The sequence below is a fragment of the Pinus tabuliformis genome, chromosome Q (genome assembly GCF_031772625.1).
Source record: "Pinus tabuliformis cultivar Carrire ecotype Pingquan chromosome Q, CPIR1, whole genome shotgun sequence".
Taxonomy (NCBI): Eukaryota; Viridiplantae; Streptophyta; class Pinopsida; order Pinales; family Pinaceae; genus Pinus; species Pinus tabuliformis.
The window spans coordinates 39,024,377-39,168,555 of NC_142296.1; the positions used below are offsets into that span (position 1 = coordinate 39,024,377).

Here is a 144,179-nt window from a genome sequence, read left to right on the forward strand (position 1 = left end):
AGTTAACCACAGTCTTGCTCAGCGACAGAGCAGCTGGGAAGAGCTAATTGCCATGATAGAAGGGGGACTGACTATGCCAGCCCCAAAATGTAAGCATGCTACCAGTACACCAGATAGACCATTGAAACAGAGGAAATCAGTCAGATTGGCACGGATTAGAGGGAGGCTGGAAAATTCCCAAGGGGATACTAGCCAACCAGTGGAGATAGACGATTCAGGGGATGAGCAACCCCCACAATTGGAAGGAGAAGAGAATGAGAAAGGATTGGAAGGAAATGAGGAAGGAGAAACGGAGGAAGAGGCCGAGCAGCCTGGGCAGGAGGAGGTAGAAACAGAGCAACGCGAAGATAGCCCATTGCAAAATCCATTGCAAGAGGATGAATTGGCCAAAATTCTAGCCAATATGGGCGAATATGCCCAACCTCTCAGCCTGCTAGGCCTCCATATTGAAGAAGAACCAAAAGAGCATTCTGCTCAGGACAAGAATGCACCCGAAGAATTACACGACAAGGAAGTAGAAGAAGAGAATCATCTTGTTCATGATGAAGGTATGACAAGAGAGAAAAGTGATACAGAAGAGGAACAATCTGTTCCCAGCCAGACTACACTGGAAGAATTCCAGGAAGAAGAAGGGGTGGAAAAAGAAGTCACCTAGGAAATAACAGAGCCAGCTAGGGTTTTTACTCCTGAGCAAACCTGAACAAAACAGCGAAGGAGCACCCCAAGAAGAAAACCAGGGAATTGGCCAAGGTGACAACCCAAGCCCAACTAAACAGACAACTGTTCTTTCTAAGAAAATAGAAGAAATTAGAATACTACGAAGAGAACATCAAAGATTGTTGAATGTGATAGCACGACTTCGACAAAAAATCAGGGTTTTGAAAATGAGAAAGAAAGCAAAAAGGACTTCGAGGGTAAGACATGCAACCACTTTGGTGAGACCCCCCAAGAAAAAGGTTCGGAGGACCCACGTCCAGCCTGTTGTTCAAAACCCTGTTGAAGAGCAATCTGCTGTTCAAAACACTGTTGAAGAACAGTGTGCCGTTCAAAATCCTGTTGAAGTGTAGACTGCCGTTCAAAAGCAAAAGGAACAACATTCAAATGTTGCCCATGTTGAAGTGCAAATAGATGATATATCAGCCTATGACAAAGAAGTTCAGACAGAGGCAAAGTCCTCTGAAGGAATGCAGACTATAAACATGAGGCGACGCAATAAGAAGATTCAAGTAAATCTTCCACTTGCCATTACTACGTGGGATAGTGATCCGAGGACAGTAACCCTACGAGAGGGTTTGATGCAGGCTCAACAAGCAGTAGAAAAACTCACAGAACAAACGGTTTCTCGAGAAAAGTATGAAGAATTACAACAACAGCTAAGGAATGTCAATCTATCCGAAAGCCAGGCTTTTGAAGGATGGTGAAAGGAAGAAGAGAAAGTCGCAAAGGTAACTCATAGGTTAGATGTAGTTATCAAGCAGATGGATACCTTATGCTCTTTGTACACTGACGTCCTAGCATGTAGAGCCCCTGCTAAGAATTATGCCTTGTTTTTAATGGAATGATATTTGCAATTGAAAATTAAGGTTGTCAAAGCAGGAGCCCCTATACAAATTAATACTATTGATGATTTTATAAATTGTTGTAAGCACTATGGAGTAAAGGTTCAAAGACTACTGTGTGAATTCTATCTGCATAACCTCGTGTTAGATCAAGAGACAGAGCAGAACCCCGGCCCTTTTGTTGGGGATAATTTGTTTCATTTGGAGTTAATAAAATCAAATGGCTTAAAGCCTATAATGCCTTCCAAAGACAAGAAAACGAATTAGGCTTATGGGTAAGAGCTGAGCTTAGAGATCCATTACAGTTATGGAATAAACACAGGAGCCTCATGAGGACTCCGCGCGTGATTGAAGCATTAGGACCCATTCATACAGTAATCAATCGACAAGGGATAGAATACTTCTTTACCATCAAGGACCTTGCCATTGCAGCTGCTAAATTTTGATATCAGACCTCTAATCCAAACATCCAACTCAGGGAACCATTTAATTATGAAAACTTTAAGTTAGTCGCTGATCGCTTGAGCCTCTATGGTGAACTTATTTTGGGGGCAGGGCCATCTTGGTTAGGATATAGGTTCAGGAGTCCGATTATTTGGCACCCTGCACCTAGGTACCAAGCCCTGTATGAGATGCCTGAGGGCCAAACATGCCATCTTTTTGAACACCTAGTTAGGCATCATGGCTATAGACCACCACATGAGATCCTGTCTCCGGCTTACTCTCTCACTGCCTTACATGTCAACTACAATGTTTTCATGAGGGCATGAAAAAGAGTAAGCAGGGGGTGTGTGGAGTACTGAAGAAGGTATGTTCTATTGATTATTTTGCCATATTTTCTTTAAAAACTCATAATCCATTTGCATCATGAACTAGGTAAATAATAAGAAATTATGGCAGAATCTATGAGATTTGTATGTAACACAAAATAACTAATAATCGCCATTTTCTTATGCAGAAAAAGGGAAAAATGAAAGATTGTCATCCCAAGGGAAAAGACAAGGCAGAATTAACTGCTGCCCCTGCGGCAGGAAACCATATGCAGACAAGGCGATTCAAACTGAAGCGTATCAGCCAAGGAAAGGAAAAGGAGATATCGAATCGGCGCAAGAAAACAAAGGGATCACTGGAATTAACAGTTTGGCGAATCCCTCAGGATCCTTTGATCCTAAGGGATCGCAATCTTAACTATTTTTGCATCATTGATATCTCCGCTCGGCTGTCATAAAAAGGGGCAGCACTGCTAGCCCAAGGGGACGGTTGTTGTTACTCTTATGTAATTTCTCGTTGTATTTAAAACTTTGATCATCGACTCTCGTTGAGAAGTGATCCACTATAACTTTGTTTGGATGCTTTAATATAAATCTGGTTGTTGTTCCACCTTTGATCCTGGAATAATCTCAAGTGGTGTATCCCTGGAGGCTAAGGGCCCGACCCTGGTGGAACACTTGCTTTTGTACCATTATCTTTAATTCGTGCGTGGTTTTCATTATTAGCTTTGATCAATAATCTGGTGTGTTTTGTTATTTTATATCACAGCTCTGTTATACTTACAATATCGTTCTATGTAACAAGAATGTCGTATTGTTCATTCTTACTTTATAACACATTGTTGTTCCTTTAAATCATTGATGTAACATTATTGTTCTTTACAAAATGCTATTGTTGTTCAATTACAGAGTAACCGGGCTGTAACAGTCTTAAGTTAGTATTATTGTATTCATCTATGGTTTATACTTAATTACGATTGTTGTTCAATTGACATTGCTGTTCCATTACGAATCGCGATCGTTATCTGTTATAACTGAGATTAATATTTGTGGTATCAGAGTCATATTACTATTTCTCTCAATATCAAGGTGTGTTTTGTGTGTTATTTATTTCGGTTTACTGTACATTCACAATTGGCTCCAAGCCCTGTTCTATATTTCATTGCTAATTGGTTGTCGTTCTATTTCCATTTGCTGTCCGATTTGTTCATAGAGTAAGGGTCGCTCTTTGATTTCTATAGGATACGATTGCTACCTTTATTTCCTTAGGTTAAGGTCTCACTGTTTATCAAGACTAGTTGCTCTTCCATTTCCTAGTTGTTGTTTTAATTATACTCACTATTCCATTTCATGCTGTTTGCATTGCCATTGCGTTGAACGATCTGAAACTGTAGTGAGCATTGACATTTGTTGTCTAGTTCCCAGGTTGATGATTTGTTCCTTGATTGTCTTCAGTTACATCAGTTTACAGAGGGATGAGTTATTGTTATTATACCATTGACTGATAATTTACTTAGTCTTTTGAATGCAAGATTTAAGTCTTAAAGTGCTTTGATGTAAGTAGATCTTATTTTAAGCATCCGTTTACTCTTGTATTTTCTTGAGCACTATACTACTGGCATTACACTGATAAATGACCGCCTCAAACTGAGTACACTCTTTGAGATAACAAATCGTTCCTGGATTGATAAGTTAATGTGAGGTAAATAGAGGTGAAAAAGACCCTTTTTACGGTTCGACACCTGGCCTCTCCTTCCAAACGCCAAAAACACTCACATTAAATGTAATCAACCACCATTACATGTTAAGAACTAACCATGTGGCGTGGTGGTGGAGCATTGGATTGGATTGCGGTAGGTCAAGCAGTTAAACCCTACTGAGGTTTTCGGGCGCCAAATGGTGCCTTCTTAATGGGCCATGTGGTGGCCTTTGATTGAGCCACTTTACAACTCTACGAACCAATAAGAACCAGTCGACTCACCCCTATAGGACCACCACTTGGCGAGATGTGATTGCCCCCCGCCCCCGTATGCCTAGTCGGCATGCTGATGTCAGCAGTATAGACTGCTTAGTCAACCCGTCTACACATTTTTTTAATTGTTTGGCTAAAAATTCATAACGTCATAATTTGAGCATATGATGTCGGTTTGAGGTGATTCAAGCATTATTGGAATCAGGACGATGAACATTACGACTTTACGCTGGTTTCGGGAGATTCTGAGCACTTTCATTTTTGAGCCTATTTTTGATCTTCAGATCACATGTCGGGCCTTCATTCTATGAAAGATTCTTTAAGATTCTTGGTCGTGGTCGTCGAAAGATTCTTTAAGATGTCCATTCTAGAAGCCTGCAAGAAGAGTATCAAAACAGAAGCCAATGCTAAGCTCTTCTTTGAATGAGTGTGGGTACATTTTGGGATCCCATATTCCATTATCTTAGATCGGGATAGTAGGTTCCTGAATACATTTTGTTCAAGCCTCTAGTTGATGTTAGATACCAACCTAACTAAGTCCACGACCTTCCACCCCCAAATTGATGGCTAAACAGAGGTCGTCAACAAGATGATCGTGCACATTTTACGCATGTACAACTTGAAGCATCCATGCACATGGGATGAAAGCCTCCCTTATGTCCAACATAACTACAATAGATCTCTCCGTATCTCAACTAGCCATGACCCCTTTCACATGGGGTTGTGATTCCAACCACTATGTCCGATTGATGTGGCCATACCATTTGCAGCTACTCAAGCAAATTTGGCTCATGTCTAGTGCAAAGCTGACCGGGATAACAACTTCATTCAACACATTTAGCACATTCGCCAGCAGGTCCATGACATATTGGACAGAGCCAATGTCAAGTACCAACAACGTCATGATCAACATCGAGTGCCACATAAGTTCCAGGTGGGCGACAAAGTTTGGTTACATTTACAGAAGGAGCGCCTCACTAGGCCCTATCGCAAGCTTCGCCTGCTCCGATCTGGATTGTACGCCTTCACCAAGGTTGTAGGGGACAATTCCTTCGAGCTCAACATTCCAACGTTCCTTGGTTTGCACCCAATATTCAATGTGGATTGGCTGCTACCATACTTTCCTCCATTGTTGGACATATCCGATGTTGCTGAGCAGCTGACACTAACAAAGCTCAATCCAAGCTGCATCGAACAAGCCATAATTGACAGGATCATGGACAGACAGATCAAGGACACTTGACAACAAAGGATCCAACTATATCGAGTTGTCAACGCAGGCCAACTCCTTCACCATGGCAAGTGGTTCACTAGGGACCAGGTTCAACAGAAATTTCCTCACTTCATGGAGGCTCTGCACGCAATGGGGACCATTGCTTCCTAAGGGGGGAGGACTGATCTAGGTAGATATTGGTGGCCACCCGCCTATTCCACCTAGACCTCTAGTCGGTTTCGTCTGTTTCCATGATTATAGCAGCATGTATAGTTTTTAGCAGTTTTTTCAGGTCATGAACTTCTGAAGTTGTTTTGACCCCCTAAAGGACATTTTTTTAAGGTCCGTAGTAGGCTATGGCCATATGCCTGCAACAAATCTCGTAGTACTCGGAGAGATATTTCCAACAAGGTATCGTACACACCAAACGAAGATCATATGACCAAGGTACGACCCCGGGAAGTTGGCTACCCAACTAACCCCAATGGGGCCCACAAACTCTTGGTGTTTCATCTCCTGGGGTTAGGGTTTTGGTTGTTTAAGGTTTTCCTTTGTTGTTCAATAAATAAAAGGCCCTTAAGCCTCATTGTAACACAGTTCAGAGGCATGTAGCCACCGCATCTCTTCTCAGAGATATGCTACCATCGCCCAAGCTAGTATATTTCCATTCTGTATGTAGACATATTTTAGTTCTTTGATATTAATGAAATTAAGTTTTATTTCTGTGTTTATGTTTATATATGTATTTTGTTGTGTTCCTGGATAAGTCCAGATCACCAAGATACATAGTTCTCTTGATTTAGGCAACATCCATGGAGAAATATCCAATTCTTCCTTTTAATCCATCAAGAAAAATGAAGGGATGCAACTTGCAACACATTTGCTACAATCTCCTCTTCTCTCTCTCTCTCACACAATCTCCTCTCTTTCAATTAATTATGTTTTCTCAATAAAACACAACTACAATACAATTCCCTCCTAAAAAAGGGCTTCCTTCTAAGGCGAAATACCCTAACATAACATCTATCATCAGATCTATACCTAATGATGAATGGTCCATATTGACTATGAAATTACAATATTTTACAAGACAATTCTTCCAAAAAGTTATCTTCGGGGGTGTTGCTCCCGAACCCCTACCAAAGGGGGCTCCAAAGAATTGTCGCCACCCCTTCTGCACGATAATAGTATGGGGGGAAATCCCCTACACCCCTCGTGAGGAATTGGGGTCGAAACGCGGCTAAAAACAAGACCTCTAAATTAGGAAGATAATCAACCTACACAACCAACAAACCCTTTGCAAAGCCCTCGTCTTCACTTTTCTCTTATTGAGATCTCTCCCCTTCCCATGTTGGTTCTTGTTGCTTCCAATGATTGCATCATAAAAGGGCTATACTTTATCGTTATAAAGAAAACTAAACCAAATAGCCACATTCTCTTGTTTAAACTAGCCAATAAATGCTAATGTTTCCGACATTTAAAACATTATATTGTCTTATATACTCACTTTAATTACAATGATTATTTCATAGATGATGTTAAAGAGCATTGGGCAAATGAATACACCAAGTAAATTTGATGCATAAGGCATAATATTATTATGTAGGGTAGGCATGGAAACACCATGTTGACATTATTGATCACATAGGAACAAAGAGACAAGATTATCATTGAACAATGAAGCACTCATTAAAAACATGTTATGGAGCAACTACTTAACACTCATCAAAGACATGTTATGGAGCAACTACTTAACTATAAATCAATCCGGTCTATTAATGATTTTTATCCACCACCTTATCTCATAGTAAGTTTGATATGTTAAATCCCACCTCCCTCGCTCCTAGTGTTTAGGTTAGCCAAAGATCATGAGTATATACAAGTCAATAAGTTTTAGACATGCTATACTCAATGTTGAACGTGGGTTCACGCAATGACTAGACTTAGTACTAAATGTTAGTGCTTTGATTGTAAGGCAAGTCTCTTTGATGACATATTGGACCATGAGCTAACCAATCACATGACTAACTAACTACAATGACTTTACTTGGACTCAAACTTAATATTTCCTAACATTGACGTTGTGGGGGTGCACATGTTTCTCCAATTATAAAACATAATATATAATTGATAGTGAAGGAATGTGAAGTTCATGACCACTCATTCCTTTTTGGCACACACCATGACTATGCACTGACATTTAATTATTTTTGGCACACACCATGACTATGCACTGACATTTAATTATTGTTTTTTTAATGGAAATGCATAATTGAAAACAACTCTGGCCGTTGGTTTTTCATAACATGAGGACGACTTACACTTATTTTTATTCTCTTCTATATGTCATCAAAAAACTAAAATATGGGTTGACTATCACTTTTACATAAATATACTTCGTTGACATCTTTTCCTAAATATTTATTAAAACTAAATCAAATAGGCATATATGTTTTTTTAAATGTATTCTAGAATTTCTGTCAACAAAATTGCCACTCTGTATTAAAGTTAGTAATTGGAAGTTTCTTACGAAAATTATGATAAAGACATTCGTATACGTTAAATTTAATGAACTATTTAAGTTCAACTTTAGTAAATTATGTTATTTTTATCTTTTATATTGGATAAAAGTGACATGAAGAAAAAGTTTGTGACAAGGATTTCTATCATATATATTGAAACTTTCAAAATATGGTTTACTTTTTCATCCAACGCTATAGTCAAAAAATTGAGAAAGAAAAATATATCGAAATAGTAGAAAGAATAAATTTCGATTTAAAATAAAATAAAATAACTAAACGTGATCATATTTAAATGTTTACATATAATTTTCGATATATTTTAAAAATATTTTACAGAACACAATATAAAGAATTAGGAAAGATATCATTAAAGGAAGTTAGGAAAGATATCACCTCCAACACAATCCCACTTTCTAAGGATTTGGAGGTGGGATTGGACATAAATTTTATTTGAATATAATTTAAGTATGGTGTTTTTAGGTTTATTATTTTATTTATATATTTTATGATGATGATGGTGGTTAACGTCCATTGAGACCAAGCTTTGTTCAATCTGATTTAAAGAAATGAATTATTTAGTTTGATTTAAGATTTTATTCCTATACTCAAAAAGCTCGGAGAGAAGCCTCAGTGTTATAACAAAGATTTTGAAACTGAGATCTAATGTGGTTGTAGGCGAGGCAAAGATTTTGAAACTGAGATCTAATGTGATTGTAGACGGCACACTCTAAGAAGAAGTGATTTTCATCCTTGATGTTCGTATCCTCACAGAACCTTTCCAATAACCTCCATAAATTAATAGTTATAAAAGATAAAATTAATTATATTTAAAATTTGTAAAAAGATTAATGTTTTATTTTATTAATTTTAATTTTAATAGTATTTTTTATTTATTAATTATAAATTTAATTATTGAAGTGATTAAAGGTTGATGAATTTAATTTGAATATTTTTTTCATAGTAAAAGTTTATTTCCATTTACTTATTTTTTAAAATTTAGGTTATTTAATTATTTTAAAATTTAATTTTTGTTTTTTAAGATCTAAGCAATTTAAATTTCTCAAAATAACCAATTATTTTTTTCTTATTAAAATTTTTATTCGATTTTTAGATTATTCATCTATTTATTAATTTACTTAAACTTTTGACTTTTCTTAATTTAATTTCTCTTGTGTTATTTAGTGAAATCATTTATAGAGCTTCTCCTTTGTGTTATTTAGTGAAATCATTTATACAAGTCTATTAAGTACATCTAATCCATGTTTGTTTACCTCCATGTTTGTACCTTCTCTTTTTTATCTTATCTAAATTTTTGGAGACAAAATTATATGTTAACTTTACCCCTTTACAATCTAAAATACTTTAAAATGTTATAAAACACGAAGAAAAAGAGTAATTTATAAGACATTGACTATATCATACACTCCAAATTAATATGATAGCACATTTTAACTTTGTTATAAATAAAGCTAACAATACTAATATTATATGTTGTGGATCCACTAATTTTGGATAGTAATCCATATGATGTAACCCAAGTTATCATTACAATTACATATTTTTATGGTATATGCGATTTTATCTAAATGTATAAAATTTGTTATATTTATGTTTTTATATATATTAAAAGTATTAATAATTACGTGAGCCTTATCCTTATTTTACATGGATCAATTTCCACCTCTACTATTATAATTTGTTGTTGGAGGTCAAGCAAGTAAAACACCCATACACCCATAGTTGGAGTTCAAGCAAGTAAGACACCAATACACCCATAAGGTTTAGAATTGGTAGTTACTAAATAACTATACATCTATTTACTACTAAGTGTTTTACACTCCATAAGGTTGTTATATTTATATTATTTTCATATTTAATGACATTTATATTAAGATATTTTATAATGGTGTGTTTCATATTTTTTTGTTGGTTTGATTTATGAGGATTTGAACCTTAAATTTCATGGTTTACAAAATACTTCATATTATGGTAATGACCAATGTTATGTTTCATATTTTATTTTTAAAGACAATTTTTTTTTAATCAAAATGTATTATTTTATTTTGAACTAAATAATTATATATATTCATTGATAAAAAATATTTTTTATTTGGCAATTTCATTTTTAAAGAAAATTATTATTATTATTATTAGTCGGAAAGAGTATTTATATTATAAACTCGAGCATGATCACAATAAATACATCAAGTAATACATAACATTTGCTTCAAAATTTTTATCCCATTTCTCATATCCAAGAGATATGTAATATATAACATTTGCTTCAAAAAAATTATCCCATTTCTCATATCCAAGAGATATACAAATTATCACCAGGGGCATGTCAGTGATCAACAAAATTGGGGTTTATGTAGATATAAACCTTATATAATTGCCCGATGAAAACACAACATTTGAAAAACATAAACTATTGGTTGATAATATAATCCCTGATACCAATGAACCTGCCACCTTCTTGGGGAGGCTCATTTAAGTCCAAGCATTTAACTGTTTGGTTGTGAGCTTGTGCTTATTACTTCACTGACACTGATAGTCATTCACTTGAGCTATTCCTTTAGCTTTCCTATTTCTCGTTGCAGAGTATCCATTTAATTTTCTTGACAATTTGCTTGATTTTTCAAACTTTGGATTTCATCAATTTCACTATTTATGGTTGCCACTCGATCACTTTGCTTTAGTATGAGAGTTAAAAAGGTCTATTGGATTGCATTGACTCTTTGAGCCAGATTGGCAATGAGACCCTGCATTTAAACCTCATTACAACATGGATTGGTTGAACAAAGATCGACTTATCCATTTATGAGAGACATCTATTATAATTCTTCTCAATCCATGAACCAAATACTGACTCAAGTCCTTTTGCAGCGAGGTTTCGATCACAGTCAAGAGGCTTGACTAAATTTTGTCCACAGGATTAAAACACCAAAGTTTTAAGTCCTAAAACAATTACGCTATTTCATAAGTTGTCAAATTCAATATCCATAGGGTCTGTCTCCTTTGCAATAAGAGGACTACATAAATTAACACTTATAACCTCTTGAATTATGATGACAGTTTCCAAAACCAACCATGTTCTGTGAGCTCGAAGGCGGACAAAGGAAAAATTGATGTTTTCAATACCAACACCACCTGGTTCCCATTTGATATACATGCAACATTAACTCAGATTGGAATGAATGCACACAAATTCTATCTAAAGAGGCTTCACCAACATTGTGCATTGAATCCAAATTATTTTATTATCCAACTTGAGCAAGTCAGAACTAATTTGTGAGCCATGATCATGCCTGAACATTGAAGACAAGGGGACACAGTTCTTTGCAATTTGTCACCCAAGGTCGAAGGGGAAAGATTGATGCTTGCTCCAAAAAGCTCTGGCTTCTTCCGAAAGTTTCCTAGACCTCGCACTGTTTCCAAACTCACCCCTTAGCTTCCAAATATGAGAGAAGCATAAGGGTGGTGACTTCTGAATGATGGACACCCACCATAGAGAAATCTCACATCCTCACCAACGCATGATACCATCACACTTTATTATTACCTTCACCTATATCCTCAGTACCACATACCGTGGTCGTAGACTCAAGATTGATTACTTTGTACTTGTATTAATCTCCACCTTTATTGAGATGGTATGCTAAATTGATTTAAGTGTCTGTGACTACCTTGCATAACTAGGATCACTGCGAATTGCCTCGAGGCCACTAAACCCCCCTGTTTTCCAATGATCTTTGTTTCTATGGGCTAAATGTTTTTTATACTTTGAACCTTCATTTGGGAATATTTGATGGCCTAAGTTGGCCATTGATATATAAGTCTCTTGCTTTCAATTTACAACCATTGTTATCAAGTTTGTTAGCTTCTTTATTATGGTCTTAAAGACTGCTATCGATGGAATAACTTTTGCCATTTGTTGTACTCTTTTCATAATATTCTCTAGAGATTTCTCCTTCAACATTGTCTCTGACTAAATGTTGCAAAATGATGAGAGAATCTACCAAGATTATGAGGTCTTGCACTTACTTTTCTTTGGCTATCAAGAGACCTTGATAAATGTTGTGAATCTCTGCTTGATTGTTTGTTATGTGACGAAGTTCCCTCTGTACTTGAACACTTTGTCATCCCATAACTATAAAAAGTCTCTTCTTCTCTTTCTACTACACCTAAAAAAATATTTATTTATAATTTCTTTTTTTTTTTTAAATAAAAATCTCCCATTCCCTTTTGCTACACCTAAAAAATATATATTTATTCATAAAAAAAGTTTTATTTTTAAGTAAATCTTTTTAAAATATATATTATGATTTCCCTTTGAATCAAATTACTGATCATAAAATAATTTTTTGATTCCTCCCATTTTAAGCTCATAAGAAAATTTTTTGATTCCTCCCATTTTAAGCTCATAAGAAAATTACTTAACTAGGTCCAAATTACTTAACTAGGTCTCTTGATATTATTGTCTTTTGTTTTTAATTTCTTTATATTATTTGTAGAACATGTTTTTTAATATAGATTGAAAAGTATTTTGCTTTTTGATATTTATATAATTTAAAATATTATAAAAATCATTAAATATTTTATGATTCAGATTTTTTTTATAATTATCATAATTATTTAAATATTTAAATGATGGTCTTTATTATTATAAAATGTAGTTATCGTTCTTAAAAATCTTTATTATTATATTTAAATATGGAATGTAAACAATTAAATTCCAGTAAATCTCTTAAATTTTTAATAAAACCTAAAAAACAATTAGAAAAAGAAAAGAAAAAAAAAACAAATCTTCTTCACTAAATAACATCCCAAGGTGAGGAGGGAAGGATTGGTCTGAAGCTTTATAAGCAAACAATCATCATATTTATTTAATTATATTAAGGTAAATAAATATATGAATAAAAAATAATAAAATTAATTACGAAATAACGGATACATTGAGTAGGTAGGTAGTAAGGATAGAAGACAGCTCTGCTCCGCTGGAAGTTTGCAATGAAAAGATGACACGTGGAAAATGAAGGCTGAGAATATAACAGCGGAGGAGGCGCGCGTGCGGACAGTCTGTCGGGGAATCCCACACGTGTGCTGAAACGTGAAGCTGAAGAGAGAAAGAAAGGCAGGCAGGCGGCGCAGCAACGAACTAATAAGAGCTTTATTCTCTTTAATTTAATGAATAACTTGCTTTGCATATTTTGTGGGAGTTGGGCAGTGCACACGTAACAAGACCATAAGCTCATCTCTCATCAACTGTACTGTTTGTTTGTTTGCGGGCTAGGGTTCGAACTTGGAACCCTCCGCGAACACAAAATTGCGTAATTTCTGGGGGCTATGATTTGTATCTAAGGCATGCCAATGTGCGGGGGTCTAGTCACGCCCAGTGCAATAGCAATGCGAATGCACTTGCTGCGGGTGTTTTGGTAGACCTGCTGGGTGCGTGCGTGCGTTACCGGGGTTCAGAAAGCGTGCGTTACCGGGGTTCGATTCTGAGGGAGTTTGGAAATGCAGGTGTCAGATTTGTAAGGAAGAGGTGGACTGAGTGGTTTGCAGGGGGCAGGATGCTATCATGGTTGAAGTCGCCGTCGTCATCGTCGGCGAAGAAGAAGAATGGTAATAACAACATTAATAGCAGTGAGAAGAAAAAGAAGAACAAGGACAACGGGATTCTGCAGACGTTGAGTTTCAGGAAATTGAAGGGGAATTTCACCTCTCCCTCATCTAAGAAAGAGTCGCTGGCGGCGAATCATGTCGACGATTCGGATTTCGAAATCCCGTCTCCTTCGACTTCCACTTCGACGTCCGTGACGCGGTGCCAGAGTTTCTCTCACGCGCTCCCTCTGCCGTTGCCCTGCACGCCACCGGCCTCGATATTGGGTCGGACTGAATCTGGAATCAGTTTGAATAGATCTGGACGATTCCTGCCGCTGCCTTCGCCTGAAGAGGTAAGGAGTAGGTCGGAGAATGTTCCAGATGGCTCTGCTTTGTCGGGGTCGGATTCTGGTACAAGTTCGTTGGTGGGCAGCGATGATCAGGCAGACAGAGATCCATCTGCGACTAGTGGTTCCTGGTGAGCTTTTACTTCTTTTTCCTTTTTTCTTTCGAAAGCGAACAATGTAGTGTCAAATGCGGTCTGGATTGACTAAATAATTTTATGAAGGAGCTTGCGTAGGGTTTTTAGGGCTTATAAATGGACAATTCTGGGTTTGGAAAGGGTTTTTTTTGTTTATCATTTGGTAATTCTGGGCATGCCTTTCCGTGGCTTATCAATTGAGAATTCTGGGTATAGGTCGGGTTTCTTCTGGTATAAATTGACAATTTTGGATATGGCTTAGGTAATTTGGCTCATAAGTTGAAAAATTTGGGCATCTCTACGGTTTTTTTGGCTTATCAAATGACAATTCTGGGTATATGTGGATGAAGCATAACATTTGCAGGTTCAGTTCCCAAGCACAGCAATAAAAGCACAAAACGTGAGATTCCAAAGCCCAATATCAATTTGCTCAGTAAGCACAATAATTTACCAATTTCAACAAAGAGAGGGTTTTCGAGTAACCGAGAGCCCCCGAAACGCCTGCAGATTCCAGTAAATAGGCCGGCAGTCGCTGCAACCGACAGTTCTACGTCCACGCCATCTAGTCCAATGAAGGTTTTCAGCTCGGAGCATTCTCCACGTAGTGGCTTGTGTGTGGCGAAGCCGTATCTGGATGGCGCAGTGTTTGGATCTGGTAATTGCTCGAGCCCAGGTTCGGGTTACAATTCGGGACAGAATTCCATAGGCGGAGATATGGTGGGACAACCCTTTTGGCAGCAGAACAGGGGTGGTTCTCCCGTGCCAAGTCCAAAAATGAGGAGTCCAGGTCCAAGTTCACGAGCTCAAAGTGTTGTTGTCTCTCCTCTTCATCCTCGAGCCGCTGGATTAGGGACCGAGTCTCCAACAGGCAGACAGGAAGAGGGAAGGCATCAATGTCATCCATTGCCGCTGCTGCCACGGTCCTCTTCTACTTCTTCACCCTTCACCAACTCTGCCACATCTTCAGGAGGTCCACAAAGTCCTGGTGGTAAAGATAACCCCGCAAGCCTTGGGCAGCGATGGAAAAAGGGGAAACTGTTGGGAAGAGGGACCTTCGGCCATGTGTATGTTGGTTTCAACAAGTAAGTATCCAAGTTCTATGCAGTTACTTATGGACCTTTTAACACTCTTTTTGAATATATAGGATACAATAGAACAGTAAACAAGCATGCTCTTTGACCTTTAGGGCGCTTTTCTTGTTGTTTCAATTCTACTATCCAGGTTTTTGTTGCCTGCTTGTCATGAAATGATATGCTAGGCGGATCGCTTTAGCCATTTGCTTAAATATTTCTTTGTAGCTAAGAAAGCCTAATGCGGCATGCTCCTCTGTTATGCTCTACTTTGTGCATAAAACTATAGTTTTTCCTCTCTTTGATATTTATTTGGTAAATAAACTATTGGTTGGGAATGGCTACATAGCTAATAGTTTATATTTTTTTATGGTGGTGGCTGTGCAATTTTGCTTGATGAGAGTGACTTGGTCATGTGTATTGGAATCATAAGATTTTGTTCAATTTGTAGATTGTTGTCTTGTTTCTTTCATTGTTGCTCATATTGTACCTACATTGCATTCATCCTTTAAAGATGCAGGCAAACAATTGCTGACATTATTCTTTCATTACATTCATACTCTATCTTGTAGTGAGAGTGGAGAAATGTGTGCAATGAAAGAAGTTACGCTTTTCTCTGATGACCCGAAGTCCAAGGAAAGTGTAAAGCAGCTAGCACAGGTTAGTTAATCAAATGTCTTGCATCCCTGGAATTGATTGTATGGTTATAGAAATGCCCCCTTGTCGTCTTCTTTTGCATATTCAAGGTTTTGTTTGGTCGTTTATACAAAATTTATCCCTTTAATGAACAATATCTGAAGTATGTTAGTCTTGATACCGTCTTTTTCCTACATTCTATTGAAATTCTTTCTTCTCACATATTCAACAGGAGATAGCTATGCTTAGTCACTTACGACATCCAAATATAGTGCAATATTATGGAAGTGAAACGGTATGTGGACATCTTGGCTTTTTTTTGTCAAGAGCTTATTTTATAATTTGTGGGCAGCTGAAAAAGGTAACATGATTATTTTTAGGCTAGTCAACAATAAATTCTGATCAGAAATAACATCAGCAAGTCATTAGACGACTACAAGTAATTGCAGGGATATACATGAAGAAACCAGTAGGCTAGAGTTCATGCAAAAACATATTCATAGATCTGGTGGAGTATAAACACATCAAACTGAATTTAATCCTTGGAATCTGAATTTAATCATTTGTTTATTCTTTAAAACTTCTCGAACATTGAATTACGCCATTTTACAGTACGTTGCAAAGTGAAGAGCAATTTGGATGCTTTTCAAGAAGCTTGCTTGTGTATGATACTCATTATGATCTTGTTTTTTGGTCTCCAGCTAAGTTCTAATTCTTATTTTATCTCCAAATAAAACTCTACCTTAAGAGCATAATGGGGATTGCATATGCACATTTTGTTATTCAAAAGAATAGTTGTTATGGAATTGTGCTAATTATCATTGTTTGGGATTTGCTCGATGGCTTTAAAAAGAAACCAGGATAACAATCTAACAACTCATTTTCTGTTCCGTATCTCACTTTCTTAAAATAGAATTCATCTAAGATTTGAATTCTGTCATATTTGTAATCGTTTTAGAGATTAGTTTGTAATTTAGCTTTTGCATCGACAAAGGTTGGTCCTGCAGATTCATATTTGTTAACTGTCCCTTTATAAGTAAACTAGTAGAGCAATCTTTATCTCATTATGAATTTGACTGAAAAATTATGCGTAGGACTGAGTTTACTACTGAAAATATGGTTGATATTCTGGTAAATAAACTTGGTTTGAAAATTAAATCCAGTTTGTTGACTTTTATTTCATTTTTTTTTTCTTAATTTATAAGAGGAAAATGGTTTTTATAAATTTGATATTGCATATTTACATTGGACGATCAACCATAAAGTCATGGAGGGTTTGATTAAGTTGGTCAATAATTAACTAGTCAAAGGAAGAAGTCATTAAAAAATTGACTTCAGCTTGAGGCCTCGTAATGGGTGAGAGTCAAATTATCAGTGGGATCTAGATTCGACTGCTATTTGAAGGAAATTTAAGATTTGAAGCTAGCTGAAAAATCAAAGGGTCAAGAAGTTGCTTTGAAGACTTTAAGTTGAAGAGAGTTGAGATTCTTGGTGAAGTGGTTGACAAGGGAGCATGAAAACCAAAAGGTTGTCTCGACAGACAACCTGATAACGAGTCTAGCTACGAGGAATCCAACATAAATAGTCAGTACATGCAGTTTTGAGAAAATCTTGAAGTTGGATAACTAACCCTTGTCACTGTTGGATATCTCTGTGGTTGGACTGGTGTTGTTCTAATCTTAGGGGGTTGTCCCTAGGGGTTGTATGTTGTTATCAATCAAAACAAATCTTGCATAGAATCCAATTTAATTAACACACACAACCTACCCCTGAGCTGCCTGTAAGAAGTCGAAAGCAAGGATAGATTCTTAATGAAATTTAAAACAATGAATTAAATCAAAATAAATAAGGTGTGGATGTGCACCTTAAGTGAATGATAAATCAAAGTCAATGCACAATGGCTGGTCTCTATTCAGCGGGATCTAGATTCGATTGCTATTTGAAGGAAATTTAAGATTTGAAACTAGCTGAAAAATCAAAGGGTCAAGAAGTTGCTTTGAAGAATTTAAGTTGAAGAGAGTTGAGATTCTTGGTGAAGTGGTTGACAAGGGAGCATGAAAACCAAAAGTTTGTCTCGACAGACATGACAGATAACGAGTCTAGCTACGAGGAATCCAACATGAATAGTCAGTACATGCAGTTTTGAGAAAATCTTGAAGTTGGATAACTAACCCTTGTCACTGTTGGATATCTCTGTGGTTGGACTGGTGCTGATCTAATCTTAGGGGGTTGTCCGTAGGGGTTGTATGCTGTTATCAATCAAACCAAATCTTGCATAGAATCCAATTTAATTAACGCACACAATCTACCCCTGAGCTGCCTGTAAGCAGTGGAAAGCAAGGATAGATTATTAATGAAATTTAAAACAATGAATTAAATCGAAATAAATAAGGTGGATGTGCACCTTAAGTGAATGATAAATCAAAGTAAATGCACAATGGCTGGTCATATCACTGCAATATTATCAAAACCAATATGCAACTGATAGTTTTAAGAGCAAGAGACAAGGCACAATCAAACCAAATCAATGTATTAGCCAAGAGATTGGATTACGTCAGAGTGACAACATGTGACAGGCTGCCAAAGGAAACCTCCCATTGTTGAAGTATGCAGATGTACAAGTGATGACATATGGGCAAGAGTAAAATGAGACAAAACATGCTAACAAATGGTAGATACCACTTTCAAACCAAAACCCTTCCTTATTTGTTCATCTACACTCAACCTGTAGGTTAATAAGACTGATTTCCTCCCTTTTACCTATGACACATAAGGCTTCTCTCTGTGTGAGGTGTTCTTGGGTGATCAAATTTGTTAACATTCTTGCCTCTTCCACTGTGTGGCCAAAGAACTTCTCAATAGCATTTAAATCCCATTAGTTATTCAAACACCAATCCTTGAGAACAGGCTTTGCAACAATTGTAAATCATCACCTCAGAACCTTGATCAATAAACACCCCTGATTCTGTCCTAAGGGAAATTTACTGGGGATGATCCATGAAAGGCTCCCATGCTCAATGCTTAGCTTCAACTACCATACAGCGTGACCTTCCTGTTGTGAAATACAATCTGAGGACTTATTCGGCACAAAAGACTCGTTACCACTGTGCTGCCAAACCAATCTCAACTACTGCATATTTGTTGTTGACAGATCACCACTGCCAGCCACTAGTTTGGAGCTAATATATTGTTTGCAACAGTGTTACAACATGTTTTCTGAAGTACTTACCTCAAGTAGAGGCTGAACGTATACCTGCTATGAGATGAATTAACACCAACAGAAAGACTCCCAACCATATGATAAGACCTGCAGTTATAGCAAGAAGCTTCTCTTTGCTCTCAGAGCAGCAGATATGCATAGGCTTCATGGTAATAAAATGAATTGGACTTTAGAAATCAGGATAAAAGTTTGAAATGAAAGAAAAACATTAAAATGCATATGTATTGCAGCAAAGTGAATCAGGCCTTAGAAAAGGAAATACACCCACGAGGATAGGAGGTCGAATTAGCTTTTCCATCAGACAAAGTTAACAAAAGCAATTTGTTTTGAGGCTCTTTTTTTCTTGGTCAAGTCTGCATGCATACCAACCGCAGGTCTCAAAGAAAATTAGGATAAGTAGCAAGTTCATTTAAGGTTTTTTTTAGCTCTGGCAAGATTTGTAGAAGTACAAACTAAGAATGACCAATCAAATGAGGGTTTGGCTTAACAGAGATGATAAGGCAAATTAAAGCTTGAGGGTCACTTTTCATGCAATACTATCAACCAAAATATGAATTTTAATAAGATCTCAAATTTACTAATTATGGTAAACGCAAGTTAGATCTTTGGAAAATCAAATTGATAAAATTATCAATTAAAAAAGCAAGGTGAATTAGGGTTCAGGGAGATCAATGTAGGGTTTTAGCACTTGACTCAACATACTCCATTTGTTCATTAGAGGGGAGGAGTTCGAGTTTACCAACACATACATAGACTTGTGGGTACAATTCTTAGGACCTCGCTTCAATTTCTGATCGACCATCCAACCTCAGATTCACAAAGGCTATGGATCCTTAGTCCTTCTCGAGAGAATGCTTTCAATACCATTTTTAGGACATCCATCCAAGATGTTCTTCATGGTCTCCCTTATTTGACCCATTGTTCTCTATGGCTCAGGGATTTAGGGGCCTTCTTTGCTTAAGCTTGATTAGGCCTTAGTTGAGACGGTTTAAACTCTTCACCTCATGCATATCATTAAATGCAAGTAGACGATCCCTCAACACATCATCTTACCAAAGTTTTGGGCTAACCCCTTTTGACTTGAGATAGTGTTCTTGTTGGTCTCTTGTTTCAACCGGAGCTTCGTTGACATGATGAACAGACGAGACCGATACCCTTACTTGGCCTATTGTTCTTCAGATGCCATTTCCCTTAGTAGCCTTTTGGGTCGAGTAGAGGTTGGTTCGTGGGAGTTTCAAATCTTTTAGAGTCTCAGTGTGCATTTAGATGGACTGTCTCCCTTTGTTTAGTTATTCTTTAGACACACTTGGCCAATTCCTCCTTACTAGACAAGAGTTGAACATTGTCATTAGGGATGACATTTATAGGAAGTTTATCCAGATCACCTGGGTTAACTCTCACGAAGGGTTATGACCAAAGATGGCCTTCAACATTGAGCACTTCTTGGAGCATAGAGATGGGTGTATAGTTCAACCACAATATGCACTTTGCCATTGGATGCACGCTCTTCACATTACCTTGCGCCAGTTCAGAGTGGGTGCTCCAAGACTTCGAGTAGAGATGAACCACTAGATTGATTGATTAGACAAAATCTTCCAACAATGCCATCTACAAGAGGTCAAGGCTGAGGAGCACTTCATCTTCTTCATCTTCGTTGCCCCGTCCATTATGAGATTAGGGGGAGGCTTCATTACCTATTGATGGAGACTCAAAGTTCTTCATATTCCTAAGCCATTTATGCTTACCTTTATACATGTAAGTGGCCCTCAAGATTCAAGACCATATTCTTTAGCGTACTACTTGTTCAAACTCTACCTAGTGGATAACTTCTTTATGATGTTACCTTTTGGTAGGGGTTCTAAGATGTAGAACGATATTAGCTCAACGTCGAGCTCCAGGTCAATGTGGACTCGTGGAACCTTCCCTCGCCCCACGAGATTTTAGCGCCATGACCAGATCAAATCTCTTCTTGGGAGACGGATGAGATCCTCCAAGCCTCAATGATACACATCCTCTTTCAAACGATAGTGCAACGATTGATCTATGCTTTCTTAATTTGGACTCAAATGTTAGGTGAGTTGGGTCTACTCCTTGACAAACCTACCTCATTACCTTTGGTTCTCCTTGTTCATGGATCATCTCCTCTCGCAAATCAACATGTTGGAGTAGGTTTTTGAGCTTGGGTTAGATCTCACTATATATGGATAAAGTTTCAAACAGAGTCTACATGTGTTTTCCACAATCTTGGTCACATCACATTATCCACCTGTACCTTGATGTTGGTCGCATTGATTATTGAACCACTTTGTCATGACCCTAGTAAAATTGCTCCTTTGCTCCTATTACTCAAACAAAATCTTGATTTGACATGTTAAGCTTTTTCTTTCTTATTTTGATGCTTAGAGGGTGGTATTGATGATGAAGATCCTATTATAGGCAATGATTTTGATGATATGTAGCTATTTGTTGTAGCATGATTTTGTTTGGACTATAGGGGCCGTCTAAAGCCTCTTTCCTGATGTATTTTTGGTTCAAAGATGGATTGCGCTCGGTGCTATTTTGGTTATATGCACCCTTATTTGCTATATATATGAGAAGCTTTGTATATTTGTGTATAATGATGGTTTGGATTGTACATGAATATTACGTATTTTCAAAATTTGAATATTTATGAATATTTTGTCGATTTGTTTTTGGTCCCCAATTTTGGGTTTGACCGGCTCGATGATTGGTTTGGTTTTGTTAACGTTAGTTCATCGTCTATTGTTCATTTTCAATTTTAACTTTTGAGTCTTGAATCTAGATATTGATGACCTTGGACCAAGTCTTTCATTTTCCTTAAAATTTGGGGGTGCTCCCACATGTATCCATGGTGCATCTCCTTATTCTGACATACCCCTATCCCAAAAGATTAGTGGAACGTTGATGGAATCTTGTTGGATATTAACCTTCCTCTTCTAACTTCCTAAAGCAAAGTCAAGCAACCGTAGTAGAATATATATATGAGTTTCATTGATACACAATCAAGTTATATAAATCCCAAGTGATGAAGTATATATGTTATTGAGGTACTTTGATGGAGTCCAAATATTGATCTAGAAGTAACTCAAACAATTAAAATTAGAACATTAGTCAAAGTGTAGTTTAAAATTTAAATTGAAGCAAAGTTATGTTGGAAAGTGTTACACCTCATATTATATGAGGTTGTATGTTGTGATTTTCATCACATTTGTGGAGATTTATCGCTGGTGCCTTGGAGTTTCTAGATTGAATTAGGGGGATTCATCTTCGTGGAGCCCCTTCTTCATACACTTGGTTCATTTGATGGAGATCTTTAGTTTGGGAAAGTCTCTCTTTTCCTTATGCTTTCCTTGTTGATCACTCCTTGGTTGCACTGATGTGGATCCATTTTTTTTTACCTAGTTAAATATCCATATGTTCCATATGAGGAATATACATGTTCAGGTCCATTATGTCAAAGTTCATTATGTCACTTATAGGAATTGAACTTGGGTGGGGAGGATCCTTGTCATTCCTCCCAACCACCTGAGATAAACCCAATTGATAACATACTATCTCATTATGGTGATTTGGAATATATGCTTATCTTGGATATGGATGATTCTCACCTCCCAATGGGTTGAATGATGATGTTAGTAGGTAGATGTTTCATGGTATCTTCTCCTAGTGACTTGGTGTGTTGATGTATATAGGATGGGGTGGTCTACATGGTCCTCGTGTTGGATGTGTGATGTGAAACACTCTTGATGATTAGATGCTGTTAGCGTCGTTTATGCCCCCTTCTCTTATGATGTTGCTATGGTGGGATGATTCATGTTTGTTTTGTGGGATTTTTATAGGTGGTTTAACTTTATGATTTGATGCAACATTTGCTAGAGATGACCTAAGGGGAATGTGTTTCATGATGTTAGTACCTTCAAAGTTTGAGTTGGGTTGTGTGGGGCTGGGGTACTACATATGATTTGAATGGTAATTTAACCTTTTTCAGAGGTTGCATAATTTTATTTTTTATTTTTTTGTAAGGTTTTCCATTCTATTACAAAGTAAAAAAAAATACATAGATGAAGAGAGTCTACTAGGCTCGTGGAGTAATAGTTATAAGTTTAAACTAGAGCAAGCAACAAAGCTTGTGAGAGCATTCTTTATTGTATGTAGAGTGCATGATGGACAATCTTCATAGGACACAATAGCCATATAAACTTGCTTAGAGGGAAACAGGGTTGACGTAGTCCAAAACATAATAACATTTTAAGAATATGCCACAAACTATTATTTAAGAGCCGATCATGAAGGAAATCGAGCTTTGGAAAAATGTTAGCTTGACAATAAGTTCATAAAAGAAAAAATATGTAATTGAAACATATTTAAAACCACAACTAGGAAGGTGGGGTTACATTGGAGTAGCATCTTTAGAGGAGCAGTACATGGGCCATGAATGTCTTTGTGTGCTAGTAAAATTTTAAGTGCCATGGAATTAGTGTGGCAGTACGACTTGAATGGAACTGTCACATCCTACTCTTGATAAGCTTGTTCAACACCAATGTCCAACTTGATTATTTGTACCTATCTACCAATGTGAAAAGGAGTGGTTCGATTATAAGCCAAGGCAACCACATTAGCTTCGACACAAGTACGATGGAGAGGAGCCTTACCATTTTGGGAGGCTCGTGGAGCCATGACTAGAATGAAGATGACTCTAGAAGGAAAGGACCTTGAAACAAAGACCAAAATAGAAAGAGTCATTATTAGTAATGAGAAAAAAGAAGTTACTAGAGTGAAATCTTTCCATGAGGCAGGCAGTGAGCGAAGGAGGTGATTTACTTTGCATGGAGGGCTACAAATGAAGGATAGGATTCTGCATGTTGGGTGGAAGTTGACGTGCTTAAAATATTATTTCCCTTATTTTCGCAAAAATCATGGTGCATGGACTGCCTTGAATGGACAAATCTTGTTTTCGTTGACCAAAATCTTTCATATACCTTGATGACATGGGATCATTGCTTGAGGAGTCGTCACAACAACACATGGTGCTTGGTAGCAGAGGGATAGTACATTGTACAACTAGGATCGTCTGCATTACTTCGGTATCGACACATGCGGGGATAATTACTTATATCGTCTGCATTGCTTCGGTATCGACACATGTGGGGATAATTACTTATATCGTCTGCATTGCTTAAGGTCGGATAATTACTTTTGTTGTAATAATCCTTTGGTTGTGGTGCACCTTATGTTGGGATTTATGTTTTGTTGTTATCATGATAGGGTTTTGCTAGGGAGAACATCTTTTGTTTGTATGGTACAACACTTTATTAAAGTGCACCCTCTCTTTTTTTATTTTTTATAAAAGAAATGGTTACGTATTGCAATAAAAAAGATTGGTTTGAGGGTCACAACTTTGTACATCAATTCCAAAAATTCATCTTCTATTGTCCAAAAGCTCCATAGAGAACTGACACAATTAACCCTTGAACTAAATATTACCAGGCTAAATTAGTTTTCTCCATACATTCTCCAAAAAACACCTACAAACACTACATATTTGCAAACTATAACAAATAACTATTAATTGGGTGAAAAACTACATATCCTCCACAACAAAAGCAACTTGGGCTTCGTTTTCTTCTGGCTAGGGCTGAGAAGAGATGGCATCCTAATCGTTGATGGGGTCAAGGTTACTTTCCTCTTGTTCTTTAGAATTCCCATGTTGCTCCATGTTATCCTCGGCTACTCCAACACAAACCACATCGGCATCACCATCCTCGGCTTGTACCAAATTTCCCACACGAAATTCCAGTGTTTTGTTTGCCAGCTGAAGACGATTTATCTCGACCTCTAGTATTCCATTCTTTAATTTAGGAGTTCGGCTTGAGCCCGCAATTATGTCAAGATCATCTTTGCGTGCCTTGAAATCAGTGTGATGACAAAGTCTAGAGCACTGACCATTTCCGCTTGCGTGATGTTGAGCTCTTCCTCTGCGTTTTCATAATCATGCTCCATAGACTTGAAACTATGCCAACCCTATTGACAAACTTGACAAATTAAGGATCTAATTCTTGATTCTATGTTTGCATACTCACCCCGATGTTCTATATGTATACTGTTGAGCTTTATTTCCTTGAATTAAAGCCACTACATTGACCATTAATGCGTCTTGAGCCACAAATACCAATTGTTAGAGGCCATAATGGAAAGATTACAATTAGAGGAAAATTCCAATATGAGCATGAAGAACACACATGCAAAACTACGTCTCATTGTTGGCATTATGATATAGATGTTGTCCTTGATGGCAACTCACATAGATGACAATTCACAGTGCAACAGGTTAACAACAAAGGATTACAGATTAGACTCCAGAGATTGAAGAAAGGGAGGTATACACTGATTCACTTTGTCCAAGTAGAGTATACACGCGAGCGCACAGAACAAAAAGAGCGTATACGTATATACGCACTCTCACAAGAGGAAAAGTGCGTACAGGTTGGAAAAACAAGGAAATTCAAGAGCAAAGAATACCAAGGGTCAATACCATGGTATTAGCCCACAATATTGAGCGGAGTAACGACTATTTGATCCCGCCCAAGAATACCACGGGTACTAAGTGGTTTTGGTCCGAGGTATTGACAAAGGATCTAATTATATAAGGAGGAGAAGATCAAAGGGCTAGAGGTGTGCAAGTATTGAATATCTTATGAAGTGTTAGATCAAATATGCAGGTTATGGGTTTCTGATGCTTTTGCTTGATCTGAACTAAGGATGCACCTATGTGGTTGATGATGGATGATGGATCGGGATCATAAGGCCTGAAATGAACTATCATTATGTGGTTTGATCATGGATAGTCTAGATCTGAATACTAACGTATGTTTTATTCTGTAAATGTTATGATCTGGGTATGACTAAAGTCTGGAATAGCCGTGAAGTTTTAAGTTAGTATTTGTAGATGTATACGTTGGTTCACTTTGTTAAAAGCACGTATACATGCTGGTTTGACACATCAAAGTAGCTTATACATTATGAAATATGATATTTGAAGCTGTAGTTGGTTCTGGTTGTTGTTGCAAAGTTTTGGGTTCTTCTTTGTGTTCTGGTGACAGTGTTCTGAATGTTCAGATTGATTGATTGTGACTTGCTTCAGTGATGATGGGTTTTCAGTGATTGGTTGTATTGCAGTGGTGATTGATTTTGAGCTTCAATGTTACTGATGGGTCCAATATGAAAATTGGATGAAATGTGGCCTTCAGATTGTGGTGTTGTGTTCCAAGAGTATCCCATATGAAAATTTATGAAACGTGGTCCCTGGAGAAAGAGAGAAGGTCGTAGCCTTTTGTAGGTCGATGCCTATGTACTGGTAAACATATCGGCTAGTACAAGAGCCATGGGGTTGGAGCTCCCTTCCAGTGGCAGTTGGAAAACGAGTGAAGGTTGGAGCCTTTTGTAGGCCGACGCCTACGTACTAGTAAACGGATTCGCTAGTACAAGAGTCAGGGGGTTGGAGCTCCCTTCCAGTAGTAGCTTGAAAACTAGTGAAGGTTGGAGCCTTCTGTAGGCTGATTCCTACATATTAGTAAACGGATCGGCTAGTATAAGAGCTAGGGGATTGTAGCTCCCTTTCAGTAGAAGCTGGAGAACGAGAGAAGGTTGTAGCCTTGTGCAGGTGGGTGCCTGCGTACTAGTATGAGTCTGCACCAGTACAAGATTGTAAACATGTTTTTCTTATATTAAAAGAAGAGAAAGACGATAGCAGCAGGTGGTTTTTGTCCCGCATTGGGTTTCCACCTTAAATCTTGGTGTTCATATGTGTTGCTTATGTGTGATTGTTTATTTTGTTATCATTGCACATGGTTACTGTTTATATTGTTAATAAAGTACCGATGAAAGATTAACATATGATGAATTAACTGAATCATAAGTTCACTGGATATACGCTAGTTGCCTTAAAGGCAGTTGCGTGTACACGTGAGTTACCTTCATTGAAGTAGCGTATATAAATTTGAGTATGAAAAGAAAAAGTTATTGATTTGATAAATATTGATTCACTCCCCCCTGTCCGTATTATTTCCAACACTCGTATGCAGGGATTAGGACCTCGCACATTCGAAGGGCTTTATTATCCGCAACTGCCTTTCTCCATCTGTCCTTTTTTGCCCAACACAACGTGATGAATGGTTCACTACGTAAACACATATCTCTATGACAACCAAACGCTGTCGCAGTACTACAAACATTAATGAGGCTTCAGAATAATGCGGGGCCGATTTATATGATAATACCCAACTCCTTATTTGATGCTTAAATCTTATGAATGTAAGAAGCAAAATCAATTTAATTTGATTCATCATGGTATTGCTTTTGTAATCAAAATCCCTTCATCAGTCTTTAACAAGCCTTGGTTATCAAATGAATTTGCCGTCGTGTTAAGATTTCTTTTAACATTGAAGAATTCAATTAGATCAAATTTCTCCAATACTAGCTTAACTCGATGCTAAATAGATGCTGAGATTTGCTCATCAATTTCTTTAACTTTGTTCACCTGCTGGATTACGATATTTGAATTGTGGAAAACCATCAGTGGACGAAGTCCCTTGGAGTGAGCCAATTCCAATCCTTGTCAAATGGCTAAATAGTCAGATTAGTTATTTGTTGAGATCCTTGATCCCCAAGCAAATTGTATCTCCCCTTCTTCGTCAGGGCGGAAGATAACCCCTCCCACTCCTGCCTTGCCGTAAAGTGCACCCTTCTCTTGCACACATGTTCATGGTGATTTAATTTGTTGGTGACTAGTTGGAGGGGGACTATGGTGATATTCAAGCATTAAGTTTTCTGAACCAATGTGGAGGTTGGTTTTATAATTGACCAAGAGTTAAATCAATCTAATATATTCATATTAAGGTTAATCACTTTGGACACCCTTTGCTTCAGTGGCTTACTTTTCACACTTGAAAGGCGAAAGTTGCACATTACATGCATTTACTTGGTCATCTTACTATATTTGGGCATATCCTTGGAGGGAAAACATGTGGAGACATTTCTTTCTATTCATGTAGATGTATTTTTATTTATTTCATGCAGTTTTGGCATGGTCAAAACATTAATTTGCCCATATCTCCCTAGATTTGTTTTATTGGAGGTTGTCTACTTTTTATTTTGGGGTTTGGCTACTTCATCTTACACATTCATCCATGAAATTGTATGCCTTTAGATTTACTCATGTGGAATTCATTGAGATTAATCAATTTATTGTTGTTGACTCCTTTGTACAACTCTTGAGGAGTTGTATCTATCTTGGAGATTATTTATTTATTCATTGAGGTTGTTACACATTGGAGAAAGAGCTCACAAGGAATCTTTCTATTTTGGGAAAGTTGTTGGAGGTTTAACCAAGCTTTTCTTGTGAAACACTCCATCTAGTTGATATCTAGCACACTTGTTCAATGTTCATGCACCTTGTGGACCACTTGTTATTTGGGACGGTGGTTATGGACCACTCTCCCATGTCAAGAATTTTGTTGTATTTGCATGCATTCATCTTGGAGGGTGCATTGTTGAGGCATTATTTTATCATTTGAAAATTGATGGAGCACTTAACATAGTTAAACACTCATTTAGAGGATGCATCCCACCTTCTTGTGCTATTTTTAGAGGATGTTGATTAACTACGCCCTTATTTTATTATTGTTTGACTTGTCGTAGAGTGAGTTAGGAAATATTGTATTTTATTGTAAGAGAGATGATTTCGTCTCTATATAAAGAGGAGCGTAGCTCCATTTCAGGAAGGTATTGCCATTTGGAGATTTAGTGTGAAAATTTCCAAGCCTGGGTGACTAATGTCGTAATGATCTCAATTAGATAAATAATTGTTGAATTTAAATCATGCAAAAATAAATTTCATACCATAGCATTAATGACACAATAGTTGGAAATTGAATAAAATAAGCATGAAATTAATTTCATACATACAAAGGTAATTACTTCTTTAAATCAGCTTCTCATTCCTTTAAAAAACTTACAAGGAAACCTCCACAAGTTGCTAGAAGAAACAACACTTCACAGATACCAAAAAAGACCTTGAACTAAGCTTGTATAGCTTTCTTGAGAAAGAATAGCCTGCTAGAAGAAGCAAAAATAGTAGAAAACTATTGTATGTCTTGTGGGATAGCATGTGCGACCTGTTTTTATGACTATACAAATTTGTTTTGTACATCAGTATGGACTATTGTCCGCTGCCCAGATTTGCCTTTATTTGAATCCTTGCTTTCTCTCTCTCAAAGTTGCTTAACTTGCTTAATTGTTCTTGTGATATAAATGCCTATCCCTTGACTTGTCTTTATAATATTAGAGGAGACTAAACCTTAATCTATTTTTGAGTTTACTCCTACTCTAAGTCATGCATTGTTAAAATTGGTAACTAGGGCCAAATTCCACTTTGGGCATCTCTTTTGAAGAAGATAATTATAGCATTGAATTCCTCTTTTCAGGAGGACCAAAATCAACCTAAAGATCACTAAATTTGGACAAGAAAAAATATATTTTTGAAATTATGCCCTCACATGTATAATTTAGCAAGGTCGACTTGGGGTTATTTAGACTTTTGACACCCCTCTCCATGTTATATAAATAGAGGTGTCCTCCAACCTCATTAGACACATTCAAGTGCTCCAATACATCTCATATGCATCTTTGAGGAAGCCAGGTGGAGAAGGAGGCAAGACGTGGAGCTTGGGTCTGTTTTGGGTGAGTCTATTTATCTATTGCAGGGCTGAGAAGCTACAAGTAGGCTGCCGTTGGCTTCAAGACAATTTTGAAGGTGTGTTGGGGTTATTTTGCGTGGATCTCTCTTCTCCAAATAGGCCGAGTTCCTTAGATAGGAGGCCAAGGCTGCCAGAAGGAAGTCTGGGCTGATTTGATGCATATTCTGGGTAGTGTTTGCTCTATTCCACAGGGCGAAACCCAATAGGGAGATAGCCGCAAGCCTAAGGGCCGTTTGAAGATGTTTTAGGGCTGTTTTGTATGGGGTTCCTCTTGTTCAGGTGGGTCACAACTCCAGGAGTTTGTTTCAGGTAGGCCACATGCCTAAAGAAGCTTAGACTATGGCCAAAAAGTATGCTCAGGTAAGCTGCAGACATTAGTTGGGTTTTGTGTTTAGCTCAAGGGCTGAAACTAGCCCATATCTGCCTAAGAATATTAACATAGATACTAAAGGAAAAGCCGCAGTCTTGGAAGGATGTCTAGAGGTATGTAGAGGAGTTGTAATCATGAGCCCATAAGCCCTAACCAAGATTCAGTCTATTGAGATCAAGCCGCCATTGACCACTGGACAAGATAGAATCTGACTGCAGTTGACTAAGGGCAGGATTGCATACATGATTGGGTCGTTTCATTGACAGTGGTATTGATCATCTCATTGTACTCTCTCTCTTTCTCTGCTGAACATTTGATATTTTGATAATAAGATGAATTGATAAAGGGTTTTCCTCGTCTTGTGGTTTTTCCCTGGCTTGAGCCAATTCCTGTGTCCTCTGCATTTATTATATATGTTCTTTCTTCATCGACTGTCAATATGATAATAATTTGTGTGGTTGCTAATGGATTACTAAATGTGCTAATATGGAATTTTGAAGTAATTGTCCTAAGCAAAGAACATGTTAACCTCAAGTTAACATGGAATCAGAGCTCAGGAGAGGTCAAGCCCAAGCAATAGTAAAAGCAATCACCAAAAAGGTTTGTTGACAATTCTCTATGACCTTCCTCTTCAAAGATCAGACATCTTGAAGTGTTGATCTATATTGATGGTCCTAGCAAGGAAAGATTAAGCTCCACAGTTCAAGGCTTCATTTATTGAGCTCTTTGTCAAATTATGGGCAGAATCATTGTGTCTAGGCCAAAATCTTAACCAAGGAGAGCAAAGACTTTTGAAGGGCATACAAACCTTGATTTGGAAGACCGAGGGGCTGATTCAATAAGCCGAGTTAGTTGTCAAGGAATCGCAGCCTTTGGGCTCATCATATAAGGTCAAAAATTAATTCTCTGAGTTTCCTCAAAGGTCTGAAATTCTGAAGCACTGTGCATTTGAATTACTGTTTCAAGTATATTTAGAAGTCGCCCTCTCTAAGCTGAGCTGAAAGAAGATTTCAGAAGAATTGATTTGAAGAGATGAATCTAATGCTTCTCCATCAGATTATGGGCATAAGTATTATGAGAAAGATCTACAAGAAGTACCCTCTGAAGAAGGTCGAGAACCATAAAAGAGAGAGTACTAACAACTATAACCATAATTAGAGAGTGCTAACAACTATCAGGCATGTTCTAAAGAAAAATATTCAAACTTCAACTTGCAACCCCTGTATATCAATGAGGAGGCTGAGACCTAGTGACCCAGTTTTGAGGCACTCATTTGTACTTTAGTTCGAGTAGGCTCAGTCATCCTTAAAGCCGACCTTGGAATAGTCTTGTTTTGAAAAATATATTGACAATGTGACAAGAAGTCGACTCCTATTTTGAAGATCTCAACTCAAGTCTCTTATAACAACATTCATCGCCTGGCACTCATGTATTTCACTTAGAGAAATATTGTCTCAATTTTGAAAGATCTCCTAAAAAGCCTCGTTCATATATGTCAAAGCTGAAATTCAGTTGAAGTCATGTTTTACTTTTACCCGACATATTTAAGTTGATGAAGTGAAAGGGCATCAAAATTAAGATCTCACCATTTCCACAAAAATTTTACTGTCAAGCAGTGTTACTGTATACATTATCTTTTTTGTTTTCCAACAATAAACCCAGGGTATCATTAACATTGCCCTTCAGCAGTTGCTTAAGTTGACCATTGCGACACTTTGACACATCACCCTTGTAACAATAATCTTTTGTATGGCAATAATTCTAAAGTCTTCATGATAGTCCTCCGTGAGCCTATTTGATATATTCATGCGGTAAGGAAGTTCTGAAGATCATTCAACACAGAATTTGCTAGCATGATATTATTGTCATTATCACTGTCTTGAATGAGTGGTTTGTAGATCAAGGCCATCAACCTAAAGGGATCTTAAAAGCATCAACCAGCCTAAACCTTGTGATATACTGTTGATAGCAAGAAGCTTCGAAAGGCATCATCACTCTTGAGGTGTAATTCTCATTGACACATACATAGCAAGGTATAGTAGGCAAGTTGCTTCAGATGCATTTGTATGATACTAGGCCAGAGCCTTTAAGTTTGTTTGAACAGAGATGCTAGAGGCTCCACTGGGAGTGACAATGACAATACTTAATAAGGCAGTATCTCAGACTTTAATAAAAGAACTTGATGAGTTAAGCAATCGGCAAGAAGTTTTTTAGGCAGAGAAGTGCAGGAGTGGGCGAGTAGTGACTATGGTCATTTGAATCAATGATGGTAGAATCTGCAATAGTGAATTATAACAATAATTGCAGGAGCAATATTGGTGTATGGAAGCATACATTTATATCTTTATCTAGCAGTTGGAGCAATGGAAGTTTATGCAACACCCTTTATGTTGGTACCCTTGGAACTCTGGCATGAAAACAGAGGTAACTTGAAGAAAGTGCACAACAAATCCTATGTCTTGGCAAGCACGATGAGCAGAGGGAACTGTGAGGACCCTGATCTTGGCATCTTGATTATGTCATTGGGCACCTTGATGCGTTAAGCCAGGATCGTATGAAAGACGACATTATGAATATGGATGACTGGATATGAAGGACCCCTCCTCATCATGGATTGGGTAATTTAATACGTTGGTCACGGTGATCTAACAAAGGAGGATAATGCAGCTATTTCTTCACTTTGGTTGAAGAAGGAACATGATGATTCTTCAAAGTTTTCTCTCTAATTTGAGGCAAGATTCCTAGAAGTTAGTTGTTGCAGGTGCCTTGTGGAAAGTCTCACACATGAGAAGCTGATCACATGAAGCAAGGCTTCAGAGGAAGCCATAGAATACCCGACATTATGACCTGATGACTCTTCCTGCCCGATCTTTATTTATAAAGGCAAGTCATGGCAACAAATTATGATTGATGACTTTGACACATGGACCTAAGGATAAGGAGCAGGTTACAGGTGGTTCGGTTATTATGTTTTGGCATGGTCACTTTCCCTATAGTTAGAGGGAGTTATGGATAAGCCATGCTGATGGGCTTCCTATTGATGATCCTCTTGTTTATATATGTAAGAGGGAGCTGACTTTTAAAGTCAAGATGGAGACCTAGCCTTGATGCACTAATCCTTGCCCTTAAAGGTCTGATGAGATGGAGAAGCTACTGGTTTGCATATGTATATCTTGTGGGATCCCTGGTATTCTTGATAAACACCCTATCAGTCATATGCCTTGCTATGAAGAGTCTGAATCGATCTATGGATGAGCCTCATATATTGGATAACTGCTTTTTGAGATATCTATGTCATTCTATTATCTATAATTTGAGGTACATCGTTGGAATCTAAGATTCCATGAATATTCTGATGTTGGCTTGGTTGGTAGTGCGATGGATGGAAAGAGCACATCTAGTGTTATATCTCTTGATTCGGTTACTTGGAAGCACTATTGAGGTTGAATGTACATAGCAACAAGTATGGGTTATTATGAAGCCAATTGGTTGAGAAAGCTCTTCAGTAAGCCATTTTGATATGGTATATTAGAGAGCTACCAAGCTTCATCATTATTGATTGGATGCGCAGATTACTGTCATCCTTACATAGCCTCTTGGTAAGATCTTCCTTCATAGAAGCGCTAGAAGTCATGGATAGACCCTATTAAGAGGGTCCCAGTTGAACATTGAGCTTTGGGAACGCCTGGGGTACTTCTTGATGTTATGAGCGACCATAGGGTGAATGGTTCACCTTCCCTTGTGATACCCCATGGTGATATATGTCATATAGGGTGAGTGGTTCACCTTCTCCTACGATTGATGAGATATGCATAGGACAAGTGGCTCACCTTCTCGTATGGCATATGAGTAGGATGAGTGGTTTACCTTCTCTTGCGGACACCCCAGTGAGAGATGCAAATAGGCATCTATTGGTTGTCACGTGTGGACATGTCGGTGGGCTGTGGTTCATCCTTACCCCACATGTAGGATGCTCATTCCCTACGATCAATGGATGACATGTTGGTGGGATGTGGTTCATCCTTTCCCCATGTGTAGGATCCTACCTGTTGTAGCATCCATTGTCCTTTTAATTTCATTTTCAGTGTTATCGCAAAAAGGAAAAAAATCAAATATTATGTTATAATGGAAATAAGAGAAAATGCGGAAATTTAAAAGAAATGAGTTGTTTTATTTTATTGACGGCTTTTGAATGTGAGAAACTCGGCAGAAGGTCTGAGCTGTCTGATCGACAGGCAACAGATCCAACAGTGGTCGCGTGGTTAACAAGCACGAGGGTTAATTCTAAATTGGACGCGAGAAATTATAAAATGGAGTTAAAACCTCAGTTGATCAGGGCCGTCCGCTTGAAGAATGTAGATCTGACGGTAGTCGTGCGGTTAACATGGACGATGTTTAATTCAGAAAACGGACGCGATGGCTTATAGAATGTGATTTAATCCGTTGAAGTCCGGATTAATCACAGCCTCTCATCTAGAAGCGACGAGATCCGACGGATATGGCGTCGAAAAGTGCAAAAAAATTTATTATAAATTTCAGACTCGAGGAATCTTTAAATTACAATTTTGTTTCCTATCGAGTCCGTGGGGAAGGCAAAGGTCTTTGGAAAAGGCGGACGCGATAAGTTTATGAATCAGAGTCTAAATCCTTTTCAGTTTTGTGGTAAGCCATATTCCGCGTAAATCAACCAATTCCGCTGTTTTAGCAAAGTAACTAGAATTAGAGGTGGATGACCAAAATTCCAAAGGAATGGTGATTGGTCGGGTTTCTTTGTGTTTCCGCCAATTGGAGCACTCTCGATATATATGTGGGCCATAAGGGTTTCTTTATGTTTTAGCCAATCAAAACATTTCTGATACATACGTGGGCCCAAGTCCACGCACGAAGTTTTGTTAAAATGCAGTTTGTTGTGTTAAAACAATTTAACTATTATCAGAACATCTACAGAGAAACTTCATCAGTAGTCAAGCTACAGATCCGAACAACGAGCAACCATCATCAGTTTTCTAATTTCTGTTACTTCCTGTTATTTTATTTTCTTGAGAATGAGGTGTCTTTTACCCTCCAATGTAATATTCTGTAATGATTTTTACTTTAGACAGTTAGGAGATAGTTAAGCAGTTTGACAGTTTTGGTGATTATCAACTGTCACATGATGTATAAAAAGAGGAAAAATTATAGAGAGAGGGTTCGAATTTTGAAGAACCTGGAGACTAGGCCACTGTATTCTTGATAAAATTGTTGATTAATGAAAGAATCAAAAGTTTTCCACACATTGTTGGGTATGATTTTGTAACTTCTTTGTTATGTGTCATCATATGTCTTCTTTCCTTTAAGTATGGTAATGAAGCTGCAGGTCTTTGTTTGCTTATGTGAATGAAATTAAATTTCCTTAAAAGAGCACTCCTATATTTGAAGTTCCTACGGTCTACCTCTCCAATTCTTCTAAGTTACATATAGTAGGTTTTGTGTAAAACAACATATTGTCTTTAACTTCAGTAAAGTGTCACAGACAATAGTTTCTGTGTAAAACAACATATTGTCTTTGACTTCTCTAAGCATTCTTCATTCAGCATTTATATTCAGCAATCAAATGGCATTCTGAGACTTTCATGTCACCTAAGTATTGAGGGTTTAAAACCAGGTCTTTTAGGTCCTTCATTTGAGAATACAACATGCAACTAAGTGACATAAACAATAAACATTAATGTATTAAACACAATTTCTACACAGCCAAGAAATTGGTTTCTTAAGGGACAACATTACCTATGATTGTTGGTTGGCATGCACATAGGATGAGGTTTATCATTTCCCTACAATGGTTGTGACATGAGACTGTAGGATGTGGTTCATCCTTTCCCTACTCCAAGTGGCTTGCATGCGGGTAGGATGTGGTTTATCCCTTCCCTACTATGGTTGTGACATGAGACTGTAGGATTTGGTTTATCCTTTATCTACGTGTGTTTGTGAGCAATATGTGATATATTCGTTCCCTGTTGTTGCTCTAGCATCATCCTACCCATGTAGTCCAGGACACATGGGAAGTACCTCTCATCTGGCCATTGAGTTGGGAAAAGTGGTTAGGGACCATAGCACTACCAATGGATGCATCGTGTACTGCTCTACTCCCTATGTCTGGGATGCATGATGTTCATCAACGTGATCTAGGATCAAGTTTGGTTTGGGTTCTACCCTTGGTTATGTGAATTGACTTTTGTTAGTGGAGAGTGGCAAAGTCTTGTGACTCACTCTCGATTGAGTGTTCAACAGAGTTGAGATGAGATGCAGAGAAGGATCATGATGACATGAGGGCATGATGATGAACAGATTGGTAGGTGGAATTCTCCCTAGTTGAGAGGGAGTGTTAAAAAATTGGCAACTAGGGCCAAATTCCACTTTGGGTAGCTCTTTTGAAGAAGATAATTATAGTATTGAATTCCTCTTTTCGAGAGGATCAAAATCAACCTTAAGATCACTAAATTTGGACAAGGAAAATATATATTTTGAACTTATGCCCTCACATGTATAATTTAGCAAGGTTGGCTTGGGGTTATTTAGACATATGACACCCCTCTCCATCTTCTATAAATAGAGGTGTCCTCCAACCTCATTAGACACATTTAAGTGCTTCAATACATCTCATATGCATCTCTGATGCAACCGAGTGGAGGGAAGACGTGGAGCTTGGGTTTGTTTTGGGTGAGTCTATTTGTCTATTGCAGGGCCGAGAAGCTACAGGTAGGTTGGTGTTGGATTCAAGACAATTTTGAAGGTGTGTTGGGGTTATTTTGCATGGATCTCTCTTCTCCAAATAGGCCTAGTTCCTTAGACAGGAGGTCGAGTCCGCAAGAAGGAAGTCTAGGCTGATTTGATGCATATTATGGGTAGTGTTTACCCTCTTCCGCAGGCCGAAACCCAATAGGGAGATAGCCGTAGGCCTAAGGGCCGTGTGAAGATGTTTTAGGGCTATTTTGTATGGGGTTCCTCTTGTTCAGGTGGGACGCAACTCTAGGAGTTTGTTTCAAGTAGGCCGCAGGCCTAAAGAAGCTTAGACTATGGCCAAAAGTTTGCTTAGGGAACCCACAAACATCAGGTGGGTTTTGTGGTTAGCTCAAGGGCTGAAACTAGCCCAGATCAACGTAAGAATGTTAACAAAGATACTAAAAGAAAAGCCGCAACCTTGGAAGGATCTCTGGAGGCATGTAGAGGAGTTGTAATCATGAGCCCATAAGCCTTAACCAGGATTCGATGTATTGAGATCAAGCTCGAGGAATTGTTTTGACCGCTGTTGACTACTGGACAAGACAAAATGTGACTGCAGTTGACTAAGGGCAGGATTGCATACTTGATTGGGTTGTTTCATTGACAATGGTATTGATCATCTCATTGTACTCTCTCTCTGTCTGTTGAACATTTGATATTTGATAATAAGATGAATTGATAAAGGGTTTTACCCATCTTGCGGTTTTTCCCTGGCTTGAGCCAATTCTTGTGTTCTCTTGTCTTGGCTTGTCCTCTTGTTCAGGTGGGACGCAACTCTAGGAGTTTGTTTCAAGTAGGCCGCAGGCCTAAAGAAGCTTAGGCTATGGCCAAAAGTTTGCTTAGGGAACCCACAAACATCAGGTGGGTTTTGTGGTTAGCTCAAGTGCTGAAACTAGCCCAGATCAACGTAAGAATGTTAACAAAGATACTAAAAGAAAAGCCGCAACCTTGGAAGGATCTCTGGAGGCATGTAGAGGAGTTGTAATCATGAGCCCATAAAAGCCTTAACCAGGATTCGATGTATTGAGATCAAGCTCGAGGAATTGTTTTGACCGCTGTTGACCACTGGACAGGACAAAATGTGACTGCAGTTGACTAAGGGCAGGATTGCATACTTGATTGGGTTGTTTCATTGACAATGGTATTGATCATCTCATTGTACTCTCTCTCTTTGTCTGTTGAACATTTGATATTTGATAATAAGATGAATTGATAAAGGGTTTTACCCATCTTGCGGTTTTTCCCTGGCTTGAGCCAATTCTTGTGTTCTCTTGTCTTGGCTTGTCCTCTACATTTATTATATATGTTCTTTCTTCAGTTACTATCAATATGATAATAATTCATGTGATTGCTAATGGATTGATAAATGGGGCTAATATGGAATTTTGAAGTAACTGTCCTAAGCAAAGAACATGTTAACCTAAAATTAACATGCATGCATGAGATACACTTTTTTGGACTTAATGATTAAATATAAGAGACATTTTTTCCTAAAGTGAGTAGTTATATAATAGAATTATTTTCTGGAAATATCTTGCATGTTCACATTGAACTTATGTGGAAGTTCTTGTTTGAGCTATAATTCTCAACACTCCATCTTTAGTGAGGAAGAAATTCTACACCAATCCAAGTTTGTTTCTGGATGCCTCAAACTTCCTTTCTGCTAAGGGCTTTGGTTATAACATTAGCTCTTAGTTTTTGGTAGCATTGGATAGGGTGTTCTAGTCTCTATGGTGTCTATGAGGCTAGGGTACACATTTTCTCCAATCCCAAAAATGGTTTCGCAAGAAACACCTCAATTAGATTAATTAGCCAATTATTAATTATTTTCCTAACTTGGGAAAACTGGTTAATTAAATCAGATTAATTGAAGAAAATCAATTTTGCTCTAGAGACTTCCAGAAAGGTGGGATGCGAAGGAAATGTGGGATGCCATCATCAAAGTGTGCCAGGATCCTTCAGAAAACAGGAAGATGATTCTCACGGAAAGGTGGAGGACCATCAAGATGCATAAGGGTGAAGATGTGATTTCTTATCTCACCAGAGTTCGACTTGTTAGAGACAAATTGGCTACAGTAGGGGACAAGCCAAGTGACGATGAGCTAGTTGCGCATGACACTCAATGGGTTCTCAAAGGAATGGAGTATGTTTGTCCAAGTGATTTATGGGCGAGACAAACTAGTAGATTGGGATCGCCTATGGAGTGATTTCACTCAGGAGGAGGTTTAGGCTAAGCTTGGTCAATGGCATCAATAGTTCGTGGCAAGGCATCGAAGGTGCAAAATGAGCAGAAAAATGTTGCCCTAGCAAGGAAGGGAAAGGCGAAGAAGATTCCCAGTCAGGGACAAGGCTCAAAAGGAGAGAAGAGTCACTATGATAGCCAATGTCTTAACCGGAAGAAGGACAAGATGGGGAAGCAAACTTCAGCTTCAATAGACATTGAAGATTTGTCTTCCAGGTTGGAAGATGAATTCACTCTCATAGCTTGCCTCTCTAGCTCCACGTCCATAGGTGTTTGGTATATAAATAGTGGAGCGTCAGCACATATGACGGGGGTTAGAGACTACTACTTTAGTTACAAGGAGGAGGAGATGGACTTCCAGATCCAGATGGGAAACAAGACGAAGTGTACTCCATTCGGGAGAGGTACCATCACCATTCAGAGGGAGTTTGGCAAGAACACTAGTGTTACAAATGTGCTACATGTGCCAAGTTTGGGCATGAACCTGATTACGGTACTTGCACTACAAGATAAGCGGTATGATGTCTACTTCGTGGAGTAGAAGGTGTTTGTTAAACAAAAGAGTTGGAAGAAGGTCACACATATTGGAGTTTGAAGCAACAAGTTATGCAAGTTGCAATTCAATTCTCCAAAGGCACTAATCGACAACGGTAGCAGTGGCAGAGACATGGGAGAGTTGTGGCATAGGAGGATGGGACACTTACATAATGGAGCACTTAGATTGCTCAGGGAGGCTGTGACTCGTGTTTTAGAATTGAGCACGAAACACAATGACATGTGCAGGGGGTGCGTACTTGGGAAGCTGGCAAAGGCAACGTTCCCAAGGAGTGACAATAGAGCTAGTGGTGTGTTGTGTTTTGTACACTCAAATATTTGTGGCCCAATATCCACCAGATCTCTCAGGGGTTACGAGTACTTTGTGACCTTCATAGATGTCTTCTCCAGGAAAACTTGGATCTATTTTCTAGAGACGAAGGATTAAGTCTTTAGTGAGTTCCAAGAGTTTAAAGCTCTTGTGGAGAATATGACAAGCAGAAAGATCAAGGTGTTCGTACGAACAATGGAAGTGAGTATACAGATAAGGGCGTTATGGGGTTCTGTGCAAAGGAGGGCATCAAGAGAGAGTGGACAACTCCATACAATCCATGGCAGAATGGTGTTGTAGAGCAGAAGAACAGGGCAATTTTCTAAAGATTAAGGATGTAGTCTTCAGTCGCTTCCAAGAGTTTAAAGCTCTTGTGGAGAATATGAGAGGCAAAAAGATCAAGGTGTCTCATACGAACAATGGAGGTGAGTATATAGATAAGGACTTCATGGGGTTCTATGCGAAGGAGGGCATTAGGCGAGAGTGGACAACTCCATACAATTTGTAGCAAAATGGGGTTGCAGAGCAGAAGAACAAGATAATTGTCAGGGCAACAAAGACGATGTTATATGACCAGGATATGTCCAAGTTTCTATGGGCAGTAGCACGCCAATGTACATACAAAACAGGGTTCCTCAGAGAGTGTTGGGGGAGATAACACTAGAGGAAAACTCCACAGTGTGGAGGTTTGCCATTACACCAAAACCCGCAGGTGTTAGTAAACGTTACAAACCAGTAACTAGGATCCCCATGGTGGAAATTACGGATTCTATAGAGGTGCGGTGATTCTTCCAACACCCCCCCTCAAACGCAACTTGGGGGAATCGAACCTGGGTCCAAGCTCTGATACCATGTGGAGGTTTGCCGTTACACCAAAACCCGCAAGTGTTAGTAAACTGTTAAAATTTGGTACCCGCGGAGAGGTGGTTCCCTAAGGCTTTGATCTTTGGCCTAGGGAAAAGTGTCCAAAAGAATTTAATTTTTCTCCTAAAGTGACATTATAATTTTTATAAAGTCAAATCTAATTTAAAAGTGACTTTAAGTGATAAAGTTACTAAAGTCTAATTTTAAAGTGACTTTAATGAAGTCAATGTAAAATTAGAAAGGAAAAGTGACTTTGGAAATAAATGACTAAGAGGGTCTTTATTAAAGTGGGGTGAATTAAAAAATAGAAAGTGAGATTTAAATGAGCATTTAATCTCAGCCATAGATCTCAATCTATTTCAGCCATTGGATTTAGGGATCACCCAAAAGTCACTTAGGGTTAGATTAAAAGAGGAAAAGGAGGAAAAGGTCATTCATTCTTTCATGAGCAGATTGACAGCAGGAGAGCAAGAGAGCAAGGGAAATTTCTGGATAGGGAGGAGAAGGAGGCAGCAGCGTGGCACACATTCCAAGGTAGCATTCCAGCAAGTCCGTACCGCTGAGTTAGCATACAGTGAAAGGCAGATTTTTGGGCATGATTTTCAAGGAGGTCGTACAGTGGTTTTCACACAAATCGAGGAGCATAAATCTGAATTTGCTGGCACGATTTTCAAGGAGGTCGTACAACATATTTTTAAGGAGGTCGTACAACAGTTTTTGGCATAGAAATCGAGGAAATCAGATAGCAGCATTTCTGGCAGCTTGCACGATTTTCTAGGCAGGCCGTACAACAGAATTTAAGGCTGAAAATTGGCACAAAAATCGAGGAGGACGTACAACATTTATTGCTGTTCAGATTTTGCTGTTTGCAAGTTTTTCCAGTGGGCTGAGGCACGGAAAACAAGATAAGTTGTAAAAGTTTACTTGCTGATTTTTGCTGAATATTTCTCACTGTAAAAAAAAGTGTTTTTCAGAAATAAGGAGCTCTCGAACTGGTTTTCCCCAAGAGTTGTAGGGGGTTTTTCCAGGGTCACTTTGACCAAAAATTACTGTGCTTAAATGTGTTAAATCGCTGTTTGTACTTGCTAATTTTTTATTTTTGCATTTTCCAGCATAAAATTTCCAGAATTTGTGTTTTCAGCAAAATTTATTTTTCAGTTGTTGAATGTATGGATATGGGAAAGGGCATTTAACTATTTTGGAGAAATAAGGTGAAACTGAAAATCGGGGTGGGAAAGAGAAATTTTTACATGGTATCAGAGCTTGAGTGCTGAAGTGCAGTTTGGGACAGCAAGGAGGAAAATTACAGCCTGCTGATTTTTCACTCAGAAAATTCCAGCAAGCTGATTTTTCATAAACAACAGTTTTATCTTTACTACAACAGTGCTATTTTTCAGTTTTAGGACAACAGGATGTCATTGGGATTGAGGGTGGAGGATAGGCTGGATGGGCATACAAATTATAGCGTTTGGAAGGAGAGAATGCAGAGTATCTTTGAGGAGGCAGAAGTCTGGGACATAATGGTGCATACCACACAAAACCTTGTTGTTGTGCCTACTGATGCTACTCAGTTGGCTGTATAATAAAAAGAACAACAAAGGTAAGACTGATTCTAGACGGGGTCAAAGACCATTGCATTCTTCATGTGAGAGGGAAAAGAATGCCCATGAGATGTGGACAACATTGTCCAATCTCTACCAGAGTACCAATGAGAACCGGAAAATGGTCCTGAAGGAGAAGCTGAAGACCATTAAGATGGGCAATGATAGTGCAGCTGGATATCTCACAAAGATTACAACATGCTGATTTTTCACTCAGAAAATTCCAGCAAGCTGATTTTTCACAAACAACAGTTTTATCTTTACTACAACAGTGCTATTTTTCAGTTTTAGGACAACAGGATGTCATTGGGATTGAGGGTGGATGATAGGTTGGATGGGCATACAAATTACAGCGTTTGGAAGGAGAGAATGCAGAGTATCTTTGAGGAGGCAGAAGTCTGGGACATAATGGTGCATATCACACAGAACCCTGTTGTTGTGCCTACTGATGCTACTCAGTTGGCTGAGTATAATAAAAAGAACAACAAAGGTAAGAGACTGATTTTAGACGGAGTCAAAGACCATTGCATTCCTCATGTGGGAGGGAAGAGAAATGCCCATGAGATGTGGACAACATTGACCAATCTCTACCAGAGTACCAATGAGATCCGGAAAATGGTCTTGAAGGAGAAGCTGAAGACCATTAAGATGGGCAATGATAGTGCAACTAGATATCTCACAAAGATTACTAATGTGAGAGATGAGTTGGCAGCAGTTGGAGAGGACATTCCACCCACTGAGTTGGTGCGGATTGCAGTAAATGGCCTCTCCCGTTCATGGATGAACTTTGCTGATGGGGTTTGTGCACATGAGACCCTTCCCACATGGGAGAGGTTTTGGGATGATTGCATTCAGACAGAGATCAAGAAAGGTCAGCTTGGGGCAGCCAAGCCAGTTGAGCAGGATGAGGATGTAGCACTGTCGGCAGGAGGCAAGAAAGGCAAAGGGAAGAAGCAGGCTTCCACAAGCAATGGTGGGGGCAAAGGCAAAGGTAAAGGTAAACAGGGTAACACACAGAAGGACTATTCCAAGGTGAAGTTTTGGAATTGTCAAAAGATGGGACACTATGCAGTTGTGTGTCCGGAGAAGAAGAAGAAGAAGGGGAAGAACCAGAGCGTGGCAGCTTCAGCAGAGGTTGAGGACTTTGCAGTTCGTTTTGACCGGGAGTTTGGGTTCACTGCGTATGAGTCCTCTAGTGCATGATCACTTGCTACACAGGTTAAGAGAGAGCATGCTTTTCCCTCGATTAGCGGAGCATCTTCGGGTATCTGGTATGTAGATAGTGGGGCTTCACGTCACATGACAGGAGTCCGTGAGTACTTCTCAGAGCTTTTAGAGAGTGGCATTGATATAGAGGTAGTACTCGGTGATGACAGAGTTGTTAGAGCAGTCGGTGTGGGAACACTGACATTTCAGAGGGAGTCCAAACCTCCCTTGAAGGTGTCAGATGTTTTTTATGTGCCAGGGATGAGGAAGAACCTCATATCCGTCTCAGCGTTGGAGGACAGAGGATATGAGGTACTGTTCAGGGGAGGACAGGTGTTGATGTATCCCAGGGCACTCCAACTGATTCAGCTAGAGTGATAGGTGTACAAGTTTGCATTCCAGTCCCTTTTGGCATTGAGCAGTAGTATCGACAGTAGAGCTAGCAGTTCTGAGCTGTGTGTGATTTGGCACCGCAGGATGGGGCATATGTATCATGGAGCCTTGAGGACATTGCAGGAGATCACTACAGGTGTGCCAGATTTCAGTACTGATCACTTTGATACTTGCAGAGGATGTGCGATGGGCAAGTTTGCCAAATCCCCTTTTCCCAGTAGTGACAACAGAGGGACTGGGATACTTGATTTGATTCATTCCGATGTGAGCGGTCGGATGTGTCATGTTTCCTTGAGTGGATATGAGTACTATGTTTTATTCATTGATGATCACTCCAGGAGGACCTGGGTTTATTTCTTGAAGACCAGGAGTGAGGTCTTCAAGCGGTTTCAGGAGTTCAGAGCTCTTGTGGAGACACAGACAGGTCGGAAGATCAAGTCCCTGAGGTCGGAAAATGGGGGAGAGTACACCCTTGGAGAGTTTGTTGACTATTGTGCGGAGGGAGGCATTAGGAGGGAGTTCACTGTTCCTTACAACCCCCAGTAGAACGGGGTTGCGGAGAGGAAGAACAGATCCATCGTAGGGGCTGCCAAAGCCATGTTACATGATCAGGGGTTGCCATTGTTCTTGTGGGCAGAGGCCTGCGACACAGTTGTTTATTTGCAGAACAGGAGTCTGCATCGTGTCTTGGGGCACATGACTCCGAAGGAGGCTTTTTCTGGGAAGAAGCCTGATATTGGTCATCTTCATATCTTTGGATGCATTACAGACTCCTACATACCCAAGGAGAAGAGGACCAAACTAGAGCCCACCGCAGAGAAAGGTATTTTTGTGGGCTACAGTGAGACCTCAAAGGCCTTTCGGATTTACATTCCTGCACAGAGGAAAGTTGTTGTCAGGCGGGATGTGAAGTTCGAGGAGGACAGGGCCTTTAGGAGGTCACGGGAGTTAGAGTATCTGGATCAGCGAGACCCTCAGCAGCAGTTGAGTCAGTCGCAGGGATCCAGTGGGCAGGGATCAGGAGGATCCGGAGGTACATCTATGAGGATGTCAGGTCCGTTAGTGAGCAGTGGCTCACCAAGCCAGAGGGGTGGTGCTCCTGGCAGCATGCAGAGCAGTTCACTAGGGAGTCCACTGATGGACAGTTCACACGGTACCTCAGCTTCTACAGGTTCAGGTGCAGGTTGGAGGACAGCAGACAGACAGTCAGGAGTTCAGGTTCCTGATGATGATGATGAGGAGGAGTTTCATTCTCCTATGGGAGAAGTGCGCTCAGGGAAGAGGAAGCCCAAGTGGCTTCAGGACACCTTGAGAGATGCCACATCTGTCGCTGAGCCTAAGAGGCCGGTCAGAGAGAGTAGACCACCTGAGAGGTTTTGTAGCTATATGGCAATGGCTACCAGCATCCTTGACTCTCAGCCTTCTAGCTATATGAGGAGGCAGCTAGCCAGCAGGTCTGGAGAGAGGCCATGCAGGAGGAGTATTCTTCTATCATTAAGAATGATGTTTAGGAGGTGGTGCCAAGGCTTGAGGGCAAGTCCGTGGTTACTTCCAGATGGCTTTACAAGGTAAAGCATGCTGCAAATGGCAGCATTGAGAAATTCAAAGCGAGGTTTGTGGCTAGAGGGTTCTCCCAGGTAGAGGGAGTTGATTATGAGGAGACCTTTGCTCCCGTGGCTCGATATACTTCGATCCGCTCCATTATATCGATAGCAGCAGAGATGGGTTGGAAGATCCACCAGATGGATGTGAAGATCGCATTTCTCAATGGCTTCATACAGGAGGAGGTGTACATTGAGCAGCCACAGGGCTTTGAGGTGCATGGGAAGGAGTCCCATGTGTGCAAACTGAAGAAGGCCCTTTATGGCTTGAAGCAAGCTCCCAGAGCTCGGTACTCCAGGATAGATACATACTTGCAGGGGATGGGTTTCACAAAGAGTGAGGCAGATCCAAACCTTTACTTTATTGTGATAGGTGAGGAGCCTATCATTCTGGTGCTGTATATGGATGACTTGGTCATTACAGGTGCAGAGAGACTCATAGAGCACTGCAAGAGAGATCTTGCGGCAGAGTTTGAGATGAAGGACATCGACTTGATGCATTACTTTTTGGGTGTGGAGGTGTGGCAGGAGGAGGGGCATTTCTTCTTGGGGCAGGGGAAGTATATTGTGGACATCCTTGGCAGATTCCACATGGAGGATTGTAGACCCATGTCAACACCGATGATCACCAATTGGAAGAAGCTTTATGCTTCGGATTCTGAGTTGGTGGATCCCACATTGTACAGGCAGCTGATTGGTTCCTTGATGTATTTCGTCAACACTAGACCAGATATTTGTTTTGTAGTCAACACGATGAGTCAGTTTATGTGTGAGCCTAGGAAGGTCCATTGGGTGGTTGCAAAACACATTTTGCGGTACTTGCAAGGGACAGTGGATTATGGTCTGGACTACAGGCGGGGGGATGGAGTGAGATTGGCACGTTATACTGATTCTGATTGGGCAGGTTGTGCTTCTGATAGGAAGAGCACTTCAGGGTGCTGTTTTGGGTTGGGTTCAGCAGTAGTGTCATGGTTCAGCCGGAAGCAATAGTTAGTAGCATTGAGTTCAGCGGAAGCAGAGTATATGGCAACCAGTCTAGCTAGTTGTGAGGCCATCTGGCTTCGCAAGATGTTGTTTGGCTTATTTGGTCAGCCGTTGAGACCTTCAGTGATTTACTGTGATAATCAGAGTTGCATTAAAATCACGGAGAATCTAGTATTTCATGACAGGTCAAAGCATATCGGGATCAAATACCATTTCATCAGAGACTGTGTTCAGAAGGGCGCTGTGAAGCTTGAGTATATTCCCACTGATGAGCAGGTTGTAGATATTCTTACCAAAGCCTTACCACGGGGCAAGCATGACTACTTCAGAGACAAGATGGGTGTGGTGAAGAACACCTTCCTCGGTAAGAGGGAGTGGTGAAATTTGGTATCGGAGGATAGGTGGTCCAAAAGAATTTAATTTTTCTCCTAAAGTGACTTTATAATTTTTATAAAGTCAAATCTAATTTAAAAGTGAGTTTTAGTGATAAAGTTACTAAAGTCTAATTTAAAAGTGACTTTAATGAAGTCAATGTAAAATTAGAAAGGAAAAGTGACTTTTGAAATAAATGACTAAGAGGGTCTTTATTAAAGTGGGGTGAATTAAAAAATAAAAAGTGAGATTTAAATGAACATTTAATCTCAGCCCTAGATCTCAATCTATTTCAGCCATTGGATTTAGGGATCACCCAAAAGTCACTTAGGGTTAGATTAAAGGAGGAAAATGAGGAAAAGGTCATTCATTCTTTCATGAGAAGATTGGGAGAAGGAGAGCAAGAGAGCAAGGGAGATTTCTGGACAGGGAGGAGAAGGAGGTAGCAGCTTGGCACACATTCCAAGGCAGCATTCTAGCAAGTCCGTAGAGCTGAGTTAGCATATAGTGAAAGGCAGATTTTTGGGCACGATTTTCAAAGAGGCCGTATCACAGTTTGCACAGAAATCGAGGAGCAGAAATCTGAGTTTGCTAGCACGATTTTCAAGGAGGCCGTACAACAGATTTTCAAGGAGGTCGTACAACAGTTTTCGGCACAGAAATCGAGGAAATCGTACAGCAGAATTTCTAGCAGCTTGCACGATTTTCTAGGCAGGTCGTACAGTAGAATTTAAGGCTGAAAATTGGCACAAAAATTGAGGAGGACGTACAACATTTATTGCTGTTCAGACTTTGCTGTTTGCAAGTTTTTCTAGTTGGCTGTGAAGCACAGAAAACGAGATAAGTTGTAAAAGTTTACTTGCTGATTTTCGCTGAATATTTCTCACTGTAAAAAAAAAGCATTTTTCAGAAATAAGGAGGAGCTCTCGAACTGGTTCTCCCCAAGAGTTGTAGGGGGTTTTTCCAGGGTCACCTTGACCAAAAATTACTGTGTTTAAATGTGTTAAATGGTTGTTTGTACCTGCTGATTTTTTTATTTCTGCATTTTCCAGTATTCTGTGAAATTTCTAGAATTTGTGCTTTCAGCAAAATTTATTTTTCAGTTGTTGAATGTATGGATGTGGGAAAAGGGCATTTAACTATTTTGGAGAAATAAGGTGAAACTGAAAATCGGGGTGGGAAAGAGAAATTTTTACATAAACGTTACAAACCAGTAACTAGGATCTCCAGGGTGGAAATTACGGATTCTATAGAGGTGCGGTGATTCTTCCAAGACACAGGGAAGAAACCAGAGGCTACGCACCTTAGGATCGTTAGCAACATAACTTATTGTCATGTATTAGATGATAAACACACGAAATTGTATTAGATTGCAGATAAGGGCTATTTCGTTGGCTACAATGAAACATTCAAGGTGTACAAGATCTATATTCTTGGTAGCAAGAGGATCATCTTGAGATGAGACGTAAAGTTCCAGGAAGAGAAATCCTTTAGGAGATTTTGTGAGTTGCCAACATATGATCTAAGTGGGCTAGCAGAAACTCCAAGGGTTGAGCAGTAGCCACAGGGACAACTACAGGGACAACAAAGCATGAGTACATTTACTAGTACGAGCACTAGCTTGGTGCAGGAGGTACTACGAGTTCACAGTAGACGTAGCAGTAGGGGTAGGATGAGGAGCATGGAGCTCCAATCACCACTAGTGGAAGAAGAAGTAGAGAGGTGCTTCAAATGTTGAAAGATGTGTAGGAGTTCATGGGAGGTCCTAGATCGAACACTAGAGAGCATAGACAGCCAAACATGTACAAGACGTTGGTGACAAATGTCGTCGACAGGGAGCCTTCTAGTTATGATGAGGCTGCACAACATCAGGTGTTGCAGGATGCCATGGTGGAGGAGGATAACTCCATCATGATCAACGATGTGTGGGAGGTCATGCCTATACTTGTGGATAGGTCAGTTGTAGGCTCTTGCTAGATCTACAAGATCAAGTATGCCACAAATAGGTCAGTTGTAGGCTCTTGTTGGATCTACACGATCAAGTATGCTGCATACGACAATGTGGAGAAGTATAAGACAAGGTTCATGGCCAAGGGGTATGCACAGTAGGAATGCATAAATTATGAGGAGACCTTCACCCTAGTGGCCATATATACCCCTATCCAGGCAATGCTCTCATTGGCAACACAGTTGGGATGGTAGATTCACTAGATGGACGTCAAGACTGCATTCTTGAATGGGGTGATATAGAGACACGTGTGCAGACTAAAGAGGGCACTATACATGGTATGGTCGAATAGACAACTGCTTGCAGCAAATAGGCTTTGTGAAGAGTGAAGAGGATTCCAAACTCTGCTATATGATGGTAGGAGGTGAGCCAGTCATCTTAGTTTTGTATGTGGATGATCTTCTTCTTGATAGGGTCATCAAGGCTCATAGGGGACTGCAAGAGGTACTTGGCAACATAGTTCGAGATGAAAGATTTGACACTGATGCATTACTTCCTAGGACTGGAGGTATGGCAGACAGACAGGGAGATCTTCTTTGGACAAGGGAGATATACTATGCAAATTCTGAAGAGATTCAGGATGCAGGAATGTAGATCCATGTCCACACCTATGATTACCAATTGGAGGAAGATAGGCACATGAAAGGATGTAGGAGGACCCAACCTTGTATAGGCAACTCATCAGATCTCTTATGTATATGGTCAACAGAAGGCCAAACATTTGTTTAGTGGTCAACACTCAGTCAGTTCATGGTGGAGCCAAAGAGAATACACTAGACAACAACGAGACATGTTTTGAGGTATTGCGCGACACAATTAAGTAGGGTTTGCGATATACTTGAGGTGACTGTGTTAGTTTGTGTGGATATACAGATGTAGACTAGGCAGGCAGTTTAGTGGACCAGAAAAGCACCTCAGTGTGTTGCTTTATTATTGGATTTAGAGGTTGTCTCTTAGTGCAACAGGAAGTAGAAGTCTGTGGCACTGAGTTCTGCAAAGGAAGAATATATGGCAGCTAGCATGGCCACATGCGAAGCTATTTGCCTTCAGAAGCTGCTAGTGGGTTTGTTTGGTTAGCGGATGGATTTGACCAATATCTACTATGATAATTAGAGTTGCATTAGGCTCCTTGAGAATCCAGTCTTTCATGATAGGTAGAGGCATATTGACATTAGATACCACTTTATCATAGATTGTGTACAACATGGATCGGTTCGGCTACAACATGCTCCCACAAATCAACAAGTTGCAAAGATTCTCACGAAGACCTTGGGTAAGGCAAAGTTTGTCTACTTCAGGGATAAGATGGGAGTAGTGGAGAACACCTTCCTCGCTAAGAGTGAGTGTTAGTATTTGGTAGTATCTTTTAGGTGTTCTAATCTCTATGGTGTCTATGAGGCTAGGGAACACATTTACTCAAATACCCAGAAAAGGTTTTGCAAGAAATACCTCAATTAGGTTAATTAGTCAATTATTAATATTTTTCCTAAGGTCTCACTTAGGAAAACTAGTTAATTAAATCAGATTAATAGAGGAAAATTGATTTTGCTCTAGAGACTTTCGGAAAATTCACTTGATGGGGTCAAGATGATCTTAGCCATTGATTATGATTAGATCGTGGCCGTTGGTTGTTCAACAAGAGATTATAAGAGCAAGTAGATAGGGCCTTGAAGAACACACAACAAAATTCAAGCAGTTGACTTACCCATTTGCAGTGATTAGAAAGAGCGCAGTTGAAGCATAGGGAGACACTAACAACAAGGGGTTTAGCAAGAAAAATTAAGGAGTGAATGCTGAAGGAATTCTTCACGAGATTCAAACATTCCGAGAGAAGGGAATAGAGGCCGAATTATTCTGCAGAGAGGCCGCACTAGCTAGTGTGAGTAGCCAGTGTGCATTACTTGGTAGTTGTTCGATTTCCGGTTGTTGGAGGAAGAGCAAATCGCTCAGTCGAATTGCAGGTGGAAGAAGGTGCAAGAACGATTTTCTTGAGGCAGTGCGATTTCCAAGAAGGCCGCACATGTTTCCAGATTTTGCCAGTGCGAGTTGCAGGCAGGAGGCCGATTTGATTTGTAGAAGGAAACTTTGTGTTTCTAGATCAATTTTTCCATTGGAGAAATTTATCGTAGCTTTTCCAGTGTCAGGAAAGCAATTGACATACTCTTTAATTTGTTGAAGAAATAATACTAAAACCCACACGTGTAGGCTGGTTTTCCCCACATTGGGATTTTTCCAGGATGATTTTCCAAATATCTTGGTGTACAAAATTTTGTTCGTGTGCATTATTTCTCAGTTCTTGTATCTATTTGTGAAAATTGAACTAGTGAATGAATTGTTATTTGCCTTAATAATTTATGAAGAAAAATAAACTAGAAGATTAATCTCCAGTTCCTGAATTAAGGAAATTTCTCATTAGCTACTTGTTGATTTGTGGAATATAATGGAGACCTTCACTGCCCTTGTGTAATCTTATCTTGTATGAAGTGACATTTGTTTTTTATTGAGCTAAGTGCCATGGAAGTTTGCTTCATGTTGAAACAAGATACTATTGTTGGTCCCATGCTAAAGCAATTCCTTGAGGTGCTCTTTGTTTGTTGGACAACTTGCCCATGCTAGAGTTAAAATGCCCTTGCATATTCACTTCACATCTCTCAGATATCTCATACTGTACTCCACTATGCCCCTCAAATACTTGAGCAAATATTTTGTTGGTGCTTGATGCTCCTACCTTGGTTCTACCATGAATTGACTTGAGGTGTCCATTAAAAAGAAAACATGTAAGTCCTTCACACCTATTTCAAAGCCTCGAGGCTGCTTTATGTACACTTCTTCATTAATGATCCCATTAAGGAAAGTTGTCTTCATATTCATCTGAGGTATATACTATATTCCACACCATAAATCAAACCAAGGACATAATAATTCTAATAGAAGTGTAGTTGGCAACTAGAGCAAATGTCTCCTTGTAGTCCACTTGCTCTCTAAGAGAACCCTCTCGTCACGATCCTTGCTTTGAACTTTCTTAATGTTGCCATTTGTTGCATGTTTGATCTTCTATAGCTGTCTAAAACTCATAAATGACTTTCCTTCGGTCTTGGCATTATGCCCTAAACATCATTTTCATGATGGAGGTGCACTCCTCCATTATGGTGTCTTGCCATACTTGTTGGTCTGTTGCCACCTGAAATCTAGAAGGCTTAGAGTCAAGGAATGTTCCTCATCATTGCCATATAGCCTGGAAACTTCTTTGGAGATATGCTCTCTCCAAATGTGCTCTTGAGAGTCTCAACATGCTCTTAAGATTCCCTCAATGTTTGAGTGAGCCATTGAGGCCTCTTAACAAAAATGTAAGGGGCTACTATCTCCCGTTCTTCTCTTGAGGGGTTTTGTATTTCTCTAGAAATCACTGGTAATCCAAGCTCAACCTTTGGAGCTTCTTTCTCTTCGTCCGCTGTCACTAGGTCTAGAATCTCCTTCGAACTATGCTTGTTTATTACGAAAACAACCTTGACATGTGTGTCAATCGTGCACCTTCTTCATACACCATGCTGGTAAATATTGAACTTTGAAAGATGTGTCTATCTCCCTCAAATTAGGTAATGCCTTTTGATGCAGGTATACCATCCTCTTGTGCCACAACTTGCATAAGCTATCAATGTTATGTGCCAAGGCTCAAATAGGTTAATCTTGAAACTTGTACAAATTACCTTATTTAACCCCTGTTACCTATAAGTTGTATTCGGGTTAGATTCCTTCGGTTTGGTGAGGACTTGTTGGTTCTTGAGCTACACAACAAAGTCCTTATCCTTCACGACTGAAATTGGAAGCAAATTCTTCTTTGGACTTTTGGAGCAAACTAGACATTGTCAAAATCACTGTTTTAAGAAACGACTGAGTCGAAACTGAAATGGCCGAGCTAGACCGAGCCATTGCTTGGCCGGGTCGGCTTGGTGGCCGGAATAGTTCGGCTAGTCGGGTTATTATCGAGCCGGTGACTAACTTGGCTGACTCGGTAACAATTCGGCCGTCTCAGCCAAACCTGAGCTAACTCGGCCAACTCGGTCGCCATGGCTAAATTGCGGCCTGTGGATTTTTTTGGGGGGAAAAAGGGAGCCCACAGCCAATTCTAATTTGTCTTAGGGTTATTTTGAGGTCCATTTATCTCTCCCAACCCTATAAAAGCTACCCAAGCCCCCTCCCATTTCCTCACAACTATCTCATTGCATTTGTGTGAGAATTTGTGAGGAGTTTGTGAAGGAGTTGTGGAGTTTGTTTTTGGAGCAACAGTGACGAGTCTTGGGAAAGCATTGGAGCAACAATGAGGAGCTTCTTGGGCAACCATTGGAGCAACATTGAGGATTTGGTTTGTTGGAGCAACATTGAGGAGGCGGTTTGTGCCTAGAGGTATTTTTTTTCACTTCTAAAATCTGTTTTGGCTTATTTATTTTTTTGTGCAAATCTGGAAATTGAAAAGTGTTTTTGTAAAAGAAATGAACATTGAAGCAATGCTATTTTTTTTTGTTTTCATTTTCAGATTTTTTCCTTTCATTTCCAAGTTGAAAAATGGCTCCTAGAGTGAAAGATGTTGCTTGTGCATGTGTTGAAATGGTTGATAATCAAATGCATTGCAAATTTTGCCATAGAAAAATTAAGGAGGGTCCTCGGGGTCCATGTGAATCACCACAGATTGGGGAGATTAGGAAGGAGTTGTTAAATAGCTTTCGGAAGTTTCAAGAAGAAAAAGCTAGGCAAAAAGAAATAGAGGCTGAAATTGGGAGGAAGAGGAGTATACAACAAATGATGGCTACCAACCCCCATTTTGATTTTGAGGGCTCTTCTTCTATCCCTTGTACTAATGCATGCAACACCTTCCGCTATGTTCCCTCTTTGGAGTCCATGCAAGAAAAAAAGGGTAAGGGTAAAATGAAAAAGAAGGGGGACCTGAATATCAAAAGTTATTTCACTGTCACACTCTCGTCTCCATCAGATGCATATGGTCCTGAAGCTAGTAGAACTTTGCAGCCCACTTTAGATGACCATTGGAAGAAAGAATTGAGGGAGACTGCTTGTGATTACATAGCTAGATGGTGGTATGACGCTGATATCCCCTTCAATGCTTCCCCTTCACCATATTATGAGCCTATGTTTGATGCCATATTTGTTGCTGGAAAGGGCTTCAAAGGCCCTACTATGCATGAGTTAAGGGGGTCTTGTTTGCAGAAAGAAATTTCCTCCATTGATGATTATTTGAAATATTTCAAAAACTCATGGGCGAAAACATGATATACCATCATGTCAGATGGATGGACTGATCAAAGGAACCGTACCATCATAAACTTTTTTATCTTTTTCCCACAGGGAACCATGTTTCTAAAATCAGTTGATGCGTCTGATAGGGTGAAAGATGGACAATTGTTGTTTCAGCTATTGGATGAGGTTGTTGAGGGTGGCTAATGTTGTTCAAGTCATCATAGATAATGTCTTTAATTATGTTCTTGTTGGTAAACTATTAAGAGGAAAAATAGAAAACCATCTTTTGGACCCCATGTGCTGCACATTGCATTGACCTCATGCTTGAGGATATTGGCAAATTAGATTGGGTCAAGAACACTATAGATCATGCCAAAAGCATAACAAATTGTATCTACGATCATTCATGGATTTTGAGCCTGATGAGGAGACACACAGGGGGCAGAGATATTATTAGGTCTGCCATCACTAGATTTGCAACTCATTTCTTGACATTGCATTCTATATGCTTTTCCAACATAGAAACTTGCAAAAGATGTTTTCCAGTCATGAATGGAATCAAAGCCAGTGGTGTAACAAACATGATGGCAAAGATTTGTAAAAGAAAGTTAATGAAGAAATATTTTGGAAAAAGGCAACAGAGATTGTGAAGGTCGCTGAGCCACTGGTTAAGGTGTTGCGATTGGTGGAGGGAGAAAGATTGGCTATGGGTTTCATTTATGAGACTATGGATCAAGCAAAGGAGCAAATAAAGAGGGCATACAAGGATAGAGTGGTGGCTAAGTATGGGCCCATTTGGGCAATCATTGGTGAAAGATGGAACAATCAACTCCGTTGCCCTATACATGTAGTATTTTAAATTTTTTGAACCCAAGGTATCATTATAAAGCTCTGGAGGCAAGAACTTTGGGTGGGGAGGTTAGAGGTGGATTGGTTGATTACATTGATCGCATGATCCCATTGGAGAGTGATCAACTGGAGATACACCAACAGGTCACTTGTTTCAGCAAAGCCACTTGTACCTTTGGCAAGAACCTAGCAAAAGATTGGAAGGGAAGCAGATGAGCCAGGTAAACAAAAAATTTCAATTTTCAAATTCTTATTTTGTTAAATTGTTTATAATTTGAAAGTTAATTGTTGGATATAATTTGTTGAGCTAACTCTTTACACTACTATGTTTTTTGCAGCACAATGGTGGGAGGCTTTTGGTAGCCATTATCCTCAATTACAGAAGTTTGCAATTCATATTTTGAGTCAAACTTGCAGTGCTATTGGGTGTGAGCGCAATTGGTCTGTCTTTGAGAGGATTCACACGAAGAAAAGAAACTGTTTGGATAAAAAACGGTTAAATGATATAGTCTATGTCCAATACAACCTCCGGCTTAGACACAACCAATTGCTGAACAAAAGACTCGATTCAGATCCCATTGTGTTGGAAGATATTGATCCAACATCAGATTGGGTTGTGGAGAGTCATCCAATAGAGTTTGATTCTGATGAGGATGTTGATTTGGATTTACAGATGGAGGCATCACTAGAACAAAATGTTCAGTTGAATGCAGATCCACTTGTAGCAGCCTCAGGCTCAGCCCCAAGTCCTCCAGTTGTAGGCGCTTCCTCTGCTTAGCCATGGCGAAAGCACATATCTTGTCTATCTCAGTGTGTAGCTGCTGCACAACCTACTAGTGCTACCATTTCTACAGTTGCAGTTGGAGATGATGATGAGGAGGAGCTGTGGGTTTCCCTGTTTGACTCTGATTTAGAGTCTGAGCCAGATGATGTTGGCTCCTATAACAGTAGCCAGTAGTACTGGTGACTAGTGATGTTTTACAATTTACTTTTGTTGTAGAGGCCATTGAGAACCTCCTTGGTTATGTATTTTTGTTTTGATCTCTATATCATGTATGTATTGGACAATGCACTGGGTGCCATTTTGATATAATGAATATATTCATGAGCCTACTTTGATCATATGTTGTCTTCTCTCTATATTGTAAAGCTTTTTGTTTAGAAACATGAATGAAAATCTTTAAAATTATGTTTTTTTTATAAAATAAATAAATATTTAATGTATTTTTTACAATGATTGAGTCATATTGAAATCAAACTGTCTGAGTCGGAGTTGACCCTTCGTCGTTTCCCAATCGGAGTTGGAGTTTTAAAACACTAGTCAAAATATATAGAATTGCTGGACTTGAGCTGGAAGGGAATAGTATAATCTCCCACTACTAGGTACTTGGCATCATCACCAAGCTCAACTTGTGCTCTTGAGTCGTATTGTTGAGTTGATGTCATTTCAAGAATAATGTCACAAACATCGACATCGGGATAAAATTTGCAAGGGTCTAGAAAACCAAAATATCAAGAATTATTAGTAAAAATTAGCAAATACCAACATTGGGATAAAACCGACAAGGGTTTGGAAAACCAAAATACTGAGAAATATTAGTAAAAATGGGCAAACATTGGCAAAATTAAGATACGACCAAAATATTAATAAAAATTGTCAAACATCGGCTAGGCCAAAAAAATTGTGATTTCATGATTTTTTCGCAATAAAATTATGATGTTTGCAACGTTAGCTCATGATGCCCCATTGTCCACATCATGCATTCATTGAAATCACATTGATGGAAAGACAAGATATTATTGAGAAATCCTTCTTGAACATGGTAACAAACTTATTCATTTTGAGTTTTTCTTTAGATAATCCACCTCTATTTTTCTTTCCTTTACCCTTCTTTTTCTCCATACACTGTGATGCATAATGACCATGTTTTGACAAACAAAACACTCGATTATACTCAAGTCCTTTTATCATGGTTGTGAGGTTGAATTCTGACTCTTGTCCTTACCCTTGTTGTTCCCTTACCTTTGCCCTTATTTAATTGACCAAATAAAGCTAGGTTCTCTTCGCTATCCTTCTTGCTAACGTTTGACTCCATGCAAATCTCCTTTTAGATACAATGATCTTGGAGCTTCTCAAGGTTGGGAAGGTTCTTTTAAGCATAGATACCTTTCACAAATGGTTCCAATGAAGTTGAGAACCCTTCAATGCTATGTTCACTAGCTTTGCAAGTTGATCGATCATCTTCAATGATCTCTCCAATTGTTGCGAGTTGATCATGACTCTATGTTACCTTCATAAGGTAACTGGTGACTATGTTTGATTTGGTCATCAATGTGGATCCAAGATTTTTTTCTCAGTATCATCTTCTTGTTTATGTTTTGACTTTGGAAAAGGCTATGTTACCTTCATAAGGTGACTGGTGACTATGTTTGATTTGGTCATCAATGTGGATCTAAGTTTGTTTCTCAATATCATCTTCTTGTTTATGTTTTGACTCTGGAAAAGGCTAACCAAGACATCAAACATCTCTTTCATCGTCTTTCTCTTAGATATATGAGGGATCAAATGATCCTTTATGGCATCCAAGAGCATCCACTTGGCCTTCACTTCCTTCTCCTTGTATTCACTTCCTTGTGCCATTGTTTTGAAGACATTTGTATGTATAGACAATGCCCTAGCACATCCTCCTTGTAGAGTTTGGTGCTCAACCCTTTTAGCTTGAGACCATCTTTCATCTGGTTTCACTTCTACACTGCATTTGATGTTTCATTGATTTAGTGATGGGTTGAGGTCGATACGCATACCTGACCTATTGCTCATTAGATTCCATTCCCTTATCTAACCCTTACGGTTACACAAGATGTTGGTTTTCATGTGTCTTAGACATTCTAGTGTCCGTTGGTATTTCAATGGATCAACTTCCTTCCTTGAGATACTCCATGGATGCACTTGGCCACCTCCTTAGTAAAAGGGATTTGAACAGGATCCTCTTGGATGACTTATGTAGACAGTTTGTGCAGGCCAGTTGGACCAGTTGGACAAATCCTCGAGGTGGGTTATGTGTAAAGTTGGCCCTCTATGTTGAACACTTCATAGAGGTGAGGGACATACTCATTTTCCAAGCCCCATACACTCTCTTCATGTCCCTTTAGGCTAATTCCTAGTAGGCTCACATAGACTTGAAGTTGAGATGGACAAGCTGACTATACTGACAAAGAGGATCTATTGGCTATGCCACCTTCATGAGGTTGAGATAGATGAGCACTTCACATTATGCTGCCCCATTTATTATGAGATCCTTGGACATTCCATTATTTGTTTAAGGGGATCCAAACCCTATCCAGTTTCTTGCATTACTTGGAGTAGAGATGTCTAGCCCTTTACTTCCTTCTTTCTAGTGTTCCCATTAGCTAGGGGCACCAAGAGACATATTTATGATAACATTTCATTTGACTCTAGATTAGTGTGGATGTGAGGGACCATTCTTCTCTCCCTAGAGAGTTCAAAGACATTTCCAGACCATATCTCTTACCAACAGGTAGACGAGATCACCTAGACGTCAATGACGACCTAGTTCTAGCCAACAACACAGGAGGTGGTCCAAACCTTCCCCTAGCTCTTCCTTGGGGCATTAAGCTTGAGTTTTCGTCATTCGGCCTTGGATATTAAGAGATATAGATCTAGTGGACTATAGCTCCTATACATTTCCCTCATGTTATTGTTGCCTTCACTTGGAGCCAAGGGTTTTCCATGTTTTAACATAGACCTCATTCTTTAGTTCTTGTTCTTTTGTATATGAGACATTTTGGTACTACTACTTTGTATCGACATCATTGTACTCACTAAACCCATTGACTTACTTTTGTGGTCATTTGTTTGACACTTATATAATTATCTTATCTTATGTTGTTGTGAGTTGTCAATTGCTCTAGATCTGTAGGTGGAAGTCACAATGCCCCTCACAATAATATCCCAAAGATCGTTCTCCTTTGGTAAGAGTGTAACCTTGACCTTCTATGCCAAGAAATTCAAGGAACCATTCAAATTTTCAAACTTGAGGCATGTTATTGCCATTTTTGAGTTCTATCTCACAAACTCCCAATCTGAAAATAAAAATTTGAAACCCTCTAATTTGGAAGTTGATTTACTGTTGCAAATCCTTGAGAATTTCACTCAAAGTCAGCGATGATACCATATAAAAAGTTTTGAGCCTAGTTGACTAATGTCGTTATGATCTCAATTAGAGAAGTAATTGCTTATTTTCAACCAGATAGAAATAAATTTCAGACCCTAGCATTAACCACACAATAGCTTAAAATTAAATAGTGGAAGCATAAAATTAATTTCACACATCCATAGGTAATTACTTATTCAAATCAGCTATTCCTCCTTTGAGAAAATTTACAAGGAAACCTCCACTAGTTGCTAGAAAAAAATTGGCACTCTACACAAAAAAAGGCGCCCTGAATTGAGCTTGTATGACTTGCTTGAGAAAGAACAACCTTTTGGAAAAAAACTAGAAACAAGAAATTATTAAATGGCATACTTGTATGGCATCTTCATACCACTGTACGTGCATGTGCATACTTGTATACTCTTATACGACTATATAGAACTATGTCATACACTTGTATGACATTGGTATGGATTGTTGTCCATTGTCCTAATTCACCTATGCCTAAATCCTTGCTCTCTTTCTCTCTCTCACACACACAAAACTTGCTCAATTGTTCTTTTGCTTAACCCTTTAAATTGACTTGTCTTTAACCACACAATAGCTTAAAATTAAATAGTGGAAGCATAAAATTAATTTCACACATACATAGGTAATTACTTATTCAAATCAGCTATTCCTCCTTTGAGAAAATTTACAAGGAAACCTCCACTAGTTGCTAGAAAAAAATTGGCACTCTACACAAAAAAAGGCGCCCTGAATTGAGCTTGTATGACTTGCTTGAGAAAGAACAACCTTTTGGAAAAAAACTAGAAACAAGAAATTATTAAATGGCATACTTGTATGGCATCTTCATACCACTGTACGTGCATGTGCATACTTGTATACTCTTATACGACTATATAGAACTATGTCATACACTTGTATGACATTGGTATGGATTGTTGTCCATTGTCCTAATTCACCTATGCCTAAATCCTTGCTCTCTTTCTCTCTCTCACACACACAAAACTTGCTCAATTGTTCTTTTGCTTAACCCTTTAAATTGACTTGTCTTTATACTTTTCACTGAGACCAAAACCCTCATTTATTTTTAGTTTACTCATTGTCTAAGTCATGCACTCATGAGATAAGGTTTTTTAGACTAAAATACTAATTTTAAAACTTCCATGTTTTTATTAAATTGGATTACAAATAGATTTACTTTTCAAAAATATTTTGAAATATGTGCAAATTCACACTGAACCTATGTGCAAGTTTCTGGCCAAGCTATAATTCACAACAAGAGTTAGTGAAGCAATGCGCTGTTGGAACTTGGGGGTCTATGAATGATGGAGCTCCCTTGCCCTATCTATGAATGATGGAGCTCCCTTGCCCTATTAAGATTTATGACTAATGAAGACAAGTATACCTTTAAATTTTGGAGCAATGTTAAATACTTTCATTGTTGCGACATTATATATAAATATTTCTTGTTTTTTAATTTAAGATAAATGCCCAAGTATTATCTAGGAGTAAATCAATGCGAGGAGGTTTCTCCCTCTTGATTTATTTGCTGTTTACGTCCATACTTGTAATAATATTGCAAATTTCGATTTGTAAATAATACGTGATTTGTAAATAATACATCTCTTTTATATTTTGTTGATGAGTTGTTCCGTCTTGGGCCTTCCAAGATTCATTTTATATAAATTTCTAGTAAACACTAAGGGTAATGTCCAAAATGGATCCAAACTAACCAGTTCATTTGGTTTTATGTTGAACTTGTTTCAAGATGTTTGAGAGTGGTTTCAACCTCATCGAACTTCAAATAGAGAAAGTAGAACTTTAAATTCCATTCAAACTTCAACAGACTTAATAATTTTTAGGATTTCAAGATTGGCATTGCAGTGTTTCCACTGGGTTCTAACTTCTATCCTTTATGAGGGTATGGGATTGACATCCAATCAAGAGCACCATGCACTCTTTGTACTTCGATCTTGGTGGTGTTGATTTTTGAACTCTGTTATCACGAACTTAGTAATAATGCTCCCTTCACTCGAGCAAAATCACTTATTAGGCATGTTAAGATTTTATGACCTTATCTTAACCCATGGATTAGGAAGTTTCATTAAAATTGGAGGGTGTTTATTGATATCTTTAGATGATCGACTTTGAGATTTAAGGTAGAGGCGAAGGCTAAAGCCTAGGCGGGCATAGAGTGCTATTGAGCATTAGGATCTTAGTATAGGGAATGATTTTGATGATATATAGTTATTTGTTGTAGCATGATGCTTTTAAACTTTGGAGCCCATTTAGAGCCTCTTTGATTATGTATTTTGGTTGAAATATGGATTGTAGTTGGTGCATATTTTGGCTTTATGCATACTTGCTATATACATGAGAAAACCTCACATATTTGTGATTCCACTGGATTCTATGATGTATGAGGGTATGCGATTGGTATCAATCATGAGCATCGAGCCCTCCCAGTTTTGAAATCCTCTTTCATGACCTTAGTAAAAATGTACCCTTCACTCAAGCAAAATCACTTATTAGGCATGTTAAGCTATTTCTACCTTGTTTCAACTACTCTTGGATTAGGAAGTGTAATCAAAATTGGAGGGTATGGACTAATGTCTTTAGACGATTGATTTTGAGATTTGAGGTGGAGATAAAGTCTAGAGCCTAGAGGAGGGGGCAAAGAGTGCTATTGATGATGATGATCTTAGAATAGGGAATGATTTTAATAATATACAATTATTTGTTGTAGCATGATGTTTTTTTGGATTGTGGAGGCCATTTAGAGGCTCTTTGATCAAGTATTTTGGTTCAAATATGGATTGCACTTGGTGCTATTTTGGTTGTGTGCGCCCCTTCTATATATGTGAGAAAATATGGCATGTGTTTAAAGGTTTGAATTCACATGGATTTACATGAATATATATTTTTTCATCAAAATTTGAATATCTTATATATTTTGGTCATTTGTATTTTTTTTTTCAATTTTGGTCTAGTTTCAGTTGGTCTTTAATTTTTGGGCTCCACTAATTCATTGATTAGTCTAGTTTTGATAATACATCGTTTCAACGAAATCGTTGGAGGTAGATCCAAACCCTCTCCCATTGACAAAGAAATCGTTAGGGGTAAGATGGAAAACTTAAAGTCAAAAGGATTTTTTTTTTTGTTGAATTAGAAATGTAGAGGTAAGGGGTTGGACCACAAATCTGAGGGGCTCTTGAATCATAAATTGAAAGCTAGAACGAAAGGTTATTAGAATTGTTCTTGAGTCTTGGTTTTATGAATAGTGGTCATTGGAAAGATGAAGATGTTCAACCAAAATACGTATAAATAGTAGATGCTCAATTGTGGTGACAAAGGGGCAGTTTGCAATTTTGTACTAACAATATTGTTAGTTACTTGATGCTTTACTTGAGGGACAATTTTAAAAATTGGTGAGGAATGTTAGAAGACAAGGTTAGGAGAATTCATTAAGTTTGAAGCTTTGATTTTAAAGGGTGGTGTTAGGACACAACCTTTGAGCTTCAAAGCATAAATAAATCGGTCATGAGTCAATTGGGTGTAGCTCGAGTGGTTAGTGAGGAGAAGTTGTTAAGCTTCCTCACCTGAGTTCAAATCCTACTTTGTGACGTGTTTCCTCTCATTGATATAATTATGAGTTGTTGACTTGGCCTTGTGCCTTTAAGAATCTAGGGTTTTCCTTGTGTACCATCCTCAAAATAAGGGGAAGTGCATGCGAGGTTTCCATCTTAAAATTTTTAAAAGTGAGGGACAATTTGCAACTTGTTGAGTGTTGAAATATGTAACTAGGTTCGGTCTTCATAATGACATGTGTAATCATGATTTTATGTAATTGATGTAAAGAAAAAAAATAAAATTATTTTGTAATGCTTGAGTCACGAGTTTCATGATCAAGGAATTTTATTATTGTGAGCTATTAGGTTTGGTCATCGAGTCATAAAGTCTAGTGAGTCAATATTGAAGGCCCATTTGAGTCATTAACCCTCCAAGACCTTGTCATAAGCATTGGTTCAAGTTAGCCTTCCAAAGAAGCTAAAGACTATTGTAGAAGGAGATGTCAGCCTAATCTCAAGCACAAGTTGGCTTATTCTACATGGACAAACTACTATATAGGAGGAGTCGGCCTCACTTGTAGGGCATCTATCAAGCATCTGAAATACAATAAAGAAGTGCGAAGAAAAGAGAGAAGGAAGCCTCTCATCCAAGCGAAGAAAGGAGGAAAAGAAGCCGAAGTGTTTTGGGATAATACCGCCCACACACGCGAAGAAGAGTAGTACCATCTACTGCTCAAGACGCTGAGTTATCACAACTGTCCTAGGAGACCGAATCAAGGAAGATAACAAGACATCCATCAAGCCGAATTGTAGGAGAAGGTCATACTATCCAAGCGAAGGAAATCAAGGGATCAAATCTTTGTCTATCCCTTGCACGTGCTGCAACTAGGGTTTTTTGAAGAGGCTGAGAATTGCAGGCCTGTGGTAATAGGCCAAAATCTGAAGAGAAGCTGAGATTCTTGGTGAAGCAAGCAGTTTGACTAGCGTTGACTCAAGGAAGAAGAACTACTTCAAGGAAGCCTTGTGACTTGGTCTTGGAGAGGTTAATAGGTCAAGGGTCTTGGTCTTGGAATTCATCACTTAAAGATTCTATAAGAAGAATTCATTTGGGTTTTCCTCTCAAGTTGGATAGGTTTTGGCTCTGGTTGATCGCTTATATCTTGTGCCCTTTGTCTCATTGTTATTTATGATTTGGTAGTTGTTTGATGATAGTGAATACTAATAATAATCAAGATAAAGAAGAAGCTAATGAAATGAAGTAAAAATACATCACAAACAATTATCATTGTAAAGAGAAATCACCTACACTCGTTTCCCCCAAATTTCTCAACATGGGATTAGAGCAAGGTGACAAGTCAAGGGAGGGCACGCATCTAAGGACGCTCAAGGGCCGAAGTATAAGGAGAGCATTTTGAAGGTCATCAAAGGCATATATCGTCAAGAAGGGCCACTCACCTCAAGAGAACCTTAAAGATCACTTCATCATCTTGAAGAAAGTCAAAACCCTAGTTCGATCAAAGAAGCATTCTTGGGATCCGTGCTCAATCATCACCTCAAAGAAGGTGATCTCAAAGATCCTATCTCTACTCAAGAAAGAATGGACTTGGATTTGAAGCACCTTGAAGACTACTCATCCAAGGATAGCTAGATCAAAGGTGTTGTCATCATCAAAGATATCAAGGCAATCTCCCTCTCTTTGAAGCAAAGGATTTCATCTCAAAATAAAATCCTTATCCTTGAAGAAGATCACATCCAAGAAGTCATCAATCATCATCAACAAAGGGATCAAGTTGAAGAGTTCATCTTCACTTGACAAGTATGTATCTTTATTTCTATAATTAAATCTAGTAAAATGACTTCATTTTGCAAGGAGAACAACAAGTTGGTTGGGTCATCGAACTTCCTTGCATGGAAGAGGAGGATAGACTTGGTCCTTGAGGAAAATGAAGTTATTGATCATGTTAATGGCAAAGTCTCTAAATATATGAAAAAGGGTCTAAGGGCTCAAAGGATTCTTTTAAAGCCCATCAAGGATTCCGTCATCCCCTATATAGCATAGTTGGAGACATCAAAAGGGATATATGATAAGCTAGTAGAACTATTCTCTGAAAGCATGACATGAAAAATCATTTCACTAAGATCTGATCTATACAAATTGAAAGCATCAAAGGATGAAGTGATATCTACATGTCTCACAAAAGCATCTCAAATAAGGACTCAACTTCAAGATCTAGGAGAGATGATATCTAATAAAGAAATGATCACCATTGTTCTAAATTGTTAAAATTGGCAACTAGGGCCAAACTCCATGTGGGTCACCTTATTCATGGCTGATAATATTTTTCCTAGATTCCTCTCGTCGAGAGGTGTAGGATTGATCTAAAGATCATCCGATTTCGATAAGTATTTATGGAGATATGAATTTATTTTGATTATTGACAAATTATCAAAGTCAGCCAACAACTTATGTAGGCTCAGACGCCCAACAGACACATCTATTCACCTTCATTGTTTGGATATAAATACAAGTTGACTCCTCCTCATTTGGTCACTCACTACTCATCATATCTCTCTCTCTTGCACAGAAAAAGAGTCTCTTCTCTCTCCTGCGCAGAAAGGTTCTATCTCTTACCCGAGCCGAAACAGGTCATTTGAAGTCTTGAACTGGTGCATGGCGAAGTCTTGAACTGGTGCACGGCGAATTCTTGCACTGATGCGCGGCGAAGTCTTGAACTGGTGCACAACGAAGTCTTGAACTGGTGCGCGGCGAAGTCTTGGACTGATAAGCGGTGAAGTCTTGGATTGATAAGTGGCGAAGTCTTGCACTGGTGCGCGGCGAAGTCTTGCACTGGTGCACGATGAAGTCTTGGGCTGGTGCGCGGCGAAGTCTTGGACTGGTGCACGGTGAAGTCTTGGACTGGGGCACGACGGAGTCTTGTACTGATGTGCGGCAAAGTCTTGGACTGATGCGCGGTGAAGTCTTGAACTGGTGCACGACGAAGTCTTGGATTGATGCGTGGCGAAGTCTTGGACTGGTGCACGGTGAAGTCTTGGACTGGTGCATGGTGAAGTCTTGGACTGGTGCATGGTGAACGACTCACCGGTGGAGACTTGACGAGTTTGATCTAGGGTTTGCTGTTGCTGATATAAATTAGATCTCACCGGTGGAGACTTGACGAGCTTGATCTAGGGTTTTCTGTTGCTGATATAAATTAGATCTTTGTACCATTTCTCTCTGCTGAATTATTGAAGATAAAAGAAGAGTTGATTAAAGGGTTTCCCCATATTGGGGTTTGTCCCTGGCTAGCTGCCACATCTTGTGTCTCTTGTCTTGGCTTGTTTTCTGTTGATCGTTTAAATGTTCTATCTGCACTTTACTTAATGTGTATGTGATTGTTAATCTGTGGATAATAATAAGAAAGATAAGTAAACTGCTCTAAGCCTAGAACATACCATAACTTAACATGGTATCAGAGTTGAGGTGAAGACAAAGCCCAAGCAAGAGCAAGAGCAATCACCGAAGAGAAGGTTGGCAAGGCTATCTGAAAGAAATCATGGGGTCCTCAACACACTTCCTTACTGAAGACAAACTCTGTGAGAAGTATGATTATCACGGATGGAAGATGTCTCTCGATCTAACATTAGAAGAACATGGAGTGTTGGACCATGTGAGAGGCGGAATTGTTGAGCCTCCATCAAATGCATCTGCTGCTGCTAGGAACAGATGGACCAAGGGAGAGGTCAAAGCAAAGAAGATCATCCGGGACTCTTATCGACAAACACTTGGTGGCCTATGTTTCTGAGCTGAACACCTCCAAGGAAATGTACGATAGACTGGTGAGTTTATTTAAAGTTAATGATGCAAATCAAGTCTTGTTTCTTAGAAATGAGCTGAAGGAAATTAAGAAGGGCAAAGATGAGAGTATGCAAGCATACTTCTTAAGAATCACTGAGATCAAGAATGATCTCCTATCTATTGGGGAAGTAATTCCTGACAGGGAAATGACACTCACCACTCTTGGAGGACTACCATCTGAATGGTATATATTCAAGACTACTCTTCTCAACAATAACATAATTCCTGGATTTGAGGAATTAATGGCCAGATGAATTCAAGAAGAAACAAGGATGGAAGAGCAAAAAATACCCATACTTAAACGTCATCCCTCTGCCTTTTCTTCTCATACTAAAAGAGACCTAGTGTCCATTTCGGCAATGGAAGACAAAGGCTACAAGGTGGCTTTCAGCGATGGCAAGGTACGTGTATGGAAAAAGAACTTTAAAGATGCTTTTACTCTTGGGTTTTGAGTTTATTCTTTATATCAGGTCGGAGGAAGTCCGTTGGGTGTCATGACTTGTAATGCATCTCTTCAGTCTGAATTATGGCATTGGAGGTTTGCTCACCTTCATTATAAAGCTCTACATGATGTAAGAAAAATGGTCACTGGGATGCCCGAGTTCAGATTAGAGCAAGAAGGTGTATGTCTAGGATGTGCCGAAGGGAAGCTCAAAAGGGGACCATTCCCCTCAAGCCAAAGCAAGACCTTCGATATATTGCAGTTGGTTCACTCAGACATATCCGGTATGATGCCTGTGAGCTCTTTGGGAGGATATTTATATTACCTCACTTTTACAGATGATTATCTCGCAAGAGTTGGATATATTTCTTGAAAAAGAAGAATGAAGTGTTCTCCTGGTTTCGACACTTCAAAGCCTTGATCGAGAATCAAACCGAAAAGAAGATCAAGATCCTAAGGACTGATAATGGGACTGAATATGAATCCAATGAGTTTCATGACTTTTGCAAAGAGGCTGGCATTAAGAGGGAGACCACTACACCCTATACTCTTGAGCAGAATGGTGTTGCGGAAAGGAAGAACCGTACGATTATGGAAGCTGTCCGTGCTATGCTCCATGATCAAAGACTTCCGAAGTTTCTATGGGCCGAAGCTGCGAACACCACTGTATATGTACAAAACCAATGCCCTCATCAAGCATTGGGTTCCAAAACTCTTGAAGAAATGTTCACCGGTAAGAAACCTGACCTATCTCATTTTAGAATTTTTGGAAGCCCGATATATTTTCATGTGCCGAAAGAGAAAAGGAATAAATTGGGTGCATCTGGAAAGAAATGAATCTTTGTGGGTGATAGTGAAAACACTAAGGGCTATAGAATCTATGTAGCTGGTCAAAGGGAAGTCGAGATTAGTCATGATGTCACCTTTGATGAAGATATGGCCCTTAGCAAGGTGGACAATCTTCCTGCTTTGAGGAGCACTCAAGAAGTTGACACCAGGGAATCGAAAGAAAAAGAAGAGGAGACAATGCCTGATGTGGAAGAACCCCTGGATCCTATTGATCCTCCTCCGTATGAGCTCTACTCTTCAAGAAGAGGCCTTCATGGCTTAGGGGGACACTTGATGATGCTGAAGGACACACAACACCCCGAGGAAACTTCTGTGAAAGTAAGAAACCGAACAAGTATCGGGGATACCTGACCATCATGAGCACGATCATCCAAAATGAGCCTTCATCATTCACAGATGCCGTCAAGCATCAAGTATGGAAGGATGCTATGACCGAAGAATATGAGTCTATTATGAAGAATGATGTCTGGGATGTAGTCCCCAGACCCCAGGACAAGGCAGTTGTCACTTCAAAATGGCTTTACAAGATAAAGCAGGCAGTTGATGGAAATGCAGAAAAGTACAAGGCTCGTTTTGTCGCTTGTGGCTCCTCCCAGAAGGAAGGTATAGACTATGACGAGATATTTGCACTTGTTGCCCGATATACCACCATCCGCTCGATCATAGCCCTTGCTGCTTCGCAAGGATGGAACCTACATCAGATGGATGCCAAGACTGCATTCTTACATGGCTCGATCAAAGAAGAGGTCTATGTGGAGCAACCCGAAGGATTTGAGATTCATGATCGAGAATCTCATGTGTGCAGGTTGAAGAAGGCCCTCTATGGGCTAAAGCAAGCACCCTAAGCATGGTATGAGAGGATTGATAGCTACTTGATGAAGCTGGGATTCACTAGGAGTGAAGCCGACCCCAACCTTTACTTTAAGGTTATAGATGACAAGCCTTTCATACTGGTGCTATATGTTGACGACCTCTTTCTAACAGGGGCAAACCCTCTCATTCAAGAATGTAAGAGGGAGCTGGCCTTTGAGTTCGAGATGAAAGACCTAGGACTTATGCACTATTTCCTAGCACTGGAAGTCTGGCAGAAACCAGTGGAGATTTTCCTATCTCAAGGAAAATATGTGGTGAAGATATTGGAGAGATTCGTCTTGGTGGACTTCAAGAAGTTAAGCGGTAGTGCTGTTGGACCTGTTTTACGAAATGCCACCGAGTATCGTCAACTCGTTGAACTCTTGTCCAGATATATGCTTTGCAATCAACACGTTGAGTCAACACATGGTTGAACCTCACCAGATACATTGGATTGGTGCCAAGAATCTGTTGAGATATCTTCGTGGCACAATTACTTATGGGTTAAGATACACTGCCGGAAATGTGAGACTACTTGGATATACAGATGCTGATTGGGTACGCAATGTGGTGAACTGTAAGAGCACTTCTGGGTGCTGTTTCTCCTTGGGATCTGCTTCGATATCCTGGATGAGTTGGAAGCAGAAGTCTGTGGCTTTGAGCACCATCGAGGTAGAGTACATTGCTGCTAGCATGGCCTCTTGTGAGGCAGTCTGGTTACGAAAGCTCTTCAGTGAGCTGTTTGGATTTACATTGGATACCACTGTGATCCTATGTGACAACCAGAGTGGGATTCGTTTATCAAAGAATCCCGTATTCCATGATCGCTCCAAGCATATCGATATCAGGTACCACTATATTCATAACGTGGTGCAGCGGGGAGCTATAAGGCTCCAACATATCGGTACAGATGAACAGGTCGCCAACATTTTGACAAAGCCCCTAGGAAAGGTCAAATTTCTGACTTTCCGAGAACGACTTGGAGTCGTTCAGAGACCCTCTTTTGAGGGTCAAGTATGATGTACTGAGCTCTAGGAGCTCCAGGGGGGGCACGAGGTACTTCTTGGAGCAACATATGACCACAGGGTAACTCATCATCCCCTGTTGGTGCACTTTGTATAGGGTAAAAGGTTCAACCTTCCTCTGACACCCCTTGGCGACTATGGAACAGGATGATTAGTTCTCCTGTGGGCCAGGATGATTAGTTCTCCTGTGGGCCAGGATGATTCGTTCTCTTGTGGGCCAGGATGATTTGTTCTCCATGGCGATTGTGGAACAGGATGATTCGTTGCTGTAGGCCAGGATGATTAGTTCTCCGTGGCATCCACTGGATAAGATGATTCGTTCTCTTGTGGACATGATGATTAGTTCTCCTGTCGAGGCACCCTACTCATGCAGAGTTGGACTCTTGGGAAGTACTTCTCATCTGATCAATGAGTAGGGAAATGAGGACAAGGACCATAGTAGTTCTATCGATGGACACATCGTTGTATCTACCGTACTCCCTATGCTGGGATGACCTCCATTGATCTGGGACCAGTGAGAGTAGTACACCCTCTGAAACTGACTTCGGGTTAGTAGAGGACTGGTCTGGGACCAGTGAAAGTGGTACACACTCCAGAGTGACTTCGGGTCAGTGGAGGATGGTATGAGACATCCTCGATCACTTCTTCTTCTTCATAGTTCGAGCAGAGCAGAACAAAACAAAGCAGACCAGAGCAGAGCAGGGGTCAAGCTGTACAAGGCAATGCATTTGATGGATGAATAGTAGCGATGGTCAGACGAATTATAGATGGAGTTCTCCCCAGGTACCACTATATTCGTAACATGGTGCAGCAGGGAGCTATAAGGCTCCAACATATCGGTACAGATGAACAGGTCGCCGACATTTTGACAAAGCCCCTAGAAAAGGTGAAATTTCTGACTTTTCGAGAACGACTTGGAGTTGTTCAGAGACCCTCTTATGAGGGTCAAGTATGATGCACTGAGCTCTGGGAGCTCCACGGGGGCACGAGGTACTTCTTGGAGCAACATATGACCATAGGGTAACTCATCATCCCCTGTTGGTGCACGTTGTACAGGGTAAAAGGTTCATGCTTCCCCTGACACCCCGTGGCGACTATGGAACAGGATGATTAGTTCTCCTGTGGGCCAGGATGATTCGTTCTCCATGGCGATTGTGGAACAGGATGATTCGTTCTCCTGTAGGCCAGGATGATTAGTTCTGTAGGCCAGGATGATTAGTTCTCTGTGGCATCCACTCGAAAGGATGATTCGTTCTCCTATGGACATGATGATTAGTTCTCCTGTCGAGGCATCCTACCCATGCAGTCTTGGACTCTTGGGAAGTACTTCTCATCTGATCAATGAGCAGGGAAATGAGGACAAGGACCATAGTAGTTCTATCGATGGACACATCGTTGTATCTACCATACTCCCTATGCTAGGATGACCTCCATTGATCTGGGATCAATGATACTGGTTTGGGACTAGTGAGAGTGGTACACCCTCTAAAATTGACTTCGGGTCAGTAGAGGACTGGTCTGGGACCAGTGAAAGTGGTACACACTCCAGACTGACTTCTGGTCGATGGAGGATGGTATGAGACATCCTCGATCACTTCTTCTTCTTCATAGTTCGAGCAGAGCAGAACAGAACAAAGCAGACTAGAGCAGAGCAGGGGTCAAGCTGTACAAGGAAGTGCATTTGATGGATGAATAGTAGCGACGGTCAGACGAATTGCAGATGGAGTTCTCCCTAGTTGAGAGGGAGTGTTAAAATTGGCAACTAGGGCCAAACTCCATGTGGGTCACCTTATTCATGGCTGATAATATTTTTCCTAGATTCCTCTCGTCGAGAGGTGTAGGATTGATCTAAAGATCATCCGATTTCGATAAGTATTTATGGAGATATGAATTTATTTTGATTATTGACAAATTATCAAAGTCAGCCAACAACTTATGTAGGCTCAGACGCCCAACAGACACATCTATTCACCTTCATTGTTTGGATATAAATACAAGTTGACTCCTCCTCATTTGGTCACTCACTACTCATCATATCTCTCTCTCTCTCTCCTGCGCAGAAAAGGAGTCTCTTATCTCTCTTGCGTAGAAAGGCTCTCTCTCTCACCCAAGCTGAAACAGGTCATTCGAAGTCTTGGATTGGTGCACGAAAAAGTCTTGAACTGGTGCACGACGAAGTATTGAACTGGTGCATGGTGAAGTCTTGGACTGATGCACGGTGAAGTCTTGAACTGGTGCACGATGAAGTCTTGAACTGACGCGCGATGAAGTCTTGGATTGGTGCGCGACGAAGTCTTGGACTGGTGCACGATGAACGACTCACCGGTGGAGACTTGACGAGTGTGATCTAGGGTTTGTTGTTGCTGATATAAATTAGATCTTTGTACTATTTCTCTCTCCTGAATTATTGAAGATAAAAGAAGATTTGATCAAAGGGTTTCCCCATATTGGGGTTTGTCCTTGGCTAGCCGCCACATCTTGTGTCTCTTGTCTTGGCTTGTTTTCTGTTGATCGTGTAAATGTTCTATCTGTACTTTACTTAATGTACATGTGATTGCTAATCTATGGATAATAATAAGAAAGATAAGTAAACTACTCTAAGCCTAGAACATACCATAACTTAACATAAATGTACTGATTGATGAACAAGGTAGCCTTGTATCAAATGGCTGTATGGAGAAGAAAGCTATCCCATTCAATAATTTGTGGTTTCTATGCAAGATAGAAGAAAACAGGGTGAAGGCCAAAAGTGTTGAAGGATGAAATGAGCAGGTTTAAACATTTGCTGCCATGACTAGAAGAATAGGGAAGTTTGGGAATTTTAGTCCTCAGAAAAAGAAGAACATGTCAAAGGTTCAATGCTATGGTGTGATGCATATGGGCACTTAAAGAGTGATTGTCCAAAGCTCAAAAGGGGCAACAACAAAAGAGGAAGGGAAGAAGCACATATCATTGAAGAAATGGAGGAATTTGAAAATAAGAAATCAAAGAAAGAGGAAGTGAAATATCTCTACTATAATTGAGATAGTCTTTCTCACCTAGTTCTTTTCAAGTTTATGTTTGCAAGTTTTCTATTGTAAAGTATAGCTTTCATGATAGGAACCATTAGAAGCATGATAGGATGCATCATGTTAGGCGATGGAATCCTAGAAGCATACAATTGAAAGCAAGAGCTCGTGACATCATCATAAAAGATAGTTGAAATAGAAGTCTATGGTTGGCACCTATAGAAGGATGTAGCTCTTGGTAACCTCATTAAAATCATAAGTAGTACTTATGGGAAAAAGAAAGTCATCTAGTATAGAGCTCATCATACATCATTCAAATGGAGCATTTGCAGGATGAGGATGATCAAGATCCTCCGTTGGAATCTTCATTGAAAGGTTCACCTACTGGAAGAAGTAAGTGTCTTGTCGGGAATTCCATCTTGTATGGGATCCATGGGATGATGGTATGATATCAAAATAAGTGAAGCGGGTTGAGGGATTGAAGTTCTTTCAATCAAGGGAGCTGTCGAAGGAAGTCTAGATGACCAAAAGAAAGAGATAACCTCATTAAAAACATAAGTAGTACTTATGGGAAAAAGAAAGTCATCTAGTATAGAGCTCATCATACATCATTCAAACGAAGTATTTGCAGGATGAGGATGATCAAGATCCTCAGTTGGAATCTTCATTGAAAGGTTCACCTACTGGAAGAATAAGTGTCTCGCCGGGAATTCCAACTTGTATGGGATTCATGGGATGATGGTATGATATCAAAAGAAGTGAAGTAGGAAAGGGATTGAAGTTCTTTCAATCAAGGACACTGCCGAAGGAAGTCTAGATGACCAAAAGAAAGAGATGAGGTATGTATGCTTGTATTTGATAAAATAGAGTTATGTCATATGGTTGCATATATCATGAATGAGTGCTCTACATCAAGAGCATGATCAAAAGAAAGGATCTCCTTCTGTGAAAGGACGCATGTAGGCATGGCTCACAAATTGACTAGATGAAATCAACATAATATGTCCTCTATGAAATATGAGGTGGTTGACAAAGTTGAAGGAACTATGATTGGATGTTCCTCGAAGGAAATGTGTGAATAAAGAAAGGAATAGATCATGAAAAATGCAACTATGGAGAAGGCAATCAACATCCAAAGACTAGAAGATTTGACTATGATATCTCCATGGGAAAGATATGAAGATCCTTATAATGTCTAAAAAAGAAAGAGACCCTTGATGTTGTATATCTTTTTGGAGATGTGTCAATATATATGCAGGATGCTGATACAAAGGTATTTTTGATTTTAAATGTTCATCTTCTATTTTTGAACAATATCTAGATGGGTTGACACAATGCCACCAAAGGAAGAGATGTAGATGTCATTTAACATTGACACTCATGTGGTAGGATGAAATAACCTGAAGGAAACATGATGCGAAGAAGGTAGTAAGTCATGAAAGGAAGGCCAAATATGAACTAGTGAATCACTTTCCGATGAAAAGAAGGATGACATCACTGACAAGATTCAGGAATGAAAGTGATGGATGGTCTGTGCCCTACAAAGAAGTCCCACAAAAATGAAGACTTCTGTATGATGAAAAAGAAGCTCATGACATCGAAAGGAGGAGCTCTTCAAGAAGCTAATTGTCCCATATTCTCCACCAAAGAAGAAAGAGCTGTTGTAGGTCCCTAATTAAGAGAGAGCCTAGAAGCAAGTTTCTAACATGGTAGAAACTTGGAAGCAAGTCCCTAAGCTAAGAGGGAGCTTGGGTACATTCTTTTTATGGAATGGGTGGGTCATCCCTAAGAGGAAGCGACAGATATAGTTCTCTAGTTCATGTGTCATGCACTAAACCAGGACTAACACCCATATGTCTTAGAGAAGGGCATGAGGGGAGATGGACACATCCATCATTCTTGTCTTCACTTGGGAAGATAAAATGGAGGATTGGGTAAGAATTTGGCATCTAATACTCTTTGAGGATGTGATAGGGCATCCAAGATAAGAGGACTTGTCAAGTACCGATATTCTTTGAGGACTGGGAATGCAAGATAAGAATAGTCCTAGTGGAACATACTTTGAGAGTACCCGGGTGGGGTATGTTCTGGGAGAGACAATGATGAGGGTGTCTATAAATCATTGGTCTTGCCAGCATTGTGCTCTGATCTTGTGGAGAGATAGAGCTATTAGTCAAGGTCTTTGCTATGTGACGATGCTGGAGGATATGATGCTAAATAGATGGGTTACCAACAAGACTCTCCTTATGAAAATTCTTTAGATTGAGAATGTCCAAGTACCTTGTATGGATTATGAATACCTCCCTAGTTAAGAGGGAGTGTTGAAATATGTAACTAGGTTCGGTCTTCATAATGACGTGTGTAATCATGATTTTATGTAATTGATGTAAAGAAGAAAAATAAAATTATTTTATAATGCTTGAGTCATGGGTTTCATGGTCAAGGAATTTTATTTTATATATGAAGCTCCCATTGTGAGTAATTAGGTTTGGTCATCAAGTCATAAAGTCTAGTGAGTCAATATTGAAGGCCCATTTGGGAATATTAGATATTGTAAAAAGAGAATTTGTTTGAGTCATTAACCCTCCAAGACCTTGTCACAAGCATTGGTTCAAGTCGGCCTTCCAAAGAAGCTAAAGACTATTCTAGAAGGAGATGTCAGTGTAATCTCAAGCACAAGTTGACTTATTCTAAATGAATAGACTACTATATATAGGAGGATTCAGCCTCACTTGTAGGGCATCAATCAAGCATCTGAAATACAATAAAGAAGTGCAAAGAAAAGAGAGAAGGAAGCCTCTCATCCAAGCAAACAAGTCCAGTGGGAAGGCTAGCAAGGTTATAGTGTGTTGACTTGTGTGGTTGAATTTTTTGCAACAACTTCATATTAGTCAGTTTGATGTTGATAGCTAGTTATGCTAATTGAATCCCTTAATTAGATTCTCTTGATTTTCTTTAAGTTTTTGTATAAGCATGTAAATTTCACATTGTTGTATGTGTGGCTACATTCTGATAGTTAGTTACACTTGTGGAGTCCCATTTTTTGAGTCTTTTTGCTTTGCGCAAGTTAGTGTATAAATATGTAATATTCACGTTGTTCTATGTGTGAGTACATTTTTAATATATTATTATAATTAAGATTGTGAATTGAGTTCACGTGTATTTTGTTTCACTAAAAATAGTTGACATCAGATTCATATCCAAACCAGCAATCTCCTTCGGTGCAACACTTTGTGATCCTTATGTCTTAAATGGCCTTTACTAGAAAAATTGGTCTACTATTTGAGAGCTGAATTTTATTATTTCGCATGAATACATTTGCTCTTAAAAATATATACTCTACTAGCATCCACTATAGTGTTCTCGAATATAGATACATCATTGACATCCGACATAGTGTGAGATTGCATTTTCTGAAGAGCAAATAAAAATTGGCAACGGCTAAAGCACAGGCTATTGAAGTTTCTGTTCTCTTAGGTTTGACAATGGCTTCTCACAGGAATATGTAGATCTACAAAAATCTAAGTTCAGTCAACCTCTTTTTTGAATTTTAAGCCCCTAAAACATTTGGTCTTTGTCTTTAAACCATGTTTAGAATTCAAGTGTCTTTTTATACTTCATAACATTTAGGCTATTTTATAACACCTTGTAACTGAAGGTTGTTCATCTTCCAGCCATTTTTACTGGTGTTTGATGTTGATTTTAGTTAGTCATTAGCAATCATTCTAGGTCTGCTTTAGTATAACACTTTGTGATCCTTATGTCTTAAATGGCCTTTACTAGAAAAAATGGTCTACTATTTGAGAGCTGAATTTTATTATTTTGCATGAATACATTTGCTCTTAAAAATATATACTCTACTAGCATCCACTATAGTGTTCTCGAATATAGATACATTATTGACATCTGACATAGTGTGAGATTGCATTTTCTGAAGAGCAAATAAAAATTGGCAACGGCTAAAGCACAGGCTATAGAAGTTTCTGTTCTCTTAGGTTTGACAATGGCTTCTCACAAGGAATATGTTGATCTACAAAAATCTAGGTTCAGTCAACTTCTTATTTGAACTTTAAGCCCCTAAAACATTTGGTCTTTGTCTTTAAACCATGTTTAGAATTCAAGTGTCTTTTTATACTACATAACATTTAGGCTATTTTATAACACCTTGTAACTGAAGGTTTGTTCATCTTCCAGCCCATTTTTACTGGTGTTTGATGTTGATTTTAGTTGGTCATTAGCAATCATTCTAGGTCTGCTTTAGTCGTTGACCCTTGATTTATTGGTGCTGCTTCAGGATGGGTCATAAAGATTCAATGATTGAAAGTAATGCAAGAATTCTCATGGATAAAATTCTATGCTTTGTTTTGTGTCAAAAGGAGCTTGTCAGGACTATTCTGTTATCTAGTCGAGAGTATGGATGGTAGCTGTGGCATCAAACATTTCTCACTGATGCTTTTGAAAAGAACATCCTATGGTCCAACTTATCAAGCCTCAAGGGTGGTTGTACAGATATCAACTTTTGTCCTTTATGTCTGCTTATTATCTTAGGAGCAGTAACTGTCTACTTTGTTAGGGCAGCTGAGTTGTAGTAATGGTTGCTAGTAGTACTGCAAAAGGCTTAGCATGTAATGTTCCAATTTTACGTATGCTTTCAGAAAAGAAAGTACTAATTAAAATTACCAATTAATATTCACGATAACAAGAAGTTATGTATATTATATATTTATAAAAAGAAATAGTATGACCAGCTTGACTCCCACAATTAAACAATTTGTTTTTTGTACAGAGCTACTATAATATGCTTTTCATGTTATGCATACATGTAGGCACAAGCAAAACATATATTGCATAGTCTGATCAATGTATAATCTGTTTTTAAATGAAAATGCTATTAGTAAGAACAGTTTGACCTAAATTACAGGTGGACGACATGCTATATATTTACCTGGAGTATGTGTCTGGAGGTTCAATTCACAAACTACTTCAGGAGTATGGCCAGTTTGGAGAGCCAGTTGTTCGCAGCTATACACAGCAGATCCTTTCTGGGCTGGCATATTTGCATAACAGAAATACTGTTCATAGGTGCTTATTATACCAATCTATTGTTAAATCTTGCAATGATTTTTATGTTACGAGAATATGCTGCTTTGTCACTTGATTTATTCTTTTTAAATGATTCCTAGGTGTCATTTCTGTTGCCTTCTTCGATGGTATATATGGAATATGGGTCTAATTTCAGTTGATTACCAATTTTGCAGGGACATCAAAGGTGCAAATATCCTTGTTGATCCTAATGGCCATGTGAAACTTGCAGACTTTGGCATGGCAAAACATGTACTGTTCCTGCAGTTTATTCATTGTCATAACTTAGTCTGGCACTAGTTACTAAAATAATATTTGGCACTAAGTGGCAATTTCCATTTTCTATGAAAATACAAGTATTGAAGAAATTTTTTGGGCAAACTTGTGGATATGTTGAATATTGAAATATGTTATAAATACTGGAACCAATATAACTAATTGATTTGTAGTATTGACTGCTTGGAAATCAATGTCAATCTGTTTGGTTAAAGATCCATGTTCCTATACCATATCAAAGACATAACTTAGTATGCATATTGTAGTTTATAATTCCCTCCAATACAGTTACTGCATGTTAGCTGTGCTTTAAAGCTGTATGTGTGCCTGATTAGCTATATCTCTTCATGAACATTGTATGCTCTTCGTATATTGCCAAGATAAGCTTCTGATCCTACTGAGCTAAGCATTGTTCACAAGTATTTGAATTGCATATGGAAAGCAACACATACACACACACATGAAACATATCCTGAGGTCAGGGGCTGCATCAGATAACATGGACTTCCTTTGACTAAGGTGCTAGCTCTGCAGCACATCTATTCAATAGAATTATGTTGGGGTTTGCACCTGGCCTCATCCCTTTTTTGGCACTCCATTTGGGTGGGGAAGACAATGTTGAGAACGGAACCATGGTGGATGACTTAATTTTCTGTCAACTTCATTAGCAAAGCAAGGCTCCCCTCATTCGTAAATGCATTATATATATTTCTACCATGAACCATGGAGGGATTATGTTTAGTGAGCTATTGGATGCGCTGATATAGCCAGAGTTTGAGTTCATACCAGTTTTTTGATCATCAAATAAGAAGCATGATTTTAGCAAGGCTAATTATTTACTTTCTGTCTTCAGATCACAGCACATTCCTGTCTTTTGTCATTTAAAGGAAGTCCATACTGGATGGCCCCTGAGGTATTAAGAAACTTCTACCTGAAGATATCCTTTGACTATCCTTGCTAGTTGCATGCTTGGTTTGACATTGTCTAAAACCATATATAAATGACATTTTCTCTGCTGGTTCAGGTAATTAAAAACCAAAATGGCTATGACTTGGCAGTGGATATCTGGAGTCTTGGTTGTACAGTTTTGGAAATGGTTACAGCACAGCCACCGTGGAGTCAATATGAAGGGGTAAGGCAACTGTTAGCATTTTTGAGTAGTTATCTTTTAGTTAAGACATGCTAGTTTATATTTAATCAGGACACTAATATAACATGTCAGGTTTCCTGTTGTGGTTTGAAGTGTATATTTTGATTCCAAAAGCTTTTAGTCATTTCCTATATTTGTAACTGTCAGGTTTAAATCGTTCTTAATTTTGCTGTAACTATGAACAATTTCCCATTGGACTTTGGAGTTTAATTTTTGTTGGTTTTCTAGTTTTCCTTGCTACTGTATTTGTATAATATGTTCTAAATTAATCTTTTCCAAATTACAGGTTGCTGCAATGTTTAAAATTGGGAACAGTAAGGAGCTACCGGCAATCCCAGACTATCTTTCAGAGGAAGGCAAGAATTTTGTGAAACTTTGTCTGCAGAGAAATCCTGTAAACCGTCCAACAGCCACACAACTTTTAGAACACCCTTTTGTGAAGAGTGAAGCAACGTTAGCAAAACTGGATCATAGTGCAGAAGGCATGGAGGTGTTGCTATCATCTGCTAATGGTTCAAGACCTCTGGTATGCACCACTTAATGTATCTCAATTGTTTTACTAGTAAATCTATTTCTGGCCCCACTATTCTATATCCTTTTCTTATGATTGTTCTGTTTGAAACTGTGATCTGACGTGCACTTTTCCTTCATTGGTGCATCTGGTTTCTCACTTCTATTCCACTTGTTAAGAGAAGTTGTTATCCTTATACTTGGTTTTCCTGGCTTTCCTTTCTTACTGAAATGGGATTTTTCTTAGCTTGTAGGTTCTAAATTTTCGTATTTCTGATGTCACCAACCCTTAGTGTCTAGGCTTATGTATCCTAACAGGAATATTATATCTGTTTGCCATTATTACAAAGCAGTTTTGGGGGTTGCTTTTCTTCACATCTTATGATTGAAGTTATAGTATTACTTCACGTGCAAAGGAAAATACTTTTGGCTTACAGCAGGGGCATTGTCTTATTTCTTGAGACATGCTTTCTTATGTAGTAACCTTATAACTAAAGTATACTAATCATTTAATCTGATGAGAGCTTTTAGCGATGCATTGCAATCAGGAGCTAAGCATATTTAACAGACTGTAACTTATGCCGATATCAAGTTGTTTAATATTAGGGTTGTATATATACAAATAATATTTAGTATATTAGTAGTTTGGCTAAATTGGTTTGATTGATGTACACTTACTAAATATTGATTAGGTTATTCTACAATTTATTATTTTTAGAGACTAAGTTATTCATTGTTTCTCAGAGCTTGAGTTGAAGTAACTACGTTGTGGTTTTATCTATATTGATGTAGGACTTAGATTTTGATTAGATTAATACAAAGTTTCGTGGATTTTAGGACATGTAGGATGTTGTCTCATATGAGCGACTGAAATATTTCTGAGAAGGAACCGAAGAAAGTTTAATTGTAACTATATCTTTCACACATGGTGAAGTTTTGAGATGATGCATTTTCCTTTTCTCTCACTAGCACATATACAGTTTGTAAAATGTTATTTCAATATATAAGTATGTAGCTATGAATTTTTTGTCACAGTCAAAATTCGATAAGTTCTCTACCAAAAGATGGACAATAACATCAAAGTTCCTCTGTGGTAATTTAAAATTTCCAATTTCTGTGACAATTACTTTGGTATTCTCTCTCTCTCTCTCTCACACACACACACTGTGTCCTCTGTGCCTTGTTTGCAGGGTCACTGTGTCCCTATGTCAGGTGACTTACCATGTAGGTAAAATATTTCGATGAGTGTACCCACTTTCATAGCAATCATTATAAGGGGACTAGAGAGTGGGAAGTTTAAGAATCAAAGAAAGAACCAATCCTTGAAATATGTGCTAAGATGGTATCCCATTATAAAAGACATGTACAAAAGAAGTGAAAGAGGTTGCCATCATTACTGTCAAGAGAACTGAAAGTGCAGAAGCTGAAGAGATCAAAGATGGATTCACTAAAAGAAAGAAAACTATCAACGGTCAACAATAATGCTTCAAGCAACCCAAGAAATCCTGAAGTCACTGAAAGCAATCTAACAAAGCTGCAGTGACAAAGATTAAGAAGAATGCTCCAATAAATCTGAATCGGAAAGTGATCTAACAAGGCTGTGCAGTTACAAGGATCGATTCAAGAGTTCCAAGTAATCAGAGAGAGCTCCCCCACCTTTCAGGCAAAAGAGTTGAAAACTCACCAAGTGCTCACATGAGTCAAAATGTGTGCAGAGAAGGAAGCAACAGAATTCTGCCATCATAACATTGAATTTCATCTCTTGGGCAAAATTTTAATTGACCTTGTTTATTGGGTAAATAGGTTTTGAATTTTTATATCATAAACTTGTTTAACATCTCTGTTGAACATGCATATGCAATACACTTGCCACTTTGTGCAATTTAATACTAATGGAGCTCTGTTGGTTGTGGTTCACACCTTCTTGTGTGAGGAAATCCATGTTTTCTTGATCGTGAGGTTATCTAGGGCTTTAAAATAGGTTGAGACCTTGGCTGCCTGTCAAAGATATACTTCTGTTGGCCTGTAAGCGTTGTATCAGGAAATTCTTCGAGGACATATGGATCATATATTGTGACTAATATCTAAATATTCAATAGGAATTCTGTGAAACAATAGTAAAAGCAAAGGTGCTTTGTTCTTGTTTGAAATATAACAACTTATATAATATGTTCAGTTCATAGCATTATTTTACTTTTTACTCATAATCTGTTATTGATTGTGATGATTGTTCTATTTCAATTTTAATACAGCATGCTACACAAGGTGCTGGACATGCAAGAAATCTGTCATCAGTAGAGACAGACTATTCAAGGGGATGGTCACCGTATCAACCTTCAAGGTTTTGTTCCTTTTCCCGAGTTGCAAGGTTTTATTGAAGCTGTCCATCGTAGTTGGTCTTCAAAGGAACTTTCTGGAATAGACAAACTATTTTCCTTACTCTTGGCATTTTTTCTTGCAGTGATCATTTTTATGTGAAAGGGAACATATCTTTGCCAGTATCTCCATCTGCAAGCCCATTGATCCAGCCACGATCTCCACACCATATGTATGGTGGGATGTCTCCTTCACCTATATCAACACCAGTGGCGAGCTCAGGTTCTTCAACTCCTTTAACAGGAGGCTATGGTGCTATCCCATTCCAGTCTAATGGAAGTGTAAAGTCAACAGTGTATATGCAGGAAGGTTTTGGAAACATGCCAAGATTGACAAATGGACCACATTCGAACTGTTCTGGTGTCTATCTTGATGCTAGGCCTGATGTGTATGGGGGTGCACAGATAGTTCTCACTGCAGAAGGTTCCCCAAGATTGCAAAGTCATATATTTGCAGAAAGTGATGTGTTGGGTAAACAAGTCGGTAGAGTGACGATAAATGAGCATGGACAAAGTCAAGGGCAATATAGTGGTCAAGGGGCTTTGGCAGAGCATGTGTCAGAGCAACTTCTAAAGACTTCTCAGTTTAGTGGAGTTGATTTCCTACCTGGTCCTCCCATGCTCCATCATGCAAATGGTCGTGAGTTTTACTGAAGGTGTGATAGTACCTCACCTCGTGTATCTTCTATTTTCGTTTGTCATTTTGTGGGTACTTGATTTTTAGTTGTTGTTGTTTATAATTAGTTTGTTTGTGAGTTTGAAATGAAATGTCTGGTGGGTGTTTCATTTTAATGTTCTTGGTTTTTGTTTTCAGGTAGTTTTTCGTCAAAATTTGGTCAGGTGCATATAACTAAGCAATATAGACAGCCGCTGGAGTTTTCTTGTTAAGTAAACATGGAACTAAAATTGTTGAACGTGTTGGCCTGTCTCACTGGGTGTGCCTGATCATGCCCAACAAACTGTACTATACTAAACAATTGGATGGCAGTAACGAAGAGATGTAACCAGTGCATTTCCTGATTAGAAGATAGGAACGTAAGTAATTATTTTTCTTACCCATGATCATTTTAGGAGTTATGTTGTTTTTGAGAATAGCAGAAAAAAATTCCTACACTGACTCTTGTAAAAAGCCTCACAAACACAATAAATTAATGCCTAACTGGTTTGTTGCAGAAAGGAAGACTGTTGCCACATAGTGCTGAGGTGGATATTGTATAATTTAACGACTGTGACCATTTTTTCACAAATTATTTTGTAACAATATATCAAAAATACAAGGGTGGAGAAACTATTTTCTTCAATTCTAGGTAGGGTGTTCTTGTTTAGAAAAAATGTTTTCGAGCTGACATTTCATTGGTTGGTTCTTTTCATCGGGCTATTATCAAAGAAGAGCATGCAGCTGAAATGCAATGCACGAATTGAAATGATGTATAGCACGTGATAGAAGAAAATTGCGAGTTTGAGGGCCTATATTAATAATTTCCTGTGCAACAGGTTTACGGTAACCTGAAGTAATACAAGGTAGTTTATACTTTACGAGCTTATGTGACATGTGGGATTTTCTAGGTGTTTGGCATCTGGAGGATTTGGATAGTTGAAAACCTGTGTATGTGATAGGTATGGTAAACGTTCATTCGGGGATTATTTATTCCATCTTACAGTATGTTAACAGTAGGTCTGCTTGTGCAGCTTGTCTTTCAGTCTCCTCTTTCCCTTCTCTCTCCTTTTTGTAAATTACTACCAAAACAAATTGGTTCTACTTATGAAAGAATTCTCAATCAGATGTTATAGATACGATAGGCAAGTATGCCGCAATCTACACAGAATTAGGGATCATAGAGTTTTTTGTTTTCTAATCTTGCAAATAATCCTGTTGAGTACACTGCCATCACCAGATAATCTCTAAGTATGCCGCAATCTACACAGAATTAGGGATCATGGAGTTTTTTGTTTTCTAATCTTGCAAGTTGCAAATATTCCTGTTGAGTACACTGCCATCACCAGATAATCTCTAAGAATGTGGTTTTGCACAACCTCATCAAATGATACAACACGGATATGCAGTTTATAGCCTGATGGTACGACATAATCTTGTGGCCAGGTTGACTCGATTTGTCCATTCAGTGCTCTCTATACAGGCAGAGTGGCCGATCTGTACATTAATGCCATGAACAGTGAACATCTAAAGATAAACATGGATTGCATATGCAGTTAGTGTGAAATGAAAGAGGATTCTGAATGGCCATATTCTCAGTTCTGACTAATGTTTGATTATTGTAAATCATTCACAAAAATGTTATGGGCCTACATTCCTGTTGCAGAGCATTCCGGAAAATGATTTTTTTGTTAGAATATTGGAAGTTGTACTAAAATGCGAAAATTAAGCACATTCTCATCTTCGTTGTTGAATATTCCTGTATGGCTGTACATTTATTTAACCGATATAAAGTTTAGTGTAAAACCCAAATTATTCATCTTTTCTGCTCTCACTAATGTTTCAATGATGCACATATATTTACATTCAAGCATTTGGGTACTTGATAACCGTTATTGGGTTTTATCTATCTTACATTGCAAATCCAATGGACTAAAAGGGTACTTTTAAAGCAAGGGATTCTCGTGAATAATCAACTCATGTTAATGTGTCGTTATGTTTGTGTAAGAGATTGAGGCCCTGGTTTAATTAGTCATGAAAGCATTAATTAGAGTAAAAAATCCAAATGTTATATAGTAAAATGTATGAATCCGTGTTGAGTGAAGGGGTCTCTCATGGGTTAAGTTGGGGAATCTACACGGGTCATGAAAGGTTAAGTGGGGAATCTACAATTGTCAAAGTTTAGAGAACATAAGTACAGAACTTGTGAACTTGTGATTTGCAAAGCTTGTGAGAAGGATTTGTAATTTCCAATGTGTTTTAGAACATAAGTACAGAACTTGTGAACTTGTGATTTGCAAAGCTTGTGAGAAGGATTTGTAATTTCCAATGTGTTTTAGAATGCAAGATCATTTTCTCTCCAATCTGTGGATTTGTTGGAATATATTTGTTATATGTGTAGTTTAATAATAGCTGAAATGGTTTTTTCACGGTATTATTTCTGGTTAATTTTAACCAAAATCTGGCAGATATTTAAAAAACTTAAATTTAAACTATAAAATTTATGCATTCAAAAATGTATTTTAAACAACAAAATATCACAATTTTGTTTGAAATTGTATCACTAGATTCAAGTGAGAAAGACAATTTTGTCTATAACTTAGAAGATGCCTTTGTCATATATCGCTTGTCATGGTATACATTCTAAATTAATTGATAGTTTATTAAATAAATTTATTTAAAATAGGTAACAAAGTTCAATACCATTAAATTGATATAATATTGCACATTATATATCAAAAAAATTTGTAAAAAGATATAACTCGTGGTTTAGGCGCTGTTGGATCAAGAAGCATTTATTATTAATTGTTCAAGATATATTTTTAATAAATTTTGTTCTAGGGAAAACTTGTGTGTTGCGTATAACACTTTTATTAGTGATTGGGTTCTCTTAGTAAAAAAAATGATAGTTTAAATCAAATATTTAACATGGTCACTTTATGTGAAATTTGGTTTGGTGCTTATCATGTTAGGTAAATGTTACCAATTGTAATTGTATCTTGTAGTGACATGCTTTAGTTTAAATCAAATATTTACATGGTCACTTTATGTGAAATTTGGTTTGGTGCTTATCATGTTAGGTAAATGTTACCAATTGTAATTGTATCTTGTAGTGACATGCTTGTTTTTTTAGTAATATCTTTGTTGAATATTTAGCATTAGTTTGTGTGTTTAATTAATTTCAAAACTCTATCTAGGGATTAAAATAGTGCCCTTGATAATTTGCAAGTTTAACTAGTGCATGCGAAGAGAGACTATTCCTCTATGTAGAGTTCTTTAATAGTTATATAATGGATAGAGATTGGTTTAAAATGTGCAAGGCTGAGGTTGAGTTTGTTTTAAGTTGGTAGGAACTTTGTTTCACAATTGTAGTATTTTTTTTTCTTTTTGGTTTAAAATGTGTAAAGTTGAGGTTGATTTTGTTTGAAGGAGATGGGAATTTTGTTTCATTGAATTTCATTTCACAGAGAGTTTTTTTAAACCATTTTGTTTTAATCCCTTTCTTTTAAGGAAATCTTTGTGGGAAAATCCAATCAATACTTTTCCACGTTGGCAAATGAAATCTCACGTTAATTTGTGAAAAAACCCAATGTTTTAATTCCTTTCTTTTAAGGAAAGCTTCGTGGGAAAATCCAATCAATACTTTTCCACATTGGCAAATGAAATCTCAAGTTAATTTGTGAAAAAACCCAATGGATATTTCTTCACATATTTTTATGGTGTCTCTAGTCAACCTATTGGTGCAGAATATTTTTATGGTGTCTCTAGTCAACCTATTGGTGCAGAATAATTAGCTTGATACAAGGGGATTTGGATTGAGCACAAAACAATATAGATAGCGACAATTAATAGAGCTAACCCTTTGTGTTCAACCTTGCTCATTTCATTTTTGGTATATATTTATTTTCAAAATTCAAGAAATACTATAATTGGTTGAACCTCTATATGCATGGTTAAAACACTTCACAAGTGGTAAACCATTAAACACAAATACTTTCATTTGGTTATGCTAGTGTTAGTGTGAACTCTTTTATATTGTGCTAGTGGGAACTTGTCGTGTGAACTCTTTTATATTGTGCGAGTGGGAACATGTCGTGAGTGAAGTCGTGAATTTGAATGAGTATTTGGTGCACAAGATGGGTGGTCGGGAAATGAAAGTCTGCTTTGAGGATAAAGATTTGATTAGGGAAGAGGAAATGGTATTTTAGTTGATGAAAATGACTGATTTTATAATAAAGGCTTTTGGTGGTTATTTTAATATTGTTGGAAAATCATTCATTTCAATGTTAATGTGAGTGATTTTTCAAGTATTTTGCGATGTAATGTAAAAGGTGAAAGATGTAACACCAAGTTGAGTTGTATTTTATAGAATTTTAAGGTGATTTTAGTTAGTTGTATTTTATAAAATTTCAAGGTGATTTTAGTTTAATGTAGTACAACATGGATATTGTGAAGTGGAAAATGTTGTTTGAGCTTTCAAAGATGGAAAATACGACATTCAAAGATAATGGGTTCTTTAAGATATAAAAGGCAAATTATAGAAGAGAACATTGGTATGGGTTAAGAAAAACTCATTTGAGACTTTCATCACCCTTGTTATCTTATTTGGTTGTTGCAAAATGTCCAAATAACCAATTAGGAAGTGTTGTATAATTTATAGTATTAAAATTAAAGACAATAAGTCCTATCTTATCATTTTTACAGAAGTTATTTTTTGCCCTTTCGAGAGCACTACTATGACTAGGTACTTAATGTACGATAATAAAATAAACAACATAGAAGACCAAACTTTTCATGACTGCTGATAATAAAATAAACAACATAGAAGACCAAACTTTCCATGACTGCTGCAAACTCCAATCAAAGCCCCGATGGCTCAATGGGGGGTGGCATAAATATGCCAAATCTTGACTATGTCATTGAGTAATAAGGGAAGAGGTTTCTTTATATAATTACGATGGTCAAATTATTATCTAATGTAATGAGAAATTGTGGTGCAATACAAATTAAAAGATAAAAGAAAATTAAGATACATAAGGAGTTGATCCACTCTAATTCAACATTCAACATTACTAAAATTAAAATAAACTCACCAACTCAATAGTGAAACAAAGCATTGGACAATTCTAAAAATGTCATGGGTCAAACCAATTTGTCATCTTTGTGGCATTAAGAGCTTTGAAGATGAAAGTACTTTTATCCTAAAATGTTCCACATACACCCATATTAGATGACAATTTCAAAATATTTGTTACAATATTGACCTTCGTAGCATCTTAACTCATCAAAACTATGATGATTTAAGAACTTCTCTTGAATATTTTAGGGTTAAAAATAGAATTACCAAGTAAACCAAATAATTTCATACTTTGGTCTAATAAACCAAATTTAATCTTAGTGGATTTTAATTTTAGACTGCAAAAATATTTTGATATAAAATAATAAATGGTTATATGCATATGATATGAGGACAACTACTCTTGGATTGGGTGCTTGTGCTAAGCAATGATGCCTTTGCCATGTAGACGGTAAAGGTTTAAACATGTAGCATCTTAACTCATCAAAACTATGACGATTTAAGAACATCTCTTAAATATTTTCAAGGACAAAAATAGAATTACCAAGTAAACCAAATAATTTCATACTTTGGTCTAATAAACCAAATTTAAACTTAGTGGATTTTAATCTTAGACTGCAGAAATATGTTGATATAAAATAATAAATGGTTATATGCATATGATATGAGGACAACTACTCTTGGATTGGGTGCTTGTTCTAGGCAATGATGCCTTTGCCATGTAGACGGTAAAGGTTTAAACATGTTCTCATCTTGATTGTTTCTTTAGGGGAGTTTTGCAATGAAACTTTTGGTTATCATGATAGTTCAAGGTTTGGGATTAATTAGTTAAAAATGAGGGAGGTCCCGCTCCAAGGTGTGCAAGGTAATGGAGTTCATTATGGTGATGACCTTGGTATCAAGATTGAAATCGATTTGAGTATCCTTGAACAAACAAGCGAAAGAACGACGATGAAGGTGAGTAGTGTGGGCCGTTTTAATGTGAGGCACTCCAATGGGTTCATGACAATCTTAGGCCTTATCGCACTCATGCTCTTGTTGTTATGTTCAATGTTGGGTAATATGTGTAATTTTTCTTCCTAATTACTAGTATCCCTTTCAATTTTTAGTTTTCAGTTCACATTAGTGTGGGGTTAACCTTGGGTTTTGTCTTTGTTATATATGGGGTCTTGGCTTCCCCCTTTCCTCGTCGATGTTGTGACAATTATTGGGGTGGCAACATTGTAGGATATTCTTGTTTAGAGATGTGTAGTCGATGTGCTTTGTAAATGCAAAGGTCTTTCTTACCTCCTTTTCTATGTTTTTTGCTCCAATTGAAGACCTTGGTTTTTCAACTATTTGATCTAGTGGGGTTTTGGTAGTGGAGGCTTGTGGGGGTTGGTGGTGGTGGTTGCGGGGTTGCATCTAGTGTTTGTTAATGGTGGATTTCTCTTGGTGTGCTAGGGTATAATATTAGGGGCTCCATAAGCAAACAAGCGTTCGTGCAATGTTTCAGAAAGGGAAATCTAAGGCGTCTGAACCTAGCTAAAGAGTTAAAGTAAGGAAAATGAAGTTCAAAGCCTTGACCTATAGACATACTATGCTTGTTATCAAGGTACTAAGGTGGAAGAGGTAGCTATGCATGCCTAACAATGGTTTAACCAACACACAATTCAACATACTCAACAAACCAACAAACAACTCACACTGAACAAACTCTTAATAATTTGGTGGATTCTACTACGCAGTGATATCTTCAAATGCCTAAGTAACAAATCAAAGATGAATCTCAAGATTGGGTCTTGGACTTTAGATTTTTCAAGTTTAGGGAGACCAAAATGCTTTGTGCTTGGAAGTTTTCTTGGATGACTAAGGCTTTGGAGGCCATCAATTTGGAAAATCAAGGGTGTAAGGACCTTGGAAAAATGGAAAGATTGAAAAGGTTGGAGACCAAATTTACAATTATTTGCAAAGTGGTATTTTGCTTGCTCTTTAAGGTCATAATAAAGGGAAATGTGAAAGGTCATTGACACATTTGACTCGCATGGCACCAACTCCAATTTTATTGTCATTAAAGATGACTCATGGCAATAATTTTCTAGAAAAAACTAAAGGGATAAAGACGTCCTCTCAACGAGACCCCTTTGATCCTACTCCTCCATAAAGTTATTTGTTCTTACTCTTACTAAGTTTTCTAGTTGTTTACTTGCCATACTTATCATGATTTACTATATATTCAAAACTAGTTAGCGATAGTCTAAACATGATCTATATGTTGAATATAAACTATTTTAAGAGGATTAGCCATGCTAATTTAAATTATATTTACGTTTTGACAAACTAAACTAACTACAAATATATATTATTTTTGTATGATATTAATTTATAAATAATATAACTCAGAAAACAATTACAACTAATATCAATATTCAATATTTAATATAACAATAGTATTTATCATATTATTAAATTTATATCTATATATAAAATTTTAAATAAATTGTCTTATTACTAGCAATTGCCCCAAAAGGTGCAAAGAGAGGCCGGTAGAAATGTTAAATTAAAAGAATTGTATTTTGGTTTAAAATAATAAATGTTATAATAATTCAATCATTCGAACTAAACCTCATCAATAAATTGCCCAAAATAAAATAAATCTTTAATCAAAATTATACAAGTTATTATTCTTCTTTTCTCTCAAATATTTATATAATAAAATCCAATCAACCATTTAAAATAAATCAAATCAATAAATTTCCCAAATTAAATCCCAACTAATCAAAATTATTTGGGATATATATATATATATATATATATATATATATATCCCAATAAAAAATATAAAAAATTATATTTATATGTTACAAAAAAAAAAAATCTAATTGATTTAAATAAATTTGAAACCACTAAAATTAAAAATTACTATTTATGATTAAGCAGTGGAAATTTTAAGATAATAGGAACACATTTTTTTCACCCAAATTAAAATTATTTTTAAATAATAAATCAAACATTGGAAATATCAACATTAAAAAATTTCAGCACAGGGAAAAGAACTTGCTAAACAATGGAAGATTTTATTTATAATTTATAATATTTAACTATTCAAATTGATATATCAAATTAATTTTTTTATATTAATATTTATAAAGAAATAAAACAAAAGAAAATATTAATATTAATATTAATCATTTATATATTTTTAAATTTAAATAATTTTTTTAATAAACTGTATAAAAATAAGAATCTAGGACATGTTAAATAAAATAAAAAAATAAGCTAAAAAGAAACCCTACTTTTCTTAAACATCTTACTTCAAAAAAAATTAATATTTATAAATAAATAAAAGAAAAGAAAATATTAATATTAATATTCATCATTTATATATTTTTAAATTTAAATAATTTTTTTTAATAAACTGTATAAAATAAGAATCTAATTTTAGAGACATGTTAAATAAAATAAAAAAATAAGATAAAAAGAAACCCTACTTTTCTTAAACATCTTACTTCAAAAAAAACCACCAACACAACCAAATCAAATGAAAAACATAGAATTAATTAGCCGGCCATGCTTTATACATAAGATGTGGCATGGGAGATGTTAGTTGACCATATTGAGAAGTTACATAAGATGTGGCATGGGAGATGTTAGTTGACAATATTGAGAAGTTGTAATAAGAACTTCCGCGTAAATCACATGTAGAAAGACCTTTGATTTACGCCAAAGTTCTTATTACAACTATTATGGACCTTAACCATCATCATCAATAAAACATGAACTCAAACATCTGCATTTCATTGTATGAAATTAAAATATTTAATTTTAAATTGAAAATCATAGGTTGAACTATCCATTAAAAAAAATAAAAAAAAATTAAATGTTTGAATATAATAAATGTTATTATATTTTATAATATATTTTTAGATATTATTATTATGTTAGTATTATATATAATAATGTATATTTCAAATTAATTTAAATATACTATTTTTTTAAGAAATTTAATTTTTTATATTGAATTATATGATATTTATTTTTATAATTATATATTAATTTATAATTTTATTTAAAAAATGTGTTTTTCATCCAATATAATAAATATAAAATTGTAATTTTTAATTGAAATTAACTCATTATAATTATAAGTAATAAAAATAATTTTTTTTTCCATCAAATATAATAAATTAAAATTTACAAACATAATTTAAAAACATGTATTTCTCCCTTATTCCTAAAATAAATGTCAAATTAAACATAATAATTATTTAGAGAGTTGAAGAGGTTTTGGAACATATCCCATCATTTCATCATGTGATATGTTTAAAGATCATAAATAAATAAATAAAAGTATTAATTATTCCACTTTGATACATCTTAACTATGAAAATGGAATGATTTTATAATTTGATTAATATTTAAAATTTCTTAATTTAAAAAAATATAAATATTATATTATTAAAATGAATATTTTTATTTGTTTATTTGATAGTTTGATCTAGAGGATTTAAACCTTGAATCATATGATTTACATAATATGGTGATCACCAATTGAATAGCTCTTATAAAATATTTAAATTTATATTATTATTATATTACATATGTTCTAGTTCATTATATCCAAATTTATCATATTATTTGTGGAAATTAAATCTAAATAAATAAGATCCTAAAATTTCTTCCCAATCACTAAAAATAAAAATAAATAACATTTTTATATTTTTATTGTAATTAAATATAAATTAACTACAATTACATTATTTAAAAAACGTATTATCCTTATGTTTTTATCTATGTAATAAACATATATAAAAATTATAATAATTTATGACACTATCTTTTTCCATGACAAACATAGAATATCAAATATAAAAAAATAAAGATCGCGTTAATTTGTTAGGTCATCTTTCCATTTTTTCGTTTTTAGGTCTCGCTAACACTATAAACATAGGAAATGTAAGGCAATAAGCTTTATAAAGTGATAAAATTACTATATTCCGTGTATATATTCAGTCCACCTATTACAGGAATCTTATGGATTTCTTGCTCACAAGAATTCTGAACTGTTCCAAAGATTCAATGAAGATGTTTCTCCCGGGAAAAAAGAAGCTAGAATTACTTCAATTGATTCAAGATTTTGACAAGAAAATTTATAGAAAATAAATAGATACAACTGTAAGTCAAACAACCAAAAACAGAGTCCAAGAGAGTTCAACATAAAACAGAGTCTCACAGAATTCAAGATATTACAGAAACCTTATGGAGTTCTTTCTCAAGGAGTATTTGAACTATTACAAAGCTTCATTGAAGATGTTTCTTCTAAGAAAACAGATTCCTAGAATTACTTCAATTGAATCTAGACTTTGACATGCAAATCTGCAGAAAATAAATAACTACAAATGCAAGTCAAACCACTGAAAATCTTGTTCCAGAGTGACTGAGGCCTGTAATCTCCAATTCCAGGTATTCTTGACTTGGATTTGTATCAAGGGTTGCGAGAAAGATAGAGATGTTTTTCCAAGATAGCATGAATAGCTAGCCTGTGAGATTGCATATTATGGGATGGGGGCCATGAAAACTTATGGGGAAAAGCTACAAATTTAGTGCAGGAGAAGAATGGTTAGATTTATCAGACAGTCTACTGGGAGATGGGGTAATGGGAACTCAAATCAAGTGTACAAGGTGGGGATGCATTCCATTCTTCAGAATACATCAAAGGATGTATGTCAGCCCCTATCACTATGTAAAAAAACATTTAATCGCTAGAGAAAGACGGCATTTTGGTTGGAGAATGGGGAGGAGTGGAAGAAATTGTATAGGCCATATCGTAGAAATGTTTATTCTCTAAAGAAATGGAAGGAATACCTGTAATGACCCTGTACAGGACTTGTTTATATAAATAAAGCAAACCGCACTATTAAGGTTTCAAAAAGTAACGGTGAAGGCAATACAGAGTGTCAAATAGAAATCAACACAACTGCAAATACTTGACTTAGACAGTGAATGAGAGCAAGTTCGTTGACAAATTGAACAGAGCGGATACTGTCCATTGACCTCAAACTTATTCAAAAAAGAAACTTCGAAGTATATACAGGAAATTAATGACAGGCAGTTAGTCCCCTATCAAATGCTTTTGCTGGAATTTAAAGTAGCCTATAGAAGCATAAAATAAATTGACAATTTGAACTAATGCGTTTTGTATTGGAGACGAAAAGCTTATCAAGAGTGTTGTACAGGTAATTTCCTGGGCAAGGCATACAGTTTAACTGTTCCTAGGACTACAATTGTATCCAAACTGAAAACATTCAGAGTTATGTTCTAATGCTTTCTTTCGTAAGGTCAGCTGACACTTGTTTTTAAAAGTAAATTTGTTTGCAAGTCGTACTAAAAGGAATAAAAACGGATATGGATAAGATATTTAGTGGTCTAATTCTCTATTTACAGACAATCTCTCCGATAAGTTATATCCTACAATGACTCCATTGAAAATGAACTAATGAGCACTACGAGGCAAAAATCTTATTGCAATGTAATTACTCAATCAAACCCACTCACATATTAACGAAAAACAATCTGCTAATAAATCCATGCACTCTTTCACTGGGTAGCAAATAGAAGCCCTGAATTTTGTCATGTTTCACTCAAGCTTTTCTCCTGATAGAACCTGTAAGACGAATCTGAGTAAGAAATGTACAATTTGAATGATCTTGTAAATAAAAGTGCATCTCTTTGCCACTCATATTAAGATATAGCAAAGCTTCCACTCGCAAAATAAAGATGTCTCTCAAGTTTCTCAAAACACAACATTTGGCCATGCAAGATTGCCTCCACTGATAAACTGGTGCAACAACTTCATGAAAAGAAATATGTGAACTCAACCATGTCAACTGACTTGGGCATGTTACCAAATGGCCAGAACAATTACATAGAACAGTATGTTCTCCAAACATTCTTATAATAAGATTATATCACATGCCAAGCCAGGTTGAAAATGTAGGTGCTTAATAAGCATGGAATTATGTCTAAGCCCTGTCTTCTGAGTCATGCTGACAACGTGGGTGCCTGATAAACATAAAAAACATACAGTTATGAAAGTCGTTAGGTCCTTGCTAATGTCCTAAAATGGACAAGTCAATCCAATGCTGGTCAACAGAACTTCTTTCACGACTCAGTCTCAAACACATAGGTAACTCAGACCTTACTCTGACTTGTGCTGAGGCATCCTCAGACTCTGAACCAGATGATGTCTATGTAGCTCCTGATGATGATCCTGTGTCTAGTAGTGGTGATGGACTCATGTGTACACTGTAGTCGGTAAACCGGTTAGCAGTCAAAAACACTGGATGAGAACGTGGGTTGGTCCCTGCCACCATGTTTGGGAATACATCAAAATATGGAAAGCATAATTATGAACCCCTTACTTCCCAATCCACTGTGACAATATTATTGACTTAAAAACATGGAAAAGCATAAAAGTTACATTTAAACACTGAGCTTTGCTAGCTTTGAAAGTCGAGATAAAATTTCATAATTACCGATAAGTTACAACCTAGACCAAGGCAGATAAAGTCTTGGGATAGAGCATTGACATTTCTGTCTACTCTTAGAAATATTTTGCTGCAAGGAGATAATCTTTGTCTGGAAGGAGATATCTCTGTAAGACAGAAAATAAACAAGGAAATGACCCTGCATACTGCTCTCTAAGGCATAAACTCTATAAAATTGTTCCATGCAAAAAACTAAGGCTAAAATACAAATCTTCCATACAGAGAACATGCACAAGAAAAAACTCCTGTATGCAGAGTCCAGACTTATATTTCAAATACTGAATATTACACAATACTGTTCCATGCAGAAGGATATGTATATATTTAAGCATTATATATTCACACTCCAATAAAAAAGATGGGGTAACCATACAATAAACCCGATCTTGTCTATGAAAAACAGGATCACCATTACCCATAAGATCTGCAGCACCCTGTAGATGTCATGAGAAGTTTCCGGAACAGGGAACTGTGTTGACAACACAGTTATAAAATAAACTTCATGGGCTAGTCACAGAGTCAACAAAAAAAATAAGCATTACAAAAAATGTTCATCGTTCGTTTCGCCTCGTAGATTATTCTAATTAAAGAACAAGTAAGCATTAGAAAAAAAATATATTAATAATGAATGAACAACTAAGCATTGAACAGAGGAAAGAAAACCAGACTCACTTGGTTATGCAACTGGCGATCAAACCCTACGAGCTCCCCCACAAATTCATCTCTACAGGAGCTGCCGAGATCCTTGCTTTGGAGCCAATTTGTAAATATTGGAAAGATTTTACTCCCAACCTCCCTGAATTCCATAGGGGTTTTTAGGGTGTTTTCGGCATAGTGCTTGTCTAAATATTCTGCAATTTTATCAGAGTCTTGGATCCATGTTTCCCATCTCTAAAAACGGGATCAGTCCAGAAGGATTTTTGACCATAAATCTATACAAAATAGATTAACATATTTTCTGATAGTGAAGGAGATATCAGCGTAGCGTTTACCTGTAACAACATAGACTATCAAAATAGCGTTTACCTGTAACAATGAAGACGATGGTTCTCGAGCTCTCCGCCCATAACAACCCTCCGCCCATAACAGAAATGAAGGCCATGTTCCGTCCGTAACTGAAGGATGAAGGCCATGACGAGTAACTGAAGGAGGAAGACCATGATGAATATCAGGAAAATGTGCACAGATGTCAGTAGAGAGCATAAGGGTGGCCCTAAAACACTGTGCACAGATGTCAGACGTACTCTCGTCACTGAAGGACGCCAGGTGTCAACCTCAGAAATAAAACATTGTGCACAGATGTCAGACGTACTCTCGTCACTGAAGGACGCCAGGTGTCAACCTCTAAAAGAAAAGAACAACGAAAGTCTCACTCATAGGAAGGCCTATCGACCTAACTATATTTAATAGGAAGACCTATCGGCCTAACTATATTTAAAAATAAAACATTTCACTTAATTTTTTATATAATCTTATCTACTAAGCTATTTATTTAGTGATTAACGATGATTACACAAACCCCCTTGTTAAAGTAAACAAAATTCCCTTTTGTAGAACAATATTACTAGTAAAATCTTATATTATATAATAGAAATGCCACCAATAATTTATGCTGCAATATTTCCAAAGCATTTTACAAAATTTTAAGATCGTGTAGCCCATGAAACTACATTGACAAGTGTGTACACGTGACTAGGGTACAATAGCTAATGTGTTCATATGTAAGAATGGAGAGAGAGAGGCGGGGGAGTTGAGAATGCATAATGGGATTTGCATGGAGTTTATTTTTAATCTCATTTTCTCTCATATATATAGTATTATATATATTTCTAGTTTATCTTTGATCAAGTTTATAAATTTTAAGAAGTATATTTATAGTTAAGTTTATAAATTCTAATTTAATATTTGTTTAATTTAATGTCGTTTTATTTATTTATTTATTTATCTATTATAGTTAAGTCTATGGATTCCAATTTTAGTAGTTGCATAATTTAATTTGGTTATTTATATAATTTTTTAATATTGTATGAAAATTATTTTTATTGGTTTTTAGAGTTATTCATAATTTAAGAATTTAATTTCACTTTTATAATCTGTTTGCTAGTTTTTAACAAAGGAATTTTTTATATGAAATATTTATTTGTAGAGTTGTATTTGAAATTAGTTGTAGGGTTTAACCAATTATGATTATGAAGATGGTTGCTTATGAAATTTAGGTTAATCTTAGTAAATATTCATAGCTTTGTGTATTTGTAAAAGTGTGTTTTAGTAGCTAGGCACTGTGTAAGCTGGTAAATTTATGGTAAATTTCTGTAGAAGAATTGGAGAGAATTTCAAAATTTCTAATGCTCAACATTGAAGAGTGAATTTATGATGATTAAGTTATGATGTGTAAAATTAACTTATTATTTTTTAAAAATTATAGTGCAGCTTTTGAAATAAATAGTTTTATGAAATAAATGATATATTTACAAATTATATAGCAAAGCCACAAAATATTTTCAAATGTTCTCTTAAATGAAGTTTAAAAAAGACATTTCTAGAAAAGGTAATGACAATGTAATTGTAAAATAAAAATTATTTGATTATTTATTTTAAACTTTGCATTTTTTTGAAATTCTAAAATCTAGGAGAAAAATAAATTTTATATATGATGAACTTAATTATTTGATAAAATATACCCACTTTCTAAAATCACCATTGATCTACACTTAAATGTCCAAGATATGCCATGTGAGGGACAAGTCCAAAGTCAAGAGAGTTCAAAATAAATTGACTATGAATGTTTGGGAAACTAATAATATCATTTTCAATTTTTCATAGTAATTTAGTATCAAATTGATTGCATTCATTAATTATCTAGATGGGGAAATACATAACAATGCAACTAGTATGAATTGGAACATCAAGAAATCTCATATTGCACAATTCACATAATTGACAATAAATCCTGTACATTAGGTGGCTAAATGTTCTAAGATGGAAACAAAGAAGTATGCAAAATTATTTATAAACACCAATATCGGGTTACATAGGTGATTAGGCTTCCTTAATAATGTCAGGTGACTAATTTCATTTTTGTCATTGTTGGCATTCCTGGCCATGGGAGTGCCTAAGGAATTTTAAAAGTTATGCATGTGGGGCCATTAAGATGTGCATGCACAATTTGGAACTAGGTACGTGCAGTAGGCACTTAATGCACATATTGTTATGGAAGTCTCATGGTTGCACAAGGCATTACCCCTTGAACCTTATGGGGGGTGTTGCATGTCCCATTTGTGGCCACTAAACACATGTCAGCACATAACCATTTATGCATGCACTTTGATCAACTATAATCATATCGTAATAAATTGACACATATAAAATGGAATGGCTAAAAAATATTGCATAAAATATGTCAAACCATTCTCACTACTTTTTTTTTTTTTTAAATTTCCCCGAAGGTGACAGAACTTATCATAACTTAATTGTCCATAAGTCACAAGGACAACCATCATTGGAATCCGCAAATGTGCATGGACTTATCACCATTAATCAAGGAAAAATATGCCACATGAAATAACCCACTAGTGCTTAATAAGGGGGTAGACATTCACTCTTACTAGATGGCTAAAGAAATAGGTAACCAATATCATCACTTCTTTAATATTAAAAAAAAATGGTAATTTTATTTTTAATTGAACATTTGAATTGTTAATCCCAAGGGGGAGCTCAATTGGTTAATCCAAAAAATGTGAAATCATTGAAACTCAAAAGACCCAGGTTCAAACTTTCCCTGTTTTGACCCAGGGTACAGGGAGTAGGACATACCGTAGCCCCCCAAAGGTTTATAAAAAATAATTAACTTAAGAGTGAAAATGTGAATGGTAGTATTTTTTTCCTAAAAGTGAAAACTTTACATTTTTGTTCCAATTTAGGGTATTAAAAACTAGTGAGATTCTAATTATATTTTTATTTATTCACTCATAAACACACCAACACATAGATGAAGAAACATCGTCAGATTCCCCTCTCCTCCCCAAAATATTTGAATGGTGGATGATTTGACAACTGTAAGATTCATTGGTAAACCCCAAGGGATTGGAGGAGTAGAGTATTCCAAATAGTAACATATGACCACCCCTCCACCCGTCCATTGACGACATGCCTAGCAGGCTTGAAAGCCATGATAAGAGACTTTGGACAAGTTGGTTTTTTAAGTTATAATTATGCTTTCACATAGATGAAGAAACATTGTCAGATTCCCCTCTCTTCCCCAAAATATTTGAATGGTGGATGATTTGACAACTGTAAGATTCGTTGGTAAACTTGATGGTGACGGAATTTTGAGGTGAATCAAATCCCATTTCCCCAATAAAATCGTCTTGAGGCCTATGGGTTATGGGCCCACAAAGCCTATCTGCAATGCTACTCTGATCTCACTTGCCTTATTTGAAATAAGGCCCTCGCCAGGACAAACCCAGATGGCGCAAGAACATCAACATCTTCTTCGGGGAAGCTTTCTGGCGGTGGTACTCCATCTACATTAATTGTTCTGGCAAAACAACCCTTCACTTTCTTGTGGCTCGCTCGATGTCCTCCCAGAGCCTGGTGCGACTTGAATGCTTTCTTGCATGTCCCGCATTCAAATCCTCCATGCTTTACCTCTTCTGGCTGCACAGACCCTGCAGCTTCGACATGATTGTTTGCTAAGACTAATTCCAAATTTCAACTCTGGTTCTGCTCTTTCTTGGAATAACATACCAATTCCCATGGGAACGTTTTGGCCGCCTCAAATTCTATCGATTCGGCTCGCTCCTCCATCATGGCGACCCTATCTCTGTTATCAGACACAACGTATTCATCATCCACCGGCCTTGCTGCAGAAGGGAGCATGACCAGGGAACGGGCCATGTCTTGCTGTTCCCTAATTTCCCTCGGAGTAGAATCACCCACTTTTCCAGGCGAAGGCGATTGGTTAAAAAAATAATTCTTTGAAACACATTTTTGCAACCATGACCACCAAAGCCTCGGCGCCCTTGCTCAAACCAGGGGCCTGGACGACGGAGATTGACAACAAACTTGATGGCGAACAATTTAAAAAAAAAACACAGACATAAATTCACAAAGAGAATTTTCATTATTTACAAACTCGATTACAATTTAAGGCATCTCAGCCTTAATCAAGAATTCTCCATCAACTACATTTTGCCCTCTCTCACATGCACAATTTTTTTCTCCCTGTCTCTTGATTCACGAATGAATTCTTAATAACTTGTCATACATGCATTCAGTTTTCACTGAAATTAGTCTACTAAATGAATTTTGTTACGGTTGGCCTGGTTGTCCAGATGTCTTCTTTCTCTAGTTTTTCTTTCCATTAATGCGCTCAGATGCTCCTGCATTAGACTCTCGAGGTACAAAATTTATGACCTCCTGGTCATATGCGTTTCCTTAGCAATTCTACCCACTGTTTCACTTCATCAGTGGAACTGCCTTCATGGTCTTCTGTGAGCTACAACCAAAACTCTGCAATAGCAAGTCCTCTATGCTGCCAGATACCTTGCCAAGCTTCTCTCCTAAGCTTAGTATTTCGACATCTCTCTGGTTCTCTCCTCTCGAACCAATTGAGCACTCCTGCTCCAGGTTTGCTACAATCTTCTCACCTTCACAAAATAAATTTAAAAAAATTACAACCTTACAAATCTTTAGCAAACAACACCTCTTCTTTCTTCGCATGCAAAAACTCCTTTCTGTAGGAAATATTTTCCCGCTCTGATACCACTTGATGGGGATGGAATTTTGAGGTGAATCAAAATCCCATTTCCCCAATAAAATCGTCTTGAAGCCTGTGGGTTATGGGCCCACAAAGCCTATCTGTAATGCTACTCTGATATCACTTGCCTTATTTGAAATAAGGAAGGCCCTTGCCAGGACAAACTCGGATGGTGCAAGAACATCAACATCTTCTTCGGGGAAGATTTATATCGGTGGTACTCCATATACATTAATTGTTTTGGCAAAACAACCCTTCACTTTCTTGTGGCTCGCTCGATGTCCTCCCAGAACCTGGTGCAACCTGAATGCTTTCTTGCATGTCCCGCATTCGAATCCTCCACGCTTTACCTCTTCTGGCTGCACAAACCCTGCAGCGTCGACATGATCGTTTGCTAAGACTAATTCCAAATTTCGACTTTGGTTCTACTCTTTCTTGGAATAACATACCAATTCCCATGGGAACGTTTTGGCCGCCTCAGGTTCTATCGATTCAACTCGCTCCATCATGGCGACCCTATCTCTGTTATCAGACACAACGTATTCATTGTCCACCGGCCTTGCTGCAGAAGAGAGCATGACTAGGCAACGGGCCATGTCTTGCTGTTCCCTAATTTCCCTCAGAGTAGAATCACCCACTTTTCCAGGCGAAGGCGACTGGTTAAAAAAAAAATCTTTGAAACACATTTTTGCAAATATGACCACCGAAGCCTCGGCGCCCTTGCTCAAACCAGGGGCCTGGACGACGGAGATTGACAAAAAACTTGATGGCGAACAATTCAAAAAAAAAACACAGACATAAATTCACAAAGAACATTTTCATTATTTACAAACTCAGTTACAATTTAAGGCATCTCAGCCTTAATCAAGAATTCTCCAGCAACTACATTTTGCCCTCTCTCACACGCACAATTTTTTTCTCCTTGTCTCTTAATTCACTAATGAATTCTTAATATCTTGTTATACACGCATTCAGTTTTAACTGAAATTAGTTTACTAACTGAATTTTGTTTACGGTTGGCCTGGTTGTCCAGGTGTCTTCTTTCTCTAGTTTTTCTTTCCATTAAGGCGCTAAGATGCTCTGCATCAAAACCCCAAGGGATTGGAGTGGAGTAGAGTATTCCAATTAGTAACATATGACCACCCCTCCACCCATCCATCGACGACATGCCTAGCAGCTTGAAAGCCATGATAAGAGACTTAAAGGACAAGTTGGTTTTTTAAGTTATAATTATGCTTTCACATAGATGAAGAAACATTGTCAGATTCCCCTCTCTTCCCCAAAATATTTGAATGGTGGATGATTTGACAACTGTAAGATTCGTTGGTAAACCCCCAGGGATTGGAGTGGAGTAGAGTATTCCAATTAGTAACATATGACCACCCTCCACCCATCCATCGATGACATGCCTAGTAGGCTTGAAAGCCATGATAAGAGACTTAAAGGACAAGATGGTTTTTTAAGTTATAATTATGCTTTTGACCTTTGATTACTCTTAGGATTATAATTGAAGATTACTAGAAGAATAAGTTTTAATATCTTTTTTTTTTGTTGACCTTAAACAATGTAAACCATCAGATGAGAACTGTACTGAGTACTTGTTTTTTCGAGGTAACAAAAAATCATCTAATTTTGAAAAATGTTGATTTAGAATACACTTTTTTTTTTGGAGAATATTTTTGACACTTTAATTTTTTTCATGTATCAAGTATGAACATTTTTCTTAAATGTTAGTGATTTTCATGTTGATTTTGAAAAGTGTTGATGCAACATCAATCCATTTTTTAGAGGGTTTTTTTTTGACATTTTAAATTTTCTAATGTATTAAGTGGATTTTTTTTTTTTTTTTTTTTTTGTTAATGTGTGTGATTTTCGTGTGGATTTTGAAAAACCTCAACAATTTTTTTTAATACATTTTTGACACTTTAATTTTTCTTATTTCCTAAGTATGCACAATTTCTTTTTAAATGTTGATTATTTAACAATTTCTCAAGTTGTATTATTCCTCTTCTTGTTTTTCATCCTAAAATGTTTGTTTTTTTTAAGGGTTTTCCAATTTTTTTTGTTTTTCTTTGCAATGTCTTTTTATAATGATTTATTTATTTTTTGGTGCAAAAAAATAGCATATATATAAGACAAAAAAATATCAGACATAGAAAATGTAATTTTTTTTTTCAAACAAACATAATTAAAAAAAACATAAATTAAAATATTAACCCAAAAAACAGAAAAATAGAAACAATATTAGATAATTTAAAAAAAATAAAAAAATAAATGAACAACATAGAAAAACATTAAACTAAAATAAAAAACATAAAAAAAGTGGTAGCTAGTACACACTTAGTTTAAATATAGCTAAATTGGAGTTTTAACATGGAAATTGTATGCCGAATAAAGTAATAGGAGTGAAACATAGAGGCTAATAGAGACATAGAGTCTCATCCTCATGGACAAGGTTTAAACAGAGTCAAATAAGTTTGTTTATATACATCTAATTTTATGTAAATCATAAGCAGAATATGAAAGTTGACCAGCAAAATTTTATATACACAATCTTTTGTAAATTTTAAAATGATGACGAAATTTTATATAGTTAAATACATTTTATAGAAACTTAATTTTATATAAACCATTATTGAAATAATAAAGTTAAAATTCGATTGAAAATGTGGTTATTGGAGTAGTTCTCATGAATATTAAGTTACTGAAAGGTTAAAACAGATTGAAATAATTTTTTTTATTTTTTTTTATTATTATTTTTTTTTATACATCTAATTTTATGTAAATCATTAGCAAAATATTAAGGTTTACAATCAAAATTTTATATACACAATCTTTTATAAAATTTTAAATCATGTTGAAAATTTTATAGAAACTTAATTTATATAAACCATTATTGAAATAATAAAGCTAAAAATGAAGTAAATGGAATGAAACTGAAATTTATATAAACTTATATATGACTTTGATATAAAAATTAAAAATATTTAAATTTTGAAATTACATTTTAGAAATATTTAAACTAATAAATTAATATTATGTAAAATTAATAATATTTAATATTATATATATATATATATATATAATCTTACTTTAAAAAATAATACACTTATCTTCTTCTTCTTCTTCTTTTATTATTATTATTTTATTTTATTTTATTTTATTTTTTTATTTTATTTTTTTTATTTTTATTTTTAATTTTTAATTTTTATTTTTTTTAAGAGGAAAAATCATCATAGATTATATTGAGACAATATAAAAACCATCATAAGTTACAAAAGGGTGGCAAGAGAAGCCACGATCCAAGACATCTCGAGAATCAAGCATAAGTCAGATGTCCGATAAGGCACCTTGTACAGAAAGACAAATACCTCATCATGCAAACATAAAGAACTGAGAATACAGGAGCATCCATGTTACAAAACATATACATCAGGTTCAAGAACATGGCAAAAATGCACAAAAAAATAACCAGGAGAAGCACATTCCAAGAACGGCCAGGACATCACATCCACCAATACTTCCATAGACAAAAAGCCAAAGTCATGTAGCGGACCCATTCTTTTTGGGCTGCTTTTTTGGAACTGAATCGAAGATTGCAATGATGCGATGCAAAATGGACCTATAGGGATCCTTTGAGTCTTTGAAAATTTTATAATTCCTCCATTTCCATGCGCACCATAACATAATAACGAGGAGAAAGTGCCTTGGCTCCCTTTGACTGCACCACCATTCGAAAGCTGCATGGATAGAAACAAAAACAACATGAGGAAAACCAAAAAGAATGGCCAGATCATACCAAATTTGCTGAGAGGATTTGCATTGGAAGAACATGTGGAGATTTGACTCGTCGCCAGATTCACACATCAAACACTTGCTTGGTCCGTGCCAGCTTCTTTTCCTCAAGTTGTCCCATGTCAGGTTCTTATTATTAAACACCAACCATGCGAAAAGTATCATCTTAGGGGGGCACCCCGATTTCTAGAGAACCATTGGAAATTTAGAGCTTGAATGCGGAACCTTTGAAGAAATAAAATCAGAGTAGATGTCTTTTACTTGGACTGGCACATGAGCGTTTGACATAGTCCAAGTTAGGTGATTAGTCGGCCCTCCACATTGAATCCCGCAACCTGCTAGAGCATATTTGACAGCTTTCCATGAAGAACTCAGTTCGACTGGCAAAACAAGATCAATGGCATCCTTCCATAAAGGAACAAGGCCACACCATTCAGAAATGAGTTTATCCCATGTAAAGATTCCATTTCTGTGAAGGGGATATAAGAGGTTTTTAGGAATGGAAATGTTTCCACGACTGCATACAATAGAATCAAAACCAATTAAGATACTGTTTCCAGAGTGAATCCTCCACCTCAGATTCTTTAAAAAGTATTTCTCAACCTTCCGAAAACTGAGCCAAATGGCTGATCCATGTTTGGTTCCTATTGCTCCAGATCTGTACCAATATTCCAAATTTTTGCCTTTCATATATTTTAGTTTTACAGTGACAACCATGGTCCTTCCCCGAAGATCCCTCTCCAGAGCGATTTACATAATAGAGCTTTACCAAAAACCCTCAAATCCATTAAACCCCATCCCCCAAGACGCTTAGGCAATGAGATACTATCCATTTTGGAGAGATGGAACTTCCGCTGTTCAGATTTTCCACCCCAGATAAAATTTGCCGTAACCTTGGACATCTTGTGAATAATGCTTGCCGGGAGGAAGAATAAATGAGCCCAATAAACAACCATCTGCAATAAAACAGATTGAGAGAGAATGACTCTACCTGCCAAGGAAAGACTCCTATGTTCCCATGCAGATATCTTTCTATAATATCTCTCTGTCAGCCATTGCCAGTCGTTCTTGGAGTAACCCTTAGCTTTGAGATGAAAGCCTAAATATTTAAGGCCCTCCTTGAGCGGCCTTGACTCTATACCAAAAAGCTCAGAAATCCAATTCACCATCTCCATGTTGACATCATTGTGATAGAGTGTGGATTTCGCTTTGTTGATAAAAAGCCCAGAGGCTCTTTGGAATCTTTCAAGAATATCTTTTAAACACATCCACGATATTCTACATAGCATTGCAAATAAGAGCACATCATCGACAAAGAGGTTGTGCGAAATGAAGTTTTGCCTGCAAATCTTAATAGGCCTGCATCTGTTTTCAGCGACCGCTTTATTGATGTGGATGCTTAGAGAGTTCATGGCCAGAATAAATAAAAGAGGCGAAAGGGGGCATCCCTGACGCAGACCTCTCTCTGCTTGAAAAAAATGGGAAGGAATACCATTGATAATGACCGCATAGTTCACATTCTCTACGCAGGCCATGATCCATCGGATGGAATTGGGCCTCAAACCGATCTTAGCCAAAAGACATTCAACAAAACCCCAGTCTAAGCAGTCGTAAGCTTTCTGCAAATCTATTTTCATGATGGCCGCTTCTGTGTTTTGAGAAGACATAGAGAACAGGCACTCCTGTGTATTAGCCACGACATCCAGAATATTGCGGCCCTTCAGAAAAGCGTGTTGGTCCTTAGATAAAAAAGAAGCCAGCGTTCCTTTTATTCTTTCAGCAATAACTTTAGTGATGATTTTGAAAGAAATATTGCATAATGATATCGGTCTGAAATCATGAAAAGATTCCGCCTCCCCCTTTTTCGGAATTAAAGCAATCAAAGTGGAAGTAGTGATATGGTGAATGCTGCCAGTCATCCTAGACGCTTCCACCATCCTCAGCAAATCATGCTTAATGAGGTCGAAGAAGTGGGTGAAAAATTCGATTGTCCAGCCATCCGGGCCTGGGCTCTTATCTTTCTTAAAGGACTTCAAAATTCCAAGAAGCTCGTTCTCTGTGACTGGCTGAAACAGGGCCTCGTTCTTTTCATCGTCAAACATCTGAGGAACCAGTTCGATACCCCATAGCATGTCCTGAAAAGCAACATCTTTCCTTCTGCTGTATTGGCTCTTGAAATGACTTACAGCTTCCTTTGTGATATCATGTTGAGATACAAGAATGCCTCCATTTCCATCCCTTATCTTCCATATGGAGTTTTTCTCACGTCTGGCATTTGCATATTTATGAAAAAACTTCGTGTTCTTATCACCTTCTTTGAGCCATAATGCCCTGCTTTTAAGCCTCCAAAAAGATTCCTCCTGCTTCAACAATTTATATTTTTTCCTTTCAAGCTCTCTTATGCTACATTTCATGCTGAAGGGGCACGAGTTTGCATCTGACAATTTTAAAATGCTATCCAGCTCCTGTTGCACTGCCTGAAGTTCCTGCCTGTCTTTTTTCCTTTTTTCAATTTGCCATTCCTTCACTAGCTTTCTCATAGCGGCCATCTTATCTCTAAATGTTAAAAAGGGGGGAGCCATAGCTTTAGCTGATAACTCTTTCCATGCCTTAGAGATGAGTTCATTAAAGGTTGGGTCCTGTAAAAGAGTTCTATTGAATTTGAATGGATACCCCTTTCTGAAGCCTTTTTCCCGCCAGGATAGAAGAATTGGTCTGTGATCGGATACAAGTGCATTCCCCACTGTTGAATAAGGCATGCCCATTTTATCTATAATGCTAATATGCACTAAAAACCGATCAATCCTTTTTGCAATATAAGCCTTATCAGTTCTGCCATTAACCCATGTCGGCTTCATTTCCGAGGGAACGATATCCACCAAATTCTTATGTAGAAGCTCCAGCTTTATGCTATCAACAAGCGAGTCATTTTTCTTACAGCTTCCCTAGCATTCATCCGAGCTCAATGTTAAATTTAAGTCACCTTTACAGAGAGCTTCCACCACGAGCAAGAGCGCCAAAGACCGCATGCGACAAGCATCACCATTCCATCAACAAGCGGGGGAGGAAAACTGAGTCTAACATTATGCAGAAGGACAATATTCAAACTAAAGGCAGGATTACAAGTGAGTACCTCCCCTGACCAGACGCAGGGAGGAAGAAAGGCCGGAGGGGCAAAAGCCGCGCGCGACTGAAAACGGGGCAGTTTTATAAGAGTTGAAGACCCTTATGGGACAGACACGATATCAACCATTTGTCCTCCCTACCAAGCACATGCATGCATAGTCTTTCTGCGTGTGACATGAAGCAAAGCCTCTGTTATGAAACCAGCTCAAGAAAAGATAGAAAAGATAGATCAACGCCTTAGAATTCAGCCTCTTCGAGGGGGCAACCTCCTTTACATTACATAAATGAACAATTCTTGGATGATACAAATGACAAAACCTCCTTTCTATATATAGGAGTCTAAGGAGTCACAATATAATCCAGCCGACCTAACAATAATAATATAAAGCCACAAAAATAACAATAGAGGGATTCTATGGGCACAGAAATAACAATATGGGGGTAATAGGGGCACAACAATATAAATAAGGGGTATAACTACAATAGTAGTGGGGTAATCACTAGTATTATAGGGACCCAACATGCCCCTCTCCTTCAAAAAAGTGTTGTCCTCAACGCTTGAGTAGTTCTGGATACTTCTGCATAAAATTCTCATCCTCCCATGTGGAATCTTCAGCGGATAAGTTCTTCCACTTGATAAGATACTCTGAAATTGATCGATTTCGTAGCTGTCGAGTTCTTGTTTCTGTGACTGCTTCCGGTTCCAATATAATTTTTCCTTCCTCATCAAGTTCTGGCAATATTTTTTGAATTGGGAGCTTGTCACCTATAACCTTCTTTAAACATGAAACATGGAAGACTGGGTGCAATCGAGAAGCTGCAGGAAGCTCCAATTTGTATGCCATAGTACCAATCTTTTGCAACACCTTGTACGGACCATAATACTTTGGTGATAATTTATTATCCTTCTTAGCTTGCTTTAGGGACATTTGCTTATATGGTTGTAGCCGTAGGAATACCCAATCACCTACATCAAAAGTTCTTTCACTGCGATGTTGATCTGCCTGTTGTTTCATTCTATTTTGTGCCAACACGAGGTTATCCTTTAAGAGTTGGAGGACTTGTTGTTGATGTTCGATGTGATGTTCCACTGCCTGAACCTTAGAATTTTCTCTTAAATATGATGTGATGGATGGTGGTTGATACCCATAAATTTGCCATACGTACCTTTTGTGTGTTTTGCACATTATTGAGATCGAAGAATTGCTCCATCTGTAATATCCATGTGGCGGGATCCTTGCCATCAAACTTCCTCATATCGATTTTTGGAACATGGTGAGTCTTCGATCCAACATTAGAGTCTATGGAATCATGATTAACATTTCTTTTGTTCTCATCATGAGTTTCCTTTACTACCTTTTCACCATTAATGACCCTTTCTTGTAGCAAGTTCTTCAATTCTTCCATGTCTGTCTTCAAATCTATCTTCAAATTTACCATCAAATCCTCCATCTTAGCTTCCATGCCCTTTATCTTAGATTCCACGCCATTTACCTTAGATTCCACACCATTTATCTTAGATTCCACGCCATTTATCTTAGATTCCACGCCACTTATCTTAGCTTCTGTTAGCTTTTGTGAGCGTGACATTTGTTGCACTTGTTCTTGTAATTTTGATATATCATGTAGCATTTCTTCCTCTTCTTCATGAGTCATGCTAGAGCTTTCAGGTTCCTTACTAGGTGTTTGCATTTTCTTTCCTCGGGGCATCAGTTACCAATAATAATGCTTTACTATGCCCTTTGAATTCCGTTAAACCAAGCTTAGATAAAAAATTAAAAAAAAACTACACACCTTTTTTCACTTTATAGAAACCTAATATTGAATCTGATGTATCTCTGTAATTTTGGATCATCCAGTTCTGAAATTGCTACCTGTAATAGCCTTCTGCGTTCTCTTTCCAATGCCACAAGTCTGAGCCAAATTGGATTCTCCAAGTAAGAGTTATGTGAAATCTCCCACAGTGACTTGCTTTTAGACTGGTTCAGTAGAGCGAACTTGTACGACGTGCCACAAGTCACTGTTTCAACCTTTGAATCTGAAACACACATACAAGAAACTACAGTCCGTCCTCTTTCTGTACCTTTTTACGAAATTTCAATCCGATCCTCAGAGAGAGAGTTATGACGATTTTCCCCAGGTCACCTGTTTTGAATGTAATTCAGGAGTCTGCAAAAAGGCCAACTTCCTCAGATCATATCCCCGAAAATATCGCGCGAAAAGCTCTGAAATTTGGACCCAAGGTTCAGTGCCAATTCTTCTCAAATGGGTTTTTTTGCGACTTCTGAAACGTCACAGAAAAAAAGTTATAGCGAAAATGCCGCGATGACCTGTTTGGAGCAGCGAAACCCTAGAATCCAAAGCTCTGATACCAAATGTTATGAAACCAGCTCAAGAAAAGATAGAAAAGATAGATCAACGCCTTAGAATTCAGCCTCTTCGAGGGGGCAACCTCCTTTATATTACATAAATGAACAATTCTTGGATGATACAAATGACAAAACCTCCTTTCTATATATAGGAGTCTAAGGAGTCACAATATAATCCAGCCGACCTAACAATAATAATATAAAGGCACAAAAATAACAATAGAGGGATAATATGGGCACAGAAATAACAATATGGGGGTAATAGGGGCACAACAATATAAATAAGGGGTATAACTACAATAGTAGTGGGGTAATCACTAGTATTATAGGGACCCAACAGCCTCAACGTGGAGCATGGGCCATAATTCCTCCATGCAGAGGCGAAAGACTGGTGATAGGTGTGGATATAGGCTGATGATGGGTGAGGCCTGAGACGTGGCAGATTCTTCAGGTTGACGAGGCGACGAGAGAAGGATGGATTAAGGAGCCGAGAAGTCAACCGTCATTTGTCGGGAGTTCCTGCTGGTGGACGCCGGTTCGCCCCTCTCCAGGCGCTCAGTCAACTGTCATTGGGCAGACATTCCTGCTAGTGGATGCTGGTTCGCTCTCACTGCAAGCGCTCTCCCCTTAACTTACATAAATGTGGTGGTGTCATAAATGGATTCTATGTAAACCCTCCATGCATTTTAACCAATTTCTTTTTCTATATTTCTCCATTCAAACTAATATTGGAAAGTAATAGTCAGATTAGCTAGTACAAAATGAGGAAGGGAAAATGGAAACTTTCCCTAAAATTAGCAAGGCAAAATCCAACTTCAACTATAGATATGTAATGATTACATAATAAGAATGTAACCAATCAAAGTTAAAATAAATAGTATTAAAAAATAATAAAATTTAATTTGTAATGTTAAACTATAAACATCATGTAAATATTTTAGGGTCAAACATAAACAATAGCTATTCAAACCAAAAAACCTAAATACTTAATTGTAAAAAGTTCCAAAGTAATACACATAATTACATTTCATTCTAAAATCAAAGAGTAAAACATGAAATTCTAATGGAAAAAAACTCAAACATTTAGCTTCATGACATGAAATTTAAGATCCAGTGCACCTTAGACAACTATATTGAAAATAAAATTTCACTGATCTCAATTTGGAGTGCACGATTGATTTAAAAAATGAGAAATATTCCTAAAAGAATGAGTGTATTGGGAAGAAATTCATTGGCAGCGTAGGTTGGATGGAAATTATGGTTGGCACGCACCCCTATTGACCTAGGGCTGGACAATATAGCGGTCTCAATGACTCCAGTCCCACAACACGCTCTCCTCGCCTCTGCAAACCTTGCATTAATGAACCCACTCATAAACATTAAAACCCAAACACAACCAATACAGTTACATCACCAATACAATTACCAGAACTGTAATAGTGGTCTCACCATTGTCTGAAGGATGTTGAACATAACTATATGATGATGACGATGATGATGGTGGTTAATGTCGGTTGAGACCAAACATTGGTCTATCGAACCTAAAGAAACAAATTATTTATTTTGATTTAAGATTTTATTCCTATGCTCAAAAAGCTTGGAGAGAAGCCTCCCGAGCTCACTATAATTTTCAAATACTACAATTTTCAGCCCTAGCAAGGTTTTCGCCAAGTTATTTACTATAGCTTTTCAATCAAATGTTATAGTGGTGAAAATTGTTGTGATTAACACATAAATTTTCACCGTGGCCAGATAGAGTGATTGCAGACGTAAGGCTCCCTAATGAAGGAAGCTTAATAACTATAGCTTTTCAAGCAAATGTTATAGTGCCGAGAATTGTTGTGATTAACACAGAAATTTTCACCGTGGCCAAATAGAGTGATTGCAGCTGTAAGGCTCCCTAATGAAGGAAACTTAGTCACACCAACTGTGCGTTGTTAAGGGAGTAATGTAGTTTAGACATAATGGGACATATTTATGTCCATTACATTAAAATGTAATTTGATTGCATGTTTCTAAATATTTTGAAAATCTGAATATGGACATGAATGAATTCTTCTATGGAATTTTTAAATTTGTATGAAATTTACCATTGACATAAAGATGTTTTTATGTCTGAATTAAATTCCAAAATATTCTGAAATCTATAATGGTTGTCATCATTATGTTGATTGCACATTTAAAAATTGTTTTGGAAGTGAAGAAAATTAACAATAACATTCGCCATTGTAATAGATAATTATAATTTAGATTTCCGTAAGATAATTATAATTATAATTTAGCTCAGGACTTACGTAGTAATTCCGTATGAAATCGTTGACACCAACACTGACAAGGCAAAGAGCTTTTCAGCACAATGGAAGAAACATTGGCTCTGTCCACAGATCCCTCCAATTTCGCTTAGTATTGTCGAAAATATTGTACCTGTCGAAAATATTGTAACTGTTGCGTCATGGATATTGCATACTGCAAACGCCAAAAAGAGAAGCAGGCTTTTAAAATAAAAACCATAAATTCAAATAATATGTTAATGGGCTTAGTTCCGAGTGTTTTTAAGTAAAAGTCAAAAGGAACCTTAAAACTTAGTGGATTGAAATTATCAAGGCATTGTTCATTTTTTCCTGACATGGTTCTTATTTTGGGTAGGGAACAAATTTCTTTGTTCAATGTGCTAGAAGGGAAACTTTCTTCTCTGCTGAGGATTAGCCATTTCAAAATCCAAATTTAATGGAAATAATAGGAAAAATAAATAAAAAGTTAAGCAAAAAAAATAAATTTAAAAATAAAAAATTAGTAATTAGAGAAATGGAAGTTACTAGATATCTTATAATAAAACTTAAACCAATCACTTAATAAATAAATAAATTTAAATAATAATAAAAAATAACTAAAAACAAAAATAAAACAACTAATCAAATATTGTAGTGTTTAATGATGAAGAAAAACAAAAAAATGTTATTAACTAATATTGTTTATATTAATATATATATACTTTAATATATGTAAAAATAAGAGAATTAAATAAAATAAAAAATGAAAAATTAGTAACTAACACAAATGAAAGTTACTAACGACCTATAATAAAACCTCAACCAATCACCTTACAAATAAATAAATTTAAATAATAATAATAAATAACAAAAATTGAATTCCTAATGTTAAACTATGGATAAACAACTTAAATTTTTGATCAAAAGCAAACTAATATGCAAAAGTAGAGTGAATGCATTATACCATAAGTGCTACTGCAAGTACAATAATAAAAACATAAATAATAAAATTTAAAATATTCAAATAAAAATAATAAACATAGAAAACAAACATTAAAAAAAACACATTTAAAAAACATAATTAAAAAAAAAACATTTATAAATATAAAAATAAAAATAAAAATAAAATCGTGGCCTCACCCAGCCGAGTGGCCCTAGCTGGGCAGGGGCTGGGAGCTGCCTGAAGCTTGCACCTCCCGCCCAAACCAACAACCTTGGGCTTGGCAGGGCGATTCTGGGAATCATCCTGCAAAGCCAAGGGCCGTTGGGTTGGGCGGGGTTGACAGTTGAACAAAATCGACTTGCCAAGCCCAGGGTCATTGGGTTGGGCGGAGAATGGCCACAATTTTTTTTTTAAATGTTTACAAATGTGTTTTTTATTCATTTTTTAAATTTTTATGTTTTTAATTAATTAATTAATTTATTATTATTTTTTTAAATTTGCTATTTTTCTTTTTTGGGTTAATCTTTTTTGTTTTGAAATATGTGTGTGTATTTTTATTTTTTGTTTTTGTTTTTGTTTTTTTAAAGTTAATTTTGTTTTTGGCAAATTTTCTGTTTGATTTATTTTTTGTCTTTTTATATATGTTTTTTTTGGCCATGTTTTTTAATTTTTTTTGTTTTAATATATACTTTTATTTACTTCTTATTATTTTTTAAAATTTTGTGTTCTTGTTTTTATTTTTCTGAATGTTTTATTTTTTCTTTTGGGTAATGTTTTTTAATAATAATAATAATTTTTTTTTTTTTTTTTTTTTTTTTAAGCTTGGGAGGACTACATCTTCATCATGTCCAATATATCACTTCGATCGGGGCAGGGAATTGAACTAGTGACTACACATCAAAGAGTGCCTTAACAAAACACCCGATCACCATCTACTCAAGGCATGTTTAAATATATATTTTTATTTACTTGTTATTATTTTTTAAATTTCTGTGTGCTTTTAATTTTTAATTTTTCCCATGTTTTAATTTTTTTTTTTTGCTATAGGGTTCGTGTCGATCCTCGACTAGCAACCCGATCCCATTATGTGTCAATTTGATTATTGATTTTAAAGTTTTCGTTATAAAAGATAGAGTTTGCCCTCACAATGTGTCAAAATCATGGTTGGCCTTTAAGTTTTCATTACAATTGGTACAGTTCGATTACACTTTGTGTCAATTTGATGGTTGACTTTAAATTTTTCGTTGCAATGTGTCAAGTTGTCTTAGGCTAAAATTTTAAAGTCATCATATTTTAACATTAAAAAAATAAATTACTCTTGGTATAATCTCTTTCATTCAAGTTTTCATTTTTAAAGGTTTTTTAGTCATAATTTTTTTAATTTTAATTTTAATTTTTAATTTTTCCTATAATGTCATGGTTGAAAAATTGTAAAAAATTTAAGGTTTTTTTGAGTCATGATATTTAATCTTTAATGCTATGGTTGAAAACAACTATAAGTATTTTATCTTTAACACCATGACTGAAAATTGTTGGAATTTTAAAGTTTTTAGAGACGTGATATTTTATCTTTAATATCATCCCTGAAAATTGTTGGAATTTTAAGGTTTTTCGGAGTCATGGTATTGGATCCTTAACGCCATTGCTAAAAAATGTTGAAAATTTACCTAGAAAAAAAAACCTTAGCCCAACATCAACACCTTGTATTTTTAAGGTGTTTTTTGCAAAAAAAAAAAAAAATATTGACTTTTACAGTCATTTTTAAAAAATATTGAAAATTTATCCCAAAAGAAAAATAATATTTCAGCATCAACATTTTTTGTTTTTAAGTTGTTTTCATGTTTTTTGGGTTTTTTGGCTAGAGTTCTCATTTTGAGTTTAAATCCCGTTTTATAGTTTCATTGTTCTTAGAAAAGCTTTTGACACAATCTCTAGAAATAACATTTGGAAGAGGCTAGAAATATTATGATTCCTTTTGGTCGAGGTCCAAAATAATAAGGTTATACAAGGTCATTGCTAAGTTTATAAATAAAAATCATGGTTCAAAAGAAATTAATTGTAATATAGGAGTTAATCAAGGTTGTTTTTTGTCACTTATTATTTTTTGCATTTAGATAAACAAACTAGATGTTTGTGTAGAGAATGCAAGTTCTACATGGACAAAGCTAGTAAGATTTTCCATCATCCTTTTAGGATTTTGTCATTAGAAAGCATCTCCCGTAACCTTGATAAGCAACTTAAAATTCTAAAATATTTTTGCAGTAACTACACCATGTCTATAAATACCAATAAAACAAATGGAATTATCATTAAGTCCACACAAATCATATTCCTTAATTTTGTCTATGAACATGGAAGAAGTTCATTTTTATATGTGTCTCATTATTGATTTCCAACATATGCTAAATTATAACTATAATGTGGAAAATAAAATCATTTGATTAGAAAGCTTATTTTGGTCTTTGAAAGAATTGTAATATTGCAATTTTTTTTGTTTGGAAAAAAAGGTCATTGTCACTACCCTTACACTTGTTATTCTCTATGGCTATGAAATTTAGGATTGTCATATTCCCAAGGAAAATTGGAGGAAAATAAAAAAAAAAGATAAATTTATTTTATAAATCATACCTTAAAATTAAGTGCAATACACTTTATGAAATTCTCCTTTTAGAATTCGGGATTCCTCTCCTTGAGAGTAAGGGTATAATTTTTGAGGTAAAACATCAAAGCTATAAACTAGCTAGAAACTTAGCTCCATTTTGTGTTTGAAATACCGAGAGGGGGCTGAATCAGTGTGTCATTATTTAATTATTTTTATCTTTGAAAACATTTGATGTACGTAAATCTTTACATAAGAAACACATACAATTTTTCTTTGCAATTTTTTTTGTAGACTACCTTGTCTAAAGTAAGCACCAATTTACAACTTTCGTATGCACTAACCTACAAGAGACACCAATCCCTTCTAGCTAAGCACCAACACAAGAACTTGTAGTCAACAACCTACTTTTAAAAGTTTTTCTTTAGATTTTTCATTAATAACTTTTGGTCCTCACAAGTTTTTCAGTGAGTTGTGATCTGACCATGCAACCCTTAGGTTTGCACCTTCAAGCTTGATCACAACCACTTGACCTGTACACCTTAAATTTATGCTCTTCAACTAGGCTTCTTGACTTGACCCTTTAGACTTGATCTGTCAACTCTCTGTATTTGATCAAAAACAGGTCTTCCCATCTGGCTTTTCAACTTCCTCAACTCTTGTTGTTCATTATTCAACTTCCAGTGCTTAGTATTATTATATGTTCAAAGAGAAGGTCTTCTCACCTCACAACTTGTGCTCATCTCACAACTTGTACTCATCATTGCAAATTTCTTTTTGCAGCATAGGGCTTTTCAACACACTTGGAACAAAATAGTCCTTTACTGCCTTGAAGGTTTGATTTAGGAAAGCTATAAACCTTAGCACTAAACATTCACCTTATGCTACCCAAAATGCTACCACAAAAATTGCAGAAATTGCAAGAAATTTACTGCTGCTAATGAAATTGAGCTGAAATCAAAAGACATAAATTTCTTCTACTATTCTATGGAAAGGAAAACATATGATAGAAACAAATGCAATAACATGCAACCATCAAAACACAAGGAACATAATGATTTTACAAGTGAACCCAACTGGAAAAAATATCTTTGCTACTTTGCATTAATTCAGATGAGAATATGGATCAAATATAATTTCTTGCTTCAATCCTAAAGCACACCTTGCACTACAATTCTGATCTCTTGCTCACTGATCTTCTCTAACCAACACTTAGCCAAATTCAAGCCTCTGCCTTCCTCCTATTTCCTTGCGCAATCCTTGGGGAAATTAGCCCCTAAAAAGTAGGGGAATTCCCTATTTCCTTGCGCAAATCCTGAATGAATTGACCACCTGCTCAACGCAAAAACTCTATATGCTCAATTAGTATAAAATTGATAATTACAATGTGGATTTTCCTCCACTCCAACTAGGAAATTTGAATTCCATGCATGACTGGGTTTATTTTTAGTAGATTGATCAGTTAATTGAGAGATCAGTGGGTTAGCACTGTTATAACTACTCAACTGAACTCCTGTTGACTCCACTAAAGACTAGAGCTCAATTAACTGCGTTTAGCTAATAATAACTCCACTAGATTGCTAAATTTTAGCAATCAATCCATGCAAAACTCTACTTATAGCCTATAACTCAAATTTACTTACTTAATATTGGTTTAAGGGGGCTTATCCTAGTTCAGAGCATGCTACGCACCAACAAAACCCTCAACCACTAGCCATTTTGGCAACGACCTACAAGCATATCACAGTCTCACCCGAAGTGGTTATGGGAGGTGGTAGAGCCAAGTTTCTACAGCCAAAGGGATATGCACACTATTGCGTCTGTGTATTTACTTATGTCTTATGTCTTCCTACAACTTCACGTAAATGAATAACTTCGCGCTGATGATTAGTATTACATATTGGTATTTAATGCATAGACATAACATAAAACAATATAACATGTATTCTTTCACATAATTCAGTAAAAAGCATGCATAACAATATCAATAACAACAAAGAATCAATATAGAAAGATACACAACACTTCACAAAAAATTATTCTTTATTAATAATGATCTTCAATACATGCTCTTCCCTGACCTGCACCCAGCTGCAGGTGGTCTGTGTAGAGAATCAATATAGAAAGATACACAATAATTCACCAAAACTTCTTCTTTATTAATAATGATATTCAATACATGCTCTTCCCTAACCTGCACACCCAACTGTAGGTAGTCTGTGCACTCAACTGCAGACTCTTCAATTCCTTCATACACTTAGCTGCGGAGCCTTCCCCAAAACACAGACTCAAGATAGAGAATATGAACAATCTATTCTTAGTTCTTCTATCTATATTTGACAGAGTATTACATTTTCTTTATATAGACTTCCCTATAACAAGACCTGATCTGAAATGATCACAAGTTAAAACTAATGTAGAATTGATTAGCCATTAGTGAATGGGATGTTCGCTGAAAGTGCGGAAAACGGAGAGAAACTGCTTGAGAAGAAGATTTTACGACAGAGAATGAAACATAAGTAAGATGCATAACATAAGTGAAAACAACAAAAACACAGCAGTACTGATGAGCCCCAAAAATGTACAATTATTTGGGCTCATTCAACCTCCTAATTTGACTTAATCCACCATTCTCATTGGTTTATTGCATGTTTTTGATTATTTTTATGTTAATAGAGTGAATTTGGTTAGTCATTATGCCAACAAGTCTAATGGGTGCTTTGTGTAGCCTTTTTGGTCAACTTGGAGACAAAATTGAAGGTCTTAATGAGCACTTGGCAGCCAAATTCGTGGGAGAACAAGCTAGAGGATTTGTAGGAAGGTGTCCCCCTCATTTATGGGCCCTTACCTCGAATTCTCCACCATCAGCTCGGAGTTCAAAGGCCACCAAATCAATGAGCACAAGGGCAGCCAAGCAAGTCAAGAAGGACTGCTGTTAACTACAAGTCTTGGGCAGCCAAGTCCCTAAATTTTAGGAGGACTGTTGGGTGCTCAAATTGTATAAATAAGAAGGCTTAGGGCCTCATTTTGGTTAGCTATTTGGTAGTCATTTTTGTAGCTAGTGGTTAGCCATTTAGTCATTTTGTTTTAGCCATTAGTTAGCTAGTTTGTAGTTCGATTTTTATGTAATAGATTAGCTTTGCTCTCAGCTCATTCTCAAGCTCTCCTTGTGGACAGTTTTGATGTAACTCTTCATTCTTGTTTAATAAAGATGAATCCAGCTTTGCACCATCTCTAAATCTCTCTTGGGAGGCTGTAGCTCTTGGGGTTGGGCCCATCTCAAGCGCCCAGTACCTCCCTTGTTTATCTTTATGTGTTTTGCTGCATTCTAAGAATAAAATTTGCTATTTTGTTTTGTTATTTAGTTTGTCTTTTTGATGAGTAAAATAGCTTTTCATGTTCAGATTTACTTGATATGTTAATCACAGGGAATATATTCGGAAAAAGGCTACCAAGTACTTTGGATCCCACCTCCCCTTCAGTGGAATCATGAGCTGGGACCAATGTAACCTTGCTGCCCACAAAAACACATTCTTTGCTTCACCATGCAATTAATAGTGTTGGATTTTTAGTGGTCGAACTTGATATCAGTTTTGATTGCATGCTTCAGTTTATGATTGCTTAGTTGTAGAGTCATTTCACGTATTTCATTTCGAATAAACTTCTATCCATTTCCTTTTGCTGTTAGGTCAGATTAGATTAAAGTAACTAGGTCATAGGTTTTATATGTGTGTGTTCGTTCAGTTTGGAAAACCACTTGCAGAGTACCTATTACCCTTCCTTACCTGCACATACCCCATCCAACCGACCTGTTTCATCCTTCACTCAGAACCCTTACCTTGCATTTACCTCATTCGCTTACTTTGCCATGATTCTCATCTTTTTGTGCAACATTACTCCAGTCTTCTTGGAACAAGTCCAGCCATCCACACCTTCTCCTCAACTCCATCCTCCAAGTCCTAGACCTCTTCACACCCCTATTTCACCCCCATACTCATTCCATCATCTTTTTCCCTCCATCCATGCTCCAAAATCCTCTTTTCAGAACATCCTGTAGAAATCTCTGAACATCCTGTAGAAACCCCTGCAGACATCCTGTAGAAGCCTGCACCCTCGGTTGCCGAGCACCTGAACGTTGTGGACTTCTGTGGACTGATGCTAGGGACCCTCTGAGACCTCTCCTAGCCCTCCTGACCTTTCCCAAGCTTTCTCTCCCTTCGCACCACCTCTGCATAGCCAAACCCTAATAAGAAACAAATTCATAATCACTCCATCCACTTAAGCAAAAATACAAAAACAATGTTCTTTCTCATAGAAGTAGTTTGAGTTCATGCATTTCACATCATTAGAAGTAATGGCATCAGTTTTAGACATTTACACTTTCACTATTGCATCATAGAGGTCAAACTAGTCAAATTAGGGTTTACTAGGGTTTCATGTTGTGGTTGGCTTTCAGTTCACTTTTGCAAAGTAGATCAATTTCCCTCGAGATAGCCTTCGTCCATCATTTAGAAAGCTTCTTCTGAAGAGCATATAGAAGTTGGCTTGAGCCCTAGCGGACTTGTGCCAGCTGACCAAGTGACAGCTGCGACAAGAGCTAGTACTTGTGCATACAACACCGTCGCTTCCAAGTTTGTACGAACTACCGGGTTGATAAAATTAGAGATAGGAAGCTCCAGGAGTTGTAGCATTATTGCTACAATACTGGAGCCCACCATATTTTTGGCGCCGTTGCCGGGGAAGCGTCAGAGTATTGGTGATTGTCGCTTTTCTTCTATTTTCCACTACAATCTTCTGCTTTCATTTCCATTCTGCAAAAGTAGCATAGACATTTCTTGCTTTCATAGATTAGCATTTCCTGCTTTCATAGATTAGCATTTCCTGCTTTCATAGATTAGCATTTCAATTCTGCCATTTCATTTCTGCAAGCGTAGACTAGCATTTCATTCCTGCAATTTCATTTGAGAAAAATAGATTAGTCCTTTCCTGCTTTCATTTCAATTCCGCATTTTCATTTTAGCAAGATAGTTAGTTGCAGTTCAATCTATTTCAGTTTTGCAAGTAGAAGTAGAAAAAAAAAAACACAAAAATCAAGCAAAAATATTTCATTTCATGCCTTGTAGGAGTAGAGATAAGTTAGAAAAATGATTGCAAAACACCCCCACTGCTTCACACAGCCTTCTCTCTTCTTCGATGGCTGTGATTGAAGAACCCTTGGGTGGACATCAAGACATATTTGAAGAACCTCTAGGGGAGAAGAAGAAGAAAACATTCCTCTGGAGCAAATGGCTACAAGCAGAAATGTTGGGAGCAACATCTTGTCCAAAGATGAATTTGAAAATCAGATCAAAGATTTCAAGAGTGATATGAGGCAGTTTCTTGCCATGCAACTAGATACCCTGCGGATCCAAAAGAAGCAAGAAGGAGCCAAGAGGGCTTTGGCCATTTTTTGTCCTAGGTGCACTAGAAAGCATCCTAGGAACGAATGTCCAATGCACTCTCTAGAAGTGTGTTTCATCTGTGAAGAATACCATCCTACAGATCAGTGCCCTTCCTTGCCCAAAATCAAAGCTACATATCAGAGAGCCAAAGGAGCCACTGAATCACTCTATCACATGAACCAAAGTTGGCCGCATAGACCTAGATCTTACCAGCAGGAACTGCAAGGGACACCCGAGACCTATTATGACCCCTATCAAGCCACTTTCATGCCTTCTTGGGGTCCCCCTGCTCATTCTTACTGGTTCACACCTCCTCCTTGCTCCTTCACAGATCCATATTATGCCCAACCAGCTGCTCATTCGTTTCACTCTTATGCTCAGCCACAACCTCAGTGGAATGCACCTTATCAGGAGTGGAGGCCCCAGTACAACTCTCATCCCGCTCATTTTCCTCCACCACCTGCTCATCCACAACCATCGCCTCCTCCTCCACCAAGGCAACCCCAAATGCCTACCCAACCACAATGCCATCCATCTCCATCTCAATTTCACACCTCCACTAAGCTACCCGTACCATTTCCAAAGCCATGCAATGGAGTAGCTCAACCCCATTGCAAATCTGAGGCACAACATGTGCAAATGACTCCTCTTGAGCTCAATGATGTTCACCAAAGCTCAGGAAGAGTGTTGCAAAACAAAGATTCTATTGAAGGACCAAAGGAAAAAGAAGATTCAGAAGAGGAAATCAAAGAACCATGGGCTGCACTTGATCAAGTGAAGAGATCAGAATCAGAGATCAAGAAAGCTTCCTCATGGTTACCATCAAACCCTCCATGTAGTCAAGAGAAAGATCAACAAAAAGAGGAAGAAGAGAAAGTCATGTTAGAAGGTGACATGAAACATGATTCAGATCAGAAAAAGGACCAAGGATATCAAAGCTATATTGATACATGGTTCCAGACAGTCACTAAGTTGCAGCAGTACTCTCTTCCTCAGCTATGTTTTGTACTTTCAAAGTCAGATCATTTTGTCTCTGAAATTTGGATAGTTGGCAAAGCATGCATTCCGAGCCTTCACATCATTTTGTCTCTAATATTGATGTGCACATGGCTCCATTGGAAGTATTCTTATACTTGAAAATGATTTTGTTTTCTTCAAGTAGGGTAGGGTAGAAAAAAAAAAGAAAAAGAAAAAAAGAGAAAAAAGAAAAAGAAAAAAAAATGAAAAAAAAGAAGAAAATAGAAATCTAAGGTGAAAACCTCCTCGGAGGCGCCTTAGATTGGCTCATTGATTGAAAACCTCCATGAGGCGGTCAATGGGTTGGAAAAAAAAGGAAAAAAGAGAATAAGATCTTTGGGTGAAAACCTCCCTTGGAGGCGCCCAAGGCAGGCAATTAGGGTGAAAACCTCCATGAGGCACCCTAGTTGTTTTTCAAAAAAAAAGAGAAAAAAAGAAAAGAAAAATAAAGCTAATCTCCATTGAATAAGTTCATGTTGCAGCAATGACATTGCAGGTTAAAGAAGGACGTTTCATGACAGGAGGAGCACTCAAATCAAGGTCAAGGGACTCTTTCTTGTGCCTTCTACAGGAAGCTCTGTATTTCTACAGGAAACATCCTGTAGAACCTTTGGACGAGCCAAATCCAATTTCAAAAGTGAATCTGATGGTGGGAATCTATTGATTAGGCCTACAAGCACTTGTGTGTCCATCCCTTGCCTTCATCCATCATTTTTTCACCTCCTTGTGCTTCTCATTGTGCTTCTACAGGAACTTCCTGTACAAATTGTGGGAAACTAGGCATGCATTTCAAAAAGTGGTTTGGCAAGCATGATAGCTTCCTCAAGGGTTCAAAAGACCTCATGCAATCTTCCAACTCCTCCTCCATCATCTCCATACCTGCATCACAGCCAAAATTCATTTTGTCATCCCATGCAACCAAAATGCAAAGTGCCTTGAAGCAAAAACACATAGAGCAGAATTTGTTTATGCCATAACTTGAAAAAAATGGATCCATTTGACAAACCGTTTTATGGGGAATTGTACAAGGTTGATGACAACATGCCTGAGCAGTTTCATGCAATTCCGATGCACGGTTTCCAAGAAATCATCCTCCATCACCATCAACCATTTTTGCATTTTCTCCATATCCGTGCATCCGTTTTAAAACCTGTTTCATGGGGAGATGCACATGGGTGATAGTAGCTTACCCAAGCAGTTTCAACTGATTTCGATGCACGGTTTTCGAGAAATTGACCTCTGAAATATTCAACCATTTTCCATTTTTCTCGAAATCCGTGCATCCATTGATCACGAATTTGCTATGGGAGATGCATAATGATGGTAGGAACATGCTCACTAAGTTTCAGATCAATCCGATCTACCGTTTGGCAGAAATGGCAAAAAGAAGTTCTAGTTTTGTGACCATGCAGCAGCAGCAGCTTGAACGGGCATAGTTGAACGTGGAAACGATTGCATGCAGCTCAGATCCGGCCAGAGGACACCTGCACAAGGGAAAGCAATCAAAATCATCAGCCATGCCCTCATGCAATCAAAGAATCAAAGCATGCAGCAGCAAGAAGCTTCACAAGCAGCCGTTTGATTTCAGGTATGTGACTAAACCTTGTTCATCTGTTTGCATAGATATAATCTAAAGCAATGCATGAATGAATGAGATGAGTGGATTCAGCCAAGAAGAGAGCCACGTTCAATTGCACTCAGCAAGGCAAAAATCACGCAGCATGATCAGTCATTCACGTGAAAATTAAAGAAAAAAACAGTTAGTGGTAGATCTGTTGAACTCCAGTGCACAGGACATCAGCTGATTGACAGATAGATGAAGACATGCAGTTCATAACATTACTGCAGTTCTAAAAAGCCAGCGCACATGTTTTGCCACCTCACTCCACCAAAAATCACGCAGAATTAATGAGCGCTCAGCTGGAAGTCATGAACTGTTAGTCAACTTGCACTTGCATCATGTTAAACCGAAGTATCCATCCTCTGCATCCACAATCGGCTTAACCTATCGACCACCGCTGAGTTTCCTACCTATTTTCGAATTTCTCTAGTGCATCGGGCTCACTCAAAGGCCGAATCACGTTCTACAGGAAACGGGTGAAGTCGTCTACAGGAAAGCAGAAATAGGCTTCTACAGGAAGCCCGAAAATAGAGAAAGGGTCTTCTACAGGAAGCCCGACACTGACAAAAGGGCTTCCACAGGAGTATAGCCTATTGAGGTAGCAGCTAATGACATGAACAAGCATATGGGTGCAAGAGGTACCCCATCTTCTTCTGTTCCTAAAAAGGACAAGATGCCAGTGAAACTGGATACACAAGTTGCTTATCATCCTTTGCTCTCTAAAGATCTACATCTACATGACCAGAATGTGAATCCTTCCAAGCAAGTGAATATGAAGCTAGAGGAAGTTGCTCATTCCACTTTTTCCTCAACTGCAAGTGCAAAATCAATCAGAGATTCTAAGGGCAAGTCTGGCAGTGCTCCTTCCGGAGTTGGTTTCAGCTTTAGATGTAATGAGAGAGCTGACCTCATTTGGCTAGGTCGCAGTCAAAGGGAGAAACAACAAAGGTGTAGGAGCAGATCTGGAGCCATACACAGGAGACTTGCAGCAATGTTTGGGACAGTACTAGATTGTCATCTCAAGATAAAATACACAGAACCAGTGGTCAAGAGAGGGTATGTTTGGTCACTTTCTTGTTGGCAGTGTTTACTAAATGGATGAAGTTTTGATGCAGCAAGTGGGAGCCATGTGTTGAGGTTGAATTGGGCAGTTAGAGACCTCAACTAGGAGCAGATCTTGCAGTGATTGGATTGGGTGCCATTGGACCAGTGGAGGGCAGTGTGTTGGCAGGCCAAAGTATCCCTTGACAAGTTGACCTGAAGGAAGTGTGATAGTTGAAAGTTGGGTGAAGTGGATGAGCCTAATGTGCAGTCCACTGATGGACTAGTGGACTGCTAGATTGGCAGATTGGAGCAATTGTTGTCCATTAATATCACACGGCCCAGGAATTCTTCCTTGAGTCCAAGGGGAAACCATCAACAACATTCCCTTTTCTAACCAAAGCATAAGGAAAGGAAGAACTCTCACCATGCCAAGGAATTCACAATTCATCATTATCCATGGTTATCATTTTAGGTTGCTGTGTGCACGTAGACATGGAGTTGATTCACCTCCATAAAAGAAGTTAAGCATTTCCTATTTTCTTCTACAGTCATTAAGTGAATGTGCCACAAAAATAAATGAAGAATTTTGGCCAAAGATATCAGTCCTTCTAACAGTGAGGAAGAAGAGCAGGAAGGAGGAGAATAGGAAGGCTGCCGCAGCCCAGCTGAAAGGAGAATCGCCCACAACCAAGCAGGATACAGTGGTGCTGTCTGTTTCTACAGGAAGACAGAGACTGTTCTACAGGAAGACAGAGGACTGTTTCTATAGGAAGCCAGCGAACAGTTTCTACAGGAAAGTTTGAAAAGAGGGAAGCCAAAGGAGAAATCAGCCGAGATGTTAGCCAAAGAAGCCACCAGGGCCATCAAAGACAAGGAGAGAGATTGGTTGCTCAGAGGATGAGCAACACCTTCAGTAGGGGGGTGATGATGAGCCCCAAAAATGTACAATTATTTGGGCTCATTCAACCTCCTAATTTGACTTAATCCACCATTCTCATTGGTTTATTGCATGTTTTTGATTATTTTTATGTTAATAGAGTGAATTTGGTTAGTCATTATGCCAACAAGTCTAATGGGTGCTTTGTGTAGCCTTTTTGGTCAACTTGGAGACAAAATTGAAGGTCTTAATGAGCACTTGGCAGCCAAATTCGTGGGAGAACAAGCTAGAGGATTTGTAGGAAGGTGTCCCCCTCATTTATGGGCCCTTACCTCGAATTCTCCACCATCAGCTCGGAGTTCAAAGGCCACCAAATCAATGAGCACAAGGGCAGCCAAGCAAGTCAAGAAGGACTGCTGTTAACTACAAGTCTTGGGCAGCCAAGTCCCTAAATTTTAGGAGGACTGTTGGGTGCTCAAATTGTATAAATAAGAAGGCTTAGGGCCTCATTTTGGTTAGCTATTTGGTAGTCATTTTTGTAGCTAGTGGTTAGCCATTTAGTCATTTTGTTTTAGCCATTAGTTAGCTAGTTTGTAGTTCGATTTTTATGTAATAGATTAGCTTTGCTCTCAGCTCATTCTCAAGCTCTCCTTGTGGACAGTTTTGATGTAACTCTTCATTCTTGTTTAATAAAGATGAATCCAGCTTTGCACCAGCTCTAAATCTCTCTTGGGAGGCTGTAGCTCTTGGGGTTGGGCCCATCTCAAGCGCCCAGTACCTCCCTTGTTTATCTTTATGTGTTTTGCTGCATTTTGAGAATAAAATCTGCTATTTTGTTTTGTTATTTAGTTTGTCTTTTTGATGAGTAAAATAGCTTTTCATGTTCAGATTTACTTGATATGTTAATCACAGGGAATATATTCGGAAAAAGGCTACCAAGTACTTCGGATCTCACCTCCCCTTCAGTGGAATCATGAGCTGGGACCAATGTAACCTTGCTGCCCACAAAAACACATTCTTTGCTTCACCATGCAATTAATAGTGTTGGATTTTTAGTGGTCGAACTTGATATCAGTTTTGATTGCATGCTTCAGTTTATGATTGCTTAGTTGTAGAGTCATTTCACGTATTTCATTTCGAATAAACTTCTATCCATTTCCTTTTGCTATTAGGTCAGATTAGATTAAAGTAACTAGGTCATAGGTTTTATATGTGTGTGTTCGTTCAGTTTGGAAAACCACTTGCAGAGTACCTATTAACCTTCCTTACCTGCACATACCCCATCCAACCGACCTGTTTCATCCTTCACTCAGAACCCTTACCTTGCATTTACCTCATTCGCTTACTTTGCCATGATTCTCATCTTTTTGTGCAACATTACTCCAGTCTTCTTGGAACAAGTCCAGCCATCCACACCTTCTCCTCAACTCCATCCTCCAAGTCCTAGACCTCTTCACACCCCTATTTCACCCCCATACTCATTCCATCATCTTTTTCCCTCCATCCATGCTCCAAAATTCTCTTTTCAGAACATCCTGTAGAAATCTCTGAACATCCTGTAGAAACCCCTGCAGACATCCTGTAGAAGCCTGCACCCTCGGTTGCCGAGCACCTGAACGTTGTGGACTTCTGTGGACTGATGCTAGGGACCCTCTGGGACCTCTCCTAGCCCTCCTGACCTTTCCCAAGCTTTCTCTCCCTTCGCACCACCTCTGCACAGCCAAACCCTAATAAGAAACAAATTCATAATCACTCCATCCACTTAAGCAAAAATATAAAAACAATGTTCTTTCTCATAGAAGTAGTTTGAGTTCATGCATTTCACATCATTAGAAGTAATGGCATCAGTTTTAGACATTTACACTTTCACTATTGCATCATAGAGGTCAAACTAGTCAAATTAGGGTTTACTAGGGTTTCATGTTGTGGTTGGCTTTCAGTTCACTTTTGCAAAGTAGATCAATTTCCCTCGATATAGCCTTAGTCCATCATTTAGAAAGCTTCTTCTGAAGACCATATAGAAGTTGGCTTGAGCCCTAGCGGACTTGTGCCAGCTGACCAAGTGACAACTGCGACAAGAGCTAGTACTTGTGCATACAGCACTGTCGCTTCCAAGTTTGTACAAACTACCGGGTTGATAAAATTAGAGATAGGAAGCTCCAGGAGTTGTAGCATTATTGCTACAATACTGGAGCCCACCAAGTACCAGACAACAAAGTTGATTACGGAGTTTGTCCTTGATGGACTACGTCTCTGGGTCTGCTTTCAAGATGGGCAACCACTTTATTAGGATTGAAACATAAGAGGTCAATTACATAGGGATTTGACCAAACTGAATGTGCTCACAGGAACTTCTGGTCGTTGTAAAAGGATATATCTCTGAACCGGCTTTCCAACACCTGCCATGGTTCCCAATTCCGACTCTGGATGCTCCTGTTACACTGAAAACAAAAACGACTATTACCTCTAGAACCTGTATACAAATTGCAAAACCACTCTCCTTCCATTTCAATGGACAAATCTGTCTTTTAAAACCCACTAGGTGCATTCAAATCTCCTCAGGCTAAATTTGGAATGCACAAGCTGCAATTTGGGGGTGGTTTGGTCGCAGTCTAGTCATGAAATGGCACATTAAGATAGCACCATGGTCCTCGAATTAATTTGTTTAACAACTTGTAACAAAACCCAAAAATAACTTTGGATAAGGCCGCATAATGTTAGCGGTTAGCTAACCGGGCTAAGGGAAACGACAACGCATGTGAGCAGTTTTCATAACCGCGATTAGCGCGCTGACGGTTTCGCTGCCAGTTGATGGTTAGACTGAACTTTGTAGTGAACTCCGGCTCCGTTCACCTGACCACAATTGATGCTGGCTATTCCCACTGCGGTTAAGGCTGCAGCTTCCACAACCGTTCACACAAAACAACCTCCGACGGTTATAACGTAGTTATGATTTTCAATTCCCGATAGTTTAATTGCTAACTCGATGGCTAATTCAGGCCGTGTTCACATGTATAAGGTTCCGCTGTGGTTTTGAGAATGCGGTTAGGGATTGTGTTAAAGTTTTTGTAATGTTCTATTGTTTTAAGCAATAAGATGAGGGTTAATACATGTTTTTTATGTATTGTTTATTACATAGCTTGCAATGCGATAGGTTTGATAGGTTTAGAAAGTAGGTTTCTAGGTCTAGAACTTAGGTTTTGATACAATGCAATGTTGTAATGGTCTGAATAGGTTTTAGGACTAGGTGATGGTGTAGACTTAGGTTTTTATGTCATAGTTTGATACAATGTTGGTACATGGGTTTTAATGTTTTTTTAATGCATTTTGAATGTTTTCATTAGATTCTAGGTTTAGGGTTTTACATCAAATAGAGAAAAACCCATTTACCACCAAATGTCACAAAGCGACATTTGTCTCATGACGACAACCAAACCTTGTAAATGGATGAAAAAAACCACGTCGATGATCAACCATGGCGGAACTGTCGATGAACACTTGTCGACAACCAGATACAAAACCATTACCACGAAAACCATTAACATCACCTGAACAACTTGAACCTTAACAACACTGTCAAAACTGAACCACACTTAAATGAATGTTGACGCCGACACTGAACACTAACGATGAACCTGTGCAACTGATGTGATGAGATCCTCCGGGATCAATCCTCTCCACTTGAAAGCTTTTGGACCACAAAAGTTTGACTAAACAAATAGTCAATGAGGGTAGTGCTCCCTCATTTTCCACCTTGCCTTGATGATGTACCAATACATTCGATCAAGCACCTGCAAGTGATGACCCTGATGATGCTAACCATGGAACATTTTGATTCGGTGACGTGTTCCATCCATCTGCAGTATGAAAAACGTGCGATGATGGTCAAACAACCTGTTATGAACATGACAATTGATTTCTTTCCATGAAGAACCATGAGTTAGTGATTCATAATCATCTTTGAAAACAATCTCTACATGATATTGTTCAATACCATTGACATGTATTAACAATCTATTTTGCGGAATGACAGAGACAATCAAAGATACTTTTGACATGAAACTAGCTATTTGACTTGACATACTTTCCTGCTTCTTGATTACTAAGTGAACTTGCTGCAATGAACCCATCAAACTGTAAGGTGAAAACTGCTGCAGCTTAGTTTGTCTTTGAAAGTATTGAATTAGCTGTTGATTTGTTTGAATCAATTTTTCCTTATCCATTAAATGATGTTTCCATTGGTTAGAACTTTCCCCTGATGCATAAGTTTCCCTTTGATACTTTGACACTGCTTTAGAAAAGGATTGGTTATGAAAACAAATAGGTTTCCTCTCCACTTGAAAAGAGGTTTCCAAAATGTTTGAAACATGAAATGGTGACACAATATAAGAGAAATTTAACACTGACTTTCCCCAATACTGACCTGCATCCTTGTAATTGTTAATTTCCAAACTTAACTTGGACTGAAATGATTCATTCTGACATTAGGAATAGGAGTTTTAGGCACAAACTATAATTCATGTTGTATTCCCTGATTATGAGTAAGATGTTTGGTTTTACGTAGAACTGGAATAGTTTCTATCTCTTTAATCAAACTATCTTTAAGCTGAGTCTCATAACTTGAACAAACATCATGTTGTTTGTTATGTTGTTCCTTTACACACATGATTACAAATATTTTATTTGAACTTATTAATCCTTGATCTGAGTAACATTAACTGAATTCAAGTGATTTTTGTTTTGATGTGCCCTGACAATAAATTCAACCCCATCTTTCTTAAGGTGATATTTATGCTCTCTCCTGTAAAATACTACATCTCGATCATAAAGATAAGGAATTCCTAAGGAAACTCCACATATGTCTACTGGAACCACATATAATTCCACTTCATCAATGTAATTAGCTGTAATGGAAAATCTTAATCGACACTATTTGGTGACTTTTATCTGAGTTGATTTATTTAGCCATCCTAATGGGTAAGGTCTTGGATGATTCCGTGTTTCCAAACCCAAACTTTTAACTAAATATTCAGATATTAAATTCGCCTGTGATCCACTGTCAAACATTGTATCTATCTTTGTATTCTTAGAGGTTATCCTTATGGTAAATAATTCAATTCTTTTATCCTCATTTGAAGGATTTATGTTTGATGAAGATGCTATAGTATTCGAACTTGAACTAGTGTTAGAAGTTTTACCTGTCGTAACCATAACAATTATCCTCCTTTCATCACCTGAATCTGAACCTAGATCTTTTTGGACTGCTGGAATTGCCTTCTTTTCATCCTTCTCCTTAAGGAACTTTTTGGGCTTAAGTTTTGGATGAAGTTTCCAACACTTAGATTCATCATGATCGATTCTCTGGCAATGAGAACAAGTAGGTATTTCCTTCTGACCTATCGATGATTTCTTTCTCTTCGAATTGTTCTTCCCCTGACTGTCATTGGAATCTTTGATTTCCAACTCTTTGGACAACTGTGATGAAAAATTGAATTTTCCCACCTGATTCAATATGTATGGCCTGAACACACACTTCATCAAAATCATCAGGATTAAAAATCAATAATGTATGCTACAAATATGAATGTAAACTGCCAATATATTTTAATAAAGTTTCACGTGTATCCAATGAAATACCAAGCGCCAATGCTTTCTTTCTGAACACCTGAGTAAACTCCCGAACACTCTGCCCTTTACCTTGCCTCAGCTGCTGCTAATCAATAACAACTTGCTGCATGTATCCTAAAGTACATAATTGTTTCCTAAGAGCTTTTAAAAACTTAGACCATGAAGAGATGAATTTTTCTTTCCACTTTACATCTATCTAAGTTTTACTTTGCCAGCAGATTAAAGTTGTTCCCCCCATTCTAAGTGTAGCTAATTGAATTTTCGTTTTATCGTTAGAAATGTTCTGAATGCAACAATACACTTCTAACTGCTTAATCCAATTATCTAGATTTTCAGGATTCATTTTGCCATCATAAATAGGTAATTCAAATTTTACATCAAGTTTCAAAAGAGATGTTTTCTTAGGTTTCTTTTCTGTTCCATATTTTGTACTAGAAGAAGAAAAAGAAGAAGATGATGATGGAGATGATGGAGGTGAAGGTGGTGTATCAACCTTTCCTTTACCTTTGTCCTTCTTTGATGTATTTGAAGAAGAAGCCGCATCTCTCGCCTTCTTGTCTTCGTAGAGTTCTCCCAACATCTACTGCATAGTCAAGAATGCTTGCTGAAACTATTCATCACTCATCTTAGTTTTAGTGTTTTCACCTGCATCAGATCCTGTCATGGTAAACTTATGAATGACTCATTGCTTTCCAATCTCTGGATCAATCTGCTCAATGATTCCTTCTCCTCATTGCGACTTTGACCTAGTTAACATTCAGTGACAAATTATACAAACGCAACCTGCTTTGATACCAAGTTATATGATATGAAATGATCATAAGTCAAAACTGATGTAGAATTGATTAGCCATTAGTGAATTGAATGTTCACTGAAAGTGTGGAAAATCGAGAGAAACTGCTTGAGAAGAAGACTTTATGACAGAGAATGAAACATAAGTAAGATGCATAACAGAAGTGAAAACAACAAAATCATAGTGATACCAGACAAAAAAGTTGATTATGGAGTTCGTCCCTGATGGACTACGTCTCCGGGTTCGCTTTCAAGATGGGCGACCGCTTTATTAGTATTAAAACAGAAGAGGTATATTACACAGATATTTGACCAAAATGAATGTGCTCACAGGAACTTTTGGTCACTGTCAAAATATATCTCTCTGAACCAGCTTTCCAACACCTATAACGGTTCCCAATTCTGACTCCGGATGCTCTTGTTACACTGAAAACAAAAATGACTATGACCTGCAGAACTTGCATACAAATTCCAAAACCACTCTCCTTCCACTTTAATGGACAAATCTATCTTTTAAAACCCAGCAGGTGCATTCAAACCTCCTCAGGCTAAATTTGGAATGCACAAGCTGCAATCTGGGGGTGGTTTGGTCTCAGTCTAGTCATGAAATGACACATTAGGATAGCACCATGGTCCTCGAATTAATTTGTTTAAAAAACTTGTAACAAAACCCACAATTAAATTTGGATAAGGCCGGAGACTATTAGTAGTTAGCTAACTGGGCGAAGGGAAATGACAACACATGTGAGAAGTTGTCATAACCGTGGTTAGCACGCCGACAGTTTTGCTACCAGCTAATGGTTAGATTGAACTCTGCGGTGAACTCCGGCTCCGTTCACATGACCACAGTTGATGCTAGCTGTTCCCGCTGTAGTCAAGGCTACGGCTTCCACAACCATTCACACAACACAACCTACGACAGTTATAACGCAGTTACAATTTTCAATTCCCGATGGTTTAATTGCTAACCCAATGGATAATCTAGGCCCTGTTCACATGCATAAGGTTCTGTTGCGGTTTTGAGAACGCGGTTAGGGACTGTGTTAAGTTTTTGTAATGTTTTATGCAATAAGCTGAGGGTTAATACATGGTTTTTATGTATTGTTTATTACATAGCTTGCAATGCAATAGGTTTGATAGGTTTAGAAATTAAGGTTCTAGGTCTAGAACTTAGGTTTTGATACAATGCAATGTTGTAATGGTCCGAATAGGGTTTAGGACTAGGTGATGGTGTAGACTTAGGTTTTTATGTCATAGTTTGATACAATGTTGGTACATGGGTTTTAATGTTTTTTTAATGCATTTTAAATGTTTGCATTAGATTCTAGGTTTAGGGTTTTACATCGAATAGAGAAAAACCCATTTACCACCAAATGTCACAAAGTGACATTTGTCTCATGACGACAACCAATCCTTGTAAATGGACGAAAAAACCCACGTTGATGATCAACCCTGGCAGAACTGTCAATGAACACTTGTTGACAACCAGATACAAAACCATTACCATGAAAACCATTAACATCACTTGAACAACCTGAACCTTAACAACACTGTCGAAACTGAACGACACTGAATTGAATGCTGACAACGACACTAAACATTGACGATGAACCTGTGCAACTGATGTGACGAGATCCTCCTGGATCAAGACCACGGTCCACAAACCATGGATCCAACAAAACAATGGACTAATACCCAATACCCGTTAGAAAATAAGGGGTTTTGACCCTACCTAAAGCCCCTAAAACACTGCACAATGAATATAACTTCATCGGCTCCGCGTGCTCCACTCCTCAAAATGCAGAGTCTTTGACCCAAAACTTGGACCAAGTTGGACTACACCCAACAGGCCCCCAACACTCACTCGTGACTTGTCCCGATTCACTAAGCTTCGGTTCCCTTGATTTTTGCTGCAATTCCGTTGTAGACTGCATTATACTACTGAACTGTCTCTGCCATTTGTTTCTCCTGTTTGTGTATTTGCTACAAGAATGCCTCTATGGTTGGGCTAGTAGCCTTCTACAGTATTTTTTCCTCCCTTTTCTTCAACTCTTTGATCCTTTTTTCCACTACCTGTGATAGTTTAAGGGCATCATCCTGCCATGACTTAGTCCTTCCCTGCAAAATTTTCTGCTTCCTCTGAAGATAATCTAGCTACTTTTGGAGGTTCTTCCCTTTAGTAATACTATCAAGTTTCTGTAAGACCGGTAGGGTCTTTGCAACTGCCAAGATTTCATTGTGCTACTTCTGATTCAATTGTAATTCTCCCTCAATCTTTTGGATGTTTGGATCCTCCTGCAGTGAGGTCCAAATCTGCATCATGTCATCAAATAATTTCCTGCAATCCACCACTGTGTCGGAGATTCCTTTCATTGATGCCTTTAAGTCTTTTTGCCTCTACTCTCACACTTTTGGTGGCATGGCTGATTGCAGCCTTATTTGCAGTGCTGATATCTGCACTTCATACTGAAACTTTATCTTCACCAATGTATTCTTTGATTCCTTGATCACGAGGGTGAGCTTCACGACCTTCTCTTTTCGTGGTTCCTCCTCACCAAACTTCACATCTGGGATTGTGATGCAACTTTCCTCGATGGATTTTTCCAACTATTCTTGTCGCTGATATGCTTTGTCTCTTTTCTTAGCCACCTCCTCCAACTGCTTCTTCAGTGTAGCTTTCTCCTTTTCCATCTACATCGTCATCATCGAAGTTCGCTGCTCTCGCTGTTGCAACTCAATTGTTAAACTTTGATGGAATTCATGCATCATCTGAATGGGCAACGCAAAAATATTTATGATGACATTCTCCCATTCTTTGGATCGTTAATTGTCCTCCGGTGAGTACCAATGAAGTTCCCCAGCTAACACCTACACAACTCTTACGCCGAATTATATTTCTATTATTTTCACTACTTGCAGTGGCTGAGCTCTTTGTTTTGGTTGTTTTTCTACTTGCAGCAACACCTTCAGCTCTGTGATGCCTTTCTGTACTTCAGGCAAGATCATTCTATATCGACCATAAATTTTGTCCCAGGTCTTCGTTGTGACCTCCTGGACCTTCTCTCCGATCTTGTCGAAGTCCCCATAAATGAGGACACATATTTCTACACCTTTGGACTTATCTGCCTTCTGTTTTTTACTCTTGCCTGCCATAGTTGTGGTGTCTCTCATTTTGAAAATAAAAAGCGAATTCTCTGATACTCCTACATCACTAAGGGGTTCCTCATGTTCCTGCTTTGTTTCCACCTCTGCATCCTTTCCACTTGTACCTGCATCCTGTGGGGTACCATCCTTTGTTCCAACCACTCCACCAGGTGGAGTCATCCATTTTTCAGGCCGTTGCTATACTATGATGAGAAAATCATCTTCAATTAAGAAGTATGGAAATGGGTGCCATGTCTCAGTTGGGTCCTTTGTTGCCTTGTTATGAAGCCAGCTCAAGAAAAGATAGAAAAGATAGATCAACGCCTTAGAATTCAGCCTCTTCGAGGGTGCAACCTCCTTCACATTACATAAATGAACAATTCTTGGATGATTCAAATGAAAAAACCTCCTTTCTATATATAGGAGTCTAAGGAGTACAATATAATCCAGCCGACCTAACAATAATAATATAAAGCCACAAAAATAACAATAGAGGGATTCTATGGGGCACAATAATAATAATATGGGGGCAATAGGGGCACAACAATATTAATAAGGGGTATAACTACATTAGTAATGGGGTAATCACTAGTATTATAGGGACCCAACATTCCCCTCTCCTTCAAAAAAGTGTTGTCCTCAACGCTTGAGTAGTTATGGATACTTCTGCATAAAATTTTCATCCTCCCATGTGGAATCTTCAGCGGATAAGTTCTTCCACTTGATAAGATACTCTGAAATTGATCGATTTCATAGCTGTCGAATTCTTGTTTCTGTGACTGCTTCCAGTTCCAATATAATTTTTCCTTCCTCGTCAAGTTCTGGAGATATTGTTTGAACTGGGAGCTTGTCGCCTATAACCTTCTTTAAACATGAAACATGGAAAACTAGGTGCAATCGAGAAGCTGCAAGAAGCTCCAATTTGTATGCCATAGTACCAATCTTTTGCAACACCTTGTACGGACCATAATACTTTGGTGATAATTTATTATCCTTCTTAGCTTGCTTGAGGGACATTTGCTTATATGGTTGTAACCGTAGGAATACCCAATCACCTACATCAAAACTTCTTTCACTGCGATGTTGATTTGCCTGTTGTTTCATTCTATTCTGTGCCAACACGAGGTTATCCTTTAAGAGTTGGAGGACTTGTTTTTGATGTTCAATGTGATGTTCCACTGCCTGAACCTTAGAATTTTCTCTTAAATATGATGTGATGGATGGTGGTTGATACCCATAAAGTGCCATAAATGGGGTCATTTTTGTTGCTGTATGGAAGGAAGTGTTATACCACCATTCAACCAGAGGCAACCATTTGACCCATTGTGTCTGTTTATCAGATACAAAGCAACGAAGATATCCTTCAAAACATTTGTTTACTATCTCAGTTTTCCCATCAGATTGAGGATGATAAGATGATCTATGAGCTAACTGAGCACCAAGACAAGAAAATAATTCTGTCCAAAAATTTCCAGTGAAAATGGGATCTCTGTCACTTACAATAATCTTTGGGTTTCCATGTAGCTTTTGAATTGTTTCCATAAATGCAGTAGAAACTGTACTGGATTTAAATGGATGTGATAATGCACAAAAGTGTGCATACTTGGTAAGTCTGTCAACTACCACCATGATGAAACTCTTTCCCTCAGACTTGGGTAAACCTGTGATAAAATCCATTGAAACCTCCTCCCAACGTTAGCTTGGAATGGATAAAGGTTGTAATAGACCCGGTGTCTTAATTGTTTCAACTTTATTTTGTTGGCAAACCAAACATTCCGCCACAAACTTTTGAATATCTGATTTAAGGCCATCCCAAAAAAATTCCTTCTTAACCCTGTGGTAAGTTTTTAGAAATCCTGAGTGCCCTCCTAAGGGAGAAGTGTGCAATTCCATAAGAATCTTTTGTTTTAGCTGGGAATTCTTACAGAGGTATAAGCGATCTTTGTACCATAACGAATCATTTTGCCAGCTAAATGTATCAGACGTACTGGAATCTTGTTGTAACTTTCGAATAAGTGCCCACACTTCTTCTTCATTCTTCCATTCCTCCCTTGCTTCATTTATCCAATCTGGTTGGATAATAGAAATGGAAAACAACAATGCTTCCACATCCTCATCCTTTCTTGAGAGTGCATCTGCCACCAAATTTTGCTTCCCTTTTTTGTAGATGATTTCAAAGTCATAACCCAACATCTTTGTGACCCACTTTTGTTGCTCTTCAGAGGATAATCTTTGTTCTAAAAAGTATTTAAGGCTATCATGATCCGTTTTTACCTTGAAGTGTCTTCCCATTAGGCAGGGTCGCCATTTCTTAAGTGCATGGAGTATTTCCAAACATTTCCTTCTCATAAATAGCTTTGCTTAAAAACTTTCCCTTGATTGGATGACTTTCAAAAGCAATGGGTCTTTCATCTTGAATAAGAACAACACCAATTCCATTTCCTGAAGCATCACATTGCACAATAACGGTTTTTGTGAAGTCCGGTGTAGCTAAGACAGGTGCTTGGCACATTGCCTCTTTAAGATGTTCAAAGGCCTTTGTTGCTTCCGGAGTCCATGAAAATGCATCTTTCTTCAATAATTTTGTTAGAGGTGCTGCTATTCTCCCATAATTCTTAACAAACTTGCGATAATACCCTGTCAACCTGAGAAATCCTCGCAGATGCTTTATGGATGTGGGGATTTTCCATTCCTTAATGGCTTTAATTTTGCTAGGGTCTACCTTAACTCCTTCATGAGATACAATATGACCCAGATATTCCACCTCGTGGACTCCAAAGAAACATTTGGATCTTTTTGCATATAATTGTATCTCCTCCAATAGTTGTAGCACCCTGTCAACATGTTCAACATGATCCTTCCAAGACTTGCTGTAGATTAGTATATCATCAAAAAATACTAACACAAATTTTCTAAGGAATGGTTTGAAAATTGAATTCATCAAACCTTGAAATGTTGAAGGTTCATTGGTAAGGCCAAAAGGCATGACCAAAAATTCATAATGACCCTCATGATTTCTAAATGCTATTTTCGGAATGTCTTCAGTCTTCATTCTGATTTGATGATATCCTGAACGAAGATCCAACTTGGTGAAGTAAATTGATCCATGCAATTCATCCAGTAATTCATCAATAACAGGAATGGGGAACTTATCTTTAATAGTGAGCTTGTTGAGCTCCCTATAATCCGGACACATGTGCCATGATCCATCCTTCTTGTGCACCAATACTACTGGAGCAGAGAAAGAACTTTGACTCGGTTGAATTATACCAGCCTCTAGCATTTCTGCAACCATACGTTCAATTTCACTCTTTTGGACATAGGGATATCTGTACGGCCTGATGTTTGGAGGAACACTTCCTGGAATCAGATGAATAACATGATCATGATCACGCATAGGTGGGAGACCTTTGGGAGTCTCAAATACCTTGGAATGATTGTCCAGGACTTTTTGGAGATCTGGAGAAATAGATGATTCCAATGTGGAAACATCTAGCGAACATAATTGTGTAATTCCACCTCTTTGCTCCTTTTTTAGAAGCTTTGTCATACCATTAGAGCTGATTATCTTTCCTGGTTTCTCTGCAATACCCCTTAATTCAACTTCCTTTCCTTCCATAGAAAATTTGATGAGAAGTTCTTGAAAATTAAAAGCTATTGTACCCAAGGATTGTAGCCATTGGACTCCTAGTACAACATCAGCACCTCCCATTGGAATGGAAAGCATTGGGCTAGTCAATACATATTCTCCCATGGATAGCTTGATATTATGGCACTTTCTAGAGCAATTTATTTTTCCTCCATTTGTAATCATCACTTGACACTCTGGTGCTGGATATAGGAAGCAATTCAATTCTTTTGCTACCTTACAATGAATAAAATTGTGGGTGCTTCCTGAATCAATCAACACTATTACCTTTTTCTTCTTGATTTGTCCTTCTATCTTGATGGTTTGAGGAGTGGTAATTCCTGCCAATGCATTACAAGATATGGTCGGATTTATTTGTTCTTCATCTAGGCTTTGTTCCTGGAGTATATCCTCTTCTTTTGACCTTTCTTGCTCCTTTTCTTCTTCCTCTTCACAATCTATGTAGAATAATTTCTTCTCAGCACACATATGACGTTTAGTGTATTTGCTATCACAACTGTAACAAAGCCCTTTTGCTCTTTTTTCTTCCAATTGTTGTGGTGTCAACCTTATAGGTTGTGGAAGACTAGGGGAAACAACACTTCCGTCTTTATAGTTGTGAGTGGTATGCTTCTTGGTTGCCATAATTTTGCTTTCCATCTTTCTTGCTAATCTGAATGCCTTCTCTAATGAATCAGGTTCCCAAAGGCGAACATCATGTTGGATATTATCCTTTAAAGACCCTATAACACATCAATCCTATGCTGCTCTAGAATATCTTTTACCCTTATGTTCAATTTTTGGAACTCCTCAATGTGCTCCATTATTGAACCCTTTTGTTTGAGACTTATCAATTGGCTAAAAAAAGTGTTGCTTTTTGTATCCTCATAATGTGATATCAATTCTTCCGTAAAAATTGCCCAAGTGATAAATTTTTTACAAGAGAAAAGCCATTGATACCATATAAACTGATTTGGTTCCAAATATAAAGTTGCCTTACGTACCTTTTGTGTGTTTTGCACATTATTGGGATCAAAGAATTTCTCCATCTGTAATATCCATGTTGCAGGATCCTTGCCATCAAACTTCCTCATATCGATTTTTGGAATATGGTGGGTCTTTGATCCAACATTAGAGTCTATGGAATCATGATTAACATTTCTTTTGTTCTCATCATGAGTTTCCTTTACTACCCTTTCACCATTAGTGACCCTTTCTTGTAGCAACTTCTTCAATTCTTCCATGTCTGTCTTCAAATATATCTTCAAATCGTCCATCTTAGCTTCTACGCCTTTCTTTAAACCATCCATATTAGTTTCTACATCTTTCTTTAAACCATCCATCTTAGGTTCTGTTCCTTTTTGTGCAAGTGACACTTGTTTCACTTGGTCTCGTAATTTTGCTATATCATGTTGCATTTCTTCCTCTTCTTCATAAGTCATGCTAGAGATTTCAGGTTGCTTACTAGGTGTTTGAATTTTCTTTCCTCGGGGCATCAATTACCGATAATAATGCTTTACTATGCCCTTTGAATTCCTTCAAACCAAGCTTACGCAAAAATTAAAAAAAAAACTACACACCTTTTTTCACTTTGTAGAAGCCTGATATTGAATCTGATGTATCTCTGTAATTTCGAATCATCCAGTTCTGAAATTGTGACCTGTAGTAGCCTTCTGTGTCCTCTTTCCAATGCCACTAGTCTGATCCAAATTGGATTCTCCAAGAAAGAGTTATGCACAATCTCCCGCAGTGACCTGATTATAGACTAGTTCAGTAGAGCGAAATTGTATGAAGTGCCACGTGTCACTGTTTCGACCTTTGACTCTGAAAAATATATAAAAGAAAACTACAGTCCATCCTCTTTTTGTACCTTCTTACGAAATTTCAATCCGATGCTCAGAAAGAAAGTTATGACGGTTTTCCCCAGGTCACGTGTTTGGAATGTAATTCAGGAGTCTGCAAAAAGACCAACTTCCTCAGATCATATGTCCGCAAATATAGCGCGAAAAGCTCTGAAATTTGGACCCGAGGTTCAGCGCAATTTCTTCTCAAATGGGTTTTTTTTTGCAACTTCTGAAACGTCCCAGAAAAAGGGTTATAGCGAAAATGCCATGATTACCTGTTTGGAGCAGCGAAACCCTAGAATCCAAAGCTCTGATACCAAATGTTATGAAACCAGCGCAAGAAAAGATAGAAAAGATAGATCAACGCCTTAGAATTCAGCCTCTTCGAGGGGGCACATAAATGAACAATTCTTGGATGATTCAAATGACAAAACCTCCTTTCTATATGTAGGAGTCTAAGGAGTCACAATATAATCTAGCCGACCTAACAATAATAATATAAAGCCACAAAAATAACAATAGAGGGATTCTATGGGGCACAGTAATAACAATATGGGGGCAATAGGGGCACAACAATATTAATAAGGGGTATAACTACAATAGTAATGGGGTAATCACTAGTATTATAGGGACCCAACATGCCTTCACATAAGCTTTGTGGAAGTATGCTTTGAAATTTGCAATGTGAAAATACTGTTTGTACAAACTAGGTGACAACCTTGGATGTTGATTCACCACCATGTGTAGATCCATATCCATCACCACAAAGAAAATCCTATTCTCTATAAATATTCCAACAAGTTCTTCAAAACTCCTCTTAGGCATACAATACTTCTCTTCTCTGCAATTTCTCAATTTCTCCAGACAAGAAGTGTTGAATGCGGCATGAGATGTGGTTTTTATAACAAATTTGAATTCCAACCTCATGATTTCTCCAAGTTTTTCTCATTTAATGCAGGTATGGGGCTAGATACAACTAGACGTGCTTCATAAATTCTCTTTTCCCGCATCCCTTAACAACAATTTCATTTTAACGATAGTTTTTTCCTTCCAATGGTCATATTTCCGGTCAACTTCGACGAACCTTTCCTCGTGGTGCAGTTATTTTTTATTTGTCATAGTTCCTTCATACTTCATCATATTCCCGAGCATCGCGCAATAATGTTCCTTCAATGAAGTCCCTTTTTTGCAGAGTAGTTTATAGTTCTATGCCCACTTTCAACTATAGGTGGCACTAAGACTTCCTTCCCTTCAATTTTTAGTGTGAAGCTCGAGGGACAGAGTCGTCCTTGTATGTATTCAACCTGCTACCATTCACTCCTCTTGGAATCAACTAACCACTCAAATTCATGAGCTGAATTGCACCACCATCAGAGATGTGTTTGATGACATACAATCCTAACCAATGTGTTTTAAATTTTCCTAGGAACTTCGTGAATTTTCTGTCATATAATAATACAATATCTCCTTCTTTGAATGTATTCTTCTTGATATGCATGTCATGCCAAGATTTCTCCCTTGCTTTTTGTACTTGCTGATGGAACCCTGCTATGAACCTGTCTTCTTCTAGAGCTAGTATTTGCGACATTATTTCCTTCATAATGTTAGGGTCTGCCATATCTATGACAACTACAATTCTCAAACTTGCCACAATGTATTCCATAGGCATAACTGCCTCTTGTCCATATACCAACCTAAATGGTGTCTACCCTGTCAATTTATTGCATGTTGTTCTATATGCCCACAACACCGCTGGAATTCTCAAATCCCAGTCATCTCTGTTCACATTGCATACCTTGGTCAATGCATTCTCCAGAATCTTATTGAAAGCTTCCACTATTCCATTTTCCTGAGGATGATAAGGAGTTCTCTTCTGGTGATAAACCTGAAATTCCTCAGTTAGTGCTTCAATGGTCTTGTTCAAGAAATGTGTGCCTTGGTCACTCATCAAGATCTTCAGACAACCAAACCTGGACAATATATATTCAAAGATGAACTTCACAATAGTTTATGCACTGCAATCCTTCACTGGTTGTGCCTCAACCCATCTTGTCAAATAATCAGTTGCAATGATTATATACCTCACACCAGTCTTCCTTCCTAGCGGACTGGTAAGTCTAACAAAGTCAATCACCCACTTGTCAAAATCATGCAAAGTTACCTATGGCACTAGTGGCATCTCATCTCTTCTATATGTCTTTCCTGTTCTTTGACATACATCGCATGCTTGACATAATTATTTTGCATCCTTATGTATTGTGGGCCACCATAACCCAACTCTCAAGATTTTTTGCACAGTGGCTTTTCCTGCATAGTGCCCATTTGTGACTCCTCCATGAGCTTTTGTTAGAATACTCTATTGTTCATGTTCAGGGACGTATTTGCACAGTACTTCATCCAGTCCCATTTTGTACAAGCATCCAACAATCAATGAGAAATTAGCTGCTCGAATGATCAATTCCTTTTTCTTCGTAGTGTACTTTACGGGCATCATTCATGTGGTCAGAAACTGAATAATATCCGCGAAGTGATCATATGTGACTCTAATTGCGAATAGCTGGGCATTGGGAAAGTTATCTTCAATATTTTTGTGTTCTTCTCTTGTCTCTATTCTTGATAGATGATCAGGTCCAAAATTCAATTTCCCTAGATTTACTATAA

General features: G+C 37.6%; 2 protein-coding genes across 11 annotated transcripts; one reads left to right on the forward strand and one right to left on the reverse strand.

The window, feature by feature from the left end:
* The first annotated feature begins 13,218 nt into the window (after positions 1-13,218).
* LOC149218175 (mitogen-activated protein kinase kinase kinase YODA-like) lies at positions 13,219-83,399 on the forward strand. 2 transcript variants are annotated; one of them, XM_089383833.1, is made up of 12 exons: positions 13,220-14,118; positions 14,472-15,203; positions 15,764-15,851; positions 16,060-16,122; positions 77,893-78,053; positions 78,230-78,305; positions 79,183-79,242; positions 79,354-79,461; positions 79,766-80,005; positions 82,242-82,330; positions 82,451-83,020; positions 83,179-83,399. In XM_089383833.1, the coding sequence occupies exons 1-11, from the start codon at positions 13,610-13,612 to the stop codon at positions 83,016-83,018; spliced, it is 2,694 nt and encodes an 897-aa protein (XP_089239959.1). In that variant the 5' UTR covers positions 13,220-13,609; the 3' UTR covers positions 83,019-83,020; positions 83,179-83,399. The 2 variants fall into 2 exon arrangements, with proteins under 2 accessions (XP_089239960.1, XP_089239959.1); XM_089383834.1 differs by lacking the exon at positions 16,060-16,122 and having other exon boundaries at positions 13,219-14,118.
* A 10,083-nt stretch (positions 83,400-93,482) lies between these two features.
* Positions 93,483-96,909, reverse strand: LOC149218176 (putative glutathione S-transferase DHAR2, chloroplastic). 9 transcript variants are annotated; one of them, XR_016249136.1, is made up of 5 exons: positions 96,649-96,900; positions 96,295-96,513; positions 96,007-96,091; positions 95,611-95,728; positions 94,964-95,137 (listed from the first exon to the last, which is right to left on the reverse strand). XR_016249136.1 is itself a non-coding variant. In XM_089383841.1 (4 exons), exons 1-4 carry the CDS (start codon positions 96,780-96,782, stop codon positions 95,679-95,681), a joined length of 393 nt encoding a protein of 130 aa, XP_089239967.1. In that variant the 5' UTR covers positions 96,783-96,902; the 3' UTR covers positions 95,445-95,678. The 9 variants fall into 9 exon arrangements, 6 of the variants coding, with proteins under 6 accessions (XP_089239965.1, XP_089239966.1, XP_089239967.1 ...); XR_016249137.1 differs by lacking the exon at positions 94,964-95,137 and adding an exon at positions 95,420-95,438 and having other exon boundaries at positions 96,649-96,901; XM_089383841.1 differs by lacking the exon at positions 94,964-95,137 and having other exon boundaries at positions 95,445-95,728; positions 96,295-96,418; positions 96,649-96,902.
* Between the last annotated feature and the right edge of the window lie 47,270 nt (positions 96,910-144,179).

Excerpts from the sequence above, each read along its gene's own strand:
- LOC149218175 (XM_089383833.1), top strand. The coding sequence starts at position 13,610 with ATGCTATCATGGTTGAAGTCGCCGTCGTCATCGTCGGCGAAGAAGAAG. Across the intron at positions 15,852-16,059 it reads GTGTAAAGCAGCTAGCACAG|GAGATAGCTATGCTTAGTCA; the intron begins GTTAGTTAATCA and ends CATATTCAACAG. Across the intron at positions 79,462-79,765 it reads CGTGGAGTCAATATGAAGGG|GTTGCTGCAATGTTTAAAAT; the intron begins GTAAGGCAACTG and ends TCCAAATTACAG.
- LOC149218176 (XM_089383835.1), bottom strand. The coding sequence starts at position 96,825 with ATGCTCTCTACTGACATCTGTGCACATTTTCCTGATATTCATCATGGT. Across the intron at positions 96,514-96,648 it reads CATCGTCTTCATTGTTACAG|AGATGGGAAACATGGATCCA; the intron begins GTAAACGCTATT and ends TCCCGTTTTTAG. Across the intron at positions 96,092-96,294 it reads ATCGCCAGTTGCATAACCAA|TTCCCTGTTCCGGAAACTTC; the intron begins GTGAGTCTGGTT and ends TTGTCAACACAG.